Source organism: Adiantum capillus-veneris, chromosome 21 (assembly GCF_014529385.1).
Source record: "Adiantum capillus-veneris isolate H3 chromosome 21, ASM1452938v2, whole genome shotgun sequence".
Taxonomy (NCBI): domain Eukaryota; kingdom Viridiplantae; phylum Streptophyta; class Polypodiopsida; order Polypodiales; family Pteridaceae; genus Adiantum; species Adiantum capillus-veneris.
The window spans coordinates 86,429,407-86,573,585 of record NC_140951.1 but is presented as its reverse complement, the minus strand read 5'-3'; the positions used below and the strand labels follow the sequence as shown (position 1 = coordinate 86,573,585).

Here is a 144,179-nt window from a genome sequence, read left to right as displayed (position 1 = left end):
ACATAGAAAATGCACAGTAGTCATACGACAAGTGGCAATCCCCATTGGATTTTCCTCTCATGATGGTCATCTATTCTCCATGGTTTTGATTGAATCTGAATCATCTTCAGAGTCATTATTCGTTCATATGTTAATCTTTGAGCTAGGGTTTGGAGCTAGGGTTTGAATTTATAGCCTTTAGCGACCTCTTCCTTTGCATCTTCTTCTTTCTTACTTGGGTGATTGATGCAACATCTCTCTCCTCAAGGATATAATTTTCATTTTGGATCATCGATCGTATGAGTATGTTTACTAATACCAATGTAGTTTGTGGTGTCCCATTGGAAATTTAAATTAAATTCAATGGTGGGATCTTTGGTGCGTTTGGAGTATTAGAACAATGAACAATCAAATGATCTATGACACACCAATTACACATGATTATTGGGATTGTAGATGTGCTCCCTTGACTTGTTTGCACTAGTGTAGCATTCCTTTGCATTCTAGGACACTCAACTACATGATGTGGTCCACTATATTTGTAGCATTGAAGAGGCGATCTGCAGGCAATGATGTTGATGTTTTGGCCTCTTGTGCAAGGGTAGCCACTTGATATATAGGCTTGGCTTCTCCTCAAGGGTCCATGTAGTAATGGGGATGTGGATAAGCATATCGAGTCCATAAATAACTCGAGTCTATGTTATCCTTGTAGCTATTAAGTATGGAGCCTGATTCACCTCTTGTAATTTTATGTGGTAAAAATGCACATTTGTAAGGCCCCCATTATGGGGAGAAGCCATCGTGCGTGAAGAAAAATCACATCGTCGGAAACCTAAATCACTCGTAGGAAACCAAAATTTTGCAGCCGAAATATTCCTAGTCGCCATAATATTATGGCCGACCGGCAATCGGAAAGTGGTCGAAAAACGACCAGTCGGTTGGCCGGTTGGCCGGTGTTCGGAAGTCAATGGCCGGTGGCCGGTGGTCGAATTCAAAAGCGGACTTGTCTTCTCAAGGGCGGCCACACATGGGCAGATTGGAGGGTCCGACTTGGACTTATCCACACAATGGCCGGTGCTCTTTTAATAGTATAATCCTTTTGTAACCTACTTCTTGTTTAAAGTACTAAAGCCATTAAGTGACTGCTTTCCCGTGGATGTAGCCCACATTGGGTGAACCACGTATATCGTGTGTATTCTCTCTTTCGCTCTCTCTCTCTCTCTACTCTATAATCTCTTGTGGATGTAAATTATCTCTCTCCATTAAGTAATCTACTCAATTATCTACTTAGCTACGTCATATTTCCTAACAACTGGTATCAGAGCAAGGTTTGCTCGTAGCTAAACTATCTCAAGGAAAGGATTCCTTGAATTGAGTGGGAGTAATGACGGAGGAAGGGAAACTCAAGATCGAGAAGTTCAACGGTAGAAACTACCAACATTGGAAGATGCAGATTGAAGACTATCTCTACCAGAAGGACCTTTATTTGCCACTATGTGGTCTTGCAAAGAAGCCCGCAACGGTGGCAGATGAAGCATGGATTGTCCTTGATCGAAAGGCACTAGGAACAATTCGGTTAAGCTTGGCATCAAGGTGGCCTTCAACGTTTCGGAGATGAAGACCACGGAGGATTTGATGAAGTCACTTGATGATTTCTACGAGAAACTATCGGCATCCAATAAGGTATTTCTCATGAAGCACTTGTTCAATTTAAAGATGACAGAGAATGGTTCAGTTGCAGAACACCTAAATGACTTTAACACCAACATAAGTCAGTTTCGATCAGTGAAAATAAATTTCGATGACGAAGTGTGAGCTCTCCATATACTATCGTCTCTATCGGATAGTTGGGACAGCCTTGTGATGGCTGTAAGTAATTCTATTTTTGACACAAATACTCTTAATTTTGATGATGTTGTGGGTGTTCTCCTAAGCGAGGAAATGTGAAGGAGAAGCACAGGAGAATCATCAAGTGCTGCACTGTCAGTGGAAACAAGAGGAAGGCCTAAGGAGAGGTTCAAAAACCAAAAGGGTCGTGATCGCTCAAGGCGGAGCAAGTCACACACAAAGTTAGTTCTTGAATGTTGCAACTGCGGCAAGAAAGGTCACGTCAAGAAGGATTGTTGGTCCAAGAAGAAGAAGGAGTTGGAGTCTCAAGACAACAAGCCAACATCGGAGGCCAATGTGGGAGGTAAAGTGAAGCAAGATGCTCTAATTCTCTCATTAGACAATGTGTTTAATTTTTGGATAGTAGATTCCGAGACTTCATTCCATGCGACACCACACAAGCAACATTTTCAAGATTACACCAAAGGTAATTTTGGGTATGTATACTTGGGAGATGATGAAGCTTGTGAAATTGTCGGCAAAGATACAGTTTGTGTCAAAACTGCTAACGGAAATGAATGGAAGCTTAAAGATGTTAGGCATGTTCCTTCTCTTCGCAAAAAGTTAACCTCTACAGGACAATTGGATGATGAAGGTCACAACATTGCATTCAGAAGCAAACGGTGGAAGATCTCAAAGGGATCTTTGGTGGCTGCCAAGGGAGAAAAGGTCGGTACACTTTACTTGTGTACTGTTAGCACGCAATCTTCAACTTGTGCAATAGCTACGAAAGTCGACAGTGTGGTGTGGCACTATCGGCTTGGGCATATGAGTGCCAAAGGAATGCAAATCCTTCACAGATTTGAAAGAAGTAGACTTAGAGTTCTGTGAAGATTGTGTTTATGGTAAACAAAAGAGGGTAAATTTTCAAAAATCAAGAAATGAAAGAAAAAAAAAACTTGAGTTGGTTCATTCTGATGTTTGGGGTCCTGCAAGTACACCATCACTTGGTGGCTCATTGTACTATGTAACGTCCATAGACGATGCAACTAGGAAAACATGGGCTTATGTAATGAAGAATAAATCCGATGTGTTTTCCATATTTCAAAGGTGGAAAGCCTTTGTGGAGAATGAAACAGGTACTAAGGTTAAATGCCTCAGATCCGACAATGGAGGTAAATATTGCAGTCAAGCTTCTGAAAGCTTTTATGCTAGCAATGGCATTTGGAGGCAAAAGACAATCCCAAGGACACCTCAACAACATGGGATTTCAGAAAAGATGAATAGGACAATCATGGAGCGAGCACGAAGCATGCGGCTATATGCAGGCCTACCGCTTGAGCTTTGGGCGGAAGCTGTAAGTACGTATGTGTACTTAATCAACCGGTCACCCTCAACGGCATTGCATGGGAGTTCCAGAAGAGGCATGGACACGTAAACCGGCGAACTATTCATTTCTCAAAGTGTTTGGGTGCGAGGCTTTCATGCACATAGATAGAAGCCTAAGGTCAAAGCTAGATGCAAAGTCCAAAAAGTGTTTCTTCATTGGCTATGGAGAAGGTGACTTTGGGTATCGCCTATGGAATCCTGAAGATGGTAAAATCTTTAGGGATAGGGTGGAAATTTTCAATGAGCGAAATATATACAAAGATTACTTGGAAAGAAAACAAACAAAAGAAACAAGTCAAAGGGTACATGGAGCTTGAGGATGGTGAAGACTCCAGGAGTGCAACGGTGACAACGTGCAACAACGTCAACCAAATGAAGAGCCTCAACCTATTCCTCGAAGATCCACAAGAGCAAGTAGACCTCTAGAAAGGTTTGTTCCTTCCTTCAACCATCTCTTGATCTCAGATTCTGGAGAGCTGGAATCATACGAGGAAGCTATGCAACATGAATCCAAAAAAGAATGGATAAAGAGTATGCAAGTGGAGATGGACTCATTACATCGCAACCAAACATGGAAGTTGATTGAGTTGCTTAAAGGTAAGCGGGCGCTTCAGAACAAATGGATGTACAAGTTGAAGGAGGAACCTGGTGGTAAGAAAAGGTACAACTCTAGGCTTGTGGTAAAAGGGTTTTCTCAAAAGAAAGGTATTGACTTCAATGAAATATTTTCACATGTTGTAAAAATAAACTCAATTAGTCTTGTTTTAAGCCTTGTGGCTGTTCATGATCTAAATCTTGAGCAAATGGATGTAAATACTGCATTCCCTCACGGTGACTTAGAGGAGGAAATTTACATGCTTCAACCAAAGGGATATGAAGTAAAAGGTAAAGAGAAAATGGTTTGCAGATTAAAGAAGAGCTTGTATAGTTTAAAGCAAGCATCAAGACAATGGTACTTGAAGTTCAATCGATGGATGTTGTATCATGGATTCACAAGATGCAACTCAGATCACTACGTCTACACGAAGAATTTGGGAGATGGGAAGTTCATCATTCTAATGTTGTATGTTGATGACATGCTGATTGCAAGTGCTAACATGCAAGACATCAAAGACCTAAAAGAGGAGTTGTCTAAATCCTTTTCAATGAAAGATTTAGGTGCTACAAAGAGGATACTTGGTATGAAGATATCAAGGGAAAGGACGAAGAAGACAATAAAGCTATCTCAAGAGGATTACATCAAGAAGGTATTAAAATGGTTTGCATGCAAAATGCAAAAACGGTTTCTACACCTTTGGCTGGTCACTTTAAACTAACCAAAGACATGTGTCCAAAGACACAAGAGAAGATAGCCTATATGTCTAAAGTTCCATATGCTGTAGCGGTATGTTCTCTTATGTATGCTATGGTCTAGACAAGGCCAGACATTGCACATGCAGTGGAAGTTGTAAGTAGGTTCATGGACAACCCAGGTAAAGAGCACTGGCAAGCTGTGAAGTGGATACTTAGGTATCTAAAAGGGACAAAATCAAATGCTTTGTATTTTGGAGGAACTGATATTTTTCTTCAAAGGTATGCTGATGAGATATGGCAGGTGACAAAGATACTCGAAGGAGCAATACTGGCTATGTCTTCACGGTTGGAGGCACAGCAGTGAGTGGGCTTCAAAGCTGCAGAAAGTGGTCTTACTTTTTACCACGGAAGCAGAGTATGTAGCAATGACGGAGGCAAGCAAAGAAATTATGTGGCTTCACAGATTCTTAGAAGAGCTTGGATTCAAACAAGACAATTGTATCTTGTACAGTGATAGCCAAAGTGCTATCCATATTGCGAAGAACTCAACCTTTCATTCAAGAACAAAGCACATTGAGGTGAGATATCACTTCATACACAATGTTTTGGAAGAGGGACAGCTAAAGCTAGGAAAGGTGCATACAAATGAAAATCCTGCAGACATATTTACAAAGGTGGTCAGCAAGGAGAAGTTGAGCTTTTGCTCATCTTCAATCGCCATTCAAGGATAAGAAGCCAAGATGGAAAGCAATCACAGGTTTGGTTTGGAGATCAGTCTCCAAGTGGGAAATTGTTAAGTATGGAGCTTGATTTACCTCTTGTAATTTTCTGTGGTGGTAAAAACACACATTTGTAAGGCCTCCATTAGGAGAAGAAGCCATCGTGCATGAAGAAAAATCACAGCGCTGAAAACCTAAATCACTCGCTCGAAACCAAAAAATTTCACGGCCACCAAAATATTCCTTTTTGCCGAATATTATGGCCAGACAGCGATCGAAAAGTGGTCGAAAAACGACCAGTCGGTTGGCCGCTGGCCGGTAGTCGATGGTCGGTGGTCGAAAGTCAATGGCCGGTGGCCGAATTCAAAAGCAGACTTGTCTTCCCAAGGGCGGCCACACATGGGCGGATTGGAGGGTCCGATTTGGACTTATCTACACAAGGGCGACTACACATGGCTACCTCTCATGAGAGAGGTCAGCCCTTTTGGCCTATAAAAGGACGCCATTTCCACACACATTTCATAGTGTGAAGTTGATGCAACAAGGTGGGTGTGATGTGGTGAAAGTGAAGCAAGGTGGGAGCTCTATTAAGGGTAAAATCCCTTTGTAACCTACTTCTTATTTGAAGTACTAAAGCCATTAAGTGGCTCCTTTCCCGTGGATGTAGCCCACATTGGGTGAATCACGTATATTGTGTGTACTTTCTCTCTCTCTCTCTACTCTATAATCTCTTGTGTGTGTAAATTATCTCTCTCCATTAAGTAATCTACTCAATTATCTACTTAGCGATGTTATATTTCCTAACAATAGCCCAAATAAGCACTAGATGGCTCAGAACCTACTTGATTTATAGGGTAACCCTGGGATGTGGAGGTTGTAGTCCTAGTAGTAGAGGTGGGAATGGTGTGGTTTGGGAAACATTTTGTGTTCTAGGGGCTATGTGTTGTGATGATAGCTCAACTGGTGGGGCATGCATTAATGCAAGAACTTGAGGTGAGTCTCTCTAGGATAAAGGTGGTCTATTTTCCATTATGTGCTTAAACACTAAGCAATCCTTAGCTTGATGGACATAACTACCACATGCATTGCAATTCCCATTAAATCTGCTATGAAGGTGGGGCATTCACTGGTGCTATGTGGACCCAAACAAACTGACCACCATTATTTCTCCCTCCTTGGATACATGTGACTATTTTGTGGAGTATGATTATCTTTAAGGATTTCTTGAATAGCCTTGCTGAGAGTGCCAAAGTCATCTCAGATAACTTTTGCTCTTTAATAGTCTTTCTTATCATTGGATCATGCTGAGATTCTTGTGAGCTAGAGACTTTGATTCAAAAGACACCCTTTCTCTACAATCATTGAATTGTCTTCTAATTGGATTACATTGGCAATGACTGCTCCCAAGTACTGATACCTCTAATGACTAGGCCATTGTAGATATCCTTATGTCACAAACCTCTAATAAACTCATCAACAAGAAGTTGGTTATTGTTGAAATGGTTATTTGAGGTACAACAAAAATTCAAATGCTTCAAACAACTAATAAAAATCTTTCATTGACTCCCCTTCCTCCCATTTGGATTTTTGGAGTTGAGAAGATACACCCCAAAGAACACCCTCTCATATGTATTGTTTCAAGAACAATATCCTAAGAGTAGGTTAATGCATGCACTCTTCAACCGTTAAAGTCTTATACCAATATCTAGCCTTTTCGCTCAAGGTCAAGCTTAAGGCCTTACAACACACGTCTCCATAGGAGCCATAGCTATAGAGACTTGTGTAGGAGAGAGACAAAGAGAGAAGACGATGAGCCTTAAGAAGAGCATGGAGAGATTCATTTTGACTGAGGATTACCTAGAGCTTCAATAGCCAGAAAGATAGAAGTACTCTTGCTCTCTCGAGCGCTCTTGTAGAAAAACCAAAAAATCTCCCTTTTGCATTCCTCAAATGAAAAAACTTTGAACGCAAAAGTTGTTTATCTCACCATTTTCAATTCGTAGTGAGGGCCATTCTTTAAGAAATGCCTTCTTTTGTGAGTTATTCCAAAAATACACATACTAGGTTGTTTAGAAGTAATTTTTTATTTTTAGAACTACTCCTCTTACCTTCTCTCTTGCATGGGAGACTTGTGGACCACATCCCTTATCTCCACATAGCTTTAGGTTGGCATGTGTGGATAATAACACCTTGGCTCCCATTCCCACCATTTGATTAGCCATACTACCCACTTTTGGAGGCTTTTGCAATCCATTTTGGACTTTTGAACTAACAAATATCTCGTTTTTGTCCCATAAAATCCCGATTGAATACTTATCGCATTTCATTGGGACTTTTGTTCAAATTTTGCAGCTCTCTAGTTCAACAACACATTCCTCTTCCCATTGTACATAATTTGTCCTTATATTATTTTTATTTTCTCTCAATAGAATGGCCAATTCTAGAGAGAGATAATTTAGTCAAGTAGACCAAAAATGAAATTTGGTGACATTACCCCACCTTAAAATCATGGCCATTCTCGACTATGCGTCTATTCAAGGGAGGTGTCTTTGGTTCATTAGCTTTTTTGTCAGGATTCACTTTTAGAAAATTGGCCAAAGTAGATGACCAATCTACTTGGAACTTGGGCAAAAATTTGTCGCAATACCCTGTTAGCACTAGTACCTTTCCATAGTAGATTACAAGTCTATTTAGTACTCTGGAGAAACTTTGTTGCGAGTGTGTAACATGTGGTATACATACACATTACATTTAAACATTAATGAAGATCTTGAGACAATAGAGTTCAAAACAGAGAATCATATTCTTCTTCATTTCATTTTCCTTGAATACATCGATGTAAAAATATTAGGGCTTTGTATGCAATTCATTGTAGGTGGCTACACGTGACATACTATCTTTCAATTGTGGCTCTTGCATCCATTTAGCATCTTCAAAAGGGTAGTTTTTAATTTAATGAGATACTTACATAGTACCTTACACATTGTCTTCATGGTGGATGATATGCTTGGGTTACAATATGTCTTCAGCCCCCCTTCAAATTTTGGAGGATCTTGCACTACTAGCGCATATGGTGGATCACCCTTGTAGCCCTTTAGTAGACTTACATGGAATGCATTATGGATTAGCCAATGAAAGGGTAGTTTAAGTTGATAATCTATCATTTAGCTTATCAAAAGGGTTGTTTTTGAATTTAATGAGATACTTACGTAGTACCTTACCATTGTCTTCGTGGTGGATGATATGCTTGGATTGCAATATCTCTTCAGCCCCTTCAAATTTTGAAGGATCTTCCACTACTAGCTCTTATGGTGGATCACCCTTGTAGCCCTTTAGTGGACTTATATGGAATAAATTATGGATTGGCTAATTAAAGGATAGCTTAAGTTGATAAGCTACCATTTAGCTTATCAAAAGGATAGTTTTAAAATTTAATGAGATACTTACGTAGTACCTTGCCATTGTCTTCGTGGTGGATGATATGCTTGGGTTGCAATATCTCTTCAGGCCCTTCAAATTTTGGAGAATCTTCCGCTACTAGCTCGTATGGTGGATCACCCTTGTAGCCCTTTAGTAGACTTACATGGAATGCATTATAGATTGGCCAATGAAAGGATAGCTTATGATGATATGGCTCTTGCATCCATTTAGCATCTTCAAAAGGGTAGTTTTTAAATGTAATGAAATACTTACATAGTACCTTTCCATTTCTTTGTGGTAGATGATATGCTTGGGTTGCAATATCTCTTCAGCCCCTTCAAATTTTAGAGGATCTTCCGCTACTAGCTCTTATGGTGGATCACCCTTGTAGCCCTTTAGTAGACTTACATGGAATGCATTATGGATTGGCCAATGAAAGGGTACCTTAAGTTGATAAGCTGCCATTTAGCTTATCAAAAGGATAGTTTTAAAATTTAATGAGATACTTACGTAGTACCTTACCATTGTCTTCGTGGTGGATGATATGCTTGGGTTGCAATATCTCTTCAGGCCCTTCAAATTTTGGAGGATCTTCCGCTACTAGCTCGTTTGGTGGATCACCCTTGTAGCCCTTTAGTGGACTTACGTGGAATGCATTATAGATTGGCCAATGAAAGGGTAGCTTATGATGATATGGCTCTTGCATCCATTTAGCATCTTCAAAAGGGTAGTTTTAAAATGTAATGAAATACTTACATAGTACCTTTCCATTTCTTCGTGGTGGATGATATGCTTGGGTTGCAATATCTTATCAACCCCTTAAAATTTTGGAGGATCTTCCGCTACCAGCTCTTATGGTGGATCACCCTTGTAGCCCTTTAGTAGACTTACATGGAATGCATTATAGATTGGCCAATGAAAGGGTAGCTTATGATGATATGGCTCTTGCATCCATTTAGCATCTTTAAAAGGGTAGTTTTTAAATGTAATAAAATACTTACATAGTACCTTTCCATTTCTTCATGGTGAATGAGATGCTTGGGTTGCAGTATCTCTTCAGTCCCTTCAAATTTTGGAGGATCTTCTGCTACTTGCTCTTATGGTGGATCACCCTTGTAGCCCTTTAGTAGACTTACATGGAATGCATTATGGATTGGCCAATGAAAGGGTAGCTTATAATCACCCTTGTAGCCCTTTAATAAAGACTTACATGGAATGCATTATAAATTGGCCAATGAAAGGGTAGCTTAAGCTGATAAGCCATTTCATTGATTGCTATAGAATCTAAAATGGTCCATAATACTTGCATGCTAATTTTGCATAGTACTCTTGATCTCGTGAGTTCTCCATGCCAACTTTTGCCCGTAGTGTGCCTTGAGCAAGCCTTGAGAAACTTTAAGAGAACCCATTCATTCTCTTTGACCTGGTTCTTCTATGCTTGTTAGTAGTAGCCTTGTGCTTTTGTTGTGCGATAGAGATAGCTTCTTTGATCTTAGCAAAGCATCGTGCAAGCCACGACTATACTCATTATTAATGAAGATCTTCCCATGCATTTTCAAAATGGGGGGGAATTTGACCTTCCTTCGATTACCTCAAAAGGTGCTTTACATGTAGAAGAATGCACAATTTTGTTGTATGCATATTCTACTAAAGGTAGATACTTCTCCCATTGGTTGCATCATTCTACTTTTGTTACATAGGCTTTGAGTAAATCAAGCACAATGGATCTCACAATTTAACTTTGCCCATCCATTTCAGGATGATAAGTTGAAGATAAATTGAACTTTGTTCCAAGATTCTCAAAGAGTCTCTTTCAAAAATTCCTATTCATTCTAAGATCTCTATCAAAAAAAATACTCATTGACAAACCATGATAATTAAATATTTAAGAGATGAATAGTTGTGCCATAGGTGGAGCATGTTAAGAAATAGGGTGCATCTAAGTAGATATTAGTGTAGTTTGCTTGATGGAGAGAGATAATTTTCACACACGAGAGATTAGAGAGAGAGAGAGAGAGAGAGAGAGAGAGAGTATGATATATGTGGTTCACCCAATGTGGGCTACGTCCACGGGGAAGCAACCACTCAATGGCTTTAGTACTTCAAACTAGAAGTAGGTTACAAAGGGGTTATACCCTCGATGGAACTCCCGCCTTGCTTCATTCTCATCACCTCACACACACCTTGTTGCATTGACCTCACAATGCATTTTTTGTGTAGAAGAGGCCTCTTTTTATAGGCCAAAAGTATTGCCTTCTCTCATGAGAGGTAGTCATGTGTAGTCGCCCTAGAATAGACAAGTCCGAGTTTAATTCTCCCATGTGCCCACATGAGAAGACAAGTCTTTCTAGAAATTGGCCACTAGCCAAAGACTTCTCGTTCACTATCCACCAGCCATTGATTACTGGCCACCCGGCTAATCGGCCAACCAATCGGCCATTTTTTTATCACTTTTCGACCGTCGTCCGGCCATAATATTCTGGCAAAAAGGAATATTTCGGTGATGGGCATGAATTTTTTATTTTTCGGCGAGTGATTTTTCTTACGCACAATGGCTTCTCCTCATAATGAGGACCTTACAAATGTGCATTTTTGAGACTAAAAGTTACAAGGGGTAAACCAGGCTCCATATTTAACAATCTCCCACTTGGAGATTGATCTCCACACCAAACCTATGACTGCTTTCCATCATGGCTTCTTATCCTTGAATGTTAATTGAAGATGAGAAAAAGCTCAACTTCTCCTTGTTGAATGCATTTATAAACATGTCTTCAGAATTCTCTTTGTGTGCACCTTTCCTAGCTTTAGTTGTCCCTCTTCCAAAAGAGTACGTATGAAATGATATCTCACCTCGATGTGCTTTGTCCTTGAGTGTGAAAGGCTGAGTTCTTTGCAAGATGAATGGTGCTTTGACTATCACTGTATAAAACACAATTGTCTTGCTTGTATCCAAGCTCCTCCAAGAATCTGTAAAGCCACAAAATTTCTTTGCTTGCCTCCATCATTGCTACATACTTTGTTTATGTGCCTCCAACTATGAAGACATAGCCAATAGTGCTCCTTTAAGTATCTTTATCACCTACCATATTTGCATCAGCATACCCTTGTAAGAAAATATCAGTGCTCCAAAATACAAACCATTTGTTGTCGTCCCTTTTAGATACCTAAGTATCCACTTCACAGCTTGCCAATGCTCTTTACCTAGATTGTCCATGAATCTACTCACAACTCCCACTGCATGTGCAATGTCTGGCCTTGTCCAGACCATAACATACATTAGAGAACCTATTGCCGCAACATATGGAACTTTAGACATATAGTCTATCTCCTCTTATGTCTTTGGACACATATCCTTGGCTAGTTTAAAGTGACTAGCCAAAGGTGTGGAAACCGACTTTGCATCTTGCATTGCAACCCTTTCTAGTACCTTCTTGATTTGATCCTCTTGAGATAGATTTAGTGTCTTCTTTGTCACGTCCCTTCCTATCTTCATACCAAGTATCCGTTTTACAGCACCTAAATCTTTCATTGAAAAATATTTAGACAACTCCTCTTTTAGGTCTTTGATATCTTGCATGTTAGTACTTGCAATCAGCATGTCATCAACATACACCATTAGGATGATGAACTTCCCATCTCCCAAATTCTTTGTGTAGACGCAGTGATCGGAGTTGCATCTTCTGAATTTGTGATCTAGCATCCATCGATTGAACTTCAAGTACGACTTTCTTGATACTTGCTTTAGACCATACAAGCTCTTCTTTAATCTGCAAACCATTTTCTCCTTACCCTTTATTTCATATCCCTTTGGTTGAAGCATGTGAATTTCCTCCTCCAAGTCACCATGAGGGAATGTCGTATTTACATCCATTTGCTCAAGATTTAAGTCATGAGTAGCCACAAGGCTTAGGACAAGCCTAATTGAGTTATTTTTACAACAAGAGAAAATATTTCATTGAAATCAATACCTTTCTTTCGAGAAAACCATTTTACAACAAGCCTAGACTTGTACCTTTTCTTCCCACCTTCTTCTTCCTTCAACTTGTACACCCATTTGTTTTGTAGTTCCCGCTTACCTTTAGGCAACTCAACCAACTCCCATGTTTGGTTGTGATGTAATGAGTCAATCTCCACTTGCATGATTTTCACCCATTCTTCTTTGGATTCATGTTGCATAGCTTCTTTGTATGATTCCGACTCTCCAAAATCTGAGACCCATAGATGGTCGAAGGAAGGAACGAACCTTTCTAGAGGTCTACTTTCTCTCGTAATCTTTGGGGCATAAGTTGAGTCTCTTCATTTAGTTGACATTGTTGTACGTGTCACCGCTTGCACTCCCTAAGTCTTCATTGTCCTCAAGCTCCATGTACTCATCAACTGTATCTTTTGCTTGTTTTATTTCCAAGTCATCTTTGTACATATTTTGTCCGTTGTGAAAATTACATCCCTACTTCTAAATATTTTACCATCTTTAGGATTCCATAGGCAATACCCAAAGTCAGCTTCTTATATCCAATGAAGAAACACTTTTTGGACTTTGCATCCAGATTTGACCTTAGGCTTCTATCTATGTGCATAAAAGTTTTGCATCCAAATACTTTGAGGAATGCATAATTCACCAGTTTACCTGTTGATAGTGTAGAACTCCCCCATCCAATGTCGTTGAGGGTGACCAATTGATTAAGTACACAAACGTACTACTGCCTCCACCCAAAGCTCAAGCGATAGGCCTGCATGAGCTGCATGCTTTTTGCTCGCTCCATGATTGTTCTGTTAATACTTTTTAAAATTCCATGTTGTTGGGGATTTTATATTTGCGAGCTTTTGTTTTTGAGCTTTTGGAATTGAAACATTATTTTTGAGATTTTTAGTGCTTGTATTACACTAACAACATCTTGAAGTATTAGTGTGGCATGAGAAAAGTCTACATTAGATTGTGCACCCCTTCAATCACCAAATCATTACCATCAGGACTTTAATTGGTCGCTCCATGATGGTATTCATTAGCATATGAGGGAGGAACATTATAAAGATCATTCCAATCACTCTTATTGATGTAAGAATCATTTAAGTTTGCATCTTTGTAATTATCATCATGTCTCTCTGTCATTTCTTGAGGATATTCATCAGCAAGCACAATATCTGAGGGAGGAAAATTATGAAGATCATCGGGTCTCCCTGTCACTAATTCATGAGGATATTTATGAGCAACAACATTTGAGGGATTCCGGAATGCTATGATATCAACACTATCCCTGATGGAATATCTCTCATCACTATAGTCCCAAAGCTCTCGGTATCACTACTGATGTCTACATATGTGCGTTGCAACCCTCCATGATTATCTTGAACCATTGCACGTTGAACAAGTCGACAAAAAATCCTCTATAATCGATCCTCAAAATCTCTTGTAGCGTGCCGAAGTAAGTGAGTTCCACCACCACAGGATCTGCATCAGAGGACCGTCGTCTACTAGACTGTTCAAATTTTGCTATGATTCCACAATCTTGAGTAAAACGCTTTTTATCGATCCGTTCCACCCTAAAATGTCGACCTTTACACCATGCTGTTGTGTATGACTTATACTACAACCAACAAAGATTATGAGTGGCCGTCCAAACATCTAGAAAGTCACTAGTCGTACATTGCAAACTTACCTTGGTCGCGCATCCCCGAGAGTACTTCCACTCCTCCTCAGTCACTTCTTCACCACACTGTTGTGCGCTTTTCAATTGGTTCTACAACCATCTTAAGCTCATGAATGTTGGTAGGCTCTACAGACCCATTGGATAGTGCATCGGTGGTTGTCTTCCCCATCTCCACTCGATTCGTGCCGTTTGTCGCTCTTGCTTTGCATCCTCACATTGTGAAATCCACTTTTGCATCACTGGATTGTGAAGCATGCAAAATCGGTTGATTTTGGCCTCTAGATCTTCCATCATCTTCTTCTCAACACCGAGATTGCACATGACAATCTCAGATATGCGCTCATCATCTATGGTTCACCATAGCGTGTCCCGGGCTTTATCAAATCCATCTAGCCACTCTCCAATGTACACTAGGAACTCTGATACCAACCAACCTTCTACGATGCTACCCTCTGGACGTGCCTTCTGACGCACATATCCCTTGAGCATTTTCATGAAAAGTTCTAAAAAGAACATCCATCTGGAATGTACTGTTCCAGCTACCACCTCATCAACTATGTGAACAAGAAGATGCACCTGAATGGTTAGCATAGTAGTAGGAAAGTGTTTCTCAAACATGCACACAACCTCCGCAATGTTTAGTTTGGCAAATGGTATGGAGTCTACGTTGATCTCCTTTTGTGAGATCCATTGCAACAACCTCGCAAATTTGTAGATTGTGTTACGGACGTCAAGAGACAAACATCCCTCAATGGCCACCGGTAAAATAAACTGCAAAACACGTGCAGCAATGATATTAAAGTCCATACACAAATTTGTTACACAATTCTCACTATGATATATTCCACTATGAACATACCTAACACATTTTATGCCAGTCGTGTGACTTCAAACCGGTAAGCTTTCCTTCTCTAGTAAAACATGTTCGGAGCGAGTGCATTATGCCAGTGGGGGTCCGCAAAGATCGACTGGTCTCTTTTACTTTGCATTCTTGGGCTCCTGTGAAAATCCATGGCGCTTTAGGGAGTTTTATCGATCCATCGGATGCTGTCTGCGGCCAATATTGCTCCATACGATCCACATTTCTAAGGTTAACCCTAGCTCCCAAAGTATCTTTCTTGCCGGTCAGATGGTCCCATAGTAGATTACCCACATTCTTGAATATGTGCATTGGATCGAGCAAGTGATTGGTCATGAGTCGGGTCCAATATTGAACGAGTACGAGCGGAAGTGCGACGCGAGAGAGAGTGCGAGAAGAAGAGCACGACAATATGGTGAACTCGCTCTACTGTAACGTGTAGAGCATAGTGAGTTCTTATTAGGTTTTTACAAAAGAATATGTGTACATACCTGGCGGCCCGCCCACTTACTTGGGCGACCACATTGGGCTTTATACCCCAACAACCTCCCACTTAAAGTCCAATGTGGTACTTTAAGTGTGAGAGAAGCTACTATACAAGCTAATATACAAGAGATGTAGAGAAGTGATGTACTACCCTACACCTAACTGCTTGCGAAAATGCGCAAAGCTCTCTGAGGGAAGTCCTTTTGTAAGGAGATCAGCAGGATTTTCTGTGGTGTGAACTTTGACAAGCTGAAGTTGCTTATCCTCGAGCATTTCCCTGATGAAATGATACTTCACATCCACATGCTTTGTCTTTGAGTGATAAACTGGATTGCGAGCCAATTGTATAGCACTTTGACTATCACAATATAACACAGGCATCTCTTCTTTGATTCCCAAATCTGTTACTAGTCGATTAAGCCAAATTGATTCTTTGCATGCCTCTGATGCTGCAACATATTCAGCCTCTATAGTAGACTGAGTAACACAATCTTGTAATCTAGAACGCCATGATACTGCTCCACCAGCCAATGTAAAGACATACCCTGACGTAGACCTTCGGTTGTCTAAGTCACCTGCATAATCTGAGTCTGTAAAACCCTTTACACTTAGCTCCTAACTCCCATAGCATATACGCATACTCTTTGTAGCTTTCAGGTATCTCAATATTCCTTTCACTGCCTCCCAATGTTTCTTGCCTAGGTTTGACATGTATCGACTTACTACTCCCATTGCAAATGCAATGTCTGGGCGAGTAGCAATCATTGCATACATCAAACTACCCACTGCAGACGCATATGGAATCTTATCCATTTCAGCATGTTCTTCCTCAGACACAGGACAATCTTGTTTGCTAAGTTTCACATATGGTGGCAATGGAACACTCAGTGCCTTTCCCTTCTCCATATTGAAACGTTGCAAAACCTTGTCAATATACTCTGTTTGAGATAACCAAATCAACTTCTTTGATCTGTCTCTCTCAATTCGCATACCAAGTATATGACTTGCCTCACCCATGTCTTTCATGTCAAACGATTTTGCCATCTTTGACTTCAAAGCTGAAATTTCTTCCAAGTGCTTGCCAGCAATCAACATGTCATCCGCATACAAAATAAGGATCAGCCAACTACCATCCTTAGCTTTCTTTGTATATAGACAGTGATCGAACTCACTACGTTTGTAGCCTTGAGAAAGCATAAACTTGTGGAATTTATGGTACCATGTCCTCGGTGATTGTTTTAAGCCATAAAGACTCTTTAACAACTGGCATACCCAATCTTCCTTGCCTTTCTCAACAAACCCTTCTGGCTGCTGCATGTAAATTTCCACATCTAAATCACCATGCAAGAACGTTGTCTTGGCATCCATTTGGTGCAACACCAAATCTAATATGGAAACCAATGCAAGAAAGCATCTCAATGTAGTCATCTTGACCACCGGAGAGAAGACTTCATCAAAGTCAATGCCTTGTTCTTGCTTCAAGCCCTTGGCAACAAGCCTTGCTTTGTACTTTGGCTGACTATCATGAGCAGTGATCTTATACATGTAAACCCATTTACAAGGTAGAGCCTTTTTTCCCTGTGGTAATTTAACTAGCTTCCATGTCTTGTTTTTATGCAGAGCTGTCATCTCTGACTGCATGGCCAAGTGCCAATTCCCGGAGTCCTTCATTTGCACTGCTTCCTTGTAACATGAAGGCTTATTGCAATGAGTCAACATGACATAGTTCATAGATGGAACAAACCTATCAGAAGGTCGCGTGACACGTCCAGATCTACACACAATAGGTGGCTCAGGCTCAGCCACAACCTGTGGTTCCACTCTATCCTGTCCTTGCTCCTCTTGAGCCCTGACATTTTGTCTTGCACGTGCAGGTCCATGTTCTTGGAAGACAACTCTTCTAATCTCCTCAACCCTCTCTGGTTTAGAATGATATTTGGATTCATTAAAGTGAACATCATTGCTGCGGACAACCTTTCTGGATTCGGGATCCCAAAGTCTGTACCCCATCTCACCAGAATCACCATAGCCTAGAAAGATGCACTTTCTACTCTTTGGCTCAAGTTTGTTCCTAAATTCCTTTGGAACGTGAGTATATGCCTCACAGCCAAAGACTCTGAGATGCTTGTATGAGGGCACTTTGCCTGACCATACCATCTCTGGCACTGAATCCTTCTATAAAACCTTGCTAGGAGATCTATTTACAAGATGAACAGCTGTTGATACAGCTTCAGCCCAAAACCCATTTGGCAGCTCTGCATTAGACAACATACTTCTGACCTTCTCTTGTATGGTCCTATTCATCCTCTCAGCAACACCATTTTGAGGAGGATTGTAAGGAGCAGTAAGTTCACGTTTTATACCTTTTGACTCACAAAAGTCCTGAAAGGCCTTTGAAACATACTCTCCACCATTGTAAGTGCGTAAGCATTTAAGCTTCTTGCCACTCTGATTCTCCACAAGTGTCACAAACGTTTTGAAAACACTAAACGCTTCATCCTTGTGCTTGAGAAAGTAAACCCATACTTTTCTCGAGTAATCATCTATAAATGTCATACAGTAAGAAGCTCCCCCTAGAGATAGGTTAGACATAGGTCCACACAAATCACTATGAACAAGTGCCAACTGTGTATCTCTTCTATTGCTTCTATGTTTATGTGGCTGCTGTGTTTGCTTACCATACAGACAATGTTCACATAATTCAAAATCATTAAATGAAAAGCCAGGCAAATAACCAGAACGAGACAAGATTTCCATTCCCTTCTTGGACATATGTCCTAACCGGCGATGCCACAAAGAAACGTTCAGCTGCTCGGTTACATTGATTACATTTTTAGAGACATTTGATACATAAATCATGTAAAGTCCTCCAGACTTTACTCCATGTGCTACTGCCATAGAACCCTTGGATATCTTCCACATGTTCTGTCCAAAAGTGGTGACGTAGCCAGCATCATCAAGTAAACCTGTGTTGATCAAGCTCTTTGTAATTGCGGGAACATGTCTCACATTCTTCAGCGTGAAAGAAGAGCCATTCTGAAACTTCAATTGAACATCTCCAACACCTAAGATCTCACATGTCTACCCATTGCCTAGCCGAACATGATCTTTAGTGGTCACATAAGAGGTAAACCACTCCTTGTTTGGAGACACATGAAGTGATGCCCCTGAGTCTATAATCCAGTCACTCAGTGCATTTCCATCAGATGCTGTAAGAAGAGCTGAGTCCATTGTATTCTTCAAGAAGTAGATGTCTCCTGACACTAGACTGTCATCCTCTGCAACAGTGTTTGTCACATTTATTTCTTGAATCTTCACTGAGGACTTGTTCTTCTCACCATGGTCTTCAGCTTTCTCTTTGCCTTTTTCTGCTTTCCATTCTCTATAGTCTCTTTTCATGTGACCCTTCTTGCCACAATGGTAGCATTCTATGTCACTCTTGCCTTTAGCACTGCGCGACTTGCTACGAGACTGATTCCTCTTTCCACCTTTGTACTTTTCTTTGGTCCTTCCCCTGACAACTAAGGCTGTTCCTTTGCCTTTGTCCATTGTCTTTCTATTGGTTTCTTCAGTAAGCAGACTTCCTTCTACACCTGTTATGTTAGAACCATATGGAGGTGCAGAATTACTCAAAGTTGTGCGAAAAGTGTCCCAACTTTCCGGCAATGTGATCAACAGGAACATAGCTCTAACAGGTTCATCAAACTTGACACCTTGAGCTGACAACTGACTATAGATTGTGTTGAATTCATTCAGATGATTGGACATAGGTGTCCCTTCTTTCATCTTCAAGTAAACAAGCTTCTTAAGCCAGTATACCTGTGAAGCTGCACTCTGCTTCTCATAAAGATCACTCAGCTTTAACCATGCTTGATAAGCCGACATCTCGTCTGCTACATTGAAGTAAACGCTTTCTGCCAAAGTCAGCATAATGGTAGAAAGTGCCAATTCATCCATTTCGCTCCATTCATCTTCGTCCATATCTTCTGGTTTTATCCCCTTGAGCTTTATAGGTTTTATCTGCTTCTTTTGTACCAACACGTGCCAAATCTACTTCTTCCACAATGGGAAATTGGTTCCATCCAGCTTCTTGATATTGTAAAGAGCAGTGTCCTGTGATCCAGCCATAGCTACGCTTCACAGTAGTTTACTTTCCTGGGAAAAATTCGGTAGAGTTTCCCCTGTAAACTGACCTCTGAACCAATATCAACCTGTCAAATGAACCAAGAAAGCTTCAGATTCTGCAGAAATTTTGGCAGAGTCTCCTTTGTAAAATGGCTCTGGTGTACTAAAAACAGACCAAAAAATAGCTCAAAAAACCACTGTCTCTCTAACACTGTAAGCTGTGGGTAAACCTGTCCTGCACGTGTACTGTCTCTGACTGTTCTGTCACTGTCCTGTAAGCATAGACTACGACAATGCCTCAACGGCAGTAAAGCAAAGATGCAATCCCAACTGTCTAACTCACAGTCAATACATCCTAGCTGCCTATCTAAGGGTGCTCGAGGGATCGCTCCAAGACCTGTATCACCGAAAGGATCTCAACATTCGAAAATCCCCCAGCTCAATAAAACCTCACTCAACCCTCAACAAAGGCTGCAGTAAATCTAACAATACATAGACTTCCCACAAAGTCAGACATCCACAAATTTCCCACTGTATGCTGTAACCGCTGCGGCGGTTGTTTGCTGCGTGACTCACAGCCAACAAACCCTCAACAGACATACATCATCTCTGACAATACATCCCATGTGGAAGTACCTGCAATGTCAGGAAGAAATCTGGAATATCAAGCAACAAACACAAGCTACCTGATGAACTAGTGGATGTCGCCTACAGTTTGTGTGTAGATGCGCCCGTGTCGTATGTGACACGCCTCCAAGAACTGTGAGCCGTCCTTCGATGTGTAGACAACCACAAATCAGCACTCTGGGAGTGTCGATATCCTCAACACCTGCAATCGTAGGCCGAAAACCCCAAATTTGCAGAGTCGGATCTGCACCCGTCGAGACCACATAGTCGAAAATGGCCTGCACAGACCTTTGTCGAAGCCGAACGGTGGCCGAGATGACCTTAGAATGAAATTCTGACAACACCAAGCCCTTTGGGCTTGCCCACGAGATTTGGGGCCGTGTCTTCGCTTGTCGAATTTCACTCCAATCTGAGTTGGTGACTCTAGCCTCCTGCAGTGCTGCCCCGAGCCTCGATCTGAGCTCTGATACCAGTTGAAGGAGTACGAGCGGAAGTGCGACGCGAGAGAGAGTGCGAGAAGAAGAGCACGACGATATGGTGAACTCGCTCTACTGCAATGTGTAGAGCATAGTGAGTTCTTATTAGGTTTTTACAAAAGAATATGTGTACATACCTTGCGGCCCGCCCACTTACCTGGGCGACCACATTGGGCTTTATACCCCAACAAATATGGTAACTCGTACCATAAACATAGTCTCTTCATCCCTGGGGGCAAACCGTCATTACACATCTCCTTCTACTCTAACCATGCTTGTGCAGACATCCTCAGTGGCTCTCTTCCCAAAAATCCATCGCGTAACACATGATTCTCTGGAAGATACGCTTGATGACCTTCGTAGATTTGCTTCTTCAATGAGGACGCCTGACGTGCATTCAGTCTAGGTCCACATGTGACACATGCTCTGTATCCGCTTGTTTGAAGCCCTGCATGTATACACATGATAATAGATAAGCTTGAGAAAAACCAAGATTTACAGTGTTTGAGTTTAAGTATAAATCACCTGATCATTCTGTTAGTCCGGGATAGTCATGCATGGTCCACATTAGAATGCCTTTGATCAAAGCATTCCGTCGACCTGTGTGTCGGCTCATATCCACCACTTCTATGCCAATCCACAATTGTTGTAGCTCTTCCAATAGTGGACGAAGATACACATCCATATCGCTCCGACACAATCAAGCTTAGCCATAGGTACCCCTTCTTCGTAGTCAACCACGGGGGAATGTTGTAGTTGATGATGACAATGGGCCATACACTGTAAGATGTTGATCTTTGACCAAATGGATTTACGCCATCCATAGCCAGGCCTAGGCGCAAATTTCGAGCTTCCCTGGCAAAATCCGACCATGTTTCATCTATATGTTTCCAGGCTGCGCAATCTGTAGGAACCCGTAGCACACCATCCGAAGATTTATTCTCCTCACGCCATGATGCTAGGGCAGCCATGGACTTACATTCAAAGAAATGCTTGATGCGAGGAAGCAGAGGAAAATGTCGTAAAACCTTTTGCGGAATTTTTGTTCCGTGGAGATCTACTTGATATCTCTCGGAATCACATTTCGGACACTTCTCCATGTCTATGTATTCCCCTCTGAAAAGAATGCAATCGTTAGGACAAGAGTGGATCGAATTGTAATCCATCCCCAAGTTTCACAAAATCTTTCTTGCTTCCTCTCTGGAATCTAGCATCACATTATCAGCTGCTAGTATGTGCTCTTTGAGCAATCTACACAACGAAAAAAATACGGTACAATTGTGTAAAAATCTATCAGATCATTATACATCTGGAGTTTTTTATTAAAGTAAACTAATTGTAATAGATCACCTGAAAAGCGATGTGACGCTAGTGTCACTCCATCCAAACTTTGTCTACATGTTGAGAAGAACTAGGAGCACCTTCAATCTAGACATACGTGCTCCATCATACAATGGCGTATCGGCTTCACTTTTCATATCATCATAGATAAGCCTTTCTAAATCCATGATCGTCTCGATCATTTCATCGATCTTGGGCTCAAACATTGCCTCGTTGGGAATGTGATCTGCATGATCATCCACCAAGCTACATCTTGTGGCCTCACATATGCTGCTTGACCAAAGCGCTTGCGAACACGTTTATTGGGTTGCAAGATTACTGGTTGTTGGCCAGCGTCAGAGTCCAACGAGTTATAATTGGCAACAACTCGATCTATAATAGATGGATCGAACTCGCCAAATTCGCGAACTTGCTGCAAAGAAATGCGTCTTGTCCGTCACACAGCATGCTTGTATTGATTACAAGGACATAAGATCGTCATTGAGAGATATGTGTTCACTCTCCGTTGTCTTGAGAGTGCATCGGCTACTTGATTATGCTTGCCACAACAATATGAGCAATATGAAAATGAAATTGTGAAAGGAAATTTACCCACCCCATTTGTTTGTTGGAGAGCTTGGTCTGCGTCATGGCGTACTTAAGGCTTTGCTGAACTGCTCGCAGAATGAAAGTAGTCCCCAATAGATAGTGCTTCCACGAATCTAGACATGTAGAACTGCTAGGAGTTCCTTTTCATATATGCCTAGAGCTTGCTCAATAGGGTTGAGCCTTCGACTTTCATAGGCTATGGTGTGCCGCTCCAAGACAATCACCACAAGCGTCGCATTGGACCTCAAATGGCTTTGAGAGATCCGGCAATGTAAGCACATGTTGAGAGATAAGCTTCTCTTTAAGCTTTTCAAAAGCATTGTTCTCCTTGTTGGACCATATATACCTAACATTTTTCTTGGTTCGGTCATGTAATGGTCCTGTGATTTGTGAGAACTTTTCTATGAAGCGTCTATTGTATGCACACATACCTATAAAACTTCTTAGTTCATGCAGATTCCTTGGATTAGGCCATCCTTTTATTACCTCTAACTTTGATAGATCCATTTGGATGCCATCTTGAGAGATAATGTGACCTAAATACTGAATCTCTTGTAAAAAATTTCACTTTTCTTTCGATTTATATAAAACTTATTCTCTCGTAAAACTTGAAATATTACCTGGAGGTGTTGCTTGTGTTTGTTTAATGAATTAAAATAGATGATTATATCATCAAAGAACACTGAGTAAAGGTTTTCTGAGGCCCGAAAAGCTTCTCCATCAAGCGGTTAAATGTGGTTGGTGCATTGGCCAAGCCAGAAGGCATGATAATGTACTTGTAACGACCAGACGTAGTGCGAAATGCAGTCTTTACAATGTCTTGATCAACTATCCTTATTTGATGGTAGCCACTTTTTAGGTCAATCCTACTGAAGTAGGTCAATCACTGTCGCTTACCAAACATGTCTTTTACTCGTGGAACGGGAAACCTATTCTTGATTGTGATCCTATTTAGTGCTCTATAGTCAACACACATACGATATGTGCCATCTTTCTTTTGCACTAATAACATTGGTGAACAAAATGGAGATGAGCTAGGCCTAACCATGCCTTTCTTAACTAGCTCATGCACTTGCCGCATAATTTCCTCCTGTTGAGCTTGAGAAACTCGATAAGGAGGTTTATTAGGCGGTGAGCTTCCTGGAAGAAGTTCAATTGCATGGTCGTCATTGCCTCGTTTGGGAGGTAGTTCACAAGGGATGTCGTCAATAAAAACATCTTGGAACCCCTTGAGAAAATCGGATAACTATAATTCCCTTTGATTGTTTATATTTTCTTTTGCTAAAGCATTAGGTTCATTTTGAGAATCTTTAACAAAAATGTACACAAACATAGAGCTCTTTATTGACTTATTGAAAGATTGCTTATGTACAAGGGGTATGGTACTACCCAACTCTGTAGCATCTATGCACATATCTTTTTTCTTGAACCTAAAGTAGATTTTCCTTTCAATGAATTTAATATTGGCAGCCATGCGATCAAACCATGGTGCCCTTAGGATTACATCCTCATGGTTGGGAGGAGAGATGAAGAAATCCTCCTTGTCCACATAGCTTTGGACATGGAGCCTCAATTTCCCAATTAAGGGAGTGACTGAGGCTTCTTGCCCCTTGAAAGCACCATCGGTAGCAAGTAGGACATCTCCCATCTCATAGGCTTGGATGCCTAGCTTGGTGGCCAACTCTGTGGATATGAAATTGTGAGTAGAACCAGGGTCAAAGAGAATGAAAGCTTTATGTTCTCTTACCTTTCCTCAAGCATGGCATAGAGGAGATCCTTTGTGATGAGTATCCTCTTCTTGAATTTTGACCAAGGTAGCTCTAAGAGGCTCATTACGTGTATTCTTGTGGGGACAAGCACGAAAGGCATGCCCTTGCTCCCCGCACTTGACACAACGGTTATCTTTTAGATAACGCTCTAGCTCTTTAGGAGAGAGTTTATTTTTGCCTTTATAAACTCCCTTCTCGTTAGCTTTGTTATTGTTGGCATTGCCTTTGGGAGACTTTTGGACATTGTCCTTCCCCTTAGGCTCGTTACGTCCTTGTTTTCCGTGGGCTTAAGATATCTCTTAGCCCCTTGTTGGAAATTGATTCTTGAAGACACCATGGTATGGTGTATGACCGCAGATATGGTGCGTGGCCTTTGGGAGTTAACATACTCTGCCATATCCTCGGTTAAACCCGCACAAAATTGTTTTTTTTGCTCATCTTTTTGAATACAGTGGCTTTGAGATGTAAATCCCAAAACTTGTCTACATATTTGTGAATAGATTCGTAGGGAGAGAGCTTCAAGATTTGCCATTCGGTGAGTACTTTGTCTTTGGCATCGGTAGCCAAAAATTGCTTCATGATGGAATCTCTTAAAACTTTCCATGTTCGTGGAGCTTCACCCTTTTTCTCATAGGCTAGACCACCATTGCCTGCTGAGGTGGCAGGAGACTCACTTCTTTCTCTTCTTTCTGTGAGGGCTCTACCATTGAAACTTGGGTCCTGTTGTGGGAGGGAGATGCATCATCGAGTAGCAAGTTTTTGAGCCCTGTGTACAAATTTTCCTCTTCTTCCCTATTAGAGAGAGTCCTCTTTTGGAAGTCTCACTAGGAGGCTTTCTAGGTACTCTCTCTTCTTTGTGGGGAGTTTGGAGAATACCATGGGTGCACAATTGCTGTAGAACTTCACCTTGGAGGGATGGGTTGCCCATGGCTTGTTGAAGCCTAGAAATAAGATAGTTTACAAGCATAGGGGCATCATTAGTTGCTTTTTCATTAGCAAAATCAAAGCTATCAACATTCATTTCAATCTCTTTTCCTTTGTCAGCCATACTAGCAAATTTTAGGTGTAAACTTTTACTTGTACTTTGGCACTTCAAGCCCTAGTTGCTACTCCTATTTACCTTCAAATATAAGCACTCAAGCATCTATACCCATGGCTCGAATATTATTAATTGCAAGGAATAGAAGAGAGGGTTCAACAGAGCCAAGATAGCATCGGTTCCCGTCAAGATTCTAATAGCTCAATAATGGCTAAGCCATAAACAAGCCCCGTAGGACTCCATTATTAAGACCATAGCTCTCGACGGTGTCCCCGTTAATTGCATAAAGTAGGTGTGCTTCAAGGATGAAAAATCCCTATTCTACTTACTCTTTTGCAAATAATAACACCAACCATTTGTAGCAAGCTTGAGGACCTCTCTTCTTGAGCAAGAAAAGAGAAATGTGCTAGCTTTGATACCAATGTAACATTTACTACATTAGTAACTTTTGTGTAGCAAAAATTAATAACATAGTGAGCATTCCATTAAGGATAAGTTCCTAATGAGCATAGAGAGAGTACTTAATTTGAGAAAGCAACATAACAATTTACAGCTAGCTAATTTGGCATTGACAATACTTGAAAAGAGAGAGAAATAGAACAATTGACAATAGTTGAGGACCGGATTTACATGGAGCTGGTCCCCCCTCCATAAAGGCTTTGTATTATAGCTTCTCCCATCAAAGGAGACTTTTGTACAATAAAATTTTTGTGTTCCTTGACAAAACTCATTGGTGAAATGAAGATGGAAGCTTCATGCACCAACTTATACTTGAAAAACACACCTAGTGTCCCTAGCCTCAGTCCCAAGACCTCACACACCTTCAAAAATGGTGAGAGCTAGCAAGGAATGAGGATAGATTGAGCGGAAGAAGAGGTATCTTATGAGAAAGAAGTATTCGCCTCACATAATCACTCTAATAGCATAGCTTAGCTTAGTAATTAGCATGGTAGAGGAGATGAGCATGCCATTGAAGCTTGGCTCTTGGTTGGGTTTGCATTCCATAGCCAAGAGTTGTTGGTGTAGGCCTCTACTTCTCAATGCTTGGAGAAGGAGATGGATTTCTTCTTGCACGCATGAGTTGTGTGTGTGTGTGTGTGTGTGTGTGTGTGTGTGTGGAAATGTGTTAAGAGTAAAATTCAGCCCTCTCTCTCATCTTGGTCGACCCCTTTTTCTATTTGCTCATGCTGGCCCCCCATTGGCTCCTGTAAAGCTTAGCTAATCACAAATTAGAAGCATAGCTGATAGACTTTTGACAAGTGTCTCCCTTTCCCCTTTTGTGAGAGCTTTAGTTATTTAAATAATTCAATTAAACTTTCATTGGACCTCTTAGCCTTTTGGCCAATAGGAATCAGGAAAGTCATTGGCCTAATGAATGCTCATTGGACCCCTTGGTAGACCGTACAATAGTCTTCCATGGAGCTTTATTTATATTGGTTCTTCTATTAAGCATTTTTAAATTGATTAGACTAAATTTCATCTAGCCTAATTCTCATTTGGTCCACCTCTATGGCCATCCAATAGGATTTGAGGGGAGATTGGGGCAACTGGCCTAGGAGCCTGACATGTGTCCAGTATTCTTTTTGTGTAAAGGGGGAGCCTTGGAGTGTGTGTGTGTGTTTCTCTCTCATCCCCTACTAAAAGGGCTCGCCCCCTCCTTCCTAGGGATGTGGGAAGACTGTTTAGTCTTTCCCCTTGCTTTGCTATTGGATAATTGAGTTATTTTTTGGAACCTTGGCCTATGGAAGTGTTAATGGAGCTAAACCTTAGGTCTTTTAAGCCCATTGAAGCACATTTCTCTTTTGCAGATTGTCCCCCTTTGGATCCCTGTTTTGCCTCCTTTGGATCCTTGATAGAGACCGGTCTGGTAGCCTTACCAATATATAAGCTTTTAGTCCCCTAGTACTTCCCCATATTAAATGATCAGTTTAACATGAGAAACTCATTTCGGAGTATTAGATATTAATTTTTATGACATTACCTCTCTCTTGAAATCATAGTCATCCTCGACTATGAGGTAGAGAAGATAAAGCCTAGTCATTAGTCCGTTTGCTATAGCGGGTAGAGGATCCCTATTTTACCCTACAACACCATTCCAGAATGGATGACTAGTCCATTTGCTGCTTGAGAGCCTTAGCTGCCGCAAGCATGTCTGCACATAAGTATGTATCAATCTTCCATAATAGAGTGACAAGCTCTACTTGGTGTTCGGGAGATGTCTCCACAAACATGATCCTAAGCATGCATACTTTTTAACATTTGTGCACAATAAAGAAAGAGAGAGTCTTTGTGCGCATTTGTCGCACCTGTCAATGCAAAGAACTTGTCGTACACTGTGTGCAAGCCACAAATGGTTGCAAGCACACAACCAATCTAATCTAGCAAGATCAAGAGAGAAAGGGTGTGTCACTCACCACCCTACGCACGCCTTCGTGGAGGATTCCTCGCCGCGAAGAAGGAGCTACCAGCGTGCCGTGCTCAACCGCCTCGTCGCTGCCGTGCTATCGTCGCAATGCGCGATTGCACACACACACTCTCTCTCTCTCTCTCATGCACACACACACACACACGCACACACACACACACACACACACAAGGAGATGAAGAATAAGAAGATGAAGATGGAGCAAAGAGCACTCTTCAATTGCACAAAGGAGAGAATGAGTGATTTTAAGGTTTAGGTGACTTTTATATGAGCTCGCCCATTCACACTTGGGCATCCATGCTTAGCCAACTAACCCTTGAATGTTCCAGTTAGAGTGCGCCTCTCATCGGCGATCACTCTTACGCTTTTCCTATTGGACCGACAAGCCCGGCCCATCTACTAGAAGTGGACGCCAGTGGTTGACATGCCCCCCCCTTCCTGATGTACATTTCGTCCTTGGAATATAACAGTGCAGCATCGGGATCCACGATAGGAGTACATGTAGCAGAAGAAACACAACATTGTGAAAGCTCAAAGGCAGCATGTGCAGGCGTGCAATAAGTGATATGCATACATGATATTCTAGGAAATGCAAAAAAAATTCATGAATTGTAACATTGCCAACTAGAACAAGCGTAGTATCTGAATGAAATGCAATTGAGTTAAGGTCAATTAGGCTGACTCTAAGAGAAGTACACAAGAGCTAGGGCTAAAGTAAGTACTAGATTGACCAACAATTGAAAAATGTCGACTAAAGAGTAGCTAACCCTAGGAATGCTTGTCGGGGTCTAAAGACTAGTGATATTGTCACTTATACCACTCAAGTGTGATCAACATAAAATACAAGAAAGTGTGTGCTATTTGCTTTCTCTTTTGTTTTTGTTTTTTTTCTTTTTTCTTGTTTCTTTTTTTGTTGTTGTCATAGTTGCTACAAGTAGCCGGGGGACTCGAGGTCTCAAATACCAGCTTGAGCATTAACTAGCCGAGAGACGCGAGGTCTCAAATACCAACTTAGCACATGGACTTCCACAACACAAGTCACAATTAGGTGGAATAAGCTAGAGAGAACTATATCCTCATAGCTTAAAACATTACTATAGTTACTACAATTAATAGACTATTTAGGAATTAAAGTCAAAAATTAAGTGGCTTAGTTTAGCTTAAGGTCCTAATACCTACTTAAAGCCAACTAATAGACCAAACTCAAAGAGAAGAACAAGGTACTGGAAGTTTGAAAAAATTATAGCATCTAAATTGACAATGTCACAACTTCATAAATTTTATGCATTGTTATAAACTTAAATGACAAGATGCAAACATGTAATTGTGGAAAGCATAGATAAAAGGAAGTAGTACACATGATATACTGGAGAACATTTGTTGTAACATGTAAACATCCATTGTCGTTGTCCTTTGAAGGCATCCTTATGTAGTCACAAACTGCAAAATAGTCACCACCAAACATCCACCTTCCAGAGGCACATCAGTGGGAAAAAAGAACTTTGCTAATCATGAAACTCTAAAAGAGAAACACTCCTATCGTACTAATCCTACCTATCCTCCATCACTCGAGTGATGAGGATCAAAGGTGTTTGATGACATAGGTTTCTGTTTCAATATACCTGATGTGACATGCGTAGGTCTGGGTCAATGATTTTGACTAGTATTGTGCACACTCGTTTGCTAATTGCTCTTGCTCTTTACTATTTTTTATTTCTTTCTTTTGTTAAAACTAGGGTGGTTAGTTACTATATATCTATATATATACAATCCCTAAAATTGGAAAGCTCAAGGGTCAGGGAAAGAAAGGTTTAGAGGAAAATAATTCAATAGGGTGACGTGAATGAAGACTCCCCCCTTCTTTGGGTAGATCATACCTTTTGGAATGATGTCGTCACCTTTTGAAACCAATTGTTCCAAGTTGTTATGGGTGAAGGCTTTAACCGATAGTTTTTAACCGTCCTAGGCATTTCATCTAGTTGCAAGGGTGGTAAGGTACTCTCCCATGATCTTATTTGCAACGTTGTTGTAGGTGGTGAACTTACAACGGGAGGTGCAAACACTTTTTTGTTTGTATGGATATGTACAATGGTAGGTGGCGGTTGTGTCGAAGCTTCTATTTCCGTATAGGAACTACATGAAGAGCAAGAAGCTTCATTTGACTTCCCTGTTCCTAAGCTAGGTGGAACAAATCGTTCTTTCTTCGGTACTCAAACTAGCTTTGGAACGGGTGTGTAGCATTCTGTGATTTTTCCCTTTTCGCGATCTTCAAATCGTTTTGGAGCCACAGGATTGAGCTCACATCGGCTAGGTGACAAGTAAGAGCACAAGTCTCCATGGTTTGACCTGAATCAAAATCCCAACGTCGTTCATATATATATGGGGTTGTCACCAGTTCCTATGTTGGTCTTTGAACTGGGGTTTGACTTCGCTGCTTTTTGTGATATCTTCTTTTGTGTTTTCTTCTTCTTCTGAGATTGAGCAATTGATGCCGTGTCTCTTTCTTCCAGGATATAATTTTGTTTTTGGAGCATCGATTATGTGAGTACGTTTACTGGTACCACAAGTGTACTTTGTGATGGCTCCTCAGTAACCTTAATCAAGTTTAATGGTGTGATCTTTGATGCATTTGGATTATTCGGACATTGGGCAATCAAATGATCTATGCCACATCGATTACACATGAGTATGGGCATTATAGGCGTGCTCACTTGATTGGTTTGTATTAATGTGGCATTCTTTTGTAGCCTAATAGGACACTCGATCACACGATGTGGACCTCCACACTCATAGCATTGGAGAGGTGGTCTCTTAGCAGTGTAATTGATATTTTGGCCTCTTGCAGCAAGAGCAACTACTTGATAGACAGGTTTGACTTGTCCCCAATAGTCCTCCATGTAATATTGTGGACTTTCTTCAAGCGCATCAATCCCATAGGCAATATTAGGGTCTATATCTTCCTCACAACCTTCGAAACAAGCAATAGATGACTCACAACCCACTTGATTCACATAAGTGATTCTCGGATGTGGTGGTTGCGGTCTTAGCACTAGAGATGATAAGGGTGTTGTTTGAATAACATTTTGGGCCCTAGGGACCATGTGTTGTGATGTTTGTTCAAGAGGTGGGGCCGGCATCAATGCAGGCACTCGAGGTGTATCTGTCCATGCTAAGGTTGGTCTATTAGCCATATTGCGCTTAAATACTATGCAATCCTTAGCTTGATGACCATACCTCCCACAGGCATTGCAATTCCCATTGAATTTTACTCTAAAAGTAGGGCATTCATTGGTACTATGCGGCGCATAGCATACTGAGCACCATTGTTGCTCCCTTCTTGGATACATATGATTGTTTTGCGGATCATGATTGTCTCTAAGACTCTCTTGAATGGCCTTGGTGAGATCTGCTAAAGTCATCTGAGATATCTTTGGCTCCTTAGCAATAGGCTTTAGCGTCATTGGTTGATGCCCCGATGCTTGCGAGCTAGTAGATTTAGGCTCAATAGACACTCTTTCTCCTTGAATCATTAAATTATCCTCCAATTGGATCGCATTGGTGGTGACCGCTTCCCAAGTGGTGATACCGCTAATGACTAGGCTATTGTAGATATCCTCATGTCGTAATTCCCTAATGAATCTATCAATCAATTGATTATTATTGAAGTGCTCATTTGTATTAAAACGAGAATTCAAATGCTTTAAGTGACTAATAAAGTCTCTTATCGACTCACCTTCCTCTTGTTGGGCTTTCTGGAGCTGAGAGGCTACACCCCAAATCACTCCGTCTCATATGTATTCTTTCAAGAACAGTCTCCTAAGAGTAGGGTAAATCATTTTTTCTTCCACCCTTAGGGTTCTATACCAATCCCCAGCCTTCCCACTTAAGGTTAGGCTTAAAGCATTACTCTTATGCAGGTCATTGTGTTCTCCTAGAGAACCGCATATTTATTCAAACACTTCGATATGCTTTCGCACATCCCAGTCTTCACTAAATTTTTGTGTGAGCTTGGCTATTTGTACTGCCTTACCTCTAGGTTCTCTATCAGGCGTGTTATGCATATTCTCAGCAATAGATCGACCAATAGCTTGAGCAAATGTTGCCAAGTCACCTAAGTGAGCAGGCACCGTGGGTGAAGGCGCTCCAGAGACTACATGTGGAGTAGGTATTGGCATTGGGATTGGCACGTAGGAAGCCCTTGGGTTCCACGTTTGGTACGGTGTTGTGCCATGTGGTGGCCCAAAGTTCATATGTGTGGCCCTAGGCATAGCAGACATGGGATGTGACATGCTAATGCTAGCCGGTATGGTCCCATGGAAATAAGAACTTGGGTGTTGTGGTTGTGGAGCATAGGTTGTTGAAACAATGGGAGAGGTAGGGGCTACATGAGTACGAGGATCTATAGGTATATACGATTGGTACACTTGTAGGTATTGTTACAAGCATTGAGCTACCATGTACCAATGCTTTACTAACAAATGAGGTCCATGGCGTGTTTCTTGGCATGCCCATCATTGGGGTAGGCATGGTAGCATGGTGTCATCAAGGGAAAGATGAGCTAGACTTGGAAAAGTAAAGCTATCACTTGTGGGTTAGATTGCACTGAGACCCCTGGAGAAACAACATATGGAGGATCCATCGAACTTACCGAGGGAGTCTCCATTTGCAATAAGGTTGGTTGTTTAGCCTTCCTTGTATCCAAGAATCTCATGAGACCTGTTGAAGGCACGTGGATCCCCTTGTTTCGTCTCTCTAGCTCAATAACCCTATGGATGACCTCACAAACTCTTTGTTGTTGATCCTCCACACCAGTAACGCCCATTGTGGATTGCAGGACATCTAACCAACCCATGTGATAGGTGTGATCAATGTATAGGTTGGTTAGAGTTTTCGTTTGTAGTTCGTACTCCCAGTTCTCATTTAAGAAGGCTCCATCTAGGATTGAGGTGCTAGGGGTCTCCTTTGGACTAGATGCAATGTGTCTCTCTATGGGTTCACCCTTAGTGGTCGTTAATTCAGGGCACTCGATTGCTCTCCTAGCAAGGATATTAACATAGGAGCTTTCGCTTTTAGCTCTCTTCGTTGCTCCACCTTGCGTAAGCTCTCAATTTCCTTTTCCCTAGCTGCGATGATATACCACTCAACTTCTTGTACTTCGGCAATGCTTCTACCATCAAGTAGTATAATCTCGGAGGGGAATAGCTCTGAAGAGTCGGGGGGTGTAGTGAATGGAGTATTCACGTGCACACTCTCTAAGAGCATAGGGTCTACGTTGGTCATGAATGGCGAATTTACTTCCCCACCCCCCTCATTTACATCGTTAGCTCCATGTTCGGAGCGAGTGGCTCTACTAAAGGTTTCCTTCAAGCGGCTAGCACACTCGACCCGACGTGGGCCCATGGCATGCATGTCTTGGCTTGAGCTATCAAGATTAGGCATTGGGTAACCCTCCATGACGTCGTAGTCAGAGGAAGAGTCATTAGCTGCTATGTTTGGGTCTTGGTTTGTACTACCTTGGATCCCCGCCAAGGACCCGGAACCTAAGGTATGTGGATATTGAGAACTCGCATAAGTCGAAATGCTCGCTAATTGCTTGGCCTCTAGCACACAACTAGAGCGCAGATGCACGTGTCTTTGGCACCCTACAAACGTCAGCGAATACCCTTGAAGGTTAACCGCCTAATTTTTTGGACGTTTTGCATCCTGTTTCACTTGTTTTTTTGATGTTTTTTAATGTTTTTTTTAATGATCGATTGTTGGATTAGAGTGTGTAATAGCTCGAAACGACTGTATTGCTCAAGCGGTCGTGGTGTGCTTTACAACATAACGTTCGGTTACCCAAAGCTCCGATGGTCCTCAAAAGGGTCGATTTTTACTTAGGTGTGAGGCTAAAATAAGTAATTCTAAAGGGTGACTGAGGTCTGAGCCTGAGCGTGGTCTTGGGCTTGGGCCTAGAGAATATTCTCAATCTCGGTCCTACCTTTTTTTTTTGGGGATAAGGTCACCGCGGTCGCGCTGCGCGTGCGAGCACACACACACCTAACCTACCTACTTACAACTAACACAACTATTGTTACACACTAATAGAGTAATACAACAACTCATTAGCTAACATATCTACTTCCTGTACCTTACAAAACTAACATTATAGATCTATTACCTTAATTCTAACACCTTATCAATAGAGAAAACACATTACATTGCAATACCTTATTAACAAAAACAGTACATTGTAGCAAAACAAAGGTCACAAATCCTTCTCAACAAGCCACACACCTTCTTTCTCTACCTTTCCTACATTTCATAATGCACCACAAAGAAGCATAGATCGCTACTCGCGCTTAATGCAGGGCATTTCCCCGGCAACGGTGCCAAAAATGTGCACGTCTGTTGCACGTGCCAATGCAAGGGACTTGCCGTACATTGTGTGCGAGCCACAAATGGCTGCAAGCACACAACCAGACTAATCTAGCAAGCTCAAGAGAGCAAGGGTGTGTCACTCACTGCCCTACGCTCGCCTTCGTGGAGGATTCCTCGCCGCGAAGAAAAAGGAGCTATCGTCGTGCCGCGCTCAACGGCCTCGCCGTCGCCGTGCTGTCTCTCTCTCTCTCACATATACACACACACACACACACACACACACAAGGAGATGAAGAAGAAGAAGACGAAGATGGAGCAAGAGCACTCTTCAATTGCACAAATGAGAGAATTTTAAGTTTAAGTGACTTTTATATGAGCTCGCCCATTCACACTTGGGCGCCCATGCTTAGCCAACTAACCCTTGAATGTTCCAGTTAAAGTGCACCTCTCATCGGCGATCACTCTTACCATCACTACAAGAGGTACCTCACATTAGTGACGCTCAAAAGTGAAAACCCACGGGGTCGCTAAGTTACTTAGCGACGCTCATAGCGACGCCCATAGCGACGCCGAGACAGGGGTAAAAACATAACCGAGAGCGTCCGAGAACTCAGATCTTTCGGTGCTCAAGAGAACAAAGGTAACCCGCGCTCTCCCTCTCTCTCTCTCTTTCGTCTGCCCACACACACACACACACACACATACACGAGGAGAGGAAGGAGAGGCAGGTATCCTCCTTCCCTCTCCTCTCTCTCATGTTCCCTTCCCCTCTTTCTCTCTCTCTCTCTCCCCCTCTCTCTCACACACACACATTGTGTTTTTGAGAGAGAGAGAGAGAGAGAGAGAGAGAGAGAGCACATGCATAAACAAAACACACACACACACACACACATGCATAAACAAAGAATGCATACACATACACATTGAGAGAGGAAAAGAGAGAGAGAGAGAGAGAGAGAGAGAGAGAGAGAGAGAGAGAGAGAGAGAGAGCACATGCATAAACAAAACACACACACACACACACACATGCATAAACAAAGAATGCATACACATACACATTGAGAGAGGAAAAGAGAGAGAGAGAGAGAGAGAGAGAGAGAGAGAGAGAGAAGAAGAAGAAGAAGAGAGTTTTAATGTCATAGGAAACTATCCCAAGAGACCTTAAAGATCTAGCCGACGAAGAGTTGAACTTAAGACCTGTTATTCAAGAGGGAAATGGCATAACCAATCTACCACACTTGGGTGATAGAAAGGTTATACCATTTTCCTCTTTTTATTGGCGCACCCCCCCCCCCCCCTCCCCCACACACACACACATAGCAACTCACAATGATCTATCTTTGAAGATAGATGAGTATGCTATCGATCCCAATTTCAGAGATGTGATTTCAGCCGTTGCACTAGGAAAGAAAGAAGAACCATTTACCCTACAAGATGGTTATCTTCTCTATGGCAAGAAACTATGCGTTACTAGCTCACTACGTGAGAAAGTAATGTATGAATCTCATGCTTCTCCTTATGCGGGGCATAGAGGGATTCACTCTACCCTAAAAGGGATAGAAACATATTTCTATTGGCCTGCCATGAAAGCAAACATACAAGAGTATGTTTCAAAATGTGTGGTGGTATGCCAAAAGATGAAGTTTGATAGAGGGAAGCAACCTGGATTGCTTCAACTGTTGCCAATCCCTAATTCACCATGGGAGAGCATATCCATGGATTTTATCTTTGGATTGCCCAAGTCAATCCATGGGACTATGGGAATATGGACAATAGTAGACAAGTTTAGCAAACAAGCACATTTCATACCTGTCAAAAAGACTATCAAGGCCCATCAAATGGCAACCCTCTTTATATCACAAATCTTCAAATACCATGGCTTGCCAATGTCTATAGTGTCGGATAGAGATGTTAGAGTGACCAGTAATTTTTGGAAGGGTCTCTTTGAGAATTTAGGTACAAGGCTCTTCGGCCTGTCATCCCCAAACAGATGGCCAAAGTGAAATAGCTAACCTAACCATTCTTGATCTACTAAAGCTTATTCACAAAAGTAGATCAAAAGTCCCAATGGGAGAAGTACTTACCCTTAGTGGAGTATGCTTACAGTAACACTGTACATACTTCCACGAGAAAATCACCTTTTGAGGTGATAGAGGGAAGATCAAAAAGTCAAAATCTTGGGTGGAATTCAAACTTGCCTCATAGAAAACCAGTAACCAACAAAATTTCACAAGTTTTAGTGCAATCACCCATGAAATCTTGAAAGTTTTAAACGCTCTCATATTTTCTTCAATTAAGATTTTTTTAAATTTAAACTATGCATCCGCACATTCAATCAACTCTCTCCTCTCTCTCTCTCTCTCTCTCTACCAATCTCTTTTGCACTTTGCCCCATCCCACCTTATATTCCTCTTGCCTCCCCCCCCCCCCCCGTTTCCTCCCCCCGTTTCCTCTCTCTCTCTCTCTCTCTCTCTCTCTCTCTCTCTCTCTCTCTCTTTCACACACACACACACACACACACACACACACACACGCACACACACACACACCTCTACACAATGTTTAAAAACTTTTTCTAGCGGATCAAAATTCATTAAAAAAGTTTTTAAACATTGTGTAGAGGTGTGTGTGTGTGTGCGTGTGTGTGTGTGTGTGTGTGTGTGTGTGAAAGAGAGAGAGAGAGAGAGAGAGAGAGAGAGAGAGAGATTTATTCCAAAGGAAAAAAGATCAATGTCGTTTGGTCTTAACTTTCAAATTCAACCTCTTTTTTTCTTCCTCAAAGAAAAGATCAGTCATTTGGTCTTAACTTTCAAAGTCAGCCTCTTTTTTTCTTAGTCAAGGAGGCTGACTTTGAGAGTTAAGACCAAATGACATTGATCTTTTTTCCTTTGGAATAACTCTCTCTCTCTCTCTCTCTCTCTCTCTCTCTCTCTCTCACTTTGGCTCTCCATTGCGACTCTCATCACTACAATTTTGGAGCATCGAGAGTCACTCATCAACCATACACATACTACATCACATGTAACTTTGGTCCCATAGGTCATATTTGACCTCCGAGGACGATAATGAAATCTATCTATCTATCTATCTCTCTCTCTCTCTCTCTCTCTCTCTCTCTCTCTCTCTCTCACACACACACACACACACAACCTCTTGAATAACACATCTTGAGCTCAACTCACATCGATAAATCCGTAAGGTCTCTTGGGATAGTTTCTTGTAACATTAAAATTCTCTTCTACTTCTTCTTCTTCTTCTTCTTCTCTCTCTCTCTCTCTCTCTCTCTCTCTCACACACACACACACACACACACACACACACACACAGATACACAAACACCAGCACGATGTATGTAAAAGACCAAGGTTTTATGTATTTTTAATCGGTTAGAATTGCAAAATCTTGGGTGGAGTCCGAACTTGCCTTATAGAAAATCAGTTTTAATGAGTTAGAATTGCAAAATCTTGGGTGGAGTTCAAACTTGCCTCATAGAAACCAATAACCAGCAAAATTTCGCAAGTTTTAGTGCAATCACCCACGAAATCTTGAGAGTTTTAAACTCTCTCATATTTTCTTCAATTAGGATTTTTTTATATATAAACTATGCATCTGCACATTCAATCAAAACTCTCTCTCTCTCTCTCTCTCTCTCTCTACCAATCTCTTTTGCACTTTGCCCCATCCCACCTTATATTCCTCTTGCCTCCCCCCCCCCCCCCCCCCCCCCCTTCCCTCCTCTCTCTCTCTCTCTCTCTCTCTCTCTCTCTCTCTCTAGCCCCTCCTGTCCAGTACCCTCTCTCTTTCTTTTTGGCCCACTCCCGCCCCATATATCTCCCTTTGTCAGATTTCCCCATTAGCGATATCACTGGTGGGAAGGTAGTTGCGAATAACCATACATAAACATATGCACACACATGTATATGTATGTACACATATAAAATATATAAATATGTTTGTGTATAATGTACACACACACACACATATACAAATAGAGAGAGAGATACACACACACTTGCACACATGCACACACACATATATATATATATACATACATATATACGTATATATGTATATGTGTGTATAGCTTTATTTATATATGTAGTATTTATATGTGTGTGTATATACATGCACACACACACACACACACACACACACATATATATATATATATCATGTCTACTATATTCTCTCTCTCTTGCTTCTCTCTCTATATCTATGGCTAGAGAGAGAGGGGGGGAGGGAGGGAGGGAAGGAGACATCATGAGAGTGGGATCTTTCTAAAAAGGGGATGGAGGTAGAAACAATAAGGAAGGGTGTAGGAGATGGATGCAGTTAAGCAAGGTGATGGTAAGAGAGAGAGAGAGAGAGAGAGAGAGAGAGAGAGAGGGTTATGCAAGGGAGGGAGGGACAGAGACGAAATGGGCGAGAGAAAGGAAAAGGAATGGGTGAGAGAGAGAGGAAAGAAATAGGTTTAAATGACATGTGGAGGCCAAGAGAGGGAGAGAAATGGGTGAGAGAGACGAAAGAAGTAGGTTGAAATGACATGTGGAGGACAAGGGAGGGAGAGAGCAGCAAAGGTACATAATGGGTAGAGGACATGACATGAGATCAAGGGAGTGAGTAAAATCAAGGGTGGGTGGGTGTGAGAGAGAGAGAGAGAGAGAGAGAGAGAGAGAGAGAGAGAAGAAGTTAGTGAGAAATAGGTGTGGAGGTAGAGAGAGGAAGAGAGATCAGGAGAGTGGAGAGCAGAGGATATGGAAGATAAGAGGGGATATGTGTAGGTGGTGGAAGAGGAGAGGGTGGAGGAGTAGTAGGTGGCTTAAGTAGCCAAGGAGGGTGGCAATAGTGGTGGAGGAGGAGAGGGCGAAGGAGAAGAGTTGGAGGCTTTGGTGGCCAATGAGGGCGGCAATGGTGGTGCACTGGTGGCTCCCCCTCCCAAAAGAAAAAAGCTTGCTTTGACAAGCTCGCTGCATATCCTGACTCTAATGAAATCAACCCGCTAGTTATGGACAACAACATAGGTCGATCGTCTCAACATTGATCAAAAAATATAATTTATTCAATTTTAGTGTTTGCTTCCCTCCAGTAATTCCAAAGCTTATACCACTGCCTATAAGTGGCAATAATCATCTGGCATTGGTATTCAAACAGGCTCTTATAGTAATAATAATATAATCAAGAATGCTGCATTTGCTAATATTAACTTAGACATTAAAAGGAAAACCCCTAAAGCACCTAGTCTGTAATACAAAAAAACATTGATTGTATTTGAGGAGATGTCCCATGTTGTATCCAGGAAAAACAATCCAAAGCTTTTTGGACCAACCCCTACAATGCATATTTTTCTAGAAGTACAGACTATGACTCAAGAAAAATCCTCACTCTATACTCGTTTGAAACATTGAAGAGCTTCCTAGCCCTGTCTTGGTGGGCATAACTTATAGCCATGCATTCCAAGACAGTGCATTCGGATAAGATGCTTAGGAAGAACTTGTTGTACTTTCGAAAGTACACCACACTTAGCATACATTTCCACCAAAGCATTGCCAATAGAAACCACATCTCTTTGCAGGAGCCTTGAATGTAATAGTGACTTTGTTGCCCATGTAGCATCTTGCACATGCAACGTGCTTTTAAGATGCAAGCATACTTGACCACAGGTGAAGAAGCCCTCACTTTGCACCCACTAAAACAGCATAGAGCTAGCCTTTTTATGAACATACATATTACCCTTGTGCACCAGACTTGAGTAACCATGTGCATTAATCATATTACCAAAATTGATTGCATTCAATAAGATGCCCTTTTACTGCATCCATTAAGAGCAGTATGAGGCTTCCTTGGCTAGTCTTGCATATCCTTAAGTGCATTGCAAAAAATATACTTGGAGAGAAACCATCGATTTTCATTTGCCAAAAATAGAAACCCTCCCTCCACGTTCAGTGAAAGCATTCGAGAACTTCCTAGCCTCCCCCCTATGGGACATATTTTTCAAACATGCACTTCACTAGAAAACATCCCAAATAGAATACTTGGTAAGAACTACTTGTGCTTTCAAAAAGGACATAATGTATACCTTCTATTGTGAGAAGCCATTTCCATAATTATTAGTCAAAACATGGGTGGTCTCTTAACATATGATTTTTCTTGAGAGCATGCCTATTTCGGGGGGGGGGGGGGGATCCTAAGCTTGTCTGAATCTTTCATCTTCATTGAACAAAGGATCCTCTAGAACCTCACATAACATTCCTCCTTTTGATGATCAAAAGCTCAAAGAATGCAAAATGTGCTGGAGTACTAATGTGTTGGTCTCCTTAAAGACATCCATTTTGCAACTCCCATGCGAGGAACACTTTTCCCTTACTCTATTCTCTCATGAAATGGGTAAAGTGTTCTCCCCTAGACATGGGACTCTTTGACACCTTTCAATTATAGGGAGATGGATGGCCCAAATTTATTAGATGTGTGGGTTGTTGATCATTCTAATGAATGTAAACAAAGAGAATGCCATCAATTCTTGTGGCCCGACCCGCACACCCCGCTTTGGGAGGTGTATGCCTTACCACCATTAAGTCATTGCGTTCTTCTTATAAGTATAACACAAAAGTGTAATTGGTTGGAAAAATTTAGTGATAGCATTTACATGTAGTTCATGCTTAAATGCATTCACTTTGCAATCACATTGAGTTCATTCCAACCAATTTGTCCCACTCCGCCTTCTCTCTCTCTCTCTCTCTCTCTCTCATACACACAGACACACACACACACTTATCTGGTGGACAGGGAGTCCTGAGATGCTCCCTTAAACATTATCGTAGGCACTACCAACTCATAAAAATCTAGTGATACAATGTGGGCTAGCTGTAATTTCCACATTCACATAGTGGTGGTATTTAATGGATACATGCAAGGAATAGGAATGTTCTCTCTCTCATATTTTCCTCAAAAAGTGAGGTGAACGTGACTGGTGCGTATTAAAAATGCTCAAAGAATGACTCTGCACAGAGGAAATCTCGGCCCATTCAATGACGGATGACCAATCTGCATTCGAAAATGCTCTACGCGCTAGTGGGTATATCCCTCATGAAATCTGGTATGCACACACACACACACGGACACACGGGCACTTGTGACGTTGCTGGCTTGCCGGGGTGGTACCTTGCCCATATCCTTCGGCCATCCTTGTTAGTACTACAACTTCGCATATTCAGCACACCCTTTGCTCGCATGTTAAGGAGCTCTTCCCGGTGTCCTTACTCCACTCGCGTATGCTTCTCTGCAAGCAGTCTTGAAGATCTTCCATACTCGGTAGCCCATTTGGAGAGGTATGGTCTTAGAGCTTACTACCTCTGTTTATCTTTCAACATAGGGATATAATACCCACACCTTCGGGCGTATGCACGTGCGCGTGCACACACACACACACACACACAATCTAGCTGTGAACATACTCATGTTTTTTATTTACTCTCACACTTTCCGTCTCTCCTATCTCGCAACAAATCGAAATATGTTTACTAATCTTAGATGACTACAAACACACACACCTTGTTGCTCGTACATAAACACAGACACACACGCTCTCTACTTGTGCAAGAATGGTTACCTTATGTTGCTCGTACATAAACACAAACACACACGCTCTCTACTTGTGCAAGAATGGTTACCTTACACACACACACACACTTTCACACACACAATTGCAAATGATCTCTTACTATCATATACAACCTGCTTGGCCTTGAGCGTGATGGATTCTTGGTTTACTCACAAGGAGTCTGACTTTGCTTACCCTAGTTACTCAAAATTGGTTATCTCACCCAAGACTACTCAAGGAACCCCTTTATACTCACAAGGAGTCCCCAGATGCTTGCCTTCAACCACTCACATCTCATACAAAGTAGCCGTACATGGTATGCACAAAAGCTTGCGGCACCCAAGTGATACTAGAAGGCATTCTCGCATCTGGAATCCTTTTCAACACATGGCTCAAGCTGGCATTTGACTAAACAGGTAGGTGTTCATGCACCTACTTAGAATCTTGTTATATTTAAGTCTGCAAGACAATCATGCTAAGGAAATTGTTGGTAGACATACCCAGAATTAGTATTTTTGGTTTAAAGATCATTGTAGACCTCATGATGAACATCGAGCAACATCTCCCTTGTAATTCAATTAGTACTTCAAATACCCAGTTTCTGCCATCTCTCAACGAGACCCTCACGGGATATTTACACCTTCATAAAAACATGTATGTCATGTATCAAAACCTAGTAGTACATCACATGTTAGTAGTTCATACGACCATCTTTATTAAAAAAATAGCATCTTGACTCAAAAAGAATTCCAAAAATTCATAAAACATATCCCAATTCCTTATATGTCTATATGTAATGTAATGAGAACGATCCCAAGAAAAACACAAACATTTAGTATCATAAAAAGTGGCAATCCTCATGTGCATTTCAATTGTAAACAAGAAACCAAACTTGGGCAATCGCAAATTCATAAACGGCTTTAACAAAAACACTTAAGCGTAGAATTCCTTAGTTGTTTCATATATATAGGCCTTGTTTTGTCAATTTTTAAAAATATGATACTCTTAGTGTACAGATATGTCTGAGATCACAACCAAACAGCATGCGCTCCACCTTAGAAATTAAGGTTATCTTTTGATTCTCATGAAAATAACACATCCGCATGTAAGGTCATGCATAAACATAGAAAATATCTTCAGCAAAGGATACCAATTCTAAGTGGGTGCAAAGAGCATTCTTTCAAGCATTATATTCCTCCAATTCTGATTATATCACACAACCAAATCTTAAGCCAAGCTAGCTAAACCCATCATAATGTCGAACGATTACTAAATCATTAAAATCGTGTAGTATTTTGCCATTAACTTGGTCATTTTCTCAAGAAATCAGTATATGCCATCTCTCACGAGACCCTCTACGGGAGGTTTAAGGCTTTCCAACCAAATGCTAGCATATACATACTTGTAGATGTTATGAATTTAGATCATAACCGTACCTGTAAATGTTATGAATTTTGATAGGAGTCACTATGTCACTCCAGCTTGAATCAAAGAGATTAAGATCTCAGTAGGTACGGTTAGCATTACCTGCTTAGCCAAAATCGGGCAACATCTTGTTTGTAAATTGAACAAATTTTCCAAAATTCAGTTTGTGCCATCTCACATGAGACCCTCCACAGGAGGTTTATGGCTCACCATTCATGGCTTATACCCAAATTCCTTCTTAATTTTTGAAATCAAAAGTCACTAAATCATAGATTTCTCAATGCATTTAAGTTTACAAGTTTATGCATTTTATTTTGCAAAATGAACTATTGTACAAAAAGCCAAAATGCTATCTTTATCGAGACACACTAAGATAGATTTTAAGGCTAGGTCAACACATTTTTTTTGTCTTGCAATGTAACATGTGAAACTCTTATAACTTCAATGTTTTTTCTCTTCATACAAATCCACCAGACAGTCCAACATAATGATCTACATATATATAAAAACCTTAAACAAGATTACATAGGTGTTTGCATCTTATATGGTAGTAGTCACTAGCATCATTTCTTTTGTGAAACTCAATGAATATTAGGATACACATAACTCGACACTCAGAGGTTATCTTACTCAAAAGCCTAACTTAATAGTCAATCCTATGGGTAAGTTGTAAACTAGGTCTACAGGTGTGACATGGATGACAACTGAATCCAGTGTCGACACCTGCAACGCGCACAAACGTAGCCAGTTCTAACTGAATGTTTTTGTATGGATGGAGGTAACAACTGGATCCTTCTCCATATAGATGTAGTGGAAGCTCATCCCAAAGGGTGGACATAAAGAGATACAACATCAAAACATCAATTTGTAATGATCAAAGATCAAATTTTTGATCTAAATGATTGTATTATCCATTAGATACTGAATGTTGTATTGGTGTATATGAAATGCTAATTGAGTTTTATGACATTTTGTATTAAAACATTTTTATTTAAGATATTATTTAATACAATTGTCTATGGTTCAATTATGAGGGGATTTTCATACTTAAACACACACACACACACACACACACACACACACACACACACACACACACACACACACAGGAGGAGGAGGGGTGAACCCATTCATAGAGATCAAGACTCATCGCATTCATCTTCTCTTTATATTTTACAATTCTCTCTATCTCTATGAAGTTCTCTCGTTCTCTCTCTATGTATATGTATCAGCTTTGCTTTCCCTTTGGTTATAACTCTATGGAACATGTCCATAAGAAATGGAAACCGAGAATGTGTCGATAAGGAGTGGAAATTGGGATAACCTTTCTATCTCCCAAGTGTGGTAGATAGGTTATCCAAGTTCCTCTTGAGTAGCAAGTTTTGAGATCAAGCCCCATCGAATATATCTTTGAGCTCTCTTGGGTTTATCCCTACAATGTTAAAACCCCCTCTCTTCAATACCCAAGTGTGGACGTGTGGGTTTCTCAGAGCTTTTAAAGTATCATGTCTTGAGTTCAAGACTTAGCAAATACCCCTTTTGAGATCTTTAATGGTGTAAAAACCATCTTTTTCTAATGGGCTTCTGTGCTCATATTTGTGTGTGCATGTGTATAGTCTTTTCCTTGACATAATTATGGTGGATTGCTATCCCAACTTTATCAAGATGATCAACACTTATTTCAACCCTGATGCAAAGGATCTTTTGGGCTTCTTGGGGATTATTCCTACACTCTGAAAATATCTCTTCTAGTGAATAAGTAGAGGAATAGGCAAAGACGATTGGCATGACCTTACTATCACCCATATAGTAGATTGGTTGTCCTTGTTCTACATCTTATCAAATAGAAGATAAAATTGTTGTGTGTATGTGTATGCATGTGTCTGGATAAGAAAAAGAACCTAGAATAACCTTTCTATCATCCAAGTGTGGTAGATTGATTATCTTAATCTATTATGAGTGGCGGGTATTGAGTTCAAGCCCCTTTTGGGATTTAATTATTAGGATGCTAAAAACCTTTTTCTTTCTATGACCCCATCAACTGGGACATCATGTGGGTTTATTACTACGGCATTAAAATCTTAATTCTCATGAGCATGCATCTGTGAGTCAATAAAAAGAGAAAATTGGAATAACCTTTCTAGCACCCAAGTGTGGTAGAGTAGTTGTCCCAGTTTTCTCTTTTTTCTTTCCTTTATAGGAGTGTAGGCTTGTGTGCCAATAAGAAGAGGAAACCAAGAATCAACTATCTACCATCTGAGATCTTAAGATCTTGGGCTATAGCTCAAGAGTCACCTGACAAATCTTTAAGGATTTTTTCTATGACATTATATGTTCTCTTCTCATGTTGTGTGAAAGAAAAAGCTGAAAATGATTATCCAAGTTTCCTTTGGAGTTTCACATTTTGAATGCATGACTGCATGTTTCTTTTCAAAATATCTCTCTTGTTAAAGATCATGGATCTTGGAGAGATATGGTGGATGAAGCCTAATCATAATGCATAAGTGAGCGTGTGCACGAGAAATGTGACTCAAGCAAATTTGGTTCCAATATAGATTAGCTTGGACTCATAAACACGATCTTGAGTTAAGTGCAAGTGATCACAAGTTCATAAGAAGAATTGCACTTCATGTACACAAACTTGGATGAACTTCCATTGAGAAATGGGCTTCTTTTATACCAGGCCATACACTAGTACATTGCATGTGGGTTTTATGCCCCTTTCTCTCCTTCACTCTCCACCAAACTCACCACAAACTTCAACAGCTTCCTTCAAAGATACCATCTTTGCACTTTCCTAATCCCTGTACTCCACAATGAATACCTCAAAAAAGGTGCCCTAGACTTTTATAATATAGCCGGGATATCCTATCCATATAGATAAGCACAAGCCTTGGCATGTGCATACATACATGGGGGTTTACAACATATTCTAAAATAGATTTCCAGTCCTTGTAGGTTTTGTCCTTGCTGGTACCTCTTCTTCTTCTTCCTCTTCTCTTCTTCCAATGAATTTTGCCTCTCGTTGAGGGAAATCTCTAGCAAAATGCTCTGGTTATCCACATCTATGATAGATGAATTGTCCTCTTTTGACTCGACGGCCTCGTCCTCCTCCTCTGAATCCTCCCTGGTTGAAGAACACCCAATCTCTTGGTACTTCTGTTGGAGTGTACCTTCTGGCTTGGTCTTGTGCTTTGAATCAAACTCCAAGAGTGCAACAATTACTTCATCAAGCTTCTTTTCCATGTTTTGTAGAGTAGACACTAATGTGTCAAATGGTGCCTTGTCAACACTAGTGAGTAGTACAGTGATGGCTTCATCATCAGGAATTTGATTTTGTACTCCCAACGATTGTTGCTTCAATGCTTTAAATTTGTTAAGATGAGCCACCATCGTCTCACTATCCTTCTTCTCTAACTTGTAGAACTGCATCAGCACATTTTTCTTTGAACTCTTTGATGTAGCGCCAAACTCCCGGTTGAGAACATCCCAAGCCTCCTTTGCATCCATGATCCCAACGATATGTGAGATAACTTTGTTGCCAAGTTACCGTGCTATTAGTCCTAGTGATTTTTGATTTGCAGCCACACGGACTGCTCTAGATGCATCCTCATGAGGCTCTATTAAGTACCAAATCCCTTTGCCCATCAACAAATACATAGTTTTTCTCTGCCAAGTGAAAAAGTTATTGCCGTTAAAGGTGGTGATGATGGATTTTTTACTCCATAAGGTGGTCAGATTTTGTACAATCCAATGGATCTTCCAAGGTGATTTTTTAAATATTCTCTACAATAATAATATATGCAAAAAAATTACGCTTTTCACAGAGGGCACCATTTCGCTTAACCTCGAGCATTTTACCAAAAAATGGTGCGCAAGAGCAACCCCATACTTTCATTTTAATATGTAGCTAAAGTTTGTCGTTAGAGGTGCTTATATTCAGAATGAACTTCAATGTAGGCCGCTTTTTGCAGGCTGAAGGGTTGTCGTCCGTACCCACTAAGTCACCGTGATTGTAGGCGAGCTGGAAACTTGGTGGAGGTTGCAGGCGTCGTTTGATTGGGTGGGGACCAACGCTTGCAGATCTACCAAAATGACCACAATCCTCAGCCAAGTGAAGAAAACTCTCCTAACTTTGTTCCGCTACACCAAACGAGGTGGGATTGCTCATATACATAGTGTGGAGAAAAGCGCCACAATGTACTGTGATAATCCAGGCGTCGTAGGTAGGAACGTGAAACCTAGGCTCACCGACAGGCCACACTAATAATGAAGTTATGAGATGGTTCCCACCGCTTGAAGAAAAACAAACAAACACACACTTTTTTTGTAAAACAAACACACACACACACACACACACACACACACATTCAACAGATTAAGGGCATTAGATTTACACGTTTGAAGGTTTCACAGAGAGCTAAATTGTGATGCACAAAGAAATTCAGGCTTCATCAAGGAGTTAATGTCATAAAATCTAATATCTAACCAACCCAAATGATTTTCTCATATTAAATTGATCATTTAATGTGGGAGAATAAACGGGAACAAGGATTAGAATATAGACATGTGCTTATGGATCTATCTCAATAGGGGGCCAAGGTTAAAGGGGTCCAAATGAGAGATGGTCTGTTAAAGAGCGATGCTACCTAATGGAGCTTAAAGACCTTAGGGTTAGCTTCATTAAAGATCTCCAAAAGTTAGTGTTAAAAAGTCCTTTGACCTTAGGCAAGCTAGGGCTAACCTTGAGGTGGGAACCCTACCCAAGCATGAGGTGCTTGTTGGCTTGCTAACTAAAGTGCTTAAAGTGTTTGTGAGAACCTGGCCCAAAGCTTGAGGTGATTTTTATGCTTAAATGACTAAGGTTCTTGAAGTGTTCAATTCAAGGATAAACTCTCAAGAGGCATAAACGGTTTCCATGCTTAATGGACTAGGTGGTTGAAGTGTTCAATTCAAACATGATATCTTAAGAATCATAAAAGACACGTCCAAATGATTCTCCACATGTGGCCCTCGTGATGTGCTTGAATCCTATTGGATAGGCTTTAAAGGGGTCCAATGAGAATTTAGATGCATAAAAATAAATAATTAAGTTCTTTCTCTCAAAGAGAAAAAAAAGGGCACATGTCCAAATGAAATAATTAAATAATACAAGAAAGAGAGAGAGAGAGAGAGAGAGAGAGAGAGAGAGAGGGGGAGGGAGGGAGGGGGGGGGGGGAAGACCAAGCATGAGAGGGGGGTATACTCTCTCTCTCTCACACACACACACACACACACACACACATTCTCTGATTGTGTGGAGTGCAAAGTGCAAGAGCTCCATCTCCCTCTCCAAGATTGTTGAGAAGTGGAGAGCCTACACCAACACTCTTGGCTATGGAACGCAAATCCAACCGAGAGACATGCTTCAATGCTTAAGCTTGCCATCGTCTTCATCTTCATTACTATGCTATTATGCTATTCTAAGCAAGAAGAGTGATGATAAGTGAGGAACTATTTCTTTCTCCTATGGATGATTCTTCCTCCTCTTCCCTACCCTCGTTCCCCGTTAGCTCTCTCCACCTTCGAAGGTGTTTGAGGCCTTGGGACTGAGGCTTGGGATAGTTAATGCTTTTTGTAAATTTTATGTTATGCTTGTGATGCATGAAGCTTTCCATCTTCATTGCATCATCTAGGTCACAATGAACACAAAGATTGTATTGTATCAAGTCTCTCTCGACGGGAGAATCTATAGTACAAACGTCATTTGGAGGGGGGACCGTCGGCTCCAAGTAAATCCGGTCCTCAACTATTTTCATGTTCTCTAATACTCTCTCTTTCTCTTGCAAAAGTATTGTTCATGCTAAGTTAATTAAGTACTATGTTTGTGTTGCTACCATCAATTAAGTTCACCCTCTATGTTCTCAAAGTAAACTCACAAAAATGCTCACTTTAATTCTCTTGATTTCTCTATTCTCAAAGTTCATAGGCCAATTCCATTACATTGGTATCAGAGCATTTGGTTTTTCTTTTCTTGCTTAAGAAGAGAGGTCCTTAAGTAGCCTATTAATGGTTGATTTTGTTAATTATATTAGGGTAAGTGGGACTGGGATCTATTATCGATTTCGTTGAGCCCACTATGTGGGATATGGTGCACACCTCGGGAGCTTTGATATTAAAAATGGGGTCTTTTTAGACTTGCCTATGGCTTTAACATTATTGAGCCATAAGAAGTCCAAAAGAAGCTATCACTCAGCAATTCTGCTATGTTAGACCCACCCCACTACTCTCTATAATTAACCAATTCGAGCCGTGGGTGTAGATACTTGAGTGCTTATTTTCAAAGGCTAAGAGGACTAGCAACTAAGGTTTTGAATTGCCAAATAATACACTAAGTAAACACATAAGTATAATTAGCATGGCTGACAATAACCAAGAGAGTAGAATGAACATTGATAACTTTCATTTTGCACATGAAGGTGCTAATGATGACGCCCCCATGTTTATCAATTATCTTGTTACTAGGTTGCATCAAGCTATGGGCAACCCTACTTTGCAAGCCGAAGTTACCCAACAACTTCGTGCTTATGGGATTTTCCTTCCACTCCAAGAGGAGAGAGAGTTTAGGAGGCCTCTTGATGAGACCCCCAAAAGAAGACTCTCTCCCATACGAGAGGAGGAATCCAAAGAACAAGAAAGTAATGAATCCTTAAGTTCCTCTGAAGATGTGGCTCCAGGAAGACGGCGGTTTAGATGATCGCCAACTCCTTCCATGAGGAAACGGTCAACACATAGTCCTTCTCCTTGTCACTCAGAAAGGGAAGAGAGGAAACAAAGGAAGAAAAGGTCAAGAAAGAGGTCACCCTCTTCTCCTTCTTCTTCACCTTCCTCCTCTCCCAACGAAAGCTCTGGCTATTCTCCTAGAGAATACAAGAGGGGAGGACATCGCAAATCATACCTTGCATGGAGAAGATCACAAAAGATCAAGAAGTTCAAAGAGGGAGAAAAGAGTATCTATTTTCTCACCTATGATGGCACCTTTGGTGCCACCGACAAAGTATTGGACTTCATCTAACAAATTTGATGCGGCCTTTGGAGGCGAGGGCTTCACGGAGTCCTCCAAGCTACGCCATGTAGCTATGCACTTCCAAAAATTGGCTCGTCAATGGTGGGCTAGTCTTTGTGGCAATGGTGAAGCTCCAAAGACATGGAAAACTCTACGAGTTTCCATCATGAAGCAATTCCTTGCAAGCGATGCAAAGGACAAAGTACTTACCGAATGGCGCAGTTTGAAGCTTCTCTCACATGAGTCTATTCACAAATATGTGGATAAGTTTTGGTACATCTCAAGGCTACTGTCTTCCAAAAGATAGACTTTGCCGAGCAAAAACAACAATTTTGTGCGGGATTAATTGAAGAAATGGCCGAGTATGTCAACTCCCAACGGCCTGGTTCTATCATCGAAGTAATCCACCACACCATGGTTGCTTCCCGCAACAATTTTCAACAAGGGGCTAGACGAAATGTCAAACCCATGGAAAACAAAGACAAAAATGATGCAAAGGGGAATAATGCCCAAAATTCTTCCCAAGGCACTTCCTACAACAACAACAACAGGTCCAAGGAGAAGGGAGTTTATGAAGGTAAAAACAAACTCTGTCATGAAGAGCTTGAAGATTTTTGCAAGGACCATAAGTGTTTTAAGTGTGGGGAGCAAGGACATGGCCATCGTTCTTGCCCCAAGAAAAATGCTCGCAATGAGACTCCTAGGGCTTTCACCATCGAAGCTCCAAAAGAGGATGCTCATTGCAAAGGATCATCTCTCTCCTATGCTTGGGGAGCAAGGACATGGCCATCGTTCTTGCCCCAAGAAAAATGCTCGAAATGAGACTCCTGGGCTTCCACCATCGAAGCTCCAAAAGAGGATGCTCATTGCAAAGGATCATCTCTCTCCTATGCTTGGGGAAAGGTAAGGGAGCATGATGCCTTCATCTTGTTTGACCCTGGCTCTACTCACAATTTCATATCAACGGAGTTGGCCACCAAGTTGGGCATTCAAGCTTTTGAGATGGGAGATATTGTAACGGCTGACACAGCTTTCAAGGGACAGCAAGCCTCTCTTACTCCCTTGATTGGGAAGTTGAGGCTTCATGTCCAAAGCTATGTTGGCAAAGAACAGTTTTTCATCTCTCCTCTCCAACATGAGGATGCTATCCTATGGGCGCCATGGTTTGATTGCATGGCTGTCAACATGAAGTTCCTTGGAAGGAGAATCTACTTCACCAACAGGGGATGTATATAGATGCTAATGAGTCTGGTCGTACTATACCACTTGTAAATTCACCAGCTTTTGATAAGTCAATAAAAAACTCGATTTCTGTATACATGATTTTTGTCAAAGAATCCACTAATGACGCTAATGGTTTATCAAATGAAAATGGTAGGAGTCAAGAAGAGTTAGACTTGTCTACTTTTCTAAATGGATTACAAGATGTTTTCATCAATGATATTCTTATGGACTTACCTCCAAAACGAGGGGATGATGACCATTGAATTGAGCTCCTACCAGAAAGCTCACTGCCTAACAAGCCTTCTTATCGAGTTTCCCAAGCTCAACAAGAGGAGATCATGAGGCAAGTACAAGAATTGGTAGACAAAGGGATGGTGAGGCCTAGATCCTCTCTCTTTTGTTCTCCAGTCCTTTTAGTGCAAAAGAAAGATGGTACATACCATATGTATGTGGATTATCGAGCACTAAACCATATCACTATCAAAAACAGATTTCTCGTGCCTCGGGTAGAAGATCTGGTTGATAAGCTACAAGGCTCTACCTACTTTAGTAGGATTGAACTTAAAAGTGGCTATCATCAAATAAGGATAGTGGATGAAGATATCCTAAAGACAGCATTTCGTACAACGTTTGGTCCTTATGAATATCTAGTCATGCCTTTTGGTTTGACCAATGCACCGGCCACATTCAATCGTTTGATGGAGAAAATATTTACCGCAAGTTCACTGGAGTGTTCTTTGATGATATCATCATCTACTCCAAGTCCTTGGAGGAACACAAGCAACATCTCCAAGTGATTTTTCAAGCATTGAGGGAGAACAAGCTTTTTCTCAACCAAAGAAAAGCGAATTTTTCCTTCAAGAGATTCAATACTTAGGTCATATTATTTCTCAAGATGGTATCCATATGGATTCATCAAAGTTAGTGGTAATAAAAGCATAGCCTAATCCAAGGAATCTACATGAGCTAAGAAGCATTATTGGTATGCGTGCATACTATAGACGCTTCATAGCAAAATTTTCTCAAATAGCAGGACCATTACATGACTTAAGAAAGAAGAACGTTAAGTATTCATGGATTGCTGAGGAGCAAAATTCTTTTGACAAGCTCAAAGAGAAGCTTACCTCTCAACCAGTCCTCATGCTTCCGGATCTCTCAACGCCATTTGAGGCCCAATGTGATGCTTGTGGCGATTGCCTTGGAGAAGTCTTGCTTCAAGAAGGGCATGCCATAGCATATGAGAGCCGAAGGCTCTATACATATGAACGGGTCTTGGGCATTTATGAGAAAGAGCTTTTAGTTGTTCTACATGCCCTAGACACATAAAAGCACTATTTATTGGGAACTCCATTCATTTTACAAACAGACCACCAAAGTCTCAAGTAATTCATGACGAAAACCAAGCTTCCAACAAACAAATGAGGTAGGCAAATTTTCTTTCGCAATTTTATTTTCATATTGCTCACATTTCTGGTAAGCACAATCAAGTGGCCGATGCACTTTCATGACGATTAAAAGTCAATGCAGTGTCTATAACAACTCACAATGATCTATCTTCTATGATAGATGAGTATGCTACTGGCCCTGACTTTAAAGATGTAATGTCAACCCTTGCTTTGGGGAAGAAAGAGGAACCATTCACCTTGCATGATGGTTATCTTCTCCATGGCAATAGGCTATGTGTTACCCACTCCCTTCATGAAAAAGTCATGTACGAATCCCATGCTCCTCCCTATGCAGGGCATAGAGGCATTCAACCTACTCTTTGAGGAGTAAAGACGTACTTCTATTGGCCTACCATGAAAGTGGACATACAAGAGTATGTTTCAAAATGTGTGGTATGCCAAAAGACTAAGTATGATAGAGGGAAGAAACCTGGATTACTCCAGTCATTGCCAATCCCTAATTCACTATGGGAGAGTATATCCATGGATTTTATCTTTGGATTACCCAAGTCTATCCATGGGAGTACGGGAATATGGACAATATTCGACAGGTTTAGCAAGCAAGCACACTTTATTCCTATAAAAAAAAACTATTAAGGCACACAAATGGCAACCATCTTCATATCTCATATTTTTAAACACCATGGATTACCAATATCCATCATGTCAGATAGAGATCCTAAAATGACTAGTAATTTTTGGAAAGGTCTCTTTGAAAATCTAGGTGCAAGATTGAATTTCTCTTCAGCCTACCACCCACAAACGAATGGCCAAATGAGATAGCCGATACTCAATCTACTAAAGACTTATGTTACGGAAGTAGATCAACGATCACAATGGGAGAAGTACTTACCCCTTTCAGAGTATGCGTACAATAATACTGTCCATACTACTATAGAAAAAGCACCTTTTGAGATCATAGAGGGAAGACCTAAAAGTCCCTTGCTACTTAAATTACCTGGGAAGATCTTTGCTGCTGATGAGTATAGCTGTGACCTATAGGAATCTTTTCAAAAGGTTAAAGAGGATATATCCATCTCTCAACAAAGGCAAAAAGTTGTTGCTGACAAGCACATAAGGGCCTTAACATTCAAAGAAAATGATTGGGTCTTAATTAAGTTTTCCAAGGCTCGATTGAGGCAAACGATGGGCAAAAAGATACTATGGTCCTTTTCAAATCTTGAAGCCAATCAATGACATGGCTTATCAACTCAAGTTGCCCAACCATTGGCTCACACATAATGCTTTTCATGTGAGCCTACTTAAGCCCTACAAAGGAGAGCCACCAAGGGAACCAATTATTGAAGACCCTCCAAAAATCGAAGACCAAGAAGAGGTGCTACAACCTGAAGCTATTCTTCGGCATGAAGACAAGGTACTATGGCATGGTAAGATTATCGGATGGTATCTTATTAAGTTCAAAAATTATCCTTTTGAAGATGCTAGATGGATGCAAGGAATACAACTTAAGGATAGTATGAACCTTGTCAATGCTTACAATGCTGCACTAGAGTAAGCAAATGTAAATGCTTTCTAAATCAACAATGTTTTTGTCTTTTAAGACTAATCCTCTTTTGTGCACAAATTTAAATAGTATGCATACTTAGAATCATGTTTGTGATGACGACGTCACTCAAACACCAAGTAGAATTTATCACTCTACTTTGGGAGTATGATATGGACTAAAGAGCAGACATGCTTGCAACAGCTACGTCTCCCAAGCACCAAATGGACTAGTCATCCATTCTGGAATGATGTCGTAGGGTGAAAAGGGATCCTCTACCCGCTAAGAAACGTAGACTAATGACTAAGACTTTATCTCTTCTACCTCATAGTCGAGGATGACTATGGTTTCAAGAGAGAGGTAATGTCATAATATCTAATATCTAACCAACCCAAATGATTTTCTCATATTAAACTGATCATTTAATGGGGGAGAATAGACGCGAACAAGGGTTAGAATATAGACATGTGCTTATGGATCTGTCTCAACACGGGGCCAAGGTTAAAGGGGTCCAAATGAGAGATGGTATATTAAAGAGCAATGCTACGTAATGGAGCTTAAATACCTTAGGGTTAGCTTCATTGAAGACCTCCAAAAGTTAATGTTAAAAAGTCCTTTGATCTTAGGCAAGCTAGGGTTGACCTTGAGGTGGGAACCCTACCCAAGCATGAGGTACTTGTCAGCTTGCTAGCTAAAGTGCTTAAAGTGTTTGTGGGAACCTTGAGGCGATTTTTATGCTTAAATGACTAAGGTTCTTGAAGTGTTCAATTCAAAGATTAACTCTCAAGAGGCATAAACGGTTTCCATGCTTAATTGACTAGGTGCTTGAAGTGTTCAATACAAACATTATATCTTAAGAAGCATAAAAGATACATGTCAAAATGATTCTCTACATGTGGCCCTCATGATGTGCTTGAATCCTATTGGATAGGCTTTAAAGGGGTCCAATGAGAATTTAGATGCATAAAAATAAATAATTAAGTTCTTTCTCTCAAAGAGAAAAGAGAGGGCACATGTCCAAATGAAATAATTAAATAATACAAGAGAGAGAGAGAGAGAGAGAGAGAGAGAGAGAGAGAGGGACCAAGGATGAAAGGGGGGTATACTCTCTCTCTCTCTCACACACACACACACATTCTCTGATTGTGTGGAGTGCAAAGTGTAAGAGCTCCATATCCTTCTTTAAGCTTGTTGAGAAGTGGAGAGCCTACACCAACACTCTTGGCTATAGAATGCAAATCCAACCAAGAGCCATGCTTCAATGCTTAAGCTTGCCATCTTCTTCATCTTCATTATTATGCTATTCTAAGCAAGAAGAGTGATGATAAGTGAGGAACTATTTCTTTCTCCTATGGATGATTCTTCTTCCTCTTCCCTACCCTCGTTCTCCGCTAGCTCTCTCCACCTTCGAAGGTGTTTGAGGCTTTGGGACCGAGGCTTCCAATAGTTAATGCTTTTTGCAAAGTTTATGTTATGCTTGTGATGCATGAAGCTTTCCATCTTCTTTGCATCACCTAGGTCACAAGGAACACAAAGATTGCATTGTATCAAGTCTCTCTCGACGAGAGAATCTATAATACAAACGTCATTTGGAGGGGAACCGCTGGCTCCAAGTAAACCCGGTCCTCAACTGCATGTTATCTAATACTCTCTCTCTCTTTGCAAAAGTATTGTTCATGCCAAGTTAATTAAGTACTATATTTATGTTGCTACCATCAATTAAGTTCACCCTCTATGTTCTCAAAGTAACCTCACAAAAATGCTCACTCTAATTCTCTTAATTCCGCTATTCTCAAAGTTCATAGGCCAATTCCATTACAGTTAATGACCTCCCACTAATGCATTTCCGAGCTCCAATAAGATTCTTGGAGAGATTGTCTTCCACACACACTTAATGTCGGATAAGCACACAAATTATGAAGATCGATGGCTTCCAATCCTCTTCTAATCACTAACTTATATCAAGAGAAGGATATGCTCACATACTTAGACTTGTGATTGAGAAGGCATTCTTACCAAACATGCCTAGCAAGTCTCTAATCATCTTGGCAAGTGGCTCAACATAAGAACATAGCCTCAATTAGGATAACTAGGATGAATTTGCTAAACCCGAAGCTAGCCCTAGTTCAACTCCTTGGCTCTGATACCATGTTAAAGATCATGGATCTTGGAGAGCTATGGTGGATGAAGCCTAATCATAATGCATAAGTGAGCGTGTGCATGAGAAATGTGACTCAAGCAAATTAGGTTCCAATATAGATTAGCTTGGACTCATAAACACGATCTTGAGTTAAGTGCAAGTGATCACAAGTTCATAAGAAGCATTGCACTTCATGTACATAAACTTGGATGAACTTCCATTGAGAAATGAGCCTCTTTTATACCAGGCCATACACTAGTACATTGCATGTGGGTTTTTTATTCCCCTTTCTCTCCTTCACTCTCCACCAAACTCACCACAAAATTCAACATCTCTCTCTCTCTCTCTCTCTCTCTATCTACCTCTCACTTCCATTCTTGCTTTTTAAATCTCTCTCTCTCTCTATCTACCTCTCACTTCCATTCTTGCTTTTTAAATCTCTCTCTCTCTCTCTCTCTCACTTTTTTGTTTATATTTAAATTCAGATAACTATCTTTTTCAAAAATATATTTTTACCATTCTTTTTTACAAAATATTCCCTTACTTATTTGTGTTCTCCCCCCCCCCCCTCCCCTCTCTCTCTCTCTCTCTTTTTTCTACATGTCCTTTTTTTTGACAATGTTTAAGAAGAAAAAAAAGAACCTAGATGAATCTGTTGAAGGCATGGAAAGTGGCCAATCCTTGCCAGCACACATGAAGGAAATTTAAAATAACATCTCTCTCTCTCTCTCTCTCTCTCTCTCTCTCTCTCACACACACACACACACACACACACACACACACACACAAGTGACTGCTCCTCGCCAGCTCCTCCCATTATGCAACATGTACTTTGAATAGTCGATTTTGCAACAACCCGTCTTGTGGTGGCAAGAGTGTCTGAGCACTCGGCAATGGCGGGTACAACTTGGCCATGGCGAGTACAACTAGTCTTGTGGTGGCTAGAGCACTTGAGAGCTGGGCCAGTGTGCGCACGCATGTGGATGCACGAATTAGCCACACTACCTCTCTTTATAACAATGCATGAAATGAACTTTTTTCTAGAAACTTGAAAAACTTACAAACAAAAATCTGAGAGGTAAATTGATTATATTTGAATATTTTTCCATTAATTTCTCCAAATTTTGTAGGTCTTCTCACCTTCCAATTAAATATTTAAAGGTAAATTTCAAATTTTGTAGGTGGGATTACCTGTGTGTGGCTAGGACATGGCATGCTACTCGGTTGCTCCCCCCACTGCCCACCTACTTATTATAGCCATCACCATGCCTGCACTAGTTCTAAGATATTTGCTTCTCAATAGCCACACCAAGCTTTGAGCTCCCCATACCTGCTTCTACATCGCCCCTTCCAGCTTCTACCAATTCAAACCCCACGCTCCATAACACTGAGGTCTTGGACCTGGCCATTGCAGCCCTGATACCCGATATTGACAAGGAGCTCTTCATATGCACCCATGCTTTCCCTATTTGTTTTAAGCATGCCTTCATTGCAAAGTGCCCGTGTATTTAGGGTTGCATGCCCCATTGCAGGCAGAGGTGTGCAAGTGTGTGCATACCGAGAGAAATACATGTAAAGCCTTGGCAAGAGGGTCAATATCAACATCTAATCCAAAATGGGTAAAGTTATAGGTTCTGTATGTGTGCGTGTGGCCGATCTATCCCACTCCATTGCCTTTGGCAGTGGCTTGTAGAGAAAAGAGACTTAGGAAGGAACTTGATCTTTCACACTCACATCCCACAACATCCACCATTAGAGAGTTCCAAATTGATTGTGAGATTGTCTTCTTTAGAGAGAGAGAGAGAGAGAGAGAGAGAGAGCGAGAGAGAGCGCTGGAGGGCCGTCCAAAGCATGCATACCACGACCCAAAAAAAGTGTTTTAAACTAAAGCTCGCAAATGCAGATAGGTGTAATAGCAAGAAAGTATAGATAGATAGATAGTATAGATTCTGCGAGCGGATTGTGCACACCCAGTCGTGGCTATTAAATCATGTGCCACGTGGCATTCTGGCCAAAGTGCGCGTAGAAGTTTCGAACCCGCGTAGCCTAAAGCTTAGCAGACGAATTACTTGGGAGGCGGCTACAGGAGGTCATTCGCAAAGTCGAAACCATTTGGCACACACAGAATACTGCGTTGGTGGACATGGCTTCGATGCCTCTGGTGGCGAGAGGGGAAGCAGACTCTGAGATTGTAGAGAGGGACTGTGGCGATGGTGAGGCTCAGCAAAAGGCGTTAAGAGGCGGGGGCGATGAGGCTGAGGAAGAAGAAGATGTGTGCCGCATCTGCAGGACCTCTGGCGAGAAAGGATCTCCTCTCTACTATCCTTGCGCCTGCAGTGGTAGCATCAAGTATGTCCACCAGGATTGCCTTCTTCAATGGCTTAGTCATAGTAATGCTCGGCAATGCGAGGTATGTCTGATTTGCCACTCCTTCATGCGTTAGAGAGAGAGAGAGAGAGAGAGAGAGAGAGAGAGAGAGAGAGAGAGAGAGAGAGAGAGAGAGAGAGAGAGAGAGAGAGAGAGAGAGAGAGAGTTTTGTTGGTGGTTGTGGTCCTGCTTGTGGAAACCCTGTACCACTGGCATGGACTGCGTCCGGGCCCTTGCTTCTTTGTGTGATTTTCAAATAGGGTTCACACTCTTGGCACATGCTCAAGGTTTTTATTTTTTACATTTTTGTTTTTAGATGAGCCACCTTGTGTGATAGGTTGAAGTATATGGGAGGGGAATGACTTATTTTGTGAGATTCGGTGCCTTTTGGGCTAAAATATGATTGTGATTGGGCTTTTTGGCCCCATAGATAGCTAGCCTTTTTCTTTCTGGATCTTGCTCTGTATAGGTCACATCCTATGTTTTTATTTCTCCTGCATCATGGGCCGACCCTTCCGTGTATGCATGTAGGAATTAGGCACATTGTGGTGCTCACTAGTGAGTTGGATGAACTTTTGGCATCTTTGGATCAAGATATCCATATAAATTTATTCGTTGTATTTCCTCTGCTCCAAGAAACTAATGGCTTGGCAGGCACCTCTAGGGCGTTGTTTGCTCGGGCTATATGAGGCATTTTTCTCGTATCGGGTGAGGGCTATTTGTGGCTTTGTCACAAATGGGTGACGTGGCATGTTTCCGGACACACTCACATAGGCTGGCAGTAGGGTATAGGCCCGCAAAACGTGGCGGCAGACTGATGTGGTAGTACCGTATGGATGCTCCGTAAAATTCGTTGACAGGCCGTACGGAAATCGTGCTTTTTGCGTTGACTTGCTGACGTGGCAGAGCATATGGATTTTCGGAAATTACGCTGGCTGAATTGGCAGCTTTTGGGGATTATTGCTTTATTTTAGCTTTTAAAAGATGAATGCTTTTGGGGCTTTGCTTTTGGGCATCCCTTGTACCAATTTTATTGGCTGCTTTTGGGGATTATTGCTTTATTTTAGCGTTTAAAAGATGAATGCTTTTGGGGCTCTGCCTTTGGGCATCCCTTGTACCAATAAATAAGTGGACAGGGCCTCATGTTTCAGAGCATCTAGACGCAGAGTCTTGTGAGCACCTACCCAGTCTCTTGTACTTTGAACGCAAATTAAAACAAAAAGAAATACCGAAAGGGGCGCCAGTCTTTGGGGCCAATATCTCTAGGCATGGAACTACGGTGGGCCGTGTCGACTCAAGTGTGAATTGTCGGCTGGCATTGTATTCATTTTTCTTGGAGCAACATCATTAAGAGAATACTTCCGCCACCTGCGAGAACTAGGCGGCCTGGACGCAGATCGCGAAGATGAGGTTGTTGATAGGCGGGCTGGAGCTAGAGGTGGTAGAAGGCAAGGGAAAGCTGTTCCAACGGGTGATAGATTGGATGGAGGCCCCCAAGTGGTAGCTCCTGGTGCTGCAAATAGAGAGGTGGGTCTTGGCCAGGGTCTTGCCGCTAGAGCTGGACAACTAATCAGAAGGAATGCAGAGAATGTGGCAGCATGTCTCGAAATGCAAGCTGCCCGTTTGGAAGCGCACGTGGAACAAATGCTTTTGGGGCTCTGCCTTTGGGCATCCCTTGTACCAATAAATAAGTGGACAGGGCCTCACGTTTCAGAGCATCTAGACGCAGAGTCTTGTGAGCACCTACCCAGTCTCTTGTACTTTGAACGCAAATTAAAACAAAAAGAAATACCGAAAGGGGCGCCAGTCTTTGGGGCCAATATCTCTAGGCATGGAACTATGGCGGGCCGTGTCGACTCAAGTGTGAATTGTGAATTGTTTTGAAGTGAATCTCTGCTGTGTTGCGGTAGAATCTTGACTTGGGGTGTCCAAGTTTGTTATGTGGTATCAGAGCGCGGCCGATTTCTCTACTATCGAGAAATTCGATCCTTTTTTGTCGACACTTATGGATTCCAACAGAGAACAATCGACTTCTTCTGCATCTGGGAATGCGGGAGGAGATCACGAAGAAGATTCTTATGAAGAGTACGGCCCACCTCGACCTACTCAGGCTGAGATTGAATAGATGGAACGTCAATAAGTGGTTGACGATGCAACAAAGATGATGATTAACGTTGCGAAGGATCCAAAATTTGCAAAATTTTTGACTCAGCAATCCTTCGAAGAAATGCACACCCAGTGGTAGAAGGCCACATAACCACCCATCAAACTGACACTCAAGAAACCTCTTGCTCCGAGGATGTTACAGAGCAAGAATTGGAAGAGGTGGTTTAGACACAGATCAGTCGACTTTTGGACGCGAACAACAAAGCCAAAAAGCACAACAAAAAAGCAGAAGAAAGGAACTGACTTCCCGGGTTATTTGGGTCGTCCGTCTACTTTGCATCGGCAAGAAAGAAGAAGCGTGTACGATTTGAAGGACTACCCAATTCTTCTTCTTCTTCTTCTTCTTCTTCTTCTTCTTCTTCTTCTTGTGACAATTCTTCTAGCTCTTTTGACTCGAGCGAAGAAGACAGGAAAGGGAAAAAGCGAAGCAAAAAGCAAAGCTTCGGAAAGGGCAAGAAAAAGGCAAAGAAGCCTAAGTTTCGCCTAGTTTTTGACAGTTCTACAGAGGACCCATCCTCAGATAGTTCGAACTCCGACGATCACAGGTTTTACGCAAAGAAGAAGCATTTCTATAAAGCCAACCATTATGACTTCCTCGAAGATAAAAGCAAGAAAGTTAGAGAATTTAAAGAAGGGGGACAATCAATTAAGTTTTTTCTGGATTCCGAGATGCTTCGAGGGCTTTGGCCTTCATACAACAGTTTGACACGGCTTTCTCTGGAGGGCATTACTTAGAGCACTCCAAGATTCGAAGGGCTACCTCTTTCTTCAAGGGAAATGCTCGAACATGGTGGTCCACCTTTCTACTGAACAAGGAAGCTCCGGTTAAATTGTCGAAATTCAAAAGGCTTTTTATTTCTTCTTGGCTGACTCGGGAGTACGAACGAGATATACGAACTGCTTGGAATCATCTTCGGATGACCAAGGGAGATTCTTGGGATGCGTATTGCGAGAGATTTTGGAGCTCTTTTCTATCGACTTCTTCATTTAAGAAGATCTCGTTTAAAGAACAGATTGAGCGGTTTTGCTGCGGACTTCCTACATAGATCCGAGGTCACTGCTTAGAACAAAAGTCAAATTCTATTCAAGAATTGATGGGTCATGCGAAACGGGGTTTTGCCATACATTCAAGCAATCTGACTTATTCCACTGATGAGATCTTGACTCAGAGAACCCAACAGACTTCTAATAATGAAAGTAGAAAGAAAAAGAGCCCCAATGAAAAGAAAGACAAGGATTCACGACCCCGGCTTACTCTTCGAGAGAGGGCCAATTACATCAAAGAGGGGAAGTGTTTTGGATGCGGGGAACATGGGCACGTCTCCGCGAAGTGCCCTAGAAAGGCACATCAAGAACAGAATGAAGATAGGCTAGAGAGTTGGAGAGCAGCTGAGGAATGTGGACGAAAAGGCAAGATGAAAGTAGGACTGGTTCCAGATTGCGTGGGTACTGACCCAAGCACGATTGATGAAAGTACAGAACTTGGCCGAGCTTGGGGCAAAGTGAAAGATCAAGAAGCCCTGATTTTCTTTGATGGAGGAGCCAAGGCAAACTTCATTTCACCTGAATTGGCGGCGCGGCTCGAGATTACACTCGATTGGATGGGACCACAAGCAGAGGCAATTCTAGCGGTACCTGAAAGGGATGTGGCCATTACACTTGTCATTGGCAAACTTCGGTTGCATTGTCGGGGGTATTTGGGACACGAGGACTTCTAGATAATGCCCTTGGAAGGTTTTGATGTCCTCCTGGGAGTCTCTTGGTATTATAAGAACAACGCCGTGGTCGATTCTCAGGCGAAGAAAGCAACATTGACTACTAAAAAGGGCCGAAACATTGTACTTGATGTGAAACTAAAGGGCGAGTCTGTCCCTATTGTATCGGCTTCGGTTGTTTCGATATTAATGAAATCAAGTCTCTTTGTTTACTCGAAAGAATTGAATGATGAACATAGGACAAATATGTCTGAACTTAATAAAGAACGCCAAGATTTTCTCCACACTCATGCCGATTGCTTTTCTGAGGGCTTGCCAGGCGAGTGGCCACCAGCTCGTCCTGAGGATCATACCATTGATTTGATACCTGGAAGCACTTCACCGACCGGCCACCTTATCGTGTGAGCCGAGCCCAGAATGAAGAGATTATGAACCAAGTGAAAGACCTCTTGGAAAAGGGTCTTATCTAGCCGAGTACTTCACCTTATTGTTCTTCGGTGTTGTTATAGAGCTCTCAATAAAATCACCATCAACAGATTTCCGATTCCGAGGATCGATGATATTCTTGACCGACTATAGGGATCCTCTTGTTTCAGTAGGATTGATTTGGAGAGCGGATTTGATCAGATCCGAATCTCGCCGGGAGATGTCTTCAAGACATCTTTTCGGACGAGCTTCGGTTTATATCAATTTTTGGTGATGCTTTTTGGCCTTACCAATGCTCCAGCGACCTTTAACCGAATGATGGACATGATTTTTAGAGAGTACCGATCTTCTGTTGGCACTTTCTTTGATGACATTATAGTCTTCTCCAAGGATGAGGCAAAACATAGAGAACATTTGCTATAGGTCTTTCAGGCATTGCGAGATCACAAATTGGTGATCAATGCAAAGAAGAGTGAATTTTTCTTATCAGAGATACACTTTTTGGGATACATTGTCTCTGCAGCGGGAGTGCAGATGGACCTGACCAAGATTGAGACTTTACGTGATTGGCCCGATTTGAAGAATGTCCATGAAGTTAGAAGCTTCTTGGGCTTATGTTCTTACTACCGACGGTTCATTAGAAAGCTTGCAGAGGTTGCTTCCCCTTTGCATATCTTGACACAGAAAGGAGTCCCTTTCTCATGGAGACCCACAGAGGCGACTGTCTTTCAGACTTTGAAAGAGAAATTGACTACGGGACCAATTTTGACTTTGCAGGATTTGCAAAAGTCATTCTGATGCTTGTGGTCGTAGTCTGGGTGCGGTCTTAATGCAAGAAGGCCATGTCATTGCCTACGAGAGTCGATTGTTTTCAAGGCCGGAATTGACAACACAGATATATGAGAAAGAGCTTTTGGCGGTTATCCATGCTCTTACTCAGTGGCGACATTACCTACTCGGAGCCGATTTTATAGTCTTCACTGATCATCAGAGTTTACGCTACTTCTTGTCATAGAAGCAGCTATCGGAAAAGTAGATGCGGTGGGCTAACATCTTGTCACTGTTTCACTTCCAAATTGTCCATGTGCAAGGACAGAAGAACTTGGTGGCAGATGCTTTGTCTCGGAAGACGTTGGTCTTGGCTATTTCCGCGATTCATCATAGAAGCTTCGAGGACATGGTCGATCAGTACGCCACAGATCCAGATTTTTCACACAGAGAGAGAGAGAGAGAGAGAGAGAGAGAGAGAGAGAGAGAGAGAGAGAGAGAGAGAGAGAGAGAGAGAGAGAGAGAGAGAGAGAGGGGGCTCCTTATATTCTTCCCCATAGAAATTTGTCTGACCCAAACCCAAATAAATTATGTCAAATACATAACATGACTAACCAAATAAATAGATTATAAATTGGGCACGTTCACATGAGATGCATAATTTCAACACATGCAAGCACTGGAATTACATGTGCTCAATGACTTTGACTCAAAAAGCACTAGTGTAACAAACTTGGACACTCCAAGTCAAGAATCAACCGCGACAGCACCAAATAACCACTTCAAAACAATTCACAGATCACAATAGATTTGCACTGGCCCGGCGGAGTTCCGTGCCTAGAGATATTGGCCCCAAAGACTGGCTCCCCTTTCGGTATTTCTTTTTGTATTAATCAATCATCAAAGTACAAGAGAGCGGTTAGGGTTTCACTCTCAGACTCTACGTCCAGATGCTCTGAGAAGTGAGGCCCTCACCACTAATTTAAAGGTTACAAGGGATGCCCAAAAGCAGAGCCCCAAAAGCTTTTAAAATCAAAAGCATCAGTTCTCTCTCTCTCTTAGAGAGTCTTTTCTCTTTTTTTTTTATAAAAAAAAAGCAAAAGCAAAATTCGCGTCGCTCATCATTTTCCAAATTTTTTTTTAAAAAAATAAAAATAAAAATAAAATTCCGCCTCCGCGATTTCCGGAATTTAGGGTTTTTGGCAAAAATTAGGGTTTGCAGGAATTTTAGGGTTTCTGGCAGAAATTAGGGTTTCTGTTGTCCGCCACGTCATCACTTTGTGACATACCCCCCTCTTGAAAGCATTGTAATCGACCGCGATTACGCCTGCAAAACCGACAAAAGCCATAAACCGTCTTAGCAGACACTGACTGTTAGTACCTACGTACTAGGAACACACATCTAGCACATGTACAAAATCGACAGTCACATCACACGACATCACAGGACATCACCAGACATCACAGGACATCACATGACATTCAACATTCATTCGGATCTTAGACCATGATTTATCGGCAATGTAGCTAGCAATCACATCTAGGTCCAATCGGGACCTCATCGATGTCCGATTGACTAACCCCTATTGCAACCATGTCTATTCGAGATCAATCAGACCAAAATGCTGCAGTCATTTCGTCTATCAGTTCCTGTACTCACAAGAAGTCAAGAACAAATCAGTATCATAATCAGGAATTCCATTTCATAAAGTCATCCAGCAGAATACTGTCAGCTCTCAGTATCCCTGAAGCTCAAAGAGACATCAATGACTTTAGTATCAAAATCGAGGCATCTGTTGACAAAGGAGTGGAGCGACTCCCCTCTTGTGCATCCCACTGCACCAGATCTTCGGCCAAGCTGAGTTTCTGGGTTCCGTTTGGAGTAGACTATGCTAAACCAAAACATCGAGGTAAAGTTTCACAATCCGAGGAGTATCTGCTAGGTCCTCCTCCTCCATCCACTTCGCATCAAATGCAGGAAAGTTCTTGAACTTAACCAAGAACCGCCTTCGGACTTTACCTTTCTTCGTATCATTATGTGCCAAAATCTGTTCAGGAACAAGGATCTCCTCGTTTTCTTCCACTTCGGGTTGCTCATCAGGCTCCCCATCATCAGGCACATCACCCTTAACAGGGTTCAAGAGACTCACATGCAATGCATTATGAATCCTCCAAGTATCTGGCAGGTCCAATCGGAAGGAGACATCATTTATCTTGTCAGTAATCTGGAAAGGTCCGTAGTATCACATACTAAGCTTTGGAAAAAGCCTCTCCTTTCCCTTTTTTTTTTCTTAGGCGTGCCTTCTCAAAAGTAAGAGCACCCAATCATCCTCCTTCAGTTTCCAGTCGCGACGATGGCGATCCGCTGCCTTTTTCTGTCGTTCTTGAGACTTCTGTAAAGTCTCGTGAACCTTGGCAAAAGCCGTATCCAAATCTCGCGAATATTTATCCGCTTCAAATTTCTAATCTTTCGTGCTTAGGAAGGATGGAACCTTCGCAACACTTTCAACAATCTCACATGGCGTCTTCCCCGTCGAAGAGTGTATCGTGTTATTGTAGGCAAATTCCACCAAAGGTAAGTTCTTTTCCCATTGAGTCTTCTGATCCGAGATACAAGACTTCAATAAATCTAAAATCACTGAATTGACAATCTCAAATTGCCCGTCAGTCTGCAAGTGGAACGATGACGAGAACTGCAACTGCGTGCCAATGTTCTCCCAAATTGCCTTCCAAAACAAACTCATAAATCTGGGGTCTCTGTCGGAGACAATCGTCTCAGGCGTGCCATGTAATCGGAAAATCATCGTGATCATTCTGTATTCTCGGGAGATAAAAATGAAATCCATTTCAATATTTTCCCAGGGGCGGGTGGGTGGGTATGGGTAAAGGCTGTAACAATCCCTGTGCCTTATGCCTGTCAAACTTGACCTTCTAGCATACCAAGCAACTGCGCACAAACTCTTCCACATCCTTCTTCAGTCTCCGCCAAAAGAAATCTCTCTCTACCCCTTTCATGGTGGTAGCAATGCTGCGGTGACCCGTAAAAGGTGGACAGTGGCAATCAGTCATGACCTTTTCCCTCAACGGCTGTGTAACGCACAACATAGTCTTTTTCATCAAGTAGCCTTCCCGAAGGGAGTATCCAGCTACTGTCTCCCCATCCCGTATCTGTGTGAAAATATCTGCATTATCTGTATCTGTGGCACACTGATCGACCATATCCTCGAAGCTCCTATGATGTATCGCGGAAATAGCCAGAACCAACGGTTTCCGAGACAAAGCATCTGCCACCACATTCTTCTGTCCCTGCACATGGACAATCTGGAAGTGAAACTATGACAAGATGTTCGCCCACCGCATCTGCTTTTCCGAAAGCTGCTTCTGTGACAAGAAGTAGCGCAAACTCTGATGGTCTGTAAAGACAATAAAATCCGCTCCGAGTAGGTAATGCCGCCACTGAGTAAGAGCATGGATAACCGCCAAAAGCTCTTTCTCATAAATCTGTGCTGTCATCTCCGGCCTAGAGAACAAACGGCTCTCGTAAGCTATGACATGGCCTTCTTGCATCAAGACCGCACCCAGACTACGACCACAAGCATCACAATATACTTCGAATGACTTCTGCAAGTCCGGCAAAGTCAAAATAGGTCCCGTAGTCAATTTCTCTTTCAATGTCTGAAAGGCAGTCACCTCTGTGGGTCCCCACGAAAAAGGTACTCCTTTCTGTGTCAAGATATGCAAAGGGGAAGCAACCTCTGCAAACTTTCGTATGAACCGCCTGTAGTACGAACATAGTCCCAAGAAGCTTCTAACTTCATGGACATTCTTCAAGTCGGGCCAATCACGGATAGTCTCTATCTTGGCCGGGTCCATTCGCACTCCTGCTGCTGACACAATGTGTCCCAAAAAGTGTATCTCTGGTAGGAAAAATTCACTTTTCTTTGCATTGATCACTAACTTGTGATCTCGTAATGCCTGAAAGACTTGAAGCAGATGATCTCTGTGTTCTGCCTCATTCTTGGAGAAAACAATGATGTCGTCAAAGAAAGTGCCAACAAATAGCCTGTACTCTCGAAAAATCCTGTCCATCATCTGGTTAAATGTCGCAGGAGCATTGGTTAAGCCAAAAGGCATCACCAAAAACTCAAATAACCCAAAAGTCGTCCGAAAAGCTGTCTTGTAGACATCTCATGGCGCTATCCTGATCTGATGATATCCACTCTTCAAGTCAATCCTGCTAAAGCACGAGGATCCCTGTAACCTGTCGAGTATATCATCGATCCTAGGAATTGGAAATCTGTTCTTGATGATGATTTCGTTGAGAGTGCTATAATCGATGCACATTCTCCAAGATCTGTCTTTCTTCAAAATCAACAACACTGGAGAGCAATACGGTGAAGTACTAAGCTGGACAAGACCCTTTTCCAAGGGGTCTTTCACTGAGTTCATAATCTTTTCATTCTGTACTCGGCTCACACAATAAGGTGGCCGATTCCGTGGTGTGCTTCCAGATATCAGATCAATGGTATGATCTTCAGGCCCTCTCAAAAGCAATCGGCATGAGCGTGGAGAAAAAAATCTTGGCGTTCTTTTCTTCAGGTCAAAACATATTCAACTTTTATCCATGGTTCAGTTCTCCCAAAAGAATGAGTAAGAAAACTGAAGTTCATCAAGTACAATCTCTAAGCCCTTCATTTATCAAAGTCGCTTTCTCGGCCCGGTAGTCAACCACGGCGTAGTTCTTGTGGTACCAAGGGATCCCGAGTAGAACGTCCCTCACGTGCCCTGAACACTCCTGTCATTGCAAACGAAGTTTGCCAATGCTCGGTGTAATGGCAACATCCCATCCGGGTGCCAGTCGAACTACCTCCGCCAGTGGCGTCAGTCTGTCGGGCGCAGTTCCAAATCGAGCCGCCAATTCCAAGTGAAAAGAAGTTAGCCTTGGCTCCTTCAAAAGAGCTTCTACATCCTTCACTTTGCCCCAAAAAAAAACGGCAAAGTTTGTACTTTCATTCATTTGATTCGGTGCAAGTCCCACGCCATGTGGTACCAATTCTGCTTTTCTATCTGCCTTTTCTGCCACATTCCTCAGCTGCTCTCGAACTCTCAGACCTGTCGTCGTCTTTATCATTCTGTTCTTTCTGTGCCTTATCAGGGCACTTTGCGGAAATATGTCCATGTTTCCCGCATCCAAAGCACTTCCCCTCTTTGATGAAGCGAGCTCTCTCCTCAGGAGTAAGCTTGGGTCGTGCATCCTTTTTTTTTTCTCTGGGTTGCTCGTTTTCATTCTACTTTCATTCCCAGAAGTCTGTTTGGCTCGTTGTGTCATGGCCTCATCTGTGGGGTAAGTCAGACTGCCAGAGTGAATGGCAAAGCCCCGCTTCGCATGACTCATCAACTCCTGAATAGAAGCTGACTTCTGTTCCAAGCAGTAATCTCGGATCTCTGTAGGTAGACCCAAGGTAAACCGCTCAATTTGTTCTCTGAACGAGATCTTCTTGAATGAAGAGGCGGGTAGAAAAGAGCTCCAGAATCTTTCACAATAAGAATTCACTGTATCGCTCTTGGTCATCCGGAGATGGTTCCAAGCAGCTCGTATATCTCGCTCAAACTCTTGAGTCAACCAAGAAGAAATAAAAAGCCTCTTGAATTTCAGCCATGTAACTGGCACAGTCTTGCTTAATAGAAGCGTGGACCACCAAGTAGGAGCATTCCCCTCAGAGTAAGAGGCAGCTCTCCGAATCTTGGAGTGCTCTGAATAGCGTCCTCCCGCGAAAACGATGTCAAACTGCTGTATAAGAGACAAAGCCTTCGAAGCATCTGAGTATCCTGAAAAGTATCAAACTTGATCGAGTGGCCACCTTCCTTAAACTCTTGGACTTTCTTGCTGTTATCTTCGAGAAAGTCATACTGGTTGGCTTTGTAAAAATTCTTCTTGTTCGCATAAAACTTTCCGTCATCGGAACCTGAGCTGTCTGTAGACGAGTCCTCAGTAGAACTGTGAGTCTCTGGGCGAGATTTAGCCTTCTTTGCCTTTCTCTTGCCCTTTCCAAAGCGTTGCTTCTTGCTTCGCTTTTTACCTTTTCTGTCTTCTTCGCTCGAATCCGAGGAGCTAGAAGAACTGTCAGAAGAAGAAGAAGAAGAACTGGGTAGGTCTTCAAACTTGACGCGCTTCTTCAATCTCTTTGCCTTGTCAAATGTCGACCGACGACCTAAATATCCCGGGAAGTCAAGTGCCTTTCTTCTGCTTTTTGCCGTGCTTTTTGGCTTTCTTTTGCGTGTCAAAAAGCTGAGCAATCCGTGCATCAACCACGTTCTCCAGTTCCTTCTCCGTATATTTCTTGGAGGCAGAAGGTTTCTTGAGAGCAGGTTTCGGGAGTGGTGTTGTGGTTCTCTGCCACTCCATCTGTACCTCTTCCAAAGAGGTCTGATTCATATATTTTGCCATCTTCGGGTCCTTGGCAAAATTGAGCATCATCTTTGTTGCATCACCAATCAATTGACGACGCTCCATCTCTCTTTGCTCCGCCTGAGTAGGCCGAGGCGGGCCATACTCTCTGCCTGAATCTTCGTTGTGATCCCAGCCCGCATCTCCAGAATGCAGAGGGAGTCGACTGATCATTGCCTGAAGCCATAGGTGCCGCGGAAAAAAAATTCGGGGATCGGATTTCCCGTAGAAGAGAAATCGGCCATGCTCTGATACCACTGTAACAAACTTGGACACTCCAAGTCAAGAATCAACCGCGACAGCACCAAATAACCACTTCAAAACAATTCACAGATCACAATAGATTTGCACTGGCCCGGCGGAGTTCCGTGCCTAGAGATATTGGCCCCAAAGACTGGCGCCCCTTTCGGTATTTCTTTTTGTATTAATCAATCATCAAAGTACAAGAGAGCGGTTAGGGTTTCACTCTCAGACTCTGCGTCCAGATGCTCTGAGAAGTGAGGCCCTCACCACTAATTTAAAGGTTACAAGGGATGCCCAAAAGCAGAGCCCCAAAAGCTTTTAAAATCAAAAGCATCAGTTCTCTCTCTCTCTTAGAGAGTCTTTTCTCTTTTTTTTTAATAAAAAAAAAAGCAAAAGCAAAATTCGCGTCGCTCATCATTTTCCTTTTTTTTTTTTTTTTATAATAATCCGCCTCCGCGATTTCCGGAATTTAGGGTTTTTGGCAAAAATTAGGGTTTGCAGGAATTTTAGGGTTTCTGCTGTCCGCCACGTCATCACTTTGTGACAACTAGTGTTAAATCACCCACATCTGCGATCTGTCTGTACCCATGTCATCTCAAGGCAAATCTCAGTAAGGCTGTGCCAGCTTTGGGTCCCGTTTTGGTTGAATGTATCTGTGTTCGGTCTGGCCCAGAAACCCAGCTTGTAAGACATATTTTCTTGTGTGTGATTGTTCTGGTACAGCTTGTCACAAAAACTCAAGATGGTTAAAATTTCATTTTCTTTGCATTAAAGCATAGAGCTTGATAAGAGCTCAACTTGGTATACTGGCGGTGTCTCCTGCTAGACATACATGCTTATTTTGGGTGTCGGATAGTGGAAACGTTTACAAATTTTCCGTTGAGAACATTTATCAATTTCAGGATTCAAAGTTATGTCTGTGGGGGCTTTTGGAAGACAGTAGTTTCAGCATTTACCATCATTCTTGAGTGTTGTGTGGCGAGAACCATGATATTAGAGGAACTTTAAAATCAAGTGGTGATCGTTTGCATCTCGTCTTGGCTTAAGGTCCGAAATCGATGGCAATCAGTATGGAGATTAAATGTTTCTTGTTGGTCGTCCTTCCCGCAAACTAAATGATTTTTGCTTTATAGTTGTCACCTTTTGGCATTTAGTTCAAAGTTGTGTCCTAGTCACTTGATTTTCAAGCCTATAACAAATGTGCATGTACACAAAGCTTTTTGCTTTAATTCATTCTATAAGTATAATAACACTTTTGTTAACTTTGATTTGTGCAATTGCAGGTATGCAAGCATCCTTTTACTTTCTCTCCAGTCTACGCTGAGAATGCACCATCAAGGCTTTCACATCGGGAATTTGTACTTGGATTGGCTGTCAAGGGTGGCCGTGGCATGCATTTTATGTTGCGTCTAGCTTTCGTCCTTTCAGTCTGGCTAGTCTTTATACCATTCACAACCTTTTGGATTTGGCGCTTTACCTTTGTTAGAAGTTTTTCCGAAATGCGAAGGCTATTCATCGACCGGTTGACACCCACTTTGCTATTCACTGATTGTCTCCATGGGTTTCTATTGTCGGCTGGCATTGTATTCATTTTTCTTGGAGCAACATCATTAAGAGAATACTTCCGCCACCTGCGAGAACTAGGCGGCCTGGACGCAGATCGCGAAGATGAGGTTGTTGATAGGCGGGCTGGAGCTAGAGGTGGTAGAAGGCAAGGGCAAGCTGTTCCAGCGGGTGATAGATTGGATGGAGGCCCCCAAGTGGTAGCTCCTGGTGCTGCAAATAGAGAGGTGGGTCTTGGCCAGGGTCTTGCCGCTGGAGCTGGACAACTAATCAGAAGGAATGCAGAGAATGTGGCAGCACGTCTCGAAATGCAAGCTGCCCGTTTGGAAGCGCACGTGGAACAAATGTTTGATGGTGCGGATGATGTGGATGGAGCAGAAGATGTACCTTTTGATGAGCTTGTTGGGATGCAAGGCCCTGTTTTCCATTTTCTGGAAAATGCTTTTACTGTGAGTGTTTCTAATTTAGTTTTTTTTTTTTTTTTTTTGTTTCTTTTTAAAATTTGGCTTTTGTTTTGCAGGTATTGGCCAGTAATGCGATATTTCTGGGACTAGTGGCCTTTCTTCCTTTCACTTTAGGGCGCATTATCCTCTATTTGGCATCTTACTTGATATCTATGGGTCCTGGAAGCATTGTCTCAAGTTTGAGTGGGTTGGATATGAACAGTAACGTCACTGTTGGAAACATAACCAGTGTAGCTGATGTCTCCACATCTTCACCTGATAACACAAATGCCACCATATTTTCAAAGCTTTTGAGTAGAAGCATAGAAGGGCTGTTAAAAGCAAAAATGGTTGAAGGTAGCAGCTCATTGGAATTTTCTGATGCGATTACTGTGGCAACTGGCTATGGTGTTATTGTTTTAGCAGTTGGTGCCCATCTTGGCCTGCGAGCTTTAATTAAGTACAGCAAAGGAGAACCGTTGACTGCAGGACGGTTTCAAAGTGTAGCCTCCATGGCTGAGGCTGCCCCTACTGTAGCACGACAGTTTGTTGCAGGTTTGAAGTATATGCTTACAATGCTTAAGGTTGCGTTCCTCTTGTTGGTCGAACTTGGAGTTTTCCCTCTTCTATGTGGTTGGTGGCTTGATATCTGCACTCTCAGTATGCTTGGCGGTACTGTGGCAAACCGGCTTACATTTTTCTGGGCTTCACCGTTGACAAGTTCTCTACTGCATTGGCTTGTGGGGATTGTGTACATGCTTCACATAAGCATATTTGTGAGCTTACTCAGAGAGGTGAAAAATTGCTCATATAATTCTTAGCTTGATATTTTGATCAATGAAATTTATAATCTTTAAATTCCATATGATTTGGGATCAGACTATCCTCGTCAAGAGGTTACTTACTCGTCCGGTACTTTGACATAGTTGGTTGTCATTGAAATACATTGATGCCTCTTGTTGATGAATGATGAACTCTGTGCAAAGGGATTGCCATTTTGGCTGATTTTCTTTTTTTGGTCATTCCAGGTTCTTAGGCCTGGAGTTTTGTACTTTTTACGTGACCCAGCTGATCCCAATTACAACCCATTCCATGACCTAGTGGAGGATCCAATCCACAAGCATGCTCGCCGTGTTCTACTTTCTGTCGTAGTGTATGGGAGTCTTGTGGTTATGCTTATTTTCCTACCTGTCAAGCTGGCCCTGTCCGTAGCTCCTTCACTTTTCCCCCTAGATATCAGGTCAGTAATATAACTTGGTTGTTTACCTTTTGTATCGTTCATGATCTAACATGGCCTTGTCATTGCAGAATATCTGATCCCTTTACAGAGATTCCGGCTGATATGCTCTTGTTTCATATTTGCATTCCTTTTGCCATTGAGCATTTCAGACCAAAGACGACAATTAAGACAGTTCTTTTCTACTGGTTCTCAGCAGTGGGATGGGCTTTGGGACTTACTGACTTCCTACTCCCTGCTACTGAAGGTGGAAATGTGGGGGTAGCTATGCAAGAACCTGTTGGAGGGAACGTTCAAGGCTTTAATCAAGGACAAGAACCTCCCGTTGACAATATGAATGGGTCTCTTGATATAATTGCAATGGAGTCAGACTCAGATGAACAAAATGATTCAGAAGAGTACGTGCTTTTGCTGATACAGACAGTACTCATATGTGTATGTTGTTGAATCAGCGAGTACTAAATCGGTTTTGATTTTTGCAATGAGACAGGTACATATTTGCGTTCAGAATTCTTTTGTTGTTGACGGGAGCTTGGGTTAGTCTTCTGCTTTTCAATTCAACCATGATGGTTTTACCGGTGTCATTTGGACGGGCTATATTCTCTTCTATTTCTCGTCTGCCAATTGCATATGGTGTGAAGTGCAATGGTAATTGCCTTTTTAATGGTGTTTGCATATTACTTTTCAAAAAAAAATCTCCTTGCTTGTTATATCTAATAGCCTTGTATTGCTTTGGTTTGGCAGACTTGTATGCTTTCAATATTGGCTGTTATATGATATGGGCAAGTGTGGCAGCAATTGGTTACGCTGTGGACTATCTTAAAACACATAATGCCAAGATTTTAGTCATGCAAGTTCTCAAGTGGACTGCAATTGTGACAAAAAGCTCCATGCTCCTATCCTTTTGGGTACATACCCATTATTTGCCTTTCATCTGTGATATTAAATGAAGTTGCGACAAATCCTCGTATTTGACTTGGAAGTTTTTGGCAAATATGCAGATCATAGTGATCCCCGTACTTATTGGCCTGCTGTTTGAGCTGCTGGTTGTAATTCCTTTGCGTGTGCCAATTGATGAGAGCCCAGTATTTTTGCTTTATCAAGATTGGGCTTTGGGTCTGGTATTCTTGAAGATATGGACGAGACTGGTGAGTCCTCTATTTATATCAATCAAACATTTTTTCAAATACCTGCCATCTCTCTCTCTCTCTCTCTCTCTCTTCGTGGCTCAGAATGCCCAATTGGTTCTGATTCAGAGGGCAAATACATGACTGTGGACCGAGGTACAAAGCAAGCCTGAAGGCAACAGTCAACTAGCCACATTGGTAAAAATTGAAAAACTGAGGAAACGGAGAAGGCCAGGGGGAAAAACCAGAGTGAGTAAAAGTGCCCTGCCCAGCTAAGGAAAAGAGCTGTCTCTGAAAGATTAGCACTCCCTACCAAAAACTCGCTCTGGTTGGAAAGCCCCCGTTATTATCAGTGAGTAAGGAACTGGCTGCCAAGGCAGCTGCTAGATGTTGGGTGAAAGGCCATTAACTAATACCATCTGTAGCCATGGAGCCAAGGAGGCACAGATGATAGGTAACAGTGACGAAGATGATAGATAAGAAGCAACTGGCATCACCAAGAGATTAACTGAAGGAAATCAAGAGACAGAACCATCGAAGTGCTGCCAAGGAGGTCCCGACCATTGTAGAAGACATTCCACTTGCTGACGGTGGCTCTTGTAATCCAAAGCTGCGGAGGCTAACTCCAAGAAGGCAGTAGAGGAAAATGTGGGGCCTGCCAATAGAGATCCTTCAACATAAAACGTGATAGAGAGAGTAAAGCTCCAACCCAAGTGCACCCCAAGACACCACACACGGCAAAACAAGGGCAAAAAACTACAAACACAAGAAAAAACGAAAAAACCAAAGAATAAAATGACAAAGAAAGTGTTTCTCCCCGATAGTTCAGCTGGACCTCTACGGTTGAGACAACTGTTTATAAGTGAGGGATGTTGCTAAATTGGCTTTATCTGATAGAAAAATAATTCGAAATGAATTATTGGAAGTTTAAGTGAGAGGGTTTTTCTCACAGGAGACATCCGAGTACAGATATTTCTATTGTGTCGTTCATAGTAATGACGGGAGCACTTTGAACGGGAATATTTGTAAGGCCATGTCACAAAACGGGAGCGTACACGAGCACTTAGAAATCTGAAAAATAAAATACTTTGCAAATGTGAGAGAAGGGAGAAGATCGACACAGTATTGGGGACCAGAAGATCCCCGTCAAGAGTATTCTTTATGCAGGGAGAATTCGTATACAAGCACAAGAACCCGAGGAAACCCCTCCGTTCTGTAATCTTAGACCCGAAGGTCGTTCTTTCCCGTAAGGGACTTAGGCACGAGGCTGTACTTTCCCGTAAGGGACTTAGGCACGAAGCCGTACTTCCCATGAGGGACTTTCCCGTAAAAAGGGAGATTCCTGCAAAACAAGCCACACAAAGCAACAACTCACAATGCGTATCGACAAATTATACCTGTCGCTCCTTGCTCGGAAAAGCGACCTCCGTACTCCGTCGTCACTCGAACACTCGCAGATTCCCGTCGCCAGACTTTGCTCCAAAAACCTCAGCGCTGGCACTTCCTGCTACTCCTTCCGATCTCCCCAAACTGTAACGCTTGCTGCCTTTTTATAGGCCCTTGCACCCGGCGGAAATAGGGCACAAAAGCAGAAGCTTTGGCGCTTCTAGAGAGAGGAGAGAGAGAGATCGCTGTTTTCAGCCCATCCGTACAGCTTGGGTAGGTTTTTTACGTAAGAATTTGGGGCTGCTTTATTTTATTAATAAAAGGGACCGGTCACTTAAAAGTGGCCGGCCACTTTATAAAATAAAGTGTGAACTTGTTTAAACTTTAAAAACTCACTCAGTTAGTGAAAACAATGCTACACGAACACATTCCAAGCGTCCCTGGGTGCAGAACACGGCACAGATGCAATGCAGACAGAGCTTCCTCGCGGGAAAGCATCTGCCCTCCCGCGAAGGTTCTTGCTTTTCGTAAAAAGCTTCTTTGAACCCATCTTTATTCTTGTGCTTGCGTTCTTACGCGTATTTTCTTACTCAGTTCGGATTTCCTCCTCGGCCTATGGAATGCCCCCTTTCTGATTCACACGTCACCCATCATGTGACGCATCAGGGGCATTCGTAACCTGGCCCTTTCCACCGAACTTACGGAAACTCCTTCGCGATGTTTACCGTCACCCATCAAATGACACATCAGAGTTGTCCGTTCTTGATGGCATTTCCTGTAGCTACAATCTTTTAACAGTTCCTAGAAAAAGAAATTAATCATTAAAAATAAGAAAATAGTCCAATTAGCAACATCCCTCTGGCTTCTAAACAGTTGACCTCAACTGTAGTGCTTGGACATATACCTCCAGTATCTCAGGATAAGCTGCTAATTCCTCCTGCGTCATCCACTGAGCATCTAAATTCGAATAGTTCTTAAACTTAACCAAATACTTCCGTGTTATTTTTCCGGACTTGAGGGCCCGCTCCTAATGACTTACTATCTGCTCCGGTTGAAGTATTTCTTCTATTTCCTCAACCTCAAGAGGTTCCTCAGCACTAGGCTGACTCGGAGGCGGTCCCACATACGGCCGGAGTAAACTGACATGGAAAGCATTATGGATCCTCCAATTAGGCGGTAGCTCTAATCGGAATGTGACATCATTCACTTGCTTAGTGATCTTAAACGGCCCATAATAACGGGTAGAAAGTTTTACCACCTTCCCCTTATGAGACGCTTGTTTCTTAAGTCTTGCCTTCTCAAACTTGAGTAAGACTAGCTGTCCGATTGTTAAGTCTAGATTCCTCCTGTGCTTGTCTGCAGCTTTCTTATGCTTTTCCTGAGAGCGTAGAATAGCTCTCCTAACTTGCCCTTAGGCTGTGTCCAAATCCCGGACAAATTCATCTGTTGCAAAGATCTTATCCTTAGTTAAAAGGATCGGTGGAAGCAAAGGCTTACCATAGAGAATCTCAAAAGGTGCTTTCCCCGTCGATGAGTGTATGATATTGTTATACGCATACTCGGCAAGGGGCAAATATTTCTCCCAGTCAGATTGTCGGTCTGACACATAAGCTTTTAACATATCCAATACTGTGGAATTGGCTCTCTCACTTTGCCCGTCCGTTTGAGGATGGTTGGCAGATGAAAAATTCAACTTCGTACCAAGATTATCCATCAAGGCACGCCAAAAATTTCCTGTCATGCGAGGATCTCGATCACTCACAATAGACTTAGGCATTCCATGATGCTTAAAGATCTATGCCAGAAAGACCCTAGCCATATGATCTGCTTTGATCGTTTTCTTGATTGGTATAAAGTGTGCTTGTTTGCTAAACCTGTCCACAATGGTCCAGATCGCGTCATTTCCAGTCTGAGTTCTAGGGAGGTCCATGATGAAGTCCATGGCAATACTTTCCCAAGGTTCATTAGGCACAGGCAATGGTTGTAGCAACCCAGGCGTCTTATGCCGATCATACTTCACTTTTTTGGCAAACCAAGCATTCCCTGACATACTTATCAATGTCTGCTTTAAGGCTAGGCCAAAAGAAATATCTTTCCATTGCTAAGGTCGTAGGGAGAATACCTCGATGACCCACATAAGGCGAAGCGTGTGCTTCATCCATGATCTTCTTTCTTAATGGTTCCGCCACACATATGGCCTGATGGTGGTAGAGATAACCGTCCCGAATGGAATAGGGAAACTCATTCTCTCTGTCACAAAGTGATGACGTGGCGGACAACAGAAACCCTAATTTCTGCCAGAAACCCTAAAATTCATGCAAACCCTAATTTTTGCCAAAAACCCTAATTTTCGAAAATCGCGGAGGCTTTTTTTTTTTGAAAATGATGAGCGACGCAAATTTCGCTTTTTCTCTACTTAATGAGAAAGAGAGAGAATGCTTTTGCTTTCAAGTTTTGACACTGTGTGAGAGAGAGAGAGCAATTGCTTTTGATTTGAAGCTTTTGGGGCTCTACTTTTGGGCATCCCTTGTAACCTTTAAATTAGTGGTGAGGGCCTCACTTCTCAAGGCATCTAGACGCAGAGTCTGAGAGTGAACCCCGAGCCACTCTCTGGTACTTTGATGATTGATTAATACAAAAAGAAATACCGAAAGGGGCGCGAGTCTTTGGGGCCAATATCTCTAGGCACGGAACTCCGCCGGGCCAGTGCAAATCTATTGTGATCTGTGAATTGTTTTGAAGTGGTTATTTGGTGCTGTCGCGGTTGATTCTTGACTTGGAGTGTCCAAGTCTGTTACAGTGGTATCAGAGCACGACCGATTTCTCTTCTACGGGAAATCCGATCCCCGATTTTTTTTTTTCCCGCGGCACCTATGGCTTCAGGCAATGATCAGTCGACTCCCTCTGCATCTGGAGATGCGGGCAGGGATCACAACGAAGATTCCGGCAGAGAGTATGGCCCACCTTGGCCTACTTAGGCGGAGCGGCGAGAGATGGAGCGTCGCCAGTTGATCGGCGATGCAACAAAGATGATGCTCAATTTTGCCAAGGACCCGAAGATGGCAAAATATATGAACCATACCTCTTTGGAAGAGGTACAGATGGAGTGGCAAAGAACCACAACACCACTCCAGAAACCCGCTCTCAAGAAACCTTCTGCCTCCAAGAAATATACGGAGAAGGAACTGGAGAACGTGGTTGATGCACGGATTGCTCAGCTTTTCGACGTGCAAAAGAAAGACAAAAAGCACGGCAAAAAGCAGAAGAAAGGTACTGACTTCCCAGGATATTTGAGTCGTCGGTCGACATTTGACAAGGCAAAGAAACAGAAGAAGCGTGTTCGATTTGAAGGAGTACCCAGTTCTTCTTCTTCTTGTTCTTTTGATAGTTCTTCTAGCTCCTCGGATTCGAGCGAAGAAGACAGAAAAGGTAAAAAGCGAAGCAAGAAACAAAGCTTCGGAAAGGGCAAGAAAAAGGCAAAGAAGGCTACATCTCGCCCAGAGACTGACAGTTCTATTGAGGACTCGTCTACAGACAGCTCAGATTCCGATGACAGAAAGTTTTATGCGAACAAGAAGAATTTTTACAAAGCCAACCAGTATGACTTTCTCGAAGATAAAAGCAAGAAAGTCCGAGAGTTTAAGGAAGGTGGCCACTCGATCAAGTTTGATACTTTTTCAGGTTACTCAGATGCTTCGAAGGCTTTGTCTTGTATACAGCAGTTTGACATCGCTTTCGCGGAGGACGCTATTTAGAGCACTCCAAGATTCGGAGAGCTGCCTCTTACTTTAAGAGGAATGCTCGTACTTGGTGGTCCACGCTTCTTTTAAACAAGACTGCGCCAGTTAAATGGCTGAAATTTTAAAAGCTTTTTATTTCTTCTTGGTTCACGCAAGAATATGAATGAGATATATGAGCTGCTTGGAACCATCTTCGAATGACCAAGAAAGATACATTCAATGCTTATTGTGAAAGATTCTGAAGCTCTTTTCTACCCGCCTCTTCATTCAAGAAGATCTCATTCGGAGAACAGATTGAGCGGTTTACCTTGGGTCTACCTACAGAGATCCGCGATCACTGCTTGGAACAGAAGTCAGCTTCTATTGAGGAGTTGATGAGTCATGCGAAGCGGGGCTTTGCCATTCACTCTGGCAGTCTGACCTACCCCACAGATGAGGCCATGACACAACGAGCCGAACAGACTTCTGGGAATGAAAGTAGAAAGAAAAAGAGCAACCCAGAGAAAAAAAGATGCACGACCCAAGCTTACTCCTCAGGAGCGGACTTGCTTCATTCGAGAGGGGAAGTGCTTTGGATGCGGGGAATAGGGACATATCTCCGCAAAGTGCCCTAAAAAGGCACAGAAAGAACAAAATGATAAAGACGACGACAGGCCTAAGCGTTCGAGAGCAGTTGAGGAATGTGGCATAAAAGGCAGACAGAAAAGCAGAACTGGTACCACATGGCGTGGGACCTGCACTGAATTTATTGAATGAAAGTACAAACTTTGCCGCTTTTGGGGCAAAGTGAAGGATCAGGAAGCTCTTTTGAAGGAGCCAAGGCCAACTTCTTTTCACTTGGAATTGGCGGCTCGATTTGGAATTATGCCCGACAGACTGACGCCACAGGCGGAGGTAGTTCGACTAGCACCTGGATGGGATGTTGCCATTACACCGAGCATTGGCAAACATTGTTTGCAATGACGAAGGTGTTCAGGGCACGCGAGTGACGTTCTACTCGGGATCCCTTGGTACCATAAGAACTGGGCCGTGGTTGACTACCGGGCCGAGAAAGCGACTTTGATAAATGAAGGGCTTAGAGATTGTACTTGATGAACTTCAGTTTCTTACTCATTCTTTTGGGAGAGAATTGAATGTTGGATAAAGGTTGAATATGTTTTGACCTGATCTAAAGAACGCCAAGATTTTTCTCCACACTCATGCCGATTGCTTTTCAGAGGGCCTGAAGATCATACCATTGATTTGATACCTGGAAGCACGGCACCGAACCGGCCACCCTACCGTGTGAGCCGAGCACAGAATGAAGAGATTATGAACCAAGTGAAAGACCTCTTGGAAAAGGGTCTTGTCCAGCATAGTACTTCACCGTATTGCTCTCCAGTGTTGTTGGTTTTGAAGAAAGACGGATCTTGGAGAATGGGCATCGATTATAGCGCTCTCAACAAAATCACCATCAAGAACAGATTTCCGATTTCTAGGATCGATGATATACTCGACAGGTTACAGGGATCCTCGTGCTGTAGCAGGATTGACTTGAAGAGTGGATATCATCAGATCAGGATAGCGCCAGGAGATGTCTACAAGACAGCTTTTCGGACGACTTTTGGGTTATTTGAGTTTTTGGTGATGCCTTTTGGCTTAACCAATGCTCCTGCGACATTTAATCGGATGATGGATAGGATTTTTCGAGAGTACAGGCTATTTGTTGGCACTTTCTTTGATGACATCATAGTTTTCTCCAAGAATGAGGGAGAACACAGAGATCATTTGCTTCAAGTCTTTCAGGCATTACGAGATCACACGTTAGTGATTAATGCAAAGAAAAGTGAAATTTTCCTACCAAAGATACACTTTTTGGGACACATTGTGTCAGCAGCAGGAGTGCAAATGGACCCGGCCAAGATAGAGACTATCCGTGATTGGCCCGATTTGAGGAACGTCCATTAAGTAAGAAGCTTCTTGGGACTGTGTTCGTACTACAGGCGGTTCATACGAAAATTTGCAGAGGTTGCTTCCCCTCTGCATACCTTGACACAGAAAGGAGTACCTTTTTCGTGGGGACCCACAGAGGTGACTGCCTTTCAGAAATTGAAAGAGAAATTGACTACGGGACCTATTTTGACTTTCCCGGACTTGCAGAAGTCATTCAAAGTATATTGGGATGCTTGTGGTTGTAGTCTGGGTGCGGTCTTGATGCAAAAAGGCCATGTCATAGCTTACAAGAGCCGTTTGTTCTCTAGGCCGGAGATGACAACACAGATTTATGAGAAAGACCTTTTGGCGGTTATCCATGCTCTTACTCAGTGGCGGCATTACCTACTCGGAGCGGATTTTATTGTCTTTACAGACCATCAGAGTTTGCGCTACTTCTTGTCACAGAAGCAGCTTTCGGAAAAGAAGATGCGGTGGGCGAACATCTTGTCACAGTTTCATTTCCAGATTGTCCATGTGTAGGCAGATGCTTTGTCTCGGAAACCGTTGGTTCTGGCTATTTCCGCGATACATCATAGGAGCTTCGAGGATATGGTCGATCGGTATGCCACAGATACAGATTTTGCAGATATTTTTCACACGGATACGGGATGGGGAGACAGTAGCTGGATACTCCCTTCGGGAAGGCTGCTTGATGGAAAAGACTATGTTGTGCGTTACACAGCCGTTGAGGGATAAGGTTATGATTGAATGCCACTGTCCACCTATTACGGGTCACCGCGGCATTGCTACCACCATGAAAGGGGTAGAGAGATACTTCTTTGGGCCGAGACTCAAAAAGGATGTGGAAGAGTTTGTGCGCAATTGCTTGGTATGCCAGAAGGTCAAGTTTGACAGGCATAAGGCATAGGGATTGTTACAGCCTTTACCCATACCCACCCACCCTTGGGAAAGTATTGCAATGGATTTCATTTGTGATCTCCCAAGAAAACAGAATGATCACGATGATTTTCCGATTACATGGCACGTCTGAGACGATTGTCTCCGACAGAGACCCCAGATTTATGAGTTTGTTTTGGAAGGCAATTTGGGAGAACATTGGCACTCAGTTGCAGTTCTTGTCATCGTTCCACTTGCAGACTAACGAGCAATTTGAGATTGCCAATTCAATGATTTTAGATTTATTGAAGTCTTGTATCTCGGATCAGAAGACTCAATGGGAAAAGAACTTACCTTTGGTGGAATTTGCCTATAATAACACGATACACTCTTCGACGGGGAAGACGCCATGTGAGATTGTTGAAAGTGTTGCGAAGGTTCCATCCTTCCTGAGTACGAAAGATTAGATATTTGAAGCGGATGAATATTCGCGACATTTGGATACGGCTTTTGCCGAGGTTCGCGAGACTTTGCAGGAGTCTCAAGAACGACAGAAAAAGGCAGCGGATCGCCATCGTCGCGACTGGAAACTGAAGGAGGATGATTGGGTGCTCTTACTTTTGAGAAGGCACGCCTAAGAAAAAAAAAAGGGAAAGGAGAGGCTTTTTCCAAAGCTTAGTATGTGATACTACGGACCTTTCCAGATTACTGACAAGATAAATGATGTCTCCTTCCGATTGGACCTGCCAGATACTTGGAGGATTCATAATGCATTGCATGTGAGTCTCTTGAACCCTGTTAAGGGTGATGTGCCTGATGATGGGGAGCCTGATGAGCAACCCGAAGTGGAAGAAAACGAGGAGATCCTTGTTCCTGAGCAGATTTTGGCACATAATGATACGAAGAAAGGTAAAGTCCGAATGCGGTTCTTGGTTTAGTTCAAGAACTTTCCTGCATTTGATGCGAAGGGGATGGAGGAGGAGGACTTAGCAGATACTCCTCGGATTGTGAAACTTTACCTCGATGTTTTGGTTGAGCATAGTCTACTCCAAACGGAACCCAGAAACTCAGCTTAGCCGAAGATATGGTGCAGTGGGATGCACAAGAGGGGAGTTACTCCTCTCCTTTGTCAACAAATGCCTCGATTTTGATACTAAAGTCACTGATGTCTCTTTGAGCTTCAGGGATACTGAGAGCTGACAGTATTCTGCTGGATGACTTTATGAAATGGAATTCCTGATAATGATACTGATTTGTTCTTGTTTTCTTGTGAGTGCAGGAACTGATAGACGAAATGACTGCAGCATTTTGGTCTGATTGATCTGGAATGGACATGGTTGCAATAGGGGTTAGTCAATCGAACATCGATGAGGTCCCGATTGGACCTAGATGTGATTGCTAGCTACATTGCCGATAAATCATGGTCTAAGATCCGAATGAATGTTGAATGTCATGTGATGTCGTGTGATGTGACTGTCGATTTTGTACATGTGCTAGATGTGTGTTCCTAGTACGTAGGTACTAACAGTCAGTGTTTGCTAAGACGGTTTATGGCTTTTGTCGGTTTTGTAGGCGTAATCGCGGTCGATTACAATGCTTTCAAGAGGGGGGTATGTCACAAAGTGATGACGTGGCGAACAACAGAAACCCTAATTTTTGCCAGAAACCTTAAAATTCGTGCAAACCCTAATTTCTGCCAAAAACCCTAATTTCCGGAAATCGCGTAGGCTTAAAAAGAAAAAAAAAAGAAAAAAAAAATTGGAAAATGATGAGCGACGCAAATTTCGCTTTTTCTCTACTTAATGAGAAAGAGAGAGAGAATGCTTTTGCTTTCAAGTTTTGACTCTCTGTGAGAGAGAGAGAGCAATTGCTTTTGATTTGAAGCTTTTGGGGCTCTGCTTTTGGGCATCCCTTGTAACCTTTAAATTAGTGGTGAGGGCCTCACTTCTCAGGGCATCTGGATGCAGAGTCTGAGAGTGAACCCCGAGCCACTCTCTTGTACTTTGATGATTGATTGATACAAAAAGAAATACCGAAAGGGGCGCCAGTCTTCGGGGCCAATATCTCTAGGCACGGAACTCCGCCGGGCCAGTGCAAATCTATTGTGATCTGTGAATTGTTTTGAAGTGGTTATTTGGTGCTGTTGCGGTTGATTCTTGACTTGGAGTGTCCAAGTCTGTTACACTCTCCACGATGTAGCTTTTCCCAAATGGTGGAGAAGTCTGGATCATTCGGATACGAATCCGGTAGTGCTTCTAATTCTTGATGATACACCGAAGTGATAGCGTTCACCCTTAGCCACCTAGATAATGCGTCCGCGACCACATTCTTACTCCCAGCCGTGTGAAGGATGTGGAAGTGAAACATAGACAAAAAGTTTGCCCATCTCATCTGCTTCTCAGATAGTTTCCTTTGCGTAAGAAAATACCACAAACTGGTGAGATCAGTCTTGATCACAAAATATGCTCCTAGAAGATGGTGCTTCCAGTTGGATAGGGCGTGAATCATAGGCGTAAGTTCCTTTTCGTAGATTGATGCATGCAACTCTGCATCCTTAAGCCGTCTGCTTTCGTAGGCCACTGCATGGCCTTCTTGGTTTAACACTGCTCCGATGCAGTCGCCTGAAGCATCACAGTGAACCTCAAATGGTTTCCTTAAGTCAGGCACTATCAAAATAGGTCCATGGCTTAGCAAGTACTTGAGCCGATCAAAAGCCCCTTGTCTCGATCCCCATCTGAAAGGAATCTTCTACTTTGTCAAATCATGAAGTGGTCCTGCTACTTGGGCAAATCCTCGGACAAACCTTCTATAATACGAGCATAATCCCAGGAAGCTACGTACATCATGTACCGTAGTGGGAATAGGCCAATCTTCTACCACTCGGATCTTGGCAGGATCCATACTCACTTGATTGTGAGAGACTATATGGCCGAGATAGTGTCTCTCTGAGAGAAAGAACTCGCTCTTCTTTGCATTCACATGCAACTCATGCTTTCGCAATTCTTGAAACACTAGGTCCAAGTGCTTCCGATGTTCCTCTTCTGACTTAGAGAAGATGAGTATGTAGTCAAAGAATACTCCCGTAAAAGCTCGATACGGGCTGAAAATGCGGTCCATCATGCGATTGAACGTCGCAGGAGCATTGGTCAAGCCGAAAGGCATTACCAAAAATTCATATAGTCCAAAGGTTGTGCGGAAAGCAGTCTTATGGACATCCTCAGGGGCGATCCGTATCTGATGATACCCACTCTTTAAGTCTATGTGACTAAAGACACTTGCACCCTACAACTTATCAAGTATATCATCAATCCGAGGGATCGGAAAGCGATTCTTGACCGTGATCTTATTTAAAGACCTATAGTCTATGCACATTCGAAACGTGCCATCTTTCTTCTGTACCAGTAGAACTGGAGAGCAGTAGGGTGAAGCACTTGGCCGTACTAACCCTTTCTCTAGAAGCTCGTTGACTTGCTTCAAAATTTCCTCTTGCTGAGCTAGACTCACCCGATAAGGGGGTTGATTGGGAGGTGAGCTACCCGGTATGAGATCTATGCGGTGATCTTCCGGGCGTACCGGAGGTAGTTCATCAGGGAGTACAATCTTTGTACTTTTCAATAAATTGAAAACGCTTAATTTCCATACTAGAGAGTGAATCCCCACTAGTTTTATCCTTCTCATGTGCAAAAATCAAGTAAGCAGAAACACACTTCTTCATTTCTTTCTTAATGGATATATGACTTACAATTGGGAACTGCCAATCTCCTACATCAGCATGAATCTTTATTTTCTTACCCCCATGATCAAAAGTGAGGGTCTTTTCCACATAATCGGGGACAAATGTCATGTGGAAGTGCCATGGCATACCCAAGATGATATCACATCCCTCGATGGGTGCCATCAAAAATGATTCGCGGTCCTTGTACTCGCCAATCCGAAGATTGAGCTGTCCTTGCACGGGAGTTGCATTGGTTGTCAACCCCTCGAATGCCGATCCGGATGTAACCGTTGTGCCAAGCTGAGCCGGTGTGAGGCACAAACGTTCCGCAGTATCCAGGGAGATGAAGTTATCCGTGGATCTTGGATCATAAAGAATCAATACTCGTTGGTTGTTCAAAGACCCCCAGCTCTTCAGAAGTTGACGTGTCCCTTTCTCCGTTTCTGTGTTTCCTTGAACATCTGGAATAGAGTTCGAGCTTGGTGGAGCAGGTTTCTTCCTTGCTTTATCTTGTCTCGTAGGGGCGTGTTCTTGCCGTTGCTGCTTTAACGGGCAATCCGGTTTCATATGTCCTTTCTTGCCACAGTAGAAGCATCTTCCTTCCTCTCTGAAGGTTTGAAGTTGAGTAGGAGAAAGATACTTAGTTCGCTTGCCATTGCCCTCTGGCTTCTTAGAATGATCATAGTCCCTAGATGGAGGACGTTTTCTTCCTTGGCCCCCTTGGTCTTGTAGACCCCTCTTTGTCTTGCACGGTAAGTGCTATGCTTCATTTTTCTAGGCGTCCCAGTTGAGTGCAAATCCTCAGCAATGATTGCTGACTTCATCATCCTCTGAAGAGTGTCATGCGGATACACTTTCATACTCTTTCGAAGCTGCGGTTGGAGACTCGCTTCGAACTTTCGTTTCTTTTCCTCGTCGGCAATCTTCATGAAGGGAGTGACCTTCAGAAGAACCGACCAATACTTGTCCACATAGGTCGTGACTCTCTCATATTCCTTCTGGGCGAGCCAGTCCCATTCCTTCCGTATGTCCTGCTCGAAGTCAGGCGGAAGAAAATGTTCATAAAATTCAGATTTGAATCTCTCCCAAGTTCTGGCCTGAGAACCTTCCAGAATCTTGGCTAACCACCAATTACTTGCCGTTTCCTTGAGGTGCATCCCCACATGGCGCAATTTGGATCTTTCTGTGAAGTGCCCATTGGTAAAGACGACTTCAAACTCTCTGTGAAGGACAGTGCTTTGGAGATATCTCTCCGTCCGTTGTAGGTTTCGAACTTGATGTCCTTGTCGCCCGATTTGAAGAGTCTCATGCGATGTTGAGACTTGTGACCATGCCTCTTGAATCGAGGCTTATCTTTAGGTTGATGTAGGGTAGTAGTAGTAGCGACTTCCTTCTTCTTGCGAGAAGATTTAGAAGTAGAAGTATAATCAGGAGAGTAGGAGGGAGATGAGATAGAGATGTCCTTGCTCTCGTCTAGCAAAGAGAGCGCTTTTTCTTGGCCTTTCCTTGGAGTAGGCCGTTCATTCCGATCCGAAGATCCTTTGTGCACCTCGGCACGTTCTTCTTCTCTTTCCTCCTGTGGTCTCACGCCAACAGTGTGGTCTGGATGCCCGGCTGCATCGGTTCCATTCGTTCTCTTCATTCCGCCCAAGAGCTTTTGGACATCTGGCAATAGTAAGACTTGTTGCAAATCCGCAAGCTGAGCTCGCACTTGTTGAAACTCCTCTTCAACGCTTCTCTCTTGGCTCGACATGGTTCTTCTCGTTCTTTCCGGAATCGTCCTTCTTTGCAGAGAAAGAGAGGAGTCCGAGCTCTGATACCACTGTCACAAAACGGGAGCGTACACGAGCACTTAGAAATCTGAAAAATAAAATACTTTGCAAATGTGAGAGAAGGGAGAAGATCGACACAGTATTGGGGACCAGAAGATCCCCGTCAAGAGTATTCTTTATTCAGGGAGAATTCGTATACAAGCACAAGAACTCGAGGAAACCCCTCCGTTCTGTAATCTTAGACCCGAAGGTCGTTCTTTCCCGTAAGGGACTTAGGCACGAGGCCGTACTTTCCCGTAAGGGACTTAGACACGAAGCCGTACTTCCTGTGAGGGACTTTCCCGTAAAAAGAGAGATTCCTGCAAAACAAGCCACACAAAGCAACAACTCGCAATGCGTATCGACAAATTATACCTGTCGCTCCTTGCTCGGAAAAGCGACCTCCGTACTCCGTCGTCACCCGAACACTCGCAGATTCCCGTCGCCACACTTTGCTCCAAAAACCTCAGCGCTGGCACTTCCTGCTGCTCCTTCCGATCTCCTCAAACTGTAACGCTTGCTGCCTTTTTATAGGCCCTTGCACCCGGCGGAAATAGGGCACAAAAGCAGAAGCTTTGGCGCTTCTAGAGAGAGGAGAGAGAGAGATCGCTGTTTTCAGCCCATCCGTACAGCTTGGGTAGGTTTTTTACGTAAGAATTTGGGGCTGCTTTATTTTATTAATAAAAGGGACCGGTCACTTAAAAGTGGCCGGCCACTTTATAAAATAAAGTGTGAACTTGTTTAAACTTTAAAAACTCACTCAGTTAGTGAAAACAATGCTACACGAACACATTCCAAGCGTCCCTGGGTGCAGAACACGGCACAGATGCAATGCAGACAGAGCTTCCTCGCGGGAAAGCATCTGCCCTCCCGCGAAGGTTCTTGCTTTTCGTAAAAAGCTTCTTTGAACCCATCTTTATTCTTGTGCTTGCGTTCTTACGCGTATTTTCTTACTCAGTTCGGATTTCCTCCTCAGCCTATGGAATGCCCCCTTTCTGATTCACACGTCACCCATCATGTGACGCATCAGGGGCATTCGTAACCTGGCCCTTTCCACCGAACTTACGGAAACTCCTTCGCGATGTTTACCGTCACCCATCAAATGACACATCAGAGTTGTCCGTTCTTGATGGCATTTCCTGTAGCTACAATCTTTTAACAGTTCTTAGTGTACACAATAAAATATCCTAGAAAAAGAAATTAATCATTAAAAATAAGAAAATAGTCCAATTAGCAACAGGCCACCAAGAACATTTACTTTTGATGCGTCACATCGGATGGGTGACAGGGAGCATCGAGAAGAAGTATTCGACAATTCGGGAACGGACATCTCTGATGTGTTATAGGATGGGTGACATAGAGCATCGCGAAAGAGATTGTACCATAAGTTGGTAGATAGGGACTAGGTGATGGGTATTCCTGATGTGTCACAAGGTGGGTGTCGGGTGCATCAGAAAGGGAATATCCATAGTTAGGAGGTAATTCCAAACTGTGTTAGAATTTTGCACAAGGAAAGGCAAGCACTTGAATGAAGATGGGTTCAAAGGAAATTTTGAGGAAAAACGGATGCTTTCTGAGAAAGCGGGTTGCTTTTCGAGAAAGCAGATGCTTTCCCGCGAGGAAGTCTATGTCTGCATTGCAATTTTGCATGTGATTGCATCTAGGGATGTCACAAGCGTGTGACTACTATCTATCCTTTTTGTTGATTTCTTTCTTATTATTTATTCATTTTCACTTTTTGGAAGCACCCCTCGGGAAATCTAACTGCCCTGCATTGCATAGCTAGTGTGGAACTGTTCAGAGGGAGTCCAGGCCTGAGGACAAGAGAGCACTAAAGTTGGACAAGGACTATGGTTAGCCAAAGTGGGGTCATTGACTAGCCAAAGTGGAATCCTTTGCTACATAGGCTACATTTCAGTGTTTGATGTGGTTGCAGTGTACAAAGAGGGTCGGAGGACCTAGAAAGATACAATGGCAGCATCTCCTAAAATTTAGGGAACTGCTATTTTGGGACCTGAAAATGTATTCGCGTCATTACCTCCGGAATCACAAGGGAAACATTTTATTACTCTGCCGCGAAGTCAACTGGGCAACCTAGAAAGATACAATGGCAGCATCTTCTAATATTTAGGGAACTGCAATTTTGGGACCTGAAAATGCATTCGCGTCATTACCTCCGGAACGACGAGGGGAACATTTTATTACTCTGCCGCAAAGTCAATTGGGCAACCGGTCAGGGTATTTTTAAGCGGCGAACCCGAAACGGGAAAATGCTTGTAAATGCGCCAAGTGGCACATTTCTGTGCACTTGCCTCCTCAAGGAAGAAGTGGCACTGAATTTGAAGGGAGGAGGGCTCATTTGCAGCGTCTGTCACAGGTTAAGAGGTATGGAGTGCTTCCTTTCCCTCCTATGTACAGTGCGGTGCCAGGAGTGATGCTCTGCACGCTACGCACTGCCCTCTCTCTCCCCTATGGCAGTATGTTATGCCCCTCTAGTAGGCTTCTCAATTGACCAATGTACAGTTGTGTGGGCTCATGCGCGATTGCCGAGGCAAGAGCCTCTTGCACAGGTACTGGATTAGCTAGCGGCTAATCCCCCGCAGGTACAGGTGATTCGGAAAGGTTTCACATCTGAAATCTCGTCCGATTCAAAGGGCAAGTAGCCCTACAGGTGCGGGAGCTCGAGGACTTGCTACGGATGCGACCGGCACGCGAAACGGAGCCCGAAACAGTGAATTACAGCCTACTGTGTATTTTTGCAGGTTTAGGAATTTGGCCCTAAACGGTCCCTAGTACCCCCAGGAGGTTCGGGGACGCGAGGGGACCGTTGTACAGGTGATCTGGCGCATTTTCGGGGCTGAAAACAGAGAATTCAGCATGCTGCAGATTCTCGCCAGGTTTTGCGAAGTGCCCGTATGCGTCGGGAAAGTCATTCAATGCGTGGGAATACTGACTGTGAAGGGTCCTAGTACAATTATGTTGCCAAAATCGGGCCGGAACAGTTGAAATTCAGCCAAGCTTGCGCGGGGCAGCTTGTAGGGAACCACAATGTTTATTCCCTCTTTTAAACAATAAAGAAATACCGAAAGGGGTGCCTAAGTTAGGGGCCAATCTGGTGTCGGTCTTCTCATACAGGTGCATTCTAGCAGCCTGTATCCCTTTCCCCTTTGTTGTGTCTTGAAAGAACAGGTAAAGTGGGCGACAAATTAAATGGGTGAAAGCAAATAAGGTTTAAGTCTAAGGTCTACCGCCCTTTTTGAAAGTACAGGCAGATTTCATGGTTCCATCGTCAGGATTAAATCACTTTTTCCCATAGAAGTGAGCCTTAGTCAATTTGGGTTTGAAGACACAGGGGATCATAGACCAGACACAGGAAATTGCAATTATGGCTGACATACCAGATGATGTGACTGAAGAGGTTTCCTCTTCGCAGGGTCAACAGACACATGAAGTGGGTGAGTCTTCAAGACCACCACAGACGGATGATGATATATTCAGGACCCAGTTGGCTACTGCTGTGGCTATGTTCACACAAGTAATGCAGAACCCGAGGTTTTTAGCCTTTTTGCAACCTCCTCTTCCGTTTCAGCAAGTTGGGTCACTGGATCATATTCAAAAGCCTGTTATGGCTCGAACACAGGTGATTCATACTGCAGAGTCAATGGAAACACCTCTACACTTGATGGAGAACATGCAGTCTCCACAACGTGTGCCTAAGGTGCAAGAATAGGTGGTTGAAATCCCAGTCTTTCAAGCTGTACCAATTCAGCCAGCCACCTTTCAGCAGCCTATAGCTGGTTCTAATGGGCAGGGAAGCAACCTATAGGCTATGCGACAAGTCTTCCCACCACCTTCAGTACACCCTGGCTATTTTGGAGGTGGATCGGTATTTCAGAGCATGGTTGGTCATGCACTTGGAAATCAGTTTTACACGCCAGGAACAGTGTTCGGGGGTGCTCAAACAATGATGCCTAACCCCATGTATGGTGTCACGGGCATGCTACCAGGGTTTCAAAGCATTCAGGGCCAATTTGGGATGCCACAAGCAAACTTTGGTATGGCTGGAATTACAAATCAATAGCCAAATATGGCATATCCAAGTCAACTTAATTGCGGTCAGGTAACACAGATGAACCCTAACAGTGTTCCCATGTTTCAGTCACTTCCATATGACAACTTAACGTCGCTGGAGAGGCCAACTCCGTATAGAGAAGGTGACAAAGGTGTGACATTCACGACCTTTACAGGGTTTTATGACAGGAAGAAGGCTCTCTCATTCCTCCAGCAGTTTGACAAGGCCTATGCAGGGGGAAACTTTACAGAGGCTTCAAAGGTCCGCAAGGCAGCCACTTTCTTGACAGGGAATGCGGGACAATGGTGGACAACTTTATTGCTTCAAGGGCAAGCTCTGTCCACGTGGATTTACTTCAAGCAGATTTTTGCAACAACATGGTTATCTGATGACTTTGAAGCAGATGTCATGACAGAATGGCACCGGCTTAATGCTACCACTTGCAAGAATCTGGATGACTACAATCGGAAGTTTTTGAAAGCTCTACTTCCAGTAACTTCCTATAGGTTTGTGCCATTGACAGAACAGATTGAAAAGTACTGTTGTGGCCTACCCAAAGGATTGAGAAAGTACTGTATGAAGACCAAAGTCACTACTTTGACGCAGCTTATCGAGGTAGCAAACACTGGCAATGGTTTGCTCAAGGGAGAGGATTGTGAATTCAATACTGGCGTCAAGGAAGGATAAGCCAAGAAAAATTCAGCGAAGAAGTATGTTCCGAAGGAGGTTCCTAAAGTGACTCAAGAGCCAGCCAACGTAGGGAAAGACAAAGCTACGCCTGAATCAGAAAAGGGACCAGCGAAGAAATGGAAAAGTATTTTTCCTCGCAAGTTGGAAGAGCAAAAGAAGGTCCTGAGGTCAAAGAACAAATGCTTCATCTGTGAGCAGCCTGGCCACATTGCTTACAATTGTCCTACAAAGAAAAGGCCAGCTGATTCTGAAGACAAGGAGGACATGAAAGGAAAGAAGCCCATGGTTGGTCTAGTGCCAGATATGGTGGGCGACAAGCCAAATTCAGATGCAAGTGAGCTTTGCAGAGCATGGGGAAAGGTCTGGGATCAAACAGTTCTTATCTTCTTTGATCCAAGTGCCAAAGCCAACTTCATTTCCCCAGAATTGGCTTCAAAGTTGGGAATTAGACCTGAAGAGATGGGGTATACAGCAGAGGCAGGTTTGGCATGTCCTGGCCACACAGAGGCTGTGACACCCATCATTGGAAAGTTGCGTCTACATATCCAGTCCTATGTAGATGCTGAAGAATTTTACATCATGCCACTGGACGGATTTGATGTGTTGTTAGGTATTCCTTGGTTGTTTCGTGTACAGGGAATCATGGATGCCTACAACAAAAAGATCACTGTACAGAGCAGGGGAAAGACCAGCGTGTGACTACTATCTATCCTTTTTGTTGATTTCTTTCTTATTATTTATTCATTTTCACTTTTTGGAAGCACCCTTCGAGAAATCTAACTGCCCTGCATTGCATAGCTAGTGTGGAACTGTTCAGAGGGAGTCCAGGCATGAGGGCAAGAGAGCACTAAAGTTGGACAAGGACTATGGTTAGCCAAAGTGGGGTCATTGACTAGCCAAAGTGGAATCCTTTGCTACATAGGCTACATTTCAGTTTTTGATGTGGCTGCAGTGTACAAAGAGGGTCGGATGACCTAGAAAGATATAATGGCAGCATCTCCTAAAATTTAGGGAACTGCTATTTTGGGACCTGAAAATGTATTCGCGTCATTACCTCCGGAATGACAAGGGGAACATTTTATTACTCTGCCGCGAAGTCAACTAGGCAACCGGTCAGGATATTTTTAAGCGGCGAATCCGAAACGGGAAAATGCTTGTAAATGCGCCAAGTGGCACATTTTTGTGCACTTGCCTTCTTTGACCCTGGTTCTACTCACAATTTCATATCCACAGAGTTGGCCACCAAGCTAGGCATACAAGCTTATGACATGGGAGATGTCCTACCCACAGACTGTGCTTTCAAGGGGCAAGAAGCTTCAATCACTCCTTTAATTGGGAAATTGAGGCTCCATGTCCAAAGCTATGTGGACAAAGAGGACTTCTTTATCTCTCCTCTCAAGCACGAGGATGTAATCCTAGGGGCACCATGGTTTGATCGCATGGCTGCCAATGTTAATTTCTCAAAAGAAGAATCTACTTTAGGTTCAGGAAAAAAGATATGTACATAGATGCCAAGCAAATGGGTAACACCATACCCATTGTACATACACAAGCTTTCAATAAGTCAATAAAGAAATCTATTTCCGTGTACATGATTTTAATTAAAGATTCTCAAAATAAAGCATTTTCCCGTTTCGGAGTTGCCGCCTAAAAATATCCCAACCGGTTGCCCAGTTGACTTCACGGCAGAGTAAGAAAATGTTCCCTTTGTCATTCCGGAGGTAATGACGCCAACACATTTTCAGGTCCCAAAATAGCAGTCCCTAAATTTTAGGAGATGCTGCCATTGTATCTTTCTAGGTCATCCGACCCTCTTTGGACACTGCGGCCACATCCAGAACTGAAATGTAGCCTCTGTAGCAAAGGATTCCACTTTGGCTATGGCTAACCATAGTCCTTGTTCAACCTTAGTGCTCTCTTGCCCTCAGGCCTGGACTCCCTCTGGACAGTTCCACACTAGCTATGCAATGCAGGGCAGTTAGATTTCCCGAGGGGTGTTTCCAAAAAGTGAAAGTAAATAGATAATAAGAAAGAAATCAACAAAAAGGATAGATAGTAGTCACACGCTGGTGACATACCCCCCTCTTGAAATCTCAAACGTCCTCGTTTGCATCTATGTCGTACATGCTTACTGTCAACACTGATGTATTCAACACCTGTCGACACATATACGACACATACATGCTCATTGTCAACCCTGGTGTATTCAACACCTGGTCGACTCATGTATTGCCTGCGTGTGAACCCTGTCCCAATGACATAGTGGTAGCTTCGCACTCTGCCATTGCTTTGAGTCACTGACTTTTCAATGACAAAATGGTAGCTGCACATTTTGCCACTGTCTTATAGTACACGTTGGATCCCGTAACACTTTCGAGTATACCCAAACCGACAGTTTAAGAATGCAGTTACACATGTACTCTTTAATAGAAGCAATTACTGTATCCTTGACAAACTGACAAGAAATACTCACTTCTATAGCACTAACCAAACTTTTGGACATTCCATAAGAGCAATCGCCAAACTTCTAGCCCTTGCAAGATTCTACTCTCATAGGCTACTACCCTGCCATCTTGCATTAGCACTGCACCAATGCTACTACCGCAGGCGTCACACTGGACCACAAATGACTTCCTAAGATCTGGCAACACAATGACTGGATTTGAAGTCATCTTTTCCTTTAAGAGATGAAAAGCTGAAATCTCTTTCTGTGTCCATCTAAAGGTGACTGCCTTCTATTGAAGAGCATGTAAAGGTGAAGCAATCTCAACGAAATTTTGGATAAACCTTCTGTAATAGGAGCATAGTCCCAAGAAACTTCGGACATTGTGCACCGTCTTCAAATCTGGCCATGACTTGATCGCTTTAACTTTTGCAGGATCCATTCTGACACCATCCTTTGAGACAATGTGTCCGAAAAAATGAATCTCTTCCAGAAAAAATTCACTTTTTTCTTTGCATTGATGAGCAACCTATGACTGGGTAGCTCTTTGAACACAATGGCCAAGTGATGCCTATGCTCCTCTTCATTCTTTGAGTAGACTATCATGTCATCAAAGAATGTACCAACAAACTACTGGTGTGGACGGAAAATTCTCTCCATCATCCTATTGAACGTAGCAGGAGTATTTGTGAGACCAAAGGGCATCACTAAAAATTCATAAAGGCCAAACGTTGTTCTAAAAGCAGTCTTGTGCACATCCTCTGATCTAATGCGGATCTGATGGTACCCACTCTTTAGATCTATCCTGCTAAACATAGCTGCTCCTTCATATTTGTCCAGAATATCATCTATTCTAGGTATAGGGAACCTATTCTTGATGGTATTCTTGTTCAGTGCACAGTAGCGATGCACATACGCCATGAGCCATCCTTTTTTTGCACCAACAACACTGGAGAACAGAATGGAGATGAACTGGGCTGAATCAGCCCCTTTACTAACAGCTCCTGTACTTGGCCCATTATCTCTTTCTGTTGAGCCGCACTAACCCTGTACGGAGGCTTATTTGGTGGGCTACTGCCTGGCACCAAATCTATCGCATGGTCCTGTTAGGGAATAAAGGCCTAAGTGCCTTGTACTTATAACTTATAAGTTCAAAAGACTAATAAGTGAGGGGGCCCAAGTGTGAATGGCCCCCTAGTCACTTACTCATATACTCAAATGTAAAGCCCAAAAGAAAAATAGCGTGACTTCTCCCAAATTCAACGAGCTCTCTCTCTCTCTCACGTTTTCTCTGCGTGTGCTCTTTCTGCGCCAATCTCCTCTTCTCCTTCACTCTCATTGCATAGGACAGCAAGTGGGCTCTTTCTCCTGCTCCCCCACACATGGTATCAGAGATTTAGGGTTTCCAAGAGAGCCATCTTCGCAACACAGATCAGAATTCTGTTTTTGCTCGCTGCGGGAAGGATATTCAACCGTTTTCGATCAACTATGTCGCGAAGGGATCCTCTCACCGTGTAGAATTGACCTCCGGTGACAGTTTCCCCAAAATTAGGGTTTCAAAACTGGCGAACAGCAGCCTATTTCGGCTGAAATTGACCAATTTCGGGGTCAATTTGATGCAATTTCATTAGGGCAAGTCTCACAGGTCAATCTTACAGGTGTTTCCACCAACGAGGTTCTGAAAATTCCGCAAAACAGGTGTTTACAGGTCTGTTTTTTGCCCTAAAACAGGGAATTTCAGCAAGCAAATGACGTATACACCTTGTGGAAACCTTTGGTAAGGGTTTGGCAGTGAATGTACGCCGTTGTGGGGTGATTTCGCGTGAAATTTGCTCGCTGTTTTTCTGTAACAGCAAGCTGTTTTTTTGCCCGATTGCGCACATTTGGGCGTGTTTAGGTCGGCAAAATAGGCCTTCAGTGTTTGCAATCACTCAGAATGGCTTCTAGTAGTGAAAGTGGCAATTTGTTGCACATTCGCAAGCTTGAAGGTGCCCATAACTTTGCTATATGGAAGAAGCAATGTTATAATGTGATGTTGCAGAAGAAACAGGCGAAACCTATTAAGTTACAGGGTGTGAAACCGGTTGATATGGAGGTTGAAGAATGGGAAGAAGTGGACGAGTTGGCTCGTTCCACGATCATGCTTTCGGTGTCTGACAATTTACTCTTCAATGTAGAGAATGACCAGACAGCATGGGGCATGTGGAAACGTTTAGACGAGTTGTATGCAAAGCAGAGTGCTGCCAGTAAAGTGTATTGGCTTAAGAAGCTTATGGATCTCCGCATGAAGGAGGGCACGCACATGTCAGTGCACCTCAATGAATTCAATTCTATTTTCAGCCAACTGACATAGCTGAAATTCACGATTGATGAGGAGTTCAAAGCTACTTTTCTGCTATGCACATTGCCCGAGAGTTGGGATGTATTCCGGACAGCTCTTAGTAACTCAAGTGCGTCACTTAAGTATGCAGATGTAGAGAGTTCTCTCTTGATGGAAGAGATGAACAGGAAGAACACCACAGGTGGGTCTTCTAATGCATTGCACTTGAGAGGCAGGTCTCAACAGAGGGAGAAATCTGATAGTAAGGACAGGGCACGCAGCAAATCTCGTAGGAAAGATGTTGTGTGTCATCATTGTGGAAAGAAAGGGCATTATAAACGGGAATGCTATGAGTGGAAGAAAGAGAAGAACAAGGGTGCTGAAACTGATGCAAAGGACAAGGGAAATGCCAAGAAGAGCACTGTGTTGATTGAGGAAATCAATGTTGCTAGTAGTTGTGACAGTGACAGCAGCACTGATGTACTCAATGTCTCTTCTGTGGATGCACATACCCTTGCTATGGGTTCTGATGTGGACATGCATACTTGGATTCTTGATTCAGGTGCCTCCTTTCATGTAACACCTCATAGGGATTGGTTTACACAGTACTCAGGTGAGGTGCAGGGCACTGTTTATTTGGGAGACAACTATGCATGTGACATTGCAGGTATTGGCAGTGTCCAGTTTTCTTTTACTGATGGTATGACTTTTGTTTTGCACAAAGTGCGTCATGTGCCACAACTCAAGAAGAGTTTGATTAGTACAGGGCAGCTAGATGATGCAGGCTATCACACCACTTTTGGTGATAGCAAGTGGAAAATTTGTAAAGGGGCCCGGATTGTAGCCAAGGGTTGTAAATCGGACACTTTGTATCCTTTGCATGTATCTAGTGTGCGTGACCATGTTGTCGCCGTAACCGAGCAGCCAAGTGTCTCTTTGTGGCATGGCCGGTTGGGACACATGAGTAAAAGAGGAATGGAAACTCTGTCTCGTTGTGGTTATTTGCCGTGTTTGAGGTATGCTGATTTTTCTCATTGTCAGCACTGTATTTATGGTAAGCACAATCAAACACCGCACAAAAGGTCACTTTCTTTGAAGTCCGACAGGTTAGACTTAGTGCATTCCGATGTATGTGAAATGCCACAGTTGTCCTTAGGGGGAAAGAAATATTTTGTCTCGTTTATCGATGATGCTACACGTAAGGTGTGGGTGTATCCAATACGTGCTAAAAGCGATGTTTTGGATACTTTCAAGAAGTTTCTTGCGTTTGTTGAGAATCAAACTGACAAGAAGCTTAGGTCTTTGCGCTCAGACAATGGGGGGGAGTATGTATCAAAAGCATTTATTGACTTTTGTGCTACTAAAGGTATTAAAAGAGAGCTCACGGCTCCTTTTAATCCCTCTCAGAATGGAGTTGCAGAGAGGTTGAACCGGACTATCCAAGAGAAAGTTCGGAGTATGCTGTCACATGCTGCATTACCTCATGGTTTTTGGGCAGAAGCTGTGCAAACAGCTATTCACTTGATTAATCGCTCACCTAGCAAGGCTTTGGGTGGAAAGGTGCCTGAGGAGGTGTGGTCTGGCAAGCCACCCTCATATGCACATTTAAGAGTGTTTGGTTGTGAGGCCTATGTTCACATCCGGAGTGAACTGCGCACCAAACTAGAACCAAAGTCTCATAAATGCATTTTCCTAGGATATGGTGAGGATGGTGAAATGGGGTATAGATTATGGGATCCCGCATTACGGAAAATCATACGCAGCAATGATGTCATCTTCAATGAGAATTGCATGCACAAACAGCCCACAAAGGTCGAGGAAGTGCGTCGGGTTGTTTTTCGTGAAGATGTTACATATGGACAGCCAAGAAGGCCCAATGTTCAGCAGCCTTTACATGCTGAAAATGGTGCTGAAAATCAGCCATTAGCTGCTGAAAATCAGCCCCAACAAGTTGCCATTGATGCACCACAGGTAGGGGAACAGGTTGATGCTCCTAGACTGCCCGTTGTTGCGATGCAACCGGCTGAACAGCCTACTGTTTTTGATGGTTTACAGGCTGAAAATCCACCTGTTATGGATCATTGGGTGCGTAGGTCTGCTCGGGTGACAAGGCCCCCCGATAGATATGAACCGTCTTTGGACTATGTCATGCTTACTGATTGTGGTGAGCTGTCTTGCTATAAAGAGGCTATGCAACGGGAAGACAGTAAGAAATGGTTCAAAGCAATGGTTTCGGAAATGCAGTCTTTGGAGAAAAACCATACATGGGACTTGGTTGATTTGCCTAAAGGGCATAAGGCTCTGCCATGTAAATGGGTTTACAAGACCAAGGTCACATCTGATACTTCTTCTAAGTACAAGGCACGTTTGGTTGCTAAAGGGTACAAGCAAAAGCATGGTGTGGATTTTGATGAGATTTTTTCTCCTGTTGTAAAGCTTGCCACATTACGTCTTGTTTTAGGCCTGGTTGCTTCTGAAGATATGGAGTTAAAGCAAATGGATGTCAAAACAGCGTTTTTGCATGGCGATTTGCTTGAGATAATCTATATGATGCAGCCAGAAGGTTTTGTGGCAAAGGGGCAAGAGAAGAAAGTATGTAGACTCTTGAAGAGCTTGTATGGTTTGAAACAGTCTCCCCGTGCATGGTATCACAAGTTTGATACATTCATGAGGTCTCAAGGATACAAAAGAAGTAATTCTGATCACTGTTTGTATATCAACACGGCAAGTGATGGATCTCTTCTATTGCTGATTTTATATGTTGATGACATGCTTATTGCGGGTAAAAATGTCACGGCGTTGGATGCATTACAGCAAAGCTTAAAGAATCGCTTTGACATGAAGGATCTTGGTGAAGCTAATCATATTTTGGGCATGCGTATCTCTCGAGATAGACTTCACAGGCGTCTGTATCTATCTCAACGAGATTATGTTAATAAGGTGCTACATCGTTTTCATATGGATGGGGGAAAGGCACTTGGTACTCCGCTGCCTCCATATGTAAAACTGACTGCACATGACTGCCCAAACACAGATGATATGCGGGCTGAAATGGCCAAGATTCCTTATGCATCAGCCGTTGGCAGTTTGATGTATGCTATGGTTGCTACATGTCCGGACATTGCATTTGCGGTGGGAGTGGTAAGCAGGTACATGAGCAATCCTGGTAAAAAGCATTGGGAAGCAGTGAAGTGTATCTTGAGATACTTGAAAGGCACTAAAGACTTGTGCATTTGTTTTGGGAAGAGTGAGACATCTGTGCATGGCTTTACAGATGCAGATTTTGCTGGACATCCAGATTGCAGGAAGTCTACCTCTGGATATGTGTTTACATTCACAGGAGGTGCAGTTTCTTGGATTTCTAGACTGCAAAAATGTGTTGCTTTGTCTACCACTGAGGCTGAGTATGTGGCAGCCACTGAGGCATGCAAAGAAGCTTTGTGGCTCATGCGTTTGGTAGAAGAGCTTGGCATTAAGTCACCGGTTTCTGTGCTACACTGTGATAGTCAGAGTGCTATTATGCTTGCAAGGAATTCTGTTTTTCATGCTAAGACAAAGCACATAGAGGTGAAGTATCATTTTATCAGAAGTGTGCTTGATGACAAGAGCATTACACTTGTCAAGGTGCACACAGATGACAATCCTGCAGATCTTTTGACCAAGAGTCTTCCAGCAGAGCGGTTTGCATATTGCCGTCAGATGATGGGTGTTGGATGAGTAAGTGCATGATCAGCTGTTGTATCATAGTTAGCTGATTCTTTGATCTCCCAAGGTACATTGCCTTTAGATGGGAGGTTGTTAGGGAATAAAGGCCTAAGTGCCTTGTACTTATAACTTATAAGTTAAAAAGACTTATAAGTGAGGGGGCCCAAGTGTGAATGGCCCCCTAGTCACTTACTCATATACTCAAATGTAAAGCCCAAAAGAAAAATAGCGTGACTTCTCCCAAATTCAACGAGCTCTCTCTCTCTCACGTTTTCTCTGCGTGTGCTCTTTCTGTGCCAATCTCCTCTTCTCCTTCACTCTCATTGCATAGGACAGCAAGTGGGCTCTCTCTCCTGCTCCCCCACAGGTCCTCGGGTCTCTCTGGCGGTAATTGAGACGGTAATGAATCGGAAAAGCAGTCACTATACTGTTGTAAAAACATTGACCTTTCTTTATCTAGCACAGATAAATTTGATTCATCACAATCTGACACTTCACGTGCAAAAACCAAGTACGCAGAAAGATGCTTTTTCATTACAGAAGTAATAGCAGAAGCTGAAACAGTAGGAATAGACTCCCCTATAAGCTTTACATCCAGAATGTGAGTCTTTCCCTTGCTCTGTACAATGATCTTTTTGTTGTAGGCATCCATGATTCCCTGTACACGAAACAACCAAGGAATACCTAACAACACATCACATCCGTCCAGTGGCATGATGTAAAATTCTTCAGCATCTACATAGGACTGGATATGTAGACGCAACTTTCCAATGATGGGTGTCACAGCCTCTGTGTGGCCAGGACATGCCAAACCTGCCTCTGCTGTATACCCCATCTCTTCAGGTCTAATTCCCAACTTTGAAGCCAATTCTGGGGAAATGAAGTTGGCTTTGGCACCTGGATCAAAGAAGATAAGCACTGTTTGATCCCTGACCTTTCCCCATGCTCTGCAAAGCTCACTTGCATGTGAATTTGGCTTATCGCCCACCATATCTGGCACTAGACCAGCCATGGGCTTCTTTCCTTTCCTGTCCTCCTTGTCTTCAGAATCAGCTGGCCTTTTCTTTGTAGGACAGTTGTAAGCAATGTGGCTAGGCTGCTCACATATAAAGCATTTGTTCTCTGTCCTAAGGACCTTCTTTTGCTCTTCTGACTTGCGAGGAAAACGTCTTTTCCATTTCTTTGTTGGTCCTTTTTCTGATTCAGCCGTAGCTTTGTCTTTCCCTGCGTTGGCTGACTCCTGAGTCCCTTTAGGAGCCTCATTGGGAACGTGCTTCTTGGCTGTATTTTTCTTGCCTGATCCTGCCTTGACGCCAGTGTTAAATTCGCAATCTTCTCCCTTGAGCAAACCATTGCCAGTGTTTGCTACCTCGATGAGCTGCGTGAAAGTAGTGACTTTTGTCTTCGTGCAGTACTTTCTCAATCCTTTGGGTAGGCCACAACAGTATTTTTCAATCTGTTTTGTCAATGGCACAAACCTATAGGAAGTTACTGGAAGTAGAGCTTTCCAAAACTTCCGATTGTAATCATCCAGATTTCTGCAAGTGGCAGCATTTAGCTGGTGCCATTCTGTCATGACATCCGCTTCGAAATCATCAGATAACCATGCTGCTGCAAAAATCTGCTTAAAGTAAATCCATGTGGACGGAGCTTGCCCTTGAAGCAATAAAGTTGTCCACCATTGTCCCGCATTCCCTGTCAAAAAAGTGGCTCTATAGTAAGTTTCCCCCTGCATAGGCCTTGTCAAACTGGTGGAGGAATGAGAGAGCCTTCTTCCTGTCATCAAACCCTGTAAAGGTCGTGAATGACACACCTTTGCCACCTTCTTTGTACGAAGTTGGCCTCTCTAGCGGCGTTAAATTGTCGTATGGAAGTGACTGAAACATGGGAACACTTTTAGGGTTCATCTGTGTTCCTTGGCCGCTATTAACTTGACCTGGAAATGCTATATTTGGCTGCTGATTTGTAATTCCAGCCATACCAAAATTTGCCTGTGGCATTCCAAATTGGCCCTGAGTGCTCTGAAACCCTGGTTGCATACCCATGACACTGTACATGGGGTTAGGCATAATCGTTTGAGCACCCCCAAACACTGTTCCTGGCGTATAAAACTGATTTCCAGGTGCATGACCAGCCATGCTCTGGAATACGGATCCACCTCCAAAATAGCCAGGGTGTACTGAAGGTGGTGGGAAGACCTGTTGCATAGCCTGTAGGTTACTTCCCTGCCCATTAGAACCAGCTATAGGCTGCTGAAAGGTGGCAGGCTGAACTGGTACAGCCTGAAAGACTGGCATCTCAGCCACCTGTTCTTGCACCTTAGGCACAGGTTGTGGAGACTGCATGTTCTCCGTCAAGTGTACAGGTGTTTCCATTGACTGTGCGGTATGAATCACCTGTGCTCGAGCCTTAACAAGCTCTTGAATATGATCCAGTGACCCAACTTGCTGAGACGGAACAGGAGGTTGCAGAAAGGCTAAAAACCTCGGATTCTGCATTACTTGTGTGAACATAGCCACAGCAGTAGCCAACTGGGTCCTGAATATATCGTCATCTGTCTGTGGTGGTCTTGAGGACTCACCCACTTCATGTGTCTGTTGACCCTGTGAAGAGGAGACCTCTTCAGTCACATCATCTGGTCTGTCAGCCATAATTGCAATTCCCTGTGTCTGGTCTATGATCCCCTGTGTCTTCAAGCCTAAACTGACCAAGGCTCACTTCTATGGGAAAAAGTGATTTAATCCCGTCGATGGAACCATGAAACCGGCCTGTTCAATCCAAAAAGGGCGGTAGACTTTACTTCAAACCTTGATTTAGCTTTCACCCATTATTAGTCGTCTATTTTACCTGTACTTTCAAGACACAACAAAGGGGAGAGGGATACAGGCTGCTAGATTGCACCTGTATGAGTAGACGGACACCAGATTGGCCCCTAACTTAGGCGCCCCTTTCGGTATTTCTTTATTGTTCAAAAGAGGGAATAAACGCTGTGGTTCCTACAAGCTGCCCCGCACAAACTCGGCTGAATTTCCACTGTTCCAGCGCGATTTCGGCAGCATAACTGTACTAGAACCCTTCACAGTCAGTATTCCCACGCATTGACTGACTTTCCCGACGCATACGGGCACTTTGCAAAACCTGGCGAGAATCTGCAGCACGCTGAATTCTCTGTTTTCAGCCCTGAAAATGCGCCAGATCACCTGTACAACGGTCCCCTTGCGTCCCCGAACCTCCTGGGGGTATTAGGGTCCGTTTAGGGCCAAAACCCTAAACCTGCAAAAATACACAGCAGGCTGTAATTCACTGTTTCGGGCTCCGTTTCGCGTGCTGGTCGCATCCGTAGCAAGTCCTCGAGCTCCCGCACCTGTAGGGCTACGTGCTCTTTGAATCGGACGAGATTTCTGGCGTGGAACCTCTCCGAATTCACCTGTACCTGCGGGGGGATTAGCCGCTAGCTAATCCAGTACCTGTGCAAGAGGCTCTTGCCTCGGCAATCGCGCATGAACCCACACAACTGTACATTGGTCAAATGAAGAGCCCACTAGAGGGGCATAACATACTGCCAAAGGGGAGAGAGAGGGCAGTGCGTAGCGTGCAGGGCATCACTCCTGGCACCGCACTATGCATAAGAGGGAAAGCAAGCACTCCATAGCTCTTAACCTGTGACAAAATCTGAAAATGAGGCTCTCCCCTCTTCAAATTCAGTGCCACTTCTTGTTGCATGAGGCAAGTGCACCAGAATGTGCCACTTGGCACATTTACAAGCATTTTCCCGTTTCGGAGTTGCCGCCTAAAAATATCCCAACCGGTTGCCCAGTTGACTTCACGGCAGAGTAAGAAAATGTTCCCTTTGTCATTCCGGAGGTAATGACGCCAACACATTTTCAGGTCCCAAAATAGCAGTTCCCTAAATTTTAGGAGATGCTGCCATTGTATCTTTCTAGGTCATCCGACCCTCTTTGTACATTGCGGCTACATCGAGAACTGAAATGTAGCCTCTGTAGCAAAGGATTCCACTTTGGCTATGGCTAACCATAGTCCCTGTCCAACCTTAGTGCTCTCTTGCCCTCAGGCCTGGACTCCCTCTGGACAGTTCCACACTAGCTATGCAATGCAGGGCAGTTAGATTTCCCGAGGGGTGTTTCCAAAAAGTGAAAGTAAATAGATAATAAGAAAGAAATCAACAAAAAGGATAGATAGTAGTCACACGCTGGTGACAGGAATCAAAGGGTATACGCTAGTGCAAGTGAGTTCTAGCAGGGGAATTGGTTTCGCGCAAGTTTTGGGGTTGTTATGCTGCCGAAATTTGGCCAAATCAAATGGTATCTAGGTGGATACACGTGAAGGATTCCCAGGACCTTACCTTGTAATTTACCCTCCTAAAGAATAAAGAAATACCGAAAGGGGCGCCAATTTTGGGGCCTACAGGTTGTCGGCGTCTGCTCGAAGCATTCTAGCTTCCGAGCCGTGTGTGTGATTAAGTCGAGATTGTCGAGAGCTCACGGCCACGTCAGTCTATACCTCCTGTCAACGTGAATGTTTCTCCAGTAGTACAGGGCTTTATGACAGGGCAACTTGAGGATGATGCGTTCAAGACTCAGTTAGTTGCCGCGGTGAATGTCTTTTCGCAGCTGGTGCAAAATCCGAGGTTTATGGAATTCTTGCAAGCGCCACCAGTGCAACAACAAAATAGGCAACCTACGCCGTGTACGGAGCTTGTTGATGGTGAAGCCCAGGTACTTCATGTGACGCAGGAGGAAAGGGAACACTCGCATGTTGCGGAGTTGGGGGCTCCAAAGCAGGTTCCTCCCGTGCTTGAACAAGTGGCTAGAACGCCTATTCCACAGGTTATGCCAGTTCAGTCCGCCACCTTTCAGAGCCAGCATGCTGTCTTGAATGGACAGGGAGCAGGATACCAGGCAATGCACTCAGTTTTTGCACCAGCCGTATGTGCCAGGAACAGTGTTCGGGGGTATGCAAGGCATCATGCCAAACCCCATGTATGGTAGTATCGGCATGCGGCAGGGTTTTCAGAGCAACCACGGCCAGTTTGGGGTGCCACAGGGTCATTTTGGCATGGCTGGTTTTTCTGGACAACAGCCAAATATCGCTCCTCTGATGCAAAATGTGAATGGCCAAGGCGTGCCGATGATGCCTAGTACAATGCCCATGTTGTAGACCATTCCGTATGACAACTTGGGGGCACTAGAGAAACCGAAGGCTTACAAAGAAGGTGGTGCAGCGGTAAAGTTCAGTACCTTCAGTGGTTTCGAGGAGAAGACAAAGGCACTCACTTTCCTCCAGCAGTTTGATACAGCTTATGCGGGAGGGAATTTTACAGAGGCCTCGAAGGTCAGGAAAGCTGCCACTTTCTTAAAGGACAATGCACTTACATGGTGGACGACATTGTTAATGCAAGGACAGGCACCCGTCACTTGGGTTTACTTCAAGCAAATGTTTGCATCTGCTTGGCTATCAAATGAATTTGAAGCCGACGTCCTGACAGATTGGCACCAGCTTACTTCAGCTTCGTGCAAGAGCTTGCTGGAGTACAATAGGAGGTTTTTTAAAGCATTACTCTCAGTGACCTACAGATTTGTGCCATTGACAGAGCAGATAGAGAAGTACTCAGCTTATGGAAGTTGCGAACACTGGTCTTGCCTTGTTGAAAGGAGAGGACAGTGGATTTCCGAGCAGTGACAAAGGAGGGCAGCAAAAGAAAAATTCAGCGAAGAAGCCCCTTGCGAAAACGGCTCCTGATGCGTCACAGGGGTCAGAAAAGGCCACCAAAGACAAGGATTCAGCCGAGACTTCTGGAGCGCAGGCAAAGAAACAGAAAAGGAAGCCTTTTGTGCGCAAGTCGCTCGAGGAAAAGAAGGTCCTAATGGCTGAGAACAAATGCTTTATATGCGAGCAGCCTGGTCACTTTTCTAGCAATTGTCCACAAAGGAAAAGGCCAGCTGACTTAGAGGATAAAGAAGATCAGAAAGGCAAGAAGCCAAAACCCACAGCAGGTTTAGTGCCAGACATGGTGGGTGACAGGCCCAGCACAGATGCCAGTGAGTTATGCAGGGCATGGGGTAAAGTTAGGGATAAGACGGCACTCATCTTTTTTGATCCAGGTGCCAAAGCCAACTTTATCTCACCAGAGTTAGCTATGAAGTTGGGCATCAGAGCTGAAGAGATGGGGTACACAGCAGAGGCAGGGTTGGCATGTCTTGGCCACTCAGAGTGTGTTACTCCCATCATTGGAAAACTGTGTCTGCATATTCAATCGTATGTGGACACTGAAGAGTTTTACATCATGCCGCTGGAAGGGTGTGACGCCTTGTTGGGAATCCCGTGGATGTTCCGAGTGCATGGAGTCTTGGATGCCTACAACAAAAAGATCACTGTACAGCATAGGGGCAAAACTCACATCTTGGATGTAAAGCTTAAAGGAGAGTCAGTCCTTATTGTATCTGCTTCTGCTATCACTTCTGTAATAAAGAATCATCTTTCTGTGTACTTGATTTTTGCACGTGATGTCTCAGATAGTGATCAGTCAAATTTATCTGTGTTAGATAAAGAAAGGTCAGCATTTTGGCAAAAGTTTAGTGATTGTTTTTCTGATTCATTACCATCGCAATTGCCGCCAGAGAGACCTGAGGACCATCGGATAGATTTGGTTGCAGGGTGTAGCCCACCAAATAGACCTCCCTACAGGGTTAGTGCGGCGCAATAGAAAGAGATTATGGGCCAGGTTGAGGAGTTATTAGAGAAGGGGCTGATTCAACCTAGTTCTTTACCCTTTTGCTCCCCAGTGCTCCTAGTGCAGAAGAAGGATGGCTCATGGCGCATGTGTATTGATTACCGTGCGTTGAATAAGAATACCATCAAGAATAGGTTCCCTATTCCTAGAATTCATGATATTCTCGATCGTTTAGAGGATGCTGCAATTTTCAACAGGATAGACCTTAAGAGTGGGTACCATCAGATTCGTATAAGGCCAGAGGATGTGCACAAGACTGCGTTTAGAACAACATTTGGTCTTTATGAGTTTCTAGTGATGCCGTTGGGCTAACAAATGCTCCTGCCACGTTCAACAGAATGATGGACCGGATTTTCCGCTCGCATCAACAGTTTGTTGGAACGTTCTTCGATGACATGATAGTGTATTCGAAGAATGAAGAGGAGCATAGGCGTCACTTGATCATTGTGTTTGAAGAGCTGCGCAGTCACAGGTTACTTGTCAATCCTAAGAAAAGTGAATTCTTCCTCGAAGAGATCCACTTTCTGGGCCACATAGTCTCAAAGAATGGTGTTAGAATGGATCCCGCAAAGGTCGAAGCTATCAAGACATGGCCAGACTTGAAGACTGTGCACAATGTCAGAAGCTTCTTGGGATTGTGTTCCTACTATAGAAGGTTTATCAGAAATTTTGCAGAGATAGCATCGCCTCTTCACGCATTGCAAAAGAAAGAGGTCACTTTCAGATGGACCCAAAAAGAGATTTCAGCTTTTAGTCTCTTAAAGGAAAAGTTGACTTCAGATCCAGTTATTGTTTTGCCAGATCTCAGGAAGTCATTTGTGGTCCAGTGTGACGCGTGTGGCAGTAGCATCGGAGCAGTGCTAATGCAAGATGGACGGGTAGTAGCTTATGAAAGCCGAATTTTGCAAGGGCCAGAGAGGACTATGCAAGTCTATGAGAAAGAGCTCTTGGCCGTGATTCATGCGCTTTCTAGCTGGAAGCACCATAGTTGACACGTACGGTCACGTACGATGGCTACACGTACGAAGACGTGCGGTACTAATCGAACTAAAAAAAATTAGACGTACGTTGACGTAACGTACGATGCAAAAAAATAAATCATATATTTTTTAGAGCTTTTACTCTATTATGAGTAACTACTTAGTATTAAGTACATACAACTCAAAGGAGATGTCTTACAAGTAAGAACATTAAAGATTTGGCCATGGACATTGGAAACGGCAATGTTCGAAAAAAGATGATCATGATTGCATTTGATTTCATAATTCATTACATAAGTAGAGAGTCGAGGCTCGAGAAATACAAGTGACAAAAACTAGTACAAAAAAGTAGTGACACAACTCATAGTCTCATGGCCCATGGGTACAAACTTTAAAGCATAAAGAGAGAGTTCTAAGTGCTCATATCGCTCTCATCACCGGAGTTGTGGTCCGAGCTTGAGCTAGAGCTTGAGCTAGAGGTAGCTGCATCATCCTCATCACTACTTGCATCAGATGCACTAGATGCAAGACCATAATCTCCCTCACTAAGGATGTTGCCCTCATCATCAAACTCTGGCTCTCTAGGATCCGTAGGTCTAGAAATGGACACATTCTCCAAAGTGGTGTCCGCCATAGTAGATCCGCTACCCGAGCCTCGCCGCACATAGGTCCTGGGTGTCCGTGCCGACGCTCTTCCACTCCCACGAGCAACCGAAGTGGAAGCTCCTCTACCTGTAGTTGCCAAAGCTCGCACAACCACCTTCTTGCAGGACCGTGTGCGAGAGACACGGCGATCAATCTCCTCCAACTCCAAGTAGAGGTCTCGAAATATTTGCTCCTCCTCTGGATCGCGATCTTTGTTGAGACTCTTAAGAGTCTCAATGGAGAGCTTGCATTCATCTACATTCACCTATTTGTCATTTACAACATGCAAGAAGATTAATGGAGTTAGCAATTTGGTATGCCAAAAATATGAGCACATGATACATCATACATGTGAAAGCATAAATAAAGAGTATGATGTAGCCAACTCAATTACCTGCCTAGCCATTGGCATCTCGTGCATGGACCTCAACATGCGTAAATTGGAGCGACAATAGATAAGCCGCTCCAATTGCTTCGTAGAAAGCTTGTTGCGGATCTTGGTGTGTATAAGAGAATACGCCGACCAATTCCGCTCACATGCACCCGATGAGCAATCCTAGAGCACATAGATGATAGAAGAGAGGCATGAGATTTGAATTGTGGGAATTTTCAATTGAGAGGTGACTTATGTGACATGTCACATGAATGATGAATGTCAAATGATGACATGATTGAGATTATAAATTTATAATTTATGGTATGGTATTATGTATAATTATTAATATATATGATATACCTGTCCAAGAACCCTCAATGCCACCCTTTGAAGGTGAGGCAATTGATAGCCAAAACATTCCCACCAAAAAAGAGGCTTCACTAACGAATCCCTCTTCCAACACACCGAGGAAGCGAATGCCGTGCCTCTTTGGTCTCCATAGTTGATGAGCTCTTGGAGAAACTCTCCATGGTGTTCTTCATTGAGTATCTTTGGAAGGTACTTGTCGCGCTCCTCTTGAAGTGCTTGATCCGCAAAGATTGATGGCTTTTTGAAAGCCGGATGCAAGAGGGCGGCAAAGCCATGGATTGGTCGCCTCATCCAATCCCACCGCTTTTTAACAAGGAAGAGAATGTCATCTCTCTTTGGAGAGTCCTCCAACACATCACTACAAAGAGAGAGAGAAAGATAGTCAAGCATGGAAGGGTAGAACCGTAGATAGAAAAAGACAACTTACAATGTACATAAATCATAAGGTGATATGTTTACTGTGAACCATCGGGTGCTCCATCAAGAATGGTGGATCTCTCAATCTCCTTGTAAGCCTCCTCCATGAAGTGGTAAAGGAGACCTATGGTAGACCCTTCCATGTCGGTCATCCGAAGCACCTTATACAATGGCAATACCACCATGACAAGACCCTTGACCTCTTGCCAAAACTCCTCCTTCAAGCAAACCCGTTGGATGGCCTTTGCATCTTGTTGGGATGATTGGGTCTCTTCTTCAATCCATGCTTTGAACTCATCCGAGACCATTGTCTTTTGCAAGTTGGTTTGCACATCATAGAGGCGCTCAAGGAGGAGCCACATAGCGGCAAAGCGTGTTGCGGAAGGCTTCTTCAACTCCAAGCCGGAGTAAGTGCGATATATCGCAAGTACTCTCACCTTTTTGTTGATGAAGTTGACGATGGAGAGGGCTTGGGATAGAATGTCCTTTACCCAAGGTAGGTCGCCAATGTCCTCCAAGAGGAGGTCAATGCAATGTGATGCACATGGAGTCCATACTATGTGTGGATACTCCGCCTCTAGCTTTTTGGCCATGGAAGCACAATTGGAGGCATTGTCAGTGATTACTTGAATGACGTTGCTTGGACCGATCTACATATGGAGAAAGAAGGGAAAGTGAGAAGAGCCAAGGCAAAAGACAAAATTGAAAATAGTAGATACTTGAGAGTGGAATAAAAAATTTTACCTCTTTTATGGCTTGACGAATGTGGCGGTAAATGAAGGCACCCGTGACCTTTTTCCCCCTTGCTCCCGCATCAACCGCTCGCAAGAAGTAGGTGCCAAGAGGGCATGAGACAAGGATATTAATGATTCCCCTCTTCTTGCGGTCACTCCATCCATCGGTGAGAATAGAGCAACCATAGTTTACCCATCCGGCACGCACGGGGTCAAGAGACTTGTCGATTCGTGCCCTCTCTTCATCAAGCTTTTTGGTGCGCATGTCATGGTATGACACTCCCGTCCACCCTTCACATGGACCAACCGCAGCAATAGCCTTCACCATGCGTTCCCAACGATCCGTGCGAAGAATATGAAAAGAGAGATTGCACTCAATGATGGTGTGTGCAATCTCTATCTCCGCTTGTCGTTGCCTCTCTTTGAGGAAAGACAATGGACCGGAAGTTCCACCCACCGTTTGTGCAAGAGTAGCTTGCTTTGGAGGCCGCCCACCATGACTTCTTTTGCTCTTCTTTGAGACGCTACCACCCTCGGTGGAGGCCATGGTAGCGCCGCCGGATGCAACGGACATTGATGGAGAAGCATCCTCTCCCGAATCGGAGAGATCATGGTCGGGCGGAACCACCTCCTCCGATGCCTTTGCAACCGCCTTGCGCGTCTTCAAGGGGAGATACTTTGCTTTGCACTCTTGGAGAATGTCGTCGGGGATATTCGGACAAGGACCCGCTTCCCCTCCCACCTTGGTCAAGTGGATGATAAGGCGGGTGGAGCTTGAGGTCATGGTCTTCGGGTAATATTTGCAATACCATTTGCAAACATTTTGCTTGTTCTTCACCCTTTCAAAGTAGCGGCAATGCTTGTTGAAGGCTTCATGAAGAGCGGGCGGCATTATGGAGAGCTTGAGGGATGGGGAGTGATGAGAGAACTTTAGAGTAATGGAGAGCTTGAAGGAGATGGATGGAGATGAAGGGAGCTTAAGGAATAATGGAGAGCTTGAAGGAGATGAAGAAAGCTTGAGCCTTGAAGGAACAATGGAGAGCTTGAAGGAGATGAAGGGAGCTTGAAGGAGTAATGGAGAGCTTGAAGACTTTATGGAGTGCCAAAGCTTGAAGCCTTGGCCCTTGATGAATGGAGAGAGCTTGAGGGAGCTTGAGTAGGGAAGGAGATGAATGAGAGAGCTTGAGGGATATATGGAGAAGAAGAGAGGGTGGGCAACCTTATATAGGTTTTGACGAGAGAGGGAGAAGAGGGTTAAAGAGAGAGCATGCTTCAAAATTCAAATTCCATGTGCCATGGCCATAGCCCATGTGGCTTTGTGTGTGTGGATGTTGGGGGGGGGGGGTGGGATGGCACATTGGCTTATGATGCCCCAAGGGCCAAGGCTCCAAGGCCCCCAACGTTCAATTTTTAACGTTCAAAAACTGCCAGCACGTGGCGCTACAAAACGGCTGTAAAAACAGTCAAAAAAGTCCGCCAAAGGTCACTTTTTTTTTGATCGGACGGATCCTGTACGAAACAGACGGGACGGGATGGAACGGACGGGACGTTACGGACGACGGACGTGGACAACCCTGGGAAGCACTACCTCTTAGGTGCTGATTTTGTTGCCCAAACAGATCATCAGACCTTGCGATACTTCTTTACACAGTCAAAGTTATCCGAAAAGCATATGCGATGGGCAAACATTCTTTCCATGTTCCACTTCCAGATTATGCATGTGGAAGGCAAGAAGATTGTTGTGGCTGATGCGTTATCAAGAAAGCCACAAATTTCAGCTGTGTCAATTCCTTATCATCACGAGTTAGATGACATGAAGGAACAGTATACTGCAGATGAAGATTTTGCAAGGATCTTTGAACAGTTACAAGAGGGGCAACATCATGAGCACTATCTCCTCAGAGATGGTGTTATGATGATGCATGGCAGACTTTGTGTCACTAGGCCACTTTGACATAAGGTCATGGAAGAGAGTCATGTCCCACCGTATGCAGGGCATCGTGGCATTGATGCGACAGTTAAAGCGGTAGAGACATTCTTCTATTGGCCTACCTTGAGCAGAGATGTGGATGCCTTTGTGCGAGCATGCATAGTTTGCCAAAAGGTCAAGTTTGATATGCAAAAGGCACCAGGGTTGTTACAACCACTGCTGATTCCGGATAAGCCATGGGAAAGCATTGCTATGGACTTTATCTTTGATCTTCCAAGGACGCCAACAGGGAATGATGGTATATGGACCATTATCTGCAGGTTCAGCAAGCAGGCCCATTTTATCCCTGTCAGGAAGAAGATAAAATCTGATCAGATGGCACGCTTGTTCATGTACAATGTGTTTAAGTACCATGGTATGCCACAATCGATTATCAGTGATCGTGATCCTCGCATGACCAATTTGTTCTGGAGAGGATTGTTTGAGAACATGGGCACTACGCTCAAGTTTTCGTCTTCGTTTCATCCACAAACTGATGGACAGTCAGAAGAGGCTAATTCTACTGTCTTAGATCTGCTGAAATGCTATGTGTCAGATAACAAGGGTAAGTGGGAACAGTATTTGCCTACGCTTGAGTATGCGTACAATAATACGGTGCATTCGTCTACTGGCAAGGCACCTTTTGAGATTGTTGAAGGCGGCAAAAAGGCTCCTCCCATTTTGCATACAAAGGACAAGATCTTTGAGGCAGATCGATATGTTGAGAACATGGATGAGATGTATAAGAAAATTAAAGTTGCCTTGGAGAAGACTCGGGCAAAGTAGAAAAAGGCTACTGATCGTCACCGTCGTGAATTGCTGTTATCACCTGGTGATTGGGTTCTGTTAAGGTTCGAAAAGGCAAGGTTAAAGAAGATGAAGGGCAAGGAACGACTGTTTCCTAAACTCAGCATGCGTTACTCTGAGCCTTTTCAAGTGCTTGACAAGATTAGCGATGTGGCTTACAGGCTGAAATTGCCTGATGCATGGAAGATTCATAATGCATTTCACGTGAGTCTTCTAAGACCCTTCGTGGGTGATGTGCCAGAAGATATGTCAGTTGAGGATCAGCCAGAAGTTGAGGAACTTGATGAGATCCTGGTACCTGAGCAAGTTTTGGCACATAAGGACAGAAAAGTTAAAGGACAAGTTGCAAGACGCTATTTGGTGAAGTTCAAGAACTATCCACCTATGGATGCAAAGTGGATGGAAGAGCATGAACTGTCAGAGTCACCAAATGTATTGCAGCTTTACCTTGAAGCCTTTGGGTTACAGCCTACTTATGCCCCAACCCAACGTGTGCAAAGGAGGGGTAATGATAGAGCTAGTACATCAAATGTACATATGAATTCAGTGCCATAGATGGAAATGACAAAAGTATGAAGGTCTCATTAAGTCATTTGTATCTATGTATGTTACGACCTTTCTTGCGGATACATGCGATGATAAAAGAGTGTTGATAGCACAAGATCATCAATGGCGTGTATTTATGGTATGCAATCGAGGACGTTTGCGATTTCAAGAGGGGGGTATGTCACGAGGACGTGGCAGTTATTAACCATGTCACAAGGATGTGGCTATTGCTAACCTTGGTTGTTGGTTTCTTTCCAATGGGGTTTATTTTATTTGTTTTGAGACCCTCTTTTTGAAGTAGCAAACGGTCGGACATTGTATGGCCAATGTGAACGGTAGATTCACCCGCAGATGGGAAGTGGTCGGCACTGGAATTCGTATGGTAAGAGGATGTCTAGGCTCAGACCAAGATCATATAGGTCCCCCCGTCGCACTTAGCAAGTTGGTGGATACTAGGAAGTGAACTCAATTAAGGCGTAAAGTCAAGGTGGGACTACCAACAAAAAGTATCCAACAGTTAGGCCACATTGCACTTTTGGATGCGGTTCCAATGAGGATAGATGGTCAGAAGACCAGTGGGAGCCCAACGGAAGCATCTCCTAAAATTTAGGGAACTGCTATTTTGGGCCGTGAAATGTGTTCGCGTCATTACCTCCGGTATGACTAGGGGAACACTTTATAACTCTGCCGTGAAGTCAACTGACGCGTCGGTTGGGATATTTTTAAGCGGCGAACCCGAAACGGGAAAATGCTTGTAAATGCGCCAAGTGTCACATTTTCATGCACTTGCCTCTTCCAGAAAAATGGGTGCTGAATTTTTAAGCTGGGAAGGCCTCTCTATGCAATGTGTCAGAGGTTAAGAGCTATGGAGTGCTTCCTTTCCCTCTCATGTACAATGTGGTGCTAGGAGTGATGCCCTGCACACTACACACTGCTCTCTCTCTCCCCTACGTGCAGTTATGTGATGCCCCACAAGAGGGCTCCTCATTTGACTGATGTACAGCTGTGTGGGTTCATGCTTTCGTGCTGAGGCAAGAGCCTCCTTGAGCAGGAACAGGGGTAGCTAGCTGCTACTCCAAAGCAGGCATTGGTGAGGGTCATAACCTTTTTCTACGCATGATTGTTTTTCAGCCATACGGACGCCAGGACACTTGGGAATCGTGCCCCACTGGCAGAGGACAATAAGGGGACTGTTTGGGGCTGAAAACAGGGCAAAAACCAGTAAATACAGCGTGCTGAATTTACTGTTTTTGGGCAGGAATCAGAGGGTATACGCCAGTGCAAGTGAGTTCTAGCAGGGGAATTGATTTCGCGCAAGTTTTGGGGTTGTTATGCTGCCGAAATTTGGCCAAATCAAATGGTATCTAGGTGGATACACGTGAAGGATTCCGAGGACCTTACTTTGTAATTTACCCTCCTGAAGAATAAAGAAATACCGAAAGGGACGCCAATTTTGGGGCCTACAGGTTGTCGGCGTCTGCTCGGAGCATTCTAGCTTCCGAGCCGTGTGTGTGATTAAGTGTTAATTCCCGTTACAGGTCTCCTTTGCAAAGTGCTCTGTGTGTGTGTTTAAAGTAAAGAATTTCGGGTGAAAGCCAACGCCTACCGCCCTACGGGCCGGTTTCATCGCACGAACCCAAGTTCGCTTGGGCGTGTCGATTCCTAATCGTGTTTTTGAAGAGTGACAGGAATCCCAAGAAAGAAGGGCTTGTGCAGCCTCCCCTTGTCTCTTGTCACTCAGTGAGAGCGGACCGTGCACTTAACGGCCGGCCAATCGACGTGAGGGGGGAAAAAGCAACCTTGGTGTGAGCGCAAGGCTGTCAAGGGGTGCGCCTGTAGAAAGGAGTAGAACTCGGGTGAAGAGAAGATCCTTCTCTAACACGGTTTGCAAGCGAAAGAAAACCTCAAGAATCTCAAGACCCTCAAGCACCTCAAGAACCTCAAGACACTCAAGAACTCAAGAACCTCAAGACCCTCAAGAACCCAAGTTCCTCGTGAACTTAAGAACCAAAGATCATAGAGAATGGTCATCACTCGAAGCAGAATGGATGCTTCGCTTGGAGGTGATGAGCATGAGAGAGGCGACGAAGAATTTTCCCCACCAGGAGGTTTTTCTGACCCTTCCCCATCTACGACAAAGATTGCACTAATTCCTATGGAGGATTTGGAGCTGATGTTTCTGAAACAGAATTTACAACGCGAAGCAAGAAATGCAGCAAGAATGGCAGAAATGAAACGCAGACACGCAGAAGACAATGCTGAACGAGAAGTAGAAAGAAAGGCAAGACAAGAACAGAGCGAGCGACGCATGCAAGAGTTCTTGCGACTTTTTTCTCAAGTGCAGGCACCGATGCAAGAGATTCGGGAAAAGGAGACTCTCTCAGTCTCTTCTTCTCCAAAGCATGACACACAGGAATTGCATGATTGTGAGAAGCATGATGATTTGAATGATAATGATTTGCATGATGACAAGCATGATGATGATTTGAATGATAATGATGAGCATGATGATTTGGATGACAATGACAAGCATGATGATTTGCATGATCACGATGTGATTTCTCACAAGCATGATCAGTTGCATGAAGATGATGTGATTGTTCACAAGGATGATGTGTTACTAGATGCTTTTTCTAGCGAAGGTAACCTCGTTGCAGATTCGATCAGTCACGAAGAACCGATCTTGGCTCTTGAGCCTAGATCCAAAGAACCCCTTCAAGAAAAACCGATCTTGGCTCTCGAGCCTCGGTCCAAGGATCCCTCACAAGAAGTATTGTGCGTTCGCATGATTAGTACGCATGTATTGTTCGAGTGTTTCATTCGTGATCGTTTCCTATATTTTAGTCAGCATCTTTATGTGATCCCTTTTCCTAGGCATGACGTATTGTACTATGAGCACGTTTCACTCATGAATGAGCACGAATGTATGCAGATTGTTTATGAAAAGCTGAAAAGTATGCATTCAAGGAAGTCACAGTCCATGTCTCTTCCTTGGCACGACACAGTTGTAGAAAGAATACATAGAAGTATGAGCACCAAGCATGGGTATTTCCGTTGTGAATTGCCAAAGTTGATTACTTTAGATTAGAAAGACAAGATTCGATCTCATTGTGTGCGTGTGTGTGGTGAACGGTTTGGAACTCCGTCTCTATGTTCATCTACATTGCATACACAGTTGTTAGAGAAGACAAGATTTTTTCCCTTCACTTTACATGGAATGGGTATGTTCATGGTTTTGTGTTGGAAATGGTTTCATGAATTTTTAGCCATGGAGATTCTTGAAGAAGAAAGAAGCATGACTCTAGACGAAGTTGAAGCATTGAAGGAGCCACAAAAGACTTTGTCGCTTTCGGCGCGGCCTAAAGAAGCAAGTGTTGCAAACCTTTATGAAGTTCAAGTACCGCACGACCCACACATCAGAGTGGGCCGGTGAAGAGTCCCTTCGAGGATTCCGGATGCTATTGGCGATCTCCCTCGATGCCATACAGTTCGGTACCAGTACCTCACTTTGTGAAGTTCAAGTACCGCACGACCCACACATCAGAGTGGGCCGGTGAAGAGTCCCTTCCAGGATTCCGGATGCTATTGGCGATCTCCCTCGACGCCATACAGTTCGGTACCAGTACCTCACTTTGAAAAGGAGAGGATGTCACGTGACACATCCAACCCTATCTGTTCGTGGACAAGCTACAACATGATCAGGGTTCAGTCAGTCCAGTCAGTCTAGATTAGAAGTGATCTGGCACTTTTGTGAGTCTATTCGTAGACCGTGCATGCCCAATCACTTAGTGTAGATGCATATCCTCTGGTTGCATACAGCATGATCATCAGCATTCCCATTAGAATCCATCAGAATCCTTCAGGGGAATTTTCTAGTGCATTTAGCCTATTTTACCTATTTTTGACATTTTTCACTTATTATTTTTAAGTGACTTTTGTTGGAAAGTAGGTAGGGCAATTTTGCTAAGTCTGTATATAAGCAAACTAGAGCTAGCACTATTTTGCAGAAGAGGCAACAGGAGCCAAGCTCAGCAGGCAACTTCTCAACAAGACCCCTTCGTGGACTTCCCTCCAAGCAAGACCCAGATCTAGTGTTTCCTTCATCAAGCACCATCGCCATCCACAAGCATCCCTAACGTTTTGCATCAAGCATCATCGCCCAAGCTTGCATCGGCCATTGGCGTTTTCATCTCCAAGCTTCACCGCGGGAAACCAAATAGCCTAGGGTTTTTCCTTCAAGCAAGGATTGCCAGCAGAACCAGCCCCTAGCATTTTACAGATTCCAGTCTCTAGCGTTTTTGGTCCCCACCTCAACCGCTACAGATCTCAGCCTTTACAGCCTTCAGCCCGCGGCGATTTGCAGTAGTAGAAGACCTTCAAGTTCAGCCATAAGAAGATTAGCAAAAATTAGTCCTAGCGTTTTTGGTTGCAGATCAGCCCCGGCGTTTTGCAGCTTTACTGCGACGGAACAGCAAGGAACATCAGCGTTTTCAGTTTTCAGCAGTTAGCACTCGTGCAGATAAAGTCCCGAACCTCGCAGACCTCACCTTCTCGCAGCAGTTCCTCGCCGCACGGTGGGATCCATCGAAGTTTGCAGTTTCAGCCCGGAAAACGCAGATTTCAGCATATGCGTTTTCAGCATATCGTCGTTGCATCGTCGTCATGGACATCGTCACCGACATAGAGTCAGAATTCAGTAGATAGAAGATTTGCAGATTTCAGCCCTTAGCATTTTCAGATTTCAGCCCATCTCGTCGTCGTCCTCATCGTCCGCAAGTCCAAGCATTGTAGAGATTTGTTCAATCATAAGTAGACCGCTCTCGCCATAGAGCGTGGGGCCTTCGGAGGAGGGTTTTACGTCGTCTCTGGTGTCATATCTCTCTTCTCTCTCTATCTCTCAGTCTCATATACTTGCATGCATAGTGTCCATTCACTTTGTTTTGTGATCATAGCATTCTCTCATTAAGAACGGAAGGCTCTACCTTCCATAAGAACAAAAGGAACCTTGAGCACAGTTCGGAGCACTCATCTTGAGCAAAGTGCAAACAATCATTCCGCTGCACCTAACACCATTGCATCCACCTCTTCCTGGTCCCAAGAGGTGGCAAGGGTCCTTTGGTGACGAATTGGAGCTGATGAAGATCCACCGGCATCGAGACTGGGTAGAGAAGAAGAAGAGAAAATGAGGGTCTTTGGGTCGATACCTTTGCGTGCTGGCTTGGATTTATGATTGGATTGCGATCCTTTTCGTCAAGCTCCTTCTTCTTCTCAACGCTCACATTGGTGCAAAATTTCACCTCATGTCTCGACGCTCGAAGAAAGTGTGCCCTCACTTTGTCATGCCCCTCTTTCTGCATGTAAGAGCATAACTTGCATGTCCATGCACGAGAACCTCCCGCCGCCGACAAGGTGCTCTCCGGGGTCACTTCATCCCCACCACGACCATTCCTTCGCCTTTGAGTGTTACCCGCTCTAACGGAGGGGGTTGAACGAGAAGAAGAGGCCATGGACGAGAGAGAGAGAGAGAGAGAGAGAGAGAGAGAGAGAGAGAGAGAGAGAGAGAGAGAGAGAGAGAGCCTTGTAGCAATGAGAGCTTCTTGAATTTTCAATGGCGAATGCGTATCATGTAGGCTTGAACCTTGAGAGCTCGAGACTCAAGAGAGATAGAGGTAGGAAGAGTCAAGATGAGAGAGAGAGAGACTCGAGAGTTGAGGGAGAGTGTAGAGGTTAGAAGTGTAGAACAATGGTGCATTGAAGCATTCACTTGTTTGTTGTGAAAGGAAGGGGTGAGCAGGTTTGCATTATCTAGGCCCTTGAGGCTTGCTCACTTTGGAAAAAAATCCAAGTCCAGAAATCTGCCCATTTTTTATTGTTGGCCAGAAAATGGACAGTTGACCTGAATCCGGTCATTCGGCCTGTCTGTGTGATTGCTGTCCGTTCCGGCCATTCCTGCCCGTTTCAGCCCCGTGTTCTTGTATGACCTAACCTGTGGGAATGCCTGGCCGTTCTAGGAAGTTCCCCGCCATGGCCATGACTCGGAACGCCGTTCCGGTGTTCTAGCCCCCTAAACTAGCGTTCCCGTGTAACTATGATTTGGATTGTCATTGATAGTTTTAGCAAGCAAGCTCGCTTCATTCAAGTAAAGAAAACATTTAAACCTGATCATTTAGCGAGACCGTTCATTGCTCAGATTTTTCGGTTACATGGCATACCTGAGACCATAGTCTCCGAACAGAGATCCTCAATTCACGAGTTTGTTTTGGAGGGCCATTTGGGAGAACATTGGCATGCGGTTGCAGTTCTCATCATCATTCCACCTGCAAACAAATAGGCAATCTGAGATAGCCAATTCAGTGGTTTTGGATTTATTGAAGTCTTACATCTCGGATCAGAAGACTCAATGGGAAAAATATTTGCCTTTGGTGGAATTTGCCTACAATAACACGGTTCACTCTTCGATGGGGAAGGTGCCATTTGAGGTGATCGAAGGTGCTAAGAAGGTCACTCCTTTTCTAAGCACCAAGGACAAGATTTTTGAAGCCGATTGGTACATGAGGGATTTAGACACTTACATTGCCCGAGGCTCTAGAGAAGTCTCGCAACAGATCAACGTAGACGTGACTTGAAGTTGAAGGAAGATGATTGGGTGCTCTTACGTTTGGAGAAGGCACGCCTACGGAAACGAGAAGGAAAGAATGGATTTTTCCTAAGCTTAGCATGAGGCATTATGGCCCTTTCCAGATTTTAGAAAAGATAAATGATGTACCTTACCTGGATGGAATAGAGTCATTGATTTCCCTTTGGATTTCAGGGATACTGGTGTGCTGACAATATTCTGTTGTATGACTTTTTTAATATTGAAAATGGGAATTTCCGAACTTGAACCTGATTGATGTGTACTCTCTCATGTGATTTGTTTGAGTGCAGGACTGAAAGACGAAATGACTGCAGTTTCGGTCTTGAGAATCTATAGACATGATCGCAATAAGAATTAGCTAATCTGACATCAGTGAGGTCCAGGATTTTGTGCAAGTGCTAGATTTGTGTTGGTCTAGTGCGTCGATACTTAGAGTCAGTGCCAATTGAATTGGTTTATGGCCTTTGTCTGTTTTGCAGGCGTAATCAAGGGCGATTACCATTCTTTCAAGAGGGGGGTATGTCACAAACTGATGACGTGGCACAACAAGTGTCCTAATAGTGACATCAAAACGCGTTTTGGCCCTCTGAAACCCCGAAACGACGAAACAGCCAAAACGTTTCAGGGAAATGGCCAAAACGAGTTGACCTTTTTTTAGGGTCCCCTTTTGACTAGTTGACCTTAAACCACCCATTTGGGGATTTTTAAAGCCATGCCGTTTCAAATAATTGATACCTTGTTTACTCGTGACTCAAGTCTCACATCCATATTTTTGATATTTCACATGTTTTGACAGGTAAATTTGTATGTACATTCAATGTATAATTATAGGTACATACATGTAAAACGAAACCTGTGTTTTGCTTTCTTTGAGCCCCGAAACGAAACGTTTTAGAAACCTCGAAACCCCAAAATGCACGGAACCCGGAAACGTTTCATGTCACACTGGTCCCAACTTATGGGCACTTGTCGACAAGGCCCTGGGGACACTAGGAAAATTTAAAAAACGGACCAAAGCGGCTGGTTGTACGGATTTCCGCATAACGCGCTAACTGTTGATGTGGTTGATCGGACGGAATTTCGTGAAACGCGTTGAATGTGCGGACGTGGCAGACCGTACAGAATTCCGTGAAACCCGCTGGCTGGATTCAGCGCTAGCTTTTGGGAGTCCATTGCTTTTGAGTTTGAAAGCTTTTCATGTATTGCTTTCCAAGGCCAAGGGCCTTTAAATAAGTCCCTTGGGCTCCCTCTAGCTCATTGTGTGCTTACGAGCCGGTGAGCAGAGGCGACCCAAGGGCAATTGTACTTTGCTCAATTATTAATACAAAAAGAAAAACCGAAAGGGGCGCGAGTCTTTGGGGCCAATCGGAACTACGTCGGGCCTTGTCGACTCAATTGAACTGTGAATTAATTGTGAAGTGTTTAAAGTGATTCTCTCTCATGTGTCGTGCCGGATTCCATTTTTGGGGTGTCCAAGTTTGTTACATGCGGGCTGGTTCCCTGCTTCCGTGCAGGCAAGTCTCCCTAGCAGATCTTGGCTTTGCGACTTCTTCAACCGGCAGCACTGCCCCTCTCAGCTGTCGTCGCGCCTCCTATAGGATGGTAAGGCTTTGGCTTCTTCACAAGCTGCTTCTTGACAATGAAGGTCTTAGGGTAAGCATCTTGGGGATTGGTGAGGGATCATTCTCTTAGCAAATGATTTTGAGTGCAAGATGAAGATGATATAATTATATCGCAAAGATGGGCTAGTTGGGATTGCGAAACCAGCTCTCTCTCTCTCTCTCTCTCTCTCTCTCTCTCTCTCTCTGTGCTTCCCCTGACACTGTACAGGACACACACATGGATGTAACCTTTTGGTCTCATAGGTCATTTTGGCCTTTTGAATACATCAATATAATTCATTTCTGCACGCTTGCTTGCATGCATGCTCCCCCCCCACCCCCCCTTCCCCCCCCCTTTTCCCCCTTTGTTGGATGGGGGGGGGGGGGGTATGTGTGGGAGGACTGAACTTCCTATTATCCTTATGAAAAGCTTCTCTATGTGTCCCGTGTATGTGCGCATTTCTTTGTTCAAATTTAATTCTTTCTGGATAAATTGACATTGAACCTGTGGATCATGGTGCTTCTCTCTTTCCCCCCCCCCCCCCCCAAGGTGATGTTGGGACAGGTGGCTCCTATCGTGGATGAGAGCTGGCGTATCAAGTTTGAACGTGTTAAGGCAGATGGATTTACACGACTTCGAGGGTTCTGGGTCATGCGTGAGATCGTAGCACCTATTTTGGTGAAGCTGTTAACAGCCTTGTGTGTTCCGTATGTGTTTGCGCGGGGTGTGTTTCCAGTGCTTGGATATTCCCTTCTTGTAAACTCGGCAGTTTATCGATTCGCATGGTCTGGGTGTCTTCTTCTTGGGATGCTTTGGTATGGAATAAGATGTCTGCAACAGTGGGTCTCGGAGCTTCATAATGCCATCAGAGATGATAGGTATCTTATAGGGAAGCGCCTGCACAACTATGGGGAGAAGTCAGTGGTATCAGAAGATCTTTCTTCATCAATCCAGCCTGGTATTGAACATAGTCTCGGCTCAACCAAGGAGAGCTTTCCAATGCCTGCAGTTTTGAATAGTGGAGATGCTGTGGACGACGTTTTCCAAGATGTCGCAGACTCAAAACATGAGATTCTTGATGAAACCTCCACCCCAGTGGATTTATTAGAGGATTCCAATAGCAGCAATGAAGCGTTGGGTCTTCGGAGAAGATACAGCACACTTGGGATTCCCAGCAGTGGTGGCATGGAGTAGCTCTTGAGGGCGGCAACTTCATCAAAACAAGATAAGAGCAATGCTCTCAACTCCCGACTGCTACACTCTTTTATACCATGCCTATGATTGCTCCTCATAATCGATGGAATTGTCATTTGTATGTATTACAGGCAGTATGCCTTTTGTATCTCTTATAAGTCGGCTAATGAATGCATGTACTATGTGCCTCATATGCTGACAATGCCAACTATCGTCTTATATGCTTGCAATCTCTGTCTGGTGTTGAGTCGCCAAGTTTCAGCTGTTAAAAAGAGGCTTTTGGATTGGTTGAGTATGAAGAGGAAACCAACTCAAGTTGTCACCTTTGTAATGTGGTGCTTTGGTTTGAAGAATTGTAATGAAACGAATGTTTACACCTGGTGTTTCTCGTCTGCAATGAATGGTGTGTACTTCCACTTCAAATAAAAAATTGTATTGCATGTCACTTCAACAGAGCTTGGTTCAGTGAAGACAACTGACAAATCCCATCCCCCCCCCCCCCCCCCCCCCCCCCGCGGACGTCCCCCAGTTCCAACGGACTAAATTGAAAATTGTATTTGGGGCTAGAGCGCACACTATGTTGTTTAACACAATATAGTGTATCTAGATAAGACAAAAGAGATCAAGTGAGTATGGTGTAAAAGTGAGCAAAGTACTTTGACATTTGTAAGATCAGTATCAAATGTAGGTTCGTGGGTTTGTGAGTGTGCGTGCATGAATGTTACCACCTTTACACTCCATGGATGTGCACTCACAAGGCTCCACTCAATAGGTGGTTTCTGCAAATGTTCCAGTTGCAAGTTGAACATAGTTCGATTCGCTTTTTCTGTCTCACAATTGAAGTCAGCTAGTTTCAATAAGCAAATGCACCTTCAGTGTTTGAGAAATAAAGGCAAAAAATATGTAATACATCGTAGTATGCGGTGCACAGGCAGTTTTAACAACCATGTCTCTTTGGGGTTGTATGCATAAGTTATAGGTGCAATAACACCATAAAAACTAACTTAGCACTCCTCTTGGTGTACTAGATTGATTCCCTCCATCCAGTTCATTACCTTCAATTCATTTTCTTCGACAAACATGGACACATGATCATTCGATACCTGTAAACAGAAAGAAAGGCTTCTATATTTTTTGGGTCAAGAACAATGAGGAGACAAGAAGGAATTAAGCATGTTTGCCCCACAACCTCTTATATATAGAAATAGAGAATCCTTTTACTTTCCTTTAGGCTTTTCATTTCATGTGCCAACACTCACTTTTGTATTTAAATGTTTTGCAAGGTTTTTCATTTTTCCGAAATGGTGGGGACCTAATGAAGAGACGTAAAGTAACGCATATATGCCATTTTTAAGTCGACCATTAGTCTTGGAATGATGAGCATTATGGTTATTGTAATGTATGTTAGTATCGATGTTTTTTAAATGCTAAATGCTTTTGCACTTTGCAAGAATTTGGAAATTGTTCCGAGTGTTTCCGTTTGTGGTGTTTTCAATGCCAAGAACATGTCATAAGAGAACAGAAAAGGTTTGATAGTATTAAGAGAGCATGCAAGTTATTCTTTCCAAGAGAACCAGACTGAATATGTATGGGTATGCCTTGCAAACAAAAAAAAAAGATGAGCATGCTTCGCTTTAAACATTTAAAAGTGGTTTAGCAACTTGTAGTAGTGGTATAGTGTTTGCGAGGGTCAGAAAAGGCGGTGTGTTCGGCCGCTTGCGAAGTTGTCAAAGAGTGGTGTAAAGGTTGAAGTTACTAAAGCAAATTTAAAACCAAAGAAGAAAGGATATTATAATGCTGAAATTCGGTATTATATTGTCCAAAATGCATATATGTGCGAGTATAAATCACAAAGCCAAGAGCTTCTTTTAGTGCCCACTGCTGTCAATAGAGGGTGGCTAATGCATACAAATACCTAGATAAAAGTGGGAAAGAGAATTCTGAAAAGCAATGAAGATAATAGTAATTGCGTATGCGTTGACATCTGTATCATTCTGCGTGGGAGTACGAAGCAGACTGTCCAGCCGCGCGTCTATTTTACATTTGTAATGAGCAGGCTCTGGTAAAAATATTGTTTGTTTTTGTTGTGATTTAATATACATCCGGGGGTGTAGCTCAAATGGTAGAGCGATCGCTTCGCATGCGATAGGTAACGGGATCGATGCCCGTCTCCTCCACTACAATTCCTCTCCTCCGGAGCAGAGCATTTCTGCTATTGGTCTTTTGGGAGCACAGCAGTCATCCATGGTAATTTTCACTCTTAATTCCTGTAAAAAGCCAGCTTGGCATGAGCGGGGTCACCCGCATTGCTCACACAAAAACGACCTTTAGTGTACTTTTTACTACAATTCCTCTCCTCCGGAGCAGAGCATTTCTGCTATTGGTCTTTTGGGAGCACAGCAGTCATCCATGGTAATTTTCACTCTTAATTCCTGTAAAAAGCCAGCTTGGCATGAGCGGGGTCACCCGCATTGCTCACACAAAAACGACCTTTAGTGTACTTTTTAGTGGCTAAAATCAGGAAATCCCAACTAGATTTGAAGCTCATCCCCCCCAAAAACCAACTAAATTCAAATTTTAGTGTGAAATCCGGCAAATCCTTCATTTTTTTAATTTTTTTTGATGCAGAGAAAGACCTCCTTTGACCCAAGTTACCAACATTCTTTTGTTTGATGCAAGTTACAATTGGCTTGATGTGGGTTTATGAAGGCTTGGGCACCTTCGGAGGCACTTTTCCCTTCAGAGAAGCGCATAATCCTTCAAAGAAAAGGATTTTGAAAAATCTTTAATTAGTTAGCCCTTTATATTTAAGTTAAATATGGCTTGAGGTATATTTCAATTAAGTATGGCTTGAGGGAAGGTTAGGCTCTTGGCCTTGGACACTCAGGTGCATCCTCCTCCTGGGGTGGGTCACTCGAGGAGGAGGTTCCTAATTGGTTGCTACGAGTTCTCTCCATCATCCTCAGCACATGGTGCATCAATTAGGTGGGCATGGTGATGGCTACACGCAGCCCTTGCCCAATGGTGCACAACCCTTGCCCGACCATGTTTCATGGCTAATATTTGGAAGGGGTAAGCACCTCCCCTTCTTGTGGACCCTCTATAGCATCGAAAAAAAAAAGAATTATTAGGGTCATTCTTCAAAAATGAGCCTGATGATGCGAGCAGGACTCTTGCAAATTTATACTATGTTTTTCTTTCAAGCTTTCACAAGCATGGAACACTCGTTATCATTAGCATTACCAATCACAATAACTTGCAACACTGATCATCATCGACATATCACACAATATATAGTCAAGATGACGAAGAGCCAAGTATTCATGTTCGAGGGCTGACTAGAGGCTATATCTAGAAGACCTTGTAGTTAAGTTACCATAAAAGGAATTTCTCATGAAATCATCGCCTGACTGATTACTTTTTCTTTGACCCCCCAAAGTCTTTTCACAGTGATTCAATTTTGATGTGTGTGCTTATTTTGTATGCCTTGGGTTTTTTGCTTTTCAAGTAAAAGCGCCCATACTGGGAACCTCTAGGGCTCTAGTACCATAGGCAATACATGTGAGTGAAGTACCAAATCAAGCTGAGATTTCTCTTCCAGCTTAAGATTTTACAGTGTGGCACTTTGATTTTTTGTTTGTTCATTTTCAACATTTTAATTTTGTAACTTTGGGGGGTCATATAACACTGATACACCTCCCTAGGCTCATCACACTAGTAAACTCCCTTTATAATACTTAAGCTAAAGGTCAATAGGGTCAAGCCCACTAGAAAGCCCTAGTACATTTCACACAATGCTGCCTAAATCGGATTAAGAACCTAAGTAACCATTAATTATTAGGAAGGCATTCCCCATGGTATTAAGAGAAGATTTCTAACACCTAACTTGGTCAAACTAGTTTGTCGGACTGCTTGATTTTTAAACCTAGACAAGTGATTATGACAAAAAATTACATTGAATTAAATGTTTGATACTAAGCAAATGCGGTGAATATTAGGCTACCAATCACAATTAAAGCTGACAATCGTAGATGCAAAAAAGATAAGGGGAAATGCTAATGGACAAAAAACACCTGTTTGTGTCGATGGTCGCGCTTGATTTGAAGAGAGAGGTGAGATAAAGATTCCATGAAGGTCCAAATCCTACCAATAGCAACACGCTCCTGTACACACTAGGAAACAAAAGGAATACCTCCAGGAGGCACATTAGTGAAAAAAGGTACCAACACTTATTGAACACAACAAAAAACATAAGGAACCCTAACCTAATTATTTGCACTCCCCCTAGAGAGTCAAGGGAATAGGATATTGTAGAGGTTGGGGGGAAACCCTAAGGCTAAACCCCTATCCTCGTCGTCGAGATAAACAAAGTCATCATCCATGAGACCATATGTGCCATCCGTGTAAATTTTCTTCTTCATCATAGGTGCCCATGTTTACTAAGAAGGTCACTAGACGCCTATAGTCATCTTGGTCAAAAGGGTAGGCTTGTGCAATGGGAGAAACGCTCTCTACTAAGTATGGATCAGACGTGGTCAAGAGACGTATCAGCCATTCTAACTCCTCAAAATTCCTCTCATATGCTAGCGTACCTATCAAATCCCATTCACATGCAAGCACTGGAAAGACCATGTGAAATATTTGTGAAAAGTAACGAGGGTACCTCTCACCCAAGGCAGGAGTGGATGACTCTAGCGTGCTAGCCATATCTGTACACGCAAATAGATGATGGTTAGAGTGCAAATATTACAAGGATCGTGTTCTTGTGCATAATTTGTTTTTATGATTTGGGTTATGGCTCTTGCTCTTTTACTTTTTTATCTTGTTTTTGTGAGTATAAAGCTTTATATATACATTCCCTAAGATTGGAGATTAAGAGGTCAGGGAGAAAGGTTGAGAGGGAAGCAAGTGAATGATGGATGTCCACAAACACTCCCCCCTTCCTTGGGTAGATCATACCGTTTGAAATGATGTCGTCACCCTTTGAAACCAATTGTTCCAGTTGCTAATAGGTGAGGATTTTTGCCAGTAGTTTTCTATTACCCTAGGTGCCTCGTCAAGTTGAAAGGGTGGTAAGGTACTCTCCCAGGATCGAACTTGAAATGGTTCATCAGGTGATTCTTGAACACTGGGAGGTGTGGATTTTTTTGTAGCTTCATGGAGGTCCATTACTATAGATGGAGGCTGTGTAGAAGCTTTTACCTCTATGGATGTATTACATGAGGAGCTAGAAGCTTCATGGAGATCCATTACTATAGATGGAGGCTGTGTAGAAGCTTTTACCTCTATGGATGTATTACATGAGGAGCTAGAAGCTTCATGGAACTCCCCCCTTCCTGAGCTAGGTGGAATAAATTGGTTTTGCCTTGGAGCCCAAACTAGCTATGGACTAGGTGTGTAGCATTCTGTGATCTTTCCCTTCCCACGGTCTGCCATTGGCTTTAGCGTTACACTGTTTGACTCATATGGGTTTGTTGTCGATAGGGAAGGACACATTTTACGTTTAGGTACCCAAATTTTCTCATTTCCATCATAGTAGCCTTGGGCTTCTAATAGTTGTTTTGGAATCCATCGTGATTTGGTCTTGACTCTCCTAGGGCGCGCTCTTGGTTTTCCCAGGAAATTTTTTCTTGGAATGGATGGGAGGGTTGAGGTAGTTGGAAGTAAGGCCTTGGGGACCCATTGATATGTACTCTTAGGTCGTGGATGAGTACTTGCAATATTACTGCTTGCTACAACTACAAGTGTTGAAGTGCTAGGTTCATGGGTAGCTGGCAAAGACGAGTTAACCACCTTTGCTTGTGAATGTTGGCTATCCTTCAACTTTGCTAGAGTTTGCAACGTAGGTGACTTTGCTTGAATGATAGGGGTAAGAGTCGGTGGTCGCGTCGTGACACTAACAGTATCCCAATCAATAGTGCATTTGGTTGCCAACATCCACGTGCGTCCCAGGTTTACGTTGCCTTCCATAGCTCCCGCGGGCATGGCTAGAAACCTCTGCACGTTGCTTCCATTGTCATAGACAACAGGGGTCTGAAGGACTCCAAGAATAGCAGTTTTCTTTTTATTAATGCCCTTGACTTGCATCGTACTCTGGGATAGGGTCGGTTTCCCTAATTGACACCAAACTCCATAGGATAACAAATTGTGTTTAGCTCCCGTATCTAATAAGGCATTGTATAGTACTTTCCCATAGGGGCTATTTAGCTCAATTGGGTATCGTAGGGGTGGCTCAGATTCTAATGAGTCATCATCTGTGTCCTCGAAAAATGCTTGCGTGATTCCCAGATTAGCCTCTCGTTGGCGTCTAAGACATTGTTGTCGTTCTCGAGCCTCAACTCTTGCTTGGATTTTTTTAAGCTCTGCTTGTTCCTTGGCAGCCTTCTTTTGATGGATGGCTTGCAACTCTTCCTGGCTTAGAGGATCATAATATCTTTTGAATTTACTCCCATTAAGGAATCCAATGGTTTCAACTCCATCTAGAGTCTCCACACGAATGGTCCCTTGCGGGGTAATTTCACACACTCGATATGGTCCCTTACCAGCGTATTTCAATTTCTTCGTTTCATTACGTACCCCGTACATAAGAACTTTATCACCAACCTTGATGTCTTTATCCTTTAAATGGCTATCAAACCACTTCTTTCTCCTATCCTTCTCCACTAGAGCATTTCGCACAGCTAATTGTCTCTCTTCATCTAACCTTTCCAGGATATATAATTGCTCCACTAAGGGGTTACCATCCCAACCTTCTTGAGAAGCTACTCGAAGACTAGGAATGACAAACTCCCATGGCATAACTGCTTCTTGGCCATACACCATCTTAAACAGTGTGCAATTAATAGCAACTTTATACGCAGTACGATAAGCCCATAAAGCTGATGTAAGCTTTAGGTCCCAATCAGTGTGATGAGCCTCAACTGTCTTTGTCAAAATAGAGATGAGAGTTTTGTTGGTACTCTTAGCTTGGCCATTTGCTTGGGGATAATAGGGTGTAGACTTGTGGTGAGATATCATGAAGTTTGATGTGAGTTCTTTTATTACTTCATTTATAAAATGAGTTCCATTGTCACTCACAAGTTCAAAGGGGCATCCAAAACGTGTGATAATGTTCTCAAAGAGGAACTTAGCTGTTGTTTTTGCATCCGCCTTTCGTGTTGCTTTTGCTTCAGCCCATTTGGTTACATAGTCGGTAGCCACAATGATATATCGTGATTGCGTGTTACGTGCAGCCGGACTAATCGGTCCTACAAAGTCTAAGCCCCACTTTTCAAATGGTTGGGTTACCTTGATGGGATGTAGAGGCATCCTATCCCTTCTTTGTGGCTTGTTGAAGCGTTGGCATTCATCACATCCCTTTGCAAAAAGTGATGCATCCTTAAACAGAGTGGGCCACCAATAGCCTGACTGTAAGATCTTTCGGGCAGTCAAGTTTCCTGAAAAGTGACCACCAGCTACGCCCATGTGTGCCTCTTGTAGAATATATAAATACTCATCCTCGTGGGCACAACGTCTAAGAACATCATCTTTTCCTCTCTTATAGAGAGTTCCAGCCAGTAAGCAATAGGGTTCGCATTCCTTGATTAATTTTCGAGCTATATCTTTTCGCACTTCTTTGGGTGGAAAACCATTAACTAAGAAGTTAACAATCTTTTCACTCCATTCAGGCATTGTCTCAACAATGAACAAAGGAGTATCAAGCAATTCATCATCAACCCCCGTAGGAGCTTCGCCATTAGGGATACGAGATAAATGATCCGCCATGACATGTTTCCTCCCAGGCCTCACAACAACGGTGAAGTCAAACTCAAGAAGAATTAACAACCATCGTGTAATTCGACCTGTGGAACACGGCTTGTTTACCAAATATAGCAATGCTTGATGATCAACATAAAACACAAACTTGGTAGCAAGAAGGTAATAGCGAAATTTCTTTACTGCGTAAATCATAGCTAGACCTTCGCGCTTTGTAGTAGTGTAGTTCATCTCGGCATCATTTAATTGGCAACTTTCAAAGCTAATAGGGTAGTCCAATTTATGTTCTCCTGGTTGAGTTAGAACACACCCAATAGCAAAATTTGATGCATCAATATGCACATGAAAAGGTACATTCCAATCAGGTGTTCGCATGATTGGAGCACTTGTTAGGGCCTTCTTTAATAACTCATAAGATTGATGACATTCTTCCGTCCAGTGAAACTCGATAAGAAGCTTGTACAATGGACGCGCTATCTCGGCAAAGTTTAAAATAAATCTTCGATAATAACGAACATGGCCCATAAATCTTTGAACTCCTTTATAGTTAGTAGGTGGTGGCAAATCGGCAATGGCTTTAATCTTACTCTCATCTGTGGATATCCCGTTCTTGGACACTATATGCCCTAGAATGACTCCATGCTTAACCCAAAATTGGCATTTGGAACGGTTCAATGAGATGTGATAAAATCTGCACCTTTCAAATATTTTTCGTAGATATAACAAATGCTTCTCCCAAGAAGAATAAACACAAAGGTCGTCTAGGAAAGCTTCACAAAACTCCCTTAGAAATTCTTTAAACGCAGTGTTTATTAATCGTTGGAATGTAGCAGGGGCATTCGTTAAGCCAAAAGCCATAACACGAAATGCAAACACTCCAAACTCTGTGATAAAAGCAGTTTTAGCTTGGTCCTCTAATGCAATTGTGATTTGATTGTAACCAGAGTACCCATCTAAAAAGCTATAAGCTTCCTTGCCCGCCACTCTTTCAAGCACATGTTCTGAATATGGCAAGGGATAATGATCTCTCCTAGTGGCTGCATTAACTTTCTTGAGGTCCACGCACACTCTTAGTTTCCCATTCTTTTTTGGCACAATGACTATTGGAGAAACCCATTCTGAGTGCTCAATAGGGTATATGAATCCACATTGGATAAGTTTTTCAATCTCCTCTTGTACAATTTTGGCATACTTAGGATTCATTGGATAGGGTCGTTGTTGGACGGGTTTAGCAGTGTTGATCATGGGAATTGTATGTTGCACCACAGAAGGTGGAACGCCCTTCATGTCATGATATGTCCAAGCAAAGATATCCTTGTATTCCTTGAGGAGCTCCTTAAGTACAGCCTCTTCAGTTTCGGTAAGGTCTTGAGCAATAAAGACTGGTTTAGACTCCTCACCTGGTTCTGCTAATTCTATCTCTTTAACTACCGTTGGACCATCATAGACTCCACTGCTTCCATTGGTAGGTATTCGTTGGGCTTTGGCATACACAACCTTTCGCTCCCCTGTGGTATAAGATTTAAAATGTTCAGGAGCCGTATGTAAGTCAGCAGGCTCTTGTCCTGACGAAGACCTTTCTTTTAGTTCTGCCTCCTTTTGTTGTTGTGCTAACTCTCGGTTTTGACGTCTTCTTATAGTTCGACTCAATTTCGGCTCTGTAACCTCCAATTGAGCGAGGTCAATGGGTCGCGGGCTGCACCACATGACACTCTGGAGATGTTCACCCCAATTGTCTACTAGCTTTCGATGAGCATCACATGCCCCTAGATAGCTAAGCCATTCTGCAGTAGATCTTTCCTTGTTTATCCTAGCTCTCACATTTGCTCGATATCGTCGTCTCTTATATGACCTTTGTTTCTTGTTAAGGTTTTGATTTTGGTAAATGTTTGAACTCGACTCGCTTGATAGGTCGTCGCTTGTATCTTCTTCACTCTCATATAAATTACCATAGATGGTCGTACTAGACCTTGAGTGTTCAGTTTCTATAGTTGGCTCACTCGATGTTTCCTCAGGTTCTGAATCCATTTCTTCCTGAGATTCCGTTTCCGATGTGTATTGGCCTGAAGCCTTTGAGGAATCATCAGTTTCACTCTCAGGTAGGTGTGCCTCTTTCTTATCATCGGATGTTACATGCACTACACCTAACATGTTTACTGGTGCAATGTGTGGTATCTCTTCCCCATCTGGTGTTACCCAAGTTGTTCCTCTAGCTCCCCATGTATGTATAGTTGCCGCTAGGTGTACCCAATCGACATTGTCTGACTCAGCCATTCTGGGTAGGATATCCATATAAGCAGAGTTCTCCCCAATATCCGTGTCTTCGTTACACGTGTAACAATACTGTAATGGAGCTGAGTGAATTGTTGTGTCCGATCGATTATCAATGATGAATTTATTTCCTAGAGGATGCGTTCGACCACTTAAAAGATCAACTCGAATGACAGAGTCTTGGAATTGTAAGTAGACGTGGTTTTTGGACCAGTCATGCACCATTTTTGCTTCCCTCATGAATGGACGTCCTAAGATCATCTCAAATGACATAGGATGCTTGGAAAAATCCATAACAATGAAAGTTTGCCTTACCTTGTGTCCCAAGACCTTGATTCTGAGATCCTTTAGCATTCCAATAGGCGTAACAATAGATCCATTAGCCATTTTTACCACTACGCTTGTGGCTTCAAGGTGAGGTCGCCCCATAGACTCCCAACAACTCTTTGTCACCATGCTGACTCCCGCACCACCGTCAAGGACTCCCTTTACAGTTAATCCTTTAGTAGTGATTGGCAGAGTAGCATTAGATTCATCACCTTCAAAGTATTCCCCAACTTGTTAACGGGTACTTCAATTACAGATTCATGTCCCGCTAGGTCAGATGGTGGTGCTAAATGTTCCTCATCATTCATTACCGAGTCAGGTTTGTTCATATGTGCAAACTGTGGTAATCCGGCCTGTAATTATCCATTGAGGAAGGCTCGAAGAGCTGAGACTAGCTCGAGGTCTTTATATAGTTTGGACATGATGGTGGTTCTAACTTCTGAAGACATGAAATCCATCAATTTGGCAACATTTAATGGCATTTTGTGGGACGTAGGACCCTGACAAGAGAATGGTGAAGATGGAATCTCCACTTCCTCAAGGGGGTCGGGTATTCCCTCACCAAACATTCTCTCTAGTAGGAAAGGTGTGTGTCCACTTTCAAATTTCCTACCCTCACTCTCTTCCCGAATGATACTGGGTATAGCTAACGGCCTGTAGTTCTTGTGAGGTTGAACTTGTGTGGGAAACACTGTGTCTGACATCTGGATATGTTTGGGTTCAGGTTCTAATGTTCGTTGAGTTTCTTCCACCAAACCCCTCAGTTGTTGGACTCATTCAATTTCCAATGTTGGGTTTTGATAGGTTCCAATCTTTCTCTTGCAATCCTCATTTTTTGTCTCTCGTGGCTTATCTTGGGGGTTCGCAACTGGGTGGTTTAACTTTGAATACTCTTTTGGTGCTTGTCGTAATTCCCTCTCGTGATCCTCCTCACTGGCTTTTTCCTTTGTAGTAATAGTTTTGGTCTCCGTGGTCTCTATCGAATCTGAGTCATCCTCAGGGTCATTCATATACATGGGATCCTCTCCTGTCCCTTTGTTAGTCTTTGAACTAAGTTTTGAGCTAGAAGCATTAAGGGATTTCTTTCTTCGTGTTTTCTTCTTTCTCGCTCGGCCAATGGATGCAGCATCTCTCTCTTCGAGGATGTAATTTTGCTTTTGGAGCATCGACCGTGTGAGTGCATTCACTGGTGCTATGTTTATAGTTGGTGGTGTCCCATCAACAATCTCTATTATGTTCAATGGTGTGATTTTCGGTGCGTTTGGATTGTTAGGACACTGTGCGATCAAATGATCTATGCCACAACGATTACAAGTGAGTATTGGCATTGCCAATGCACTCCCTTGACTTGTTTGCATTAGTGCAGCATTCTTTTGCATTCTAATGGGGCACTCAGCTACTCGATGTGGTCCACCACATTCGTAGCACTGAAGAGGTGGTCTCCTGGCAAAACTATTAATGTTTTGGCCTCTTGCTGCTAGCGCAGTAGCTTGATATACCGGTTTGATTTGTCCCCAATGGTCTTCCATATAGTACATGGGACACTCCTCAAGCATGTCGAGTCCATAGGTGATACTAGAGTCTATGTCCTCTTCGCAATCTACATAAGTACCAGATGACTCGGAACCTATTTGGTTCATAGGTGTAACTCTTGGATGAGGGGGTTGCGGTCCTAGCACTGGAGGTGGCAACGGTGTGGTTTGGACCACATTTTGGGTTCTAGGGACCATGTGCTGTAATGGCAACTGTTGCTCCATGGGTGGGGTAGGCATCAATGCAGGAACTCGAGGTGAGTCTGCCCAAGCTATAGGCTGTCTATTTTCCATGATGCGTTTAAGCATTAGGCAATCCTTCGCTTGATGGCCATACCTACCACACGCGTTACAAGTCCCGTTAAACTTTACTCTGAAAGTAGGGCATTCACTCGTAGTATGTGGGCCCAAGCAAATTGAGCACCATTGTTGCTCCCTTCTTGGATACATATGAGTGTTTTGTGGAGCACGATTACCCCTAAGGCTTCTTTGGATGGCCTTTGTGAGATCTGCCAAAGTCATCTCAGATATCGTTTGCTCTTTCACGATTGGCTTTATCTTCATTGGCTCATGCCCTGATGCTTGCGAGCTACTTGACTTCGGCTCGGCAGACACTCTTTCTCCTGCAATCATTAAATTATCCTCCAATTGGATTGCATTCATGGTGACTGCTTCCCAAGTAGTGATACCTCTAATGACTAGGCCATTATAGATACTTTCATGTTGTAGTCCCCTAATGAATCTATCGAGCAATTGGTTGTTGTTGAATCGCTCATTTGGATTGCATCGAGAATTCAAATTCTTTAGGCGACTAATGAAGTCTCTCACGGATTCACCTTCTTCTCGTTGGGCTTTCTGGAGCTGAGAGGCTACACCCCAAAGTACTCCCTCTCGTATGTATTCTTTTAAGAACAGTCTCCTAAGAGTAGAGTAGATCGTTTTCTCTTCTACTCTTAACGTTCTATACCAATCTCCAGCCTTTCCGCTTAGGGTCAAACTCAAAGCCTTACACTTATGTAGCTCATTGTGCTCTTCCAAGGAATCGCACACATGTTCAAAGACTTCATATGCTTTCTAGCATCTCCGTCTCCATTGAATTTCTGTGTGAGCTTAGCTACTTGAACTGCCTTGCTCCTAGGCTCTCTATCAGGTGCACTACGCATGTTTTCCGCAATAGAGGGACCGATAGTTTGAGCAAATGCTGCCAAATCTCCTATTTGAGCAGGTATAATGGGTGTATGTGCTCCTGGAACCACATGTGAGATGGGAGTTGGCCTTGGCCTTGGCATACGCGCGGCTCTTGGGTCCCATATTTCGTATGGTGGTGTACCAGACGGTGGTCCAAAGTTTACAGGCGTGGCCCTAGGCATAGGGGGTGCCTGATATGGCATGTTATTATTAAATGGCATGGCTCCACTTGCATAAGAGCTTGGATAATTCCATTGTGGATTGTAAGCTCTTGGAATAATCGAAGGTGTAGGAGCTACATGAGGCTGAGGTACGACAGGTGCACATGATTGATACATACATGTAGGTATAGTTGGGGGCACTGTGCTACTAGGCATCGGCGCCGTGTTAACAAATGAACTCCATGGTGTACTTCTTGTCATGCTCACCATTGGGATATGCATGGTAGTCGTAGTGTCATTAAGAGAAAGATGAGCTAGATCTGGGAAGGTAAAGCTGCCACTTGTGGGCTCAGATTGTACTGAGGCTCTTGGCGAAACAACATATGGAGGATCAATGGGGCTCACTGAGGGAGTCTCCATTTGTGACAGGGTTGGTTGGTTGGCCTTTCCCGTATCCAAGAATCTCATTAGGCCTATTGAAGGCATGTTGATCCCTGTGTTCTGTCTTTCTAACTCGACAATCCTATGGAGGACATCATAGACTTTCTGTTGTTGCTCATCTATGCTAGTAGCACCCGATGTGGATTGTAGAACATCTAACCAGCCCACATGATAGGTGTGTCCTGTGTACCGATCAGTTAAAGCTTCTGCTTGTAGGTCATACTCCCAATTTTCGTTTAGGAATATCCCATCTAGGCCTGGCGTGCTGGAGGTTTCCCTTGAAGTGGAAGCATTATTGCTCCCCATAGCTTGCCCCTCCGTGACTGCGACCTTGGGAGCACTCGGTTGCTCGGCTGGCATGATTGTTGTCATAGGAGCCTTTGCTTTCAGGGATCGACTTTGTTCTAGCCCTCATAGGTTCTCAATTTCCCTCTCCCTTGTTGCTTGCATATAGCGTTCGATCTCTTGCACTTCGGCAAGACTCCTACCATCGGGTAGTAAAACCTCAGAGGGAGATAGTCCTAAAGGATCAGAAGGTGCAGTGGATGGAACATTCACATGCACACTCTCAAGAAGCATAGGGTCCATTTTAGGCAGGAATGATGAATTTACTTCCCCACTCCCTTCATTTATTTCATTAACTAAGGGTCTACTAAGGGTCTCTTTTAAGCGGCTAAACACGCTGGACCCGGGCCGTGGGTCCATGGCATGCATGTCTTGACTTGAACTATCAGGGTTTGGTGTAGGATACCCCTCCATGACTTCGTAGTCAGAGGAAGAATCACTAGACGCGAATGAGGATCTTGGGTCGCGCTACCTTGAGTCCCGGCCGAAGGTCCAGAACCTAGGGTGGAGGAATAATGGGTGCCCGCGTAAATGGAGGCACTACCAATATGCTCGTGCTCTAACACTCATCCAAAGCGTAGGTTCATATGACTTCCACACTCTAAGTGCGTTGGTGAGTGTCCGTGAAGGCCGCTCACTTAGTTGTTTTTTTTTTAATGTGTTTATAACCCGAGTTTTTCGTTATTCTTGGTTATTTTTTGTAACCAAGCCACAAAATATGGCGTGTAATAGCTCAAGACAAGCGTTTTGGCTAAAGGAACGTGCCGTGCTTTACAGCTCCCTATTCGGCTACGTGAAGCCCTCGAAATCCTAAAAATAGTCTTTATAGTCCTCGAAATCCTAAAAATAGTTTTTAAATATAAAAAGGTGTATAAACTATATTTTAAAACTGAGGACTAAGGTCTGGGTTTGGGCTTGAGCTTGGGGAATGATCCCCAGCCCGATCCTTCTTTTTTTTTTTTTTTTTAAAAGTCGCCGCGGCCGCGGTGCGCGCGCACACACACACACACTTAACCTACACCTAACTTATCTACTTACATCTAATAGAGATGCTGCCACACACACTCTAACACTGTTTACACAGTACTACAGTAGCTAGCAGATCTATAAAACTAACCTTACAGAACTAACATTCCATAGCTAATACCTTAATTCTAACAATACATTGCAAAAAAATTGTAACTCCTTCTTTACAGAAAACAAAAAAGACAGTACGGTGTAACAAAAATCTTCTCCACACAACCACACACCTTCCTTCTTCACAAATCCTTCTCCACACAACCACACACCTTCCTTCTTCACAAATCCTTCAATTGAAATTGCATCACAAGAAAGCGTAAAGTGCTTAACCGAGCTTAGTGTAGGGCATTTCCCCGGCAGCGGCGCCAAAAATGTGCATTCCTTGCCGCACTCTCGAGGCAAGGGACTTGCCGATACACCGTGTGCGAGCCACAAATGGCTCCAAGCACACAACAAGCCTAAACTAGCAGGCTCAAGAGAGCAAAGGGTGTGTCACTCACCGCTCTACGCTCGCCTTCGTGGTGGATTCCTCGCCGCGATGAAGAAGAAGCTGCAGTCGTGCCGCGCTCAACCGCTTCGCCGTCGTCGTACCTTCGTAATGCTCGATCGCACACACACTCTCCCTCTCTCTCTCTCTCTCACATACACACACACACACAGACACACAAGGAGGTGAAGAAGAAGAAGATGGAGATGGAGATGGAGCAAGAGCACTCTTCTATTGCACAAATGAGAGAATGAGTGAATTTTAGGTTTAGTTGGCTTTTATACGAGCTCACCCCATTCACACTTGGGCGCCCATGCTTAGCCAACTAATCCCTTGAATGTCCCAGTTAGAGTGCGCCTCTCATCGGCGATCACTCTTACCCTTTTCCTATTGGTCCGACAAGCCCGGTACCTGACTCTACCAAATACATAATACACGTCCGTCGTAGGTGATGGGGTGTCCGTGAGCCGTGAGGGTTAACACCAACACAATGGAGATAAATTGATTTTGTGCCTATCTATCGTGAAGGATAAGCAAAGCAGAAATTTGTTTGGCTTATCGTATGAAAATGGAATTCTTGAGACTTGACTTTGGCGAGCCAAAGAGGTTAGCTATATGATGGGGATTGCCATTGTTTTGACGGGTATGAAGTGTTGGGCTTCACTTTTCAAGAATGCACACATAGCTTGGAGAAGGAAAATCTTGAGTAGTGTAAATGCACAAGGTAGAATAGCCCTAGGGCTATAGACATACGTGAACCAACGAAAACAAAAAGCAGCTCAATTGTCCTAAATGTGTTAAGGCACATCCACTACCAAAGTATGACAAAAGTTTTCCCTTGGGATGATGTTGTGAACAAGAGCTAGTATTCTTGTGTAGGAATTTGCTAGGCCTGCGGATTGTGATTAGTGCATAAAGGAGAGTGAGATGAAAAAGCTTTGAAATTCCTATAGGATAGGGGCACTTGAAAGATTCAACAAGATTGTCCTAATCTTTCTTGTTGCTACTATCATAGAAGATGGTGGAGACCTACACCTAAATTAGCCAAAGTACATTTGAGCCAAAGCACTCAGTCGCAAGGAAGAAAATGACTCTATAGTTAGCTTCATACCTATCACATGCCACAATGGGCTACTTCTTGCTAAAAAAGAACATGCATGAGTTTCCAACCATGAAGGAAGAACCACTTTTGGGCACATATGTATTATAACAATCAACTGTCTCTAAGTTTGGAAAAGCACGAAAATTTAAAAACAAAGATGTCATTTGATGCAAAGACTTTGTGTCATATTTTTCTCTCGTATATGATAAAGTAATAATACTCTATTTGTTAAAATTGTAAATTGTACTAGCCTTTTTGCTATGAATCTATAAATAATGTAGAATACTTGAAATACTGATCTCTAACAAGAAATAAAGGTTACAGCATTCCTATGTACCAAGAAAGCAAACTTATCTGTTTATGTTTGATTGTTTTCTTGGATCGAAAAGGTTGCAGTAGTATCTTTTATTTATATGAGCACTGCTTTGTTGATATGAGATTATGCTTAACCCCCTTTGTCACCAATCTCGGGACGTGAGATGATTCGCCTTGCCGATGTCCGTTCCGCTTACAATTATTGGCAAGAGTTGGTGACTAACCAAGAGATCGCCAACGACAAAGATTGACCTTTTTAAACCAAAAAATGGAGTTTGATCGTGGCTCAAAATGAATGCTGAAAATATGCTTAACCCATGCAAGTAGAACGTTGTTTTCTGTTTATAGGAATATTGAAGACAAAGTGGCAAACGATTGTGTAATGCGTGTTAATCTACCAAACAGTTTGTGTCGAATCCCAAAGGAATGAAAGTAAAAAAACTAAAAGTGCTATTTGATGAGCCTATATAGTATTAAGTAGCTGGTTGGTAAAGGTTCACCAAGCCACAGATGCTTAGCTGATCTTTTCAACCACATTGGGACTGAGACACAGTTCAGACTCCATAGTGAGGCAGCAGTGGGGAATATTGGGCATTGGGCGAAAGTCCAATGCAACAATATCATGTGAGTGGTGAAGAAAGTTGCTAATGCGAGGAAGGGAAATGACACTTGTAAATATCTTTTGTTGAGTAACGATTATGACAAGACTAAAAAAAGAAGCCCCGCCTAATTTCGTGCTATCAGTCGTCGCAGTACGATGGGAGGGGCTAGTGTTATTTGAAATGATTTAGTGTAAAGGGCACGTAGGTAATGAATCAACCTGAAAGTTAAAGGTGCCAACTCAACTAGCAATCTTTCAAAACCAATTTACTTAAGTGGGATAGAGGGGAGTGGAATTTTGTGTGGTAGGGATAAAATCCAGAGATGTGAGACTAGAAATTCATGGCAAAATTTTTGGGGAAACTTTGGCACAGTCCCTTTGCAGAAAGATGAAAATCTCCATTGAAAACTCAGCAAAATCACTGCAATGTCAATGCAATGTCAATGCAACTAGAGGAATCACACGAAAAATCCGGCAGAGTCTTCTCTGTACGGAGATCAAAATCTCAAGCAAAATTGAGCCAAAAACAATGCATAAACAAATAAAGAGTGCTAACTGGGCATAAATTGGCATGTATTGCTCAAAGAAATTGTCAAATGACTGCCAACTTGACATCAAAGCACCTATATCCATCTATATTTATCCTATGGCAAGGCCACGAATGAAGGTCTCTAGCAGCCTAATCCACCTCACACTGGGCAACCCGGTCCCCAACGCTCATCTTCAAGAAAAATCTCATGCAATGACCCTCACAAAAGGCTATGCAAACATGACTAGCCATAGTCTCAGAAAGGGCTCATCAGGACCGAGTCTCAAAAACGACCAGGACTATGAAAACAAGTCAAAATCGGCTCCACAACGATGGACAATGGTAGTATCCACAACACAACATACATCCAAAAACATGAAATTGTCACTACAAAATTGCAAGACACGCACTCCAATAGGTGCCAATGAGTATGCAAGAAAAAGCATAGAACCAGCTCCCTGCAGGGAGTAAAACGCTCTCAACAAATAACAAGCACTCTCAGGTGCTAGTCATGCATAAATCATATGCATCAAAAACTCCCACTGGAGCTATAATGACTATCATTGCCAAAGAGACTCGTAGATTTGTTGTGTCCAAAGAACCAAGGACTGTCCCTATGCGTGTAAAAAATGTATTCGAGAGCTATCTTTGAAAATCCATCAACGGTTATGCATAACCACCGAGAACATACATCATGGCCAAAGACGCATATGGCAATCCAAATAGATAATAGCAATCTATAGCATGCCTCTGTGACGAGCTCACAATTCCTCCAAAGCCATTGAATCTGTGAGCTTTGATCCATTGCCAATGTGAAGCTCGTCGAAAAGAGAGAAACGTCAGCCAAACGGCCCAACAACCCAAAGTCCCATGTTACTTTGTTGCATGTGCGTTTTGTTGAGTGTTCAAAAACACTATGGCTATCCAATTTCACTCCACCTTATGATTGATAGCCGACAAGTACACAACGCATTTATCAATGTTGTGGCCTCTTAGTTTAGTGGTTTGTGTAGTAAAGGATGGATAAAGCCTAAAGACAAAGATTCTCTAGCATTCTCATATAATAGTCAAATGTAAGTATTTGTGTGGTTAATGGAAAGATCATCAAGAGATGACTTGCAATGTTGAGAAG

General features: G+C 43.1%; 2 protein-coding genes across 3 annotated transcripts; one reads left to right on the top strand and one right to left on the bottom strand.

The window, feature by feature from the left end:
- The first annotated feature begins 58,797 nt into the window (after window positions 1–58,797).
- Window positions 58,798–126,097, top strand: LOC147431292 (putative E3 ubiquitin ligase SUD1). 2 transcript variants are annotated; one of them, XM_086493903.1, is made up of 9 exons: window positions 58,798–59,160; window positions 72,167–72,895; window positions 72,967–73,683; window positions 73,918–74,129; window positions 74,198–74,524; window positions 74,617–74,774; window positions 74,871–75,034; window positions 75,128–75,274; window positions 126,002–126,097. In XM_086493903.1, the coding sequence occupies exons 1-9, from the start codon at window positions 58,894–58,896 to the stop codon at window positions 126,080–126,082; spliced, it is 2,802 nt and encodes a 933-aa protein (XP_086350029.1). In that variant the 5' UTR covers window positions 58,798–58,893; the 3' UTR covers window positions 126,083–126,097. The 2 variants fall into 2 exon arrangements, with proteins under 2 accessions (XP_086350029.1, XP_086350027.1); XM_086493901.1 differs by lacking the exon at window positions 126,002–126,097 and adding an exon at window positions 124,329–125,198 and having other exon boundaries at window positions 58,801–59,160.
- Window positions 109,889–113,472, bottom strand: LOC147431293 (uncharacterized). The gene is made up of 5 exons (XM_086493904.1): window positions 112,229–113,472; window positions 111,527–112,134; window positions 111,059–111,425; window positions 110,717–110,878; window positions 109,889–110,587 (listed from the first exon to the last, which is right to left on the bottom strand). The coding sequence occupies exons 1-5, from the start codon at window positions 113,108–113,110 to the stop codon at window positions 110,090–110,092; spliced, it is 2,517 nt and encodes an 838-aa protein (XP_086350030.1). The 5' UTR covers window positions 113,111–113,472; the 3' UTR covers window positions 109,889–110,089.
- Window positions 126,098–144,179: the final 18,082 nt, after the last annotated feature.

Coding starts and splice junctions, on each gene's coding strand:
- LOC147431293 (XM_086493904.1), bottom strand. CDS start 113,110: ATGCCGCCCGCTCTTCATGAAGCCTTCAACAAGCATTGCCGCTACTTT. Junction 111,426..111,526: donor GGAGCACCCGATGGTTCACA/GTAAACATATCA, acceptor CTCTCTTTGTAG/TGATGTGTTGGAGGACTCTC. Junction 110,588..110,716: donor AGATGCCAATGGCTAGGCAG/GTAATTGAGTTG, acceptor AATGACAAATAG/GTGAATGTAGATGAATGCAA.
- LOC147431292 (XM_086493901.1), top strand. CDS start 58,894: ATGGCTTCGATGCCTCTGGTGGCGAGAGGGGAAGCAGACTCTGAGATT. Junction 74,525..74,616: donor GAACAAAATGATTCAGAAGA/GTACGTGCTTTT, acceptor GCAATGAGACAG/GTACATATTTGCGTTCAGAA. Junction 74,775..74,870: donor ATATGGTGTGAAGTGCAATG/GTAATTGCCTTT, acceptor TTGGTTTGGCAG/ACTTGTATGCTTTCAATATT.